This window comes from Choloepus didactylus, chromosome 17, assembly GCF_015220235.1.
Source record: "Choloepus didactylus isolate mChoDid1 chromosome 17, mChoDid1.pri, whole genome shotgun sequence".
Taxonomy (NCBI): Eukaryota; Metazoa; Chordata; class Mammalia; order Pilosa; family Megalonychidae; genus Choloepus; species Choloepus didactylus.
This window is the reverse complement of record NC_051323.1, coordinates 75956095-76097905: the sequence shown is the minus strand read 5'-3', so window position 1 is coordinate 76097905 and position 141811 is coordinate 75956095. Positions and strand designations below refer to the sequence as shown.

At 47.2% G+C, this 141811-nt stretch overlaps 4 protein-coding genes across 19 annotated transcripts; 2 read left to right on the top strand and 2 right to left on the bottom strand.

The window, feature by feature from the left end:
• Positions 1–4222: 4222 nt before the first annotated feature.
• Positions 4223–29698, bottom strand: MRPS5 (mitochondrial ribosomal protein S5). Of its 2 annotated transcripts, none has more exons than XM_037807693.1 (12): positions 29499–29698; positions 26531–26611; positions 21784–21918; positions 18318–18443; positions 16564–16797; positions 14926–14960; positions 13517–13607; positions 10774–10820; positions 10255–10312; positions 9890–9952; positions 6563–6699; positions 4223–4806 (listed from the first exon to the last, which is right to left on the bottom strand). In XM_037807693.1, exons 1-12 carry the CDS (start codon positions 29554–29556, stop codon positions 4582–4584), a joined length of 1290 nt encoding a protein of 429 aa, XP_037663621.1. In that variant the 5' UTR covers positions 29557–29698; the 3' UTR covers positions 4223–4581. The 2 variants fall into 2 exon arrangements, with proteins under 2 accessions (XP_037663621.1, XP_037663623.1); XM_037807695.1 differs by lacking the exon at positions 29499–29698 and adding an exon at positions 28958–29464.
• A 12373-nt stretch (positions 29699–42071) lies between these two features.
• ZNF514 (zinc finger protein 514) lies at positions 42072–57184 on the bottom strand. Its single transcript, XM_037806646.1, has 9 exons — positions 57153–57184; positions 56710–56871; positions 52770–53625; positions 52572–52687; positions 52139–52239; positions 50839–50927; positions 46285–46411; positions 45874–45969; positions 42072–43889 (listed from the first exon to the last, which is right to left on the bottom strand). The coding sequence occupies exons 1-9, from the start codon at positions 57182–57184 to the stop codon at positions 42895–42897; spliced, it is 2574 nt and encodes an 857-aa protein (XP_037662574.1). The 3' UTR covers positions 42072–42894.
• Positions 57185–57291: 107 nt separating this feature from the next.
• Positions 57292–95464, top strand: ZNF2 (zinc finger protein 2). 11 transcript variants are annotated; one of them, XM_037807666.1, is made up of 7 exons: positions 57292–57345; positions 62954–63025; positions 64188–64314; positions 83951–84034; positions 87618–87731; positions 89664–90797; positions 93431–95464. In XM_037807666.1, the coding sequence occupies exons 2-6, from the start codon at positions 62993–62995 to the stop codon at positions 90767–90769; spliced, it is 1464 nt and encodes a 487-aa protein (XP_037663594.1). In that variant the 5' UTR covers positions 57292–57345; positions 62954–62992; the 3' UTR covers positions 90770–90797; positions 93431–95464. The 11 variants fall into 11 exon arrangements, with proteins under 11 accessions (XP_037663594.1, XP_037663592.1, XP_037663591.1 ...); XM_037807664.1 differs by having other exon boundaries at positions 92529–95464; XM_037807669.1 differs by lacking the exons at positions 57292–57345; positions 62954–63025; positions 64188–64314 and adding exons at positions 76778–76787; positions 77152–77898; positions 84800–84926; positions 85966–86001 and having other exon boundaries at positions 89664–95464.
• A 10831-nt stretch (positions 95465–106295) lies between these two features.
• LOC119512882 (zinc finger protein 501-like) lies at positions 106296–117745 on the top strand. 5 transcript variants are annotated; one of them, XM_037807678.1, is made up of 5 exons: positions 106296–106374; positions 107750–108095; positions 109964–110069; positions 110659–110745; positions 112684–117745. In XM_037807678.1, the coding sequence occupies exons 3-5, from the start codon at positions 109973–109975 to the stop codon at positions 113949–113951; spliced, it is 1452 nt and encodes a 483-aa protein (XP_037663606.1). In that variant the 5' UTR covers positions 106296–106374; positions 107750–108095; positions 109964–109972; the 3' UTR covers positions 113952–117745. The 5 variants fall into 5 exon arrangements, with proteins under 5 accessions (XP_037663606.1, XP_037663605.1, XP_037663607.1 ...); XM_037807676.1 differs by lacking the exon at positions 106296–106374 and adding an exon at positions 106388–107034 and having other exon boundaries at positions 107194–108095; XM_037807677.1 differs by lacking the exons at positions 106296–106374; positions 107750–108095 and adding an exon at positions 106387–107710.
• The last annotated feature ends 24066 nt before the right edge of the window (positions 117746–141811 follow it).

Here is a 141811-nt window from a genome sequence, read left to right as displayed (position 1 = left end):
ATTTAATACTTCTAATGAAGACAATCCTTCCCAATGCCCTTGGAATGCAAGAAAAATCGGTCTCACTATGCAATCCGTTCTTCACTCTGGGCATTGTATTGGTAATATTTCTGCCTCCTTAAAAACAGTCTGTGCACAGTCGTCCTTTCCATCACCTGGCAAATTCTATATCCCCCCAACAGGGGCAAAATGGCTGTGCTCTTCTACGGGGCTTACTCCTTGCGTATCAGCAAAAGCCCTAACTGAAACAGGGGAAATGTGCCTCTTAGTGGCTGTGTTACCCCATGTCCTCTTTCATACAGAGGAAGACCTTTATCACCACTTGGTCGCGCAGTCTCCAGCCATGCTAAGAAAGAAAAGAGAACTTGTTACGGTTGTTACTATTGCTTCTCTTTTAGGTATTACTGGCCTAGGCACCGGAATCGCCTCTATCGTTCTCCAAAACCAAGGCTTCTCCCACCTAAGAGCTGCTATAGATGAAGATTTAGCCCGCATTGAAACCTCCATTACCCATCTTGAAAAATCCCTTACGTCCCTATCGGAGGTTGTTCTCCAAAACAGGAGAGGCTTAGATCTGCTTTTCCTTAAGCAAGGAGGGCTTTGTGCTGCACTGGGCGAGGAATGTTGCTTTTACGCTGACCATTCTGGCATAGTTAAGGATTCCATGACCAAACTTAGGGAAGGAATTGAAAACCGCAAACGTGAGCGAGAAACCCAAGGAGGTATCTCCTGGGGACTTAATGGAATCCTCCCTTACCTCCTTCCTATATTAGGCCCCTTAGTAACCATAATCCTTATAATATCTTTTGCTCCTTGGGCCATAAAAAGAATAATACAGCTAGTTAAGAGTCAAATTGACTCTGCCCTAAGCAAGCCTATTCAAGTGCATTATCACCGGCTTCACCTCGCTGACCAGGGTTTGGATCCAGATCATTTGACTGCTACCCACCCTTACGGGTAAGAAACCCCCTCCTATGGGAGCAGCATATAACTCGAAAATATGCTTCTAGCGTATGCTATGATTGGTACCGCTGGGTGCGAGGCAAAGCACTGCAAAGGAGGGCCAAAGCAACTAAAGGCCATTTTCGAGCTCCTTGAGAAATATGCCTCATTTGCATAGGGGTTTTGCTCTGCCAAAAACTCCCCTCCCCAGAAAAACAGAGCCACAAACAACTTGGGGAATGAGGCCTCTATTTCCCCCAGCAGGTTAATGCCAAAAGAGTGCTCGATCAGCATTCTTCCTCCATCCTTTTAAAAAACAAAGGGAGGAGATGTTGGGGACGATTAAGGTAGCATGTATAAAATCCACCCTCAGCGATGCCGGAGATATGCAACATGACAGCTGGGGCTGATGCAATAGCGGCTGAAGTTGCCCTCAGCCTTCTACCGAAGTGATAGCCGTTTGCGCCTAAGATTCACATCTAGGGTGCTAGCTTTACTATCCCAGCAACAGTAGCCACCAATCCTGTGCTAGCCTTACATCTGCCATCCGCCCTAGCAACAGCAGCAGCCAATCCTAGGCCGCCACCCGTTCGTACTAGCCACTCCCTCTACCTTAGGGTATATATACCCTGCCTCTTCAATAAAGTTTTGCAGCTTGATCAGAAACCTGTCTTGCTGTCATTCCTCGTGTCTCTTGTCCCATACCATTCCTCCCTCACAGGACTCGGAGCCTCCGTTGAACGTCCCGCCGGCCAGGACAAAGAAATTCTTGGATTGAATGAGAAAATCATCAACAGATACAAAAACCGGGATGACACAGATCTTGGAATTATCTGACAAGGATTTTAAAGAAGCTATCATAAAAATGCTTTGGCAATCAAATTACAAACATGCTTGGAACAAATAAAAACCAGAAACAGAGCAAAAAAAAAAAAAACAGAAGATATAAAGAACCACCAAGGGGAAAATCTAGAACTGAAATACATAATAACTGAAATTTTAAAACTTTAATGAAAGGGGCCCAAGAGCAGAATGGAGAGAAAAAAGAATCAGTGAACCTGAAGACAGAACAATCTGAACAACAGAGAGAAATGAGCCTGAGAAAAAACTAACAGAGCCTCTAATTAACAGAGTCCCAAATGTCAGAAGCCTGTGGACTGTAACAAAGACCTAACACTGGTGCCACTGGAGTCTCAGGAGGAAAGGAGAAAGGGGGTGGGGCTGAAGAAAGATTTAAAAATAATTAAATAAATAATAATATATTCCACAGAATGGGAAAAAATTTGGGGGGCTTGTATCAAGAATATATCAAAAACTATTACAACGCAATAATAAAAAATTCAAGTAGCCCAATTTAAAAATGGGCAAAAGATCTGAAAAGACATTTCTGCTAAGAACATAAGCAAATGTCCGATAAAACATGAAAAGACATCCGACTTTATTGGCAATTAGGGCAATGCAAATCTACAATCACAAGATATCACTTCACTCCCTATTAATAGCTATTATTTCGTTTCATTATGGCAATTACTACAAAAACAGAAAATAACATATGTTGCCAAGATATGGAGAAACTGGAACCCGCTTATACCGCTGGTGGGAATGTAAAAGGGTGCAGTTGTCTGGAAAACAGGCTGGCAATTCAGCCAAAGGTGAGCCATGCAATTACCTTTTGATGCAGCAATTCCACTGCAAGAGAAATGAAAACATGTTCACAGAAAGAATTGTGCACCAATGTTCACAGCATAATGGGCAAAAAGCGAACAATCCAAATATCCACCAACTGATGAATGGAAAATAAAAAACCCAATGAAGCATTATTGGGTGTGGTGTTTTGAAACTGTATGTACCCCAGAAAATCATGTTCTTAGAGTTAATCCGTTCCTGTGGATCTAAACCTATCATAAATGGGACCTTTTTGATTAGGTTACTTCAGTTAAGGCCTGGCCCAGGGTGGGTTTTAATCCTCTTACTGAAGTCCTTTATAAATGGGATGAACAGGAGAGTGGGAGAGAAAGCCACAGAAGCAGCTGAAAGCATGGAAACCCAGGAGAGAAGGGAGAGACCAGCAGACGCCGCCGTGCGCCTCGTCTCGTGACAGAGGAGTCCGGGATTGCCGGCAGCCAGTCTTCAGGGAGAAAGCATCGCCTGATATAACCTTGATCTGGACATTTTTCTCAGCCTTGAAATTGCAAGCCTGCAAAATAATTCCCACTAAAAAACCAACCCACTTTATGATAACTGCTTTCAGCAGCCTAGCAGACTAAAACATTGGGCAAAAAAATAAAATGAAGTTCTGATACATGCTACAACATGGATGAACCTTCAAACATTATGCTGGGTCAAAGAGTCCAGTCCCAGAAGACTACATAGGATATGACTCCACTTAAGAGGAAATGTCGACAACAGGCTAATCTATAGTGACAGAAAGGTGAGTAGGGGTTCCCAGAGGCTGGGAGAAGAGAGCAATGGGGAGCAACTGATGACGAGCACAGAGCTTCTTTCTGGGGTGATGGCAACGCTCTAAAGTTGACTGCGTTGATGGTTCACAGCTCTGAAGACACCAAAAACCACTGAATTGTTTTTCAAAAACAGAAGACATAAAGGCAAAAGACATAAACCTACAGATTCAAGAAGTTGAGCAAACTCTAAACAGGACAAACCCAAAGAAATCCAGACCAAGACACATCACAAACTTCAGAAAACTGAAGGCAAAGGAAAATCTTGAAAGCAGAGAGTTTTTCCCTATAAGAGAAAACAATTCAAATGACACTGGATTTGTCATCAGAAACCAGAGAGGCCAGAATGAAGAGGCACAACACTTTTCAAGTTCTACAAGAAAAGAACTGTCAGCCCACTTCTCTACCTGCTAAAACCAGCCTAGAATAATGAAAGATAAACAAAGATGAAGGAAAATTAAAAGCATTTGTAGCCAGTAGACATACCCTAAGAAAAAAGCTAAAAGAAGTATCAGCAAAGAGAAAAATATAAATACAATAGACTTTTTATCTCTTTTGAGTTTTCTAAATTGTTTGATGCTAGAAGCAAAAAGTAACTTTAAAGTTTTCTAATGTTATTCTCAATGTATGCAGAGGAAATATTTAAAACACTTATATTATAAATAGGGGAGGGTGAAGGAGTTTCAGGAAGGTAAGGTTTCTGCATTGCACTCGAACTGGTAAAACGTCAACACCAGGAGACTGGTGAAAAGTGACGTACGTATAATGTGGCATCTAGAATAATCACTAAAACGTCTATGCAAAGAGATATACTCAGTAACTTACCACATTAGAGGTTTAATTAAGAGAGAGTTTTAGAGTAAACAGCATGGGGTCTGTTATCCTCTACTTTAACTGCTCTGTACAGTAAAGTCAACACTCATTTTGGAAGAATCAATTAATGAATATTAGCTATAATTATTACAGCAATTATCACCAATTTGCAAATTATTATTGACTGGATCAGAGTATTAACCCTGTCTCCTAATTCATCTCCTTGGCTGGTGCAAACGTGTGTCTGGAGCAGTGGAACTGAGATGTATGTGAAGTGCTCATGGCAGTGACTGGCAGACGGCATGTGCTACGGTGATTTATTAGAGGAGAATCAAGGCGTCACAGTTTGTGGGGCCGCCCAGGGGCCCTAGGTGGCAGCTCTTTTTAAACCTGACCACACAGAGCGCTTCATTCCCTGCGCGGCCTTCACTTCCTCCCAGTCCAGCTTGGTGTCGGGAACCTCGTCTTCCGGCTCCGGATCCTTCCTCAAGGCCCCCTGGGGGGAGGCGACCACGATGGGCAGAGGGCCACATTCCTCCCGGAACTCCACGACGTGGAGGCTCTTCTTATCCGCCAGCTGCTGGTGCGTTTCCTGGCGAGACCAGAGCGAGAACACCAGGTCAGGACCATGATCTGCAGAACACCCAGCAGCAGCAGCAGAGGCCCCCGCCTGGGGGAACCCACACGGCACTTCTGTGGGTTCTGGGAACGTACAATCCATGGTGACCTGCCACATGGGGACCCATCCCGGCCCACCCCACCCCCCACCCACCAGGGACGCAGGAGGGGCTCAGCCTCTCGGCTCCTGCCTCCCAAGCCCTCCTGTGTGCCAGGCTGTGCCAATGACCAAACGTGAGTCTCATCAAGCCCTTGTCCTAAGCCCCAATTGACATCTTTACATGCTGAGGACCCTGCAGGTATGAGTCACCCCAAATGGGAGACACTATAGGACAAACAACCTGGCTTCTTCAACAAATAAACTGCAAGGGAAAAAAGCAAACGGGGAACCTACAGATTAGAGACTTAAAAGACACAGCAAAACATTACAATGGATTGTTCTTTTTTGCAACCTGATTCAAACAAACTGCGTAAAAACAAATCTTTTTTATCTGACAAATGAGGCCATGTGAACAAAGATTTGATATCTGCAGATACTGTTACTGTTAATTTTTTAAGTGTGACGGTACTATGGGAAGTTTTAAAATCTTTTTTGAGATTTTAAAGCCAGATACCAAAATATTTATGGATGAAATAAACTGATATCTGAGATTTGGGGTGCCAAGAAACCAGGTGGGCCTGCTGGCACTGGGCAGGAAACAAAGGCCCAAGAGATGGTTTACCGAGAGTACATCACAACAACGGACATGCTCAATCCCAGGCAACCAGACTTTCTCTATTTCTATATGCATTCGAAAATAGAAAACAGATGAGCCATTTCATAAAAACAAAAACAAGATAATTTAAGCTTGAATAGTGCTTAAAAACCATGAGTTATGAGTCCTTTAAAAGGTGCACGGACACAGGTGCACATTCCTCTATTGCTCTTTCTTAATTATAAGAATGCACATTTTTTCACATTTCAAAATCTCACGATCAGCAGGCCATCGCTTGCACTGGTGGCGTTTCAGAGGAGATGATGCCTAGTGATCACACCAGCGGGTTCAAAGCACCAACACGAAACAAAAACGTCACACAGAGAGAAGTCCACTGGCTCACACATAAAACCCATCTAAAATCACTGCCTCAGCTCCATCGGACACTCACGCCCTGAACAGAAGGTTCCAGGGACAGGGAGTTCCCCTGGGCGGGTAGGAGGGCTGCCAGGAGCAGGGAGGCCACGCCACCAGCGTCCGCCCGGCCGTGGGGGGGTCGGGAGTGGGGCCCAGGCTCCCACCTGGGAGAACTGCCCGGCATGGTCAGGTTCGCAGTTCCTACCACCCCAGGTGTCAGACTGAACGCTCCCACCCAGGTAGCACAGACCACGCTCCTCCTGAAGACGGCTCCCCTGGGTGGAGAGGGGCCCTCGGGGCCTCATCTCACCCAGACAGAAAGGACTGAATTAAGGAAAAGGGACGGTCACTTTTTACTTTGCTTTCCTTGTTGTTGGAGCTTTAGAACAAGCATAGATTCTTTTCATAATAAAATGAAGATTGTAATTACTGGTTTTAAAAATACTTAATTTTGAAACTTAAAAAACAAAAAAGCCACAAAGCACTTTTTGAAAGGTCACTCTTCATTCGCCAGTCCTCAGAGGGGCTGGCCAGCCTAAGGCAGAACACCCAAGCCACAGAGGCCCCCACACACAGGCCGACTCACGCACTGCTCCCGTCACACCTGGGAAGGGTTACCTGGCGCGAGAGCCCTTGGAAGAGGCCCCGGGTGATGTTGAGCATGTTCACAGACCCCGAGACTTTGGCGTACATGTCTCTGATGCCGATCAGCCGGCACATGGTGATGATGGCCCGGTGGCAGTGGAGGCCATAACCTGGAAAAGAGGGGAAACTGAGGCAAGCACCTGCCACAGGCCTGCTGGCTTTCTCGGGCATCAAAGCCCAAGCAGGGCAGGCCACAGGGGAGCACGGCCCTGGGTGAGGGGGGGCCCGGCCCAGTCTGGCTCCACCACTTGGCAGAGGGGTGAGCGCTGACAACTCCGTTACCTTCCCTGACTGCGCTCATTTAAATGGGGTGCTCTAAGGGCCACAGGGGTACTGCGTGCACTTTTCTTGAACACGGTGCAATGCTTTGAGCGCTGTGCTCGGCCCCCCACATCCGGGTTACCTGAAGGGCCGAGGACAGCCGCCTTCCCGCCGGCTCTTGGCCTCGCCTCTCGCCTCTGAGAACCCGCCCCCTCCTGGACTCTCTCCCAGCCAGCGGCGCTGCCTCCTCACATTCGGGCCTCTGCATTCTGAGGGGTCTCCTCTCCTGTCTCCTGCCCTACACCTGTGTACCTACAGGCCTTCACCAGGAAGAGCTTTAAAAACATACACCAAGCACCTGACTCCTCGTTTAAAGCCGCTCACTTCCCACTGTCCTCTGAACCAAATAAAACGGATAAAGAGCTCCACAGCCTGAGCCCTGTCCCCCTCATCTGGAGACACTGCCCTCCTCATGCTGGCTTTCCCAACTCAGGGACTCCATGCTGGGTGCTTTCCTCGGTCTGGAATGTTCTGCCAGCGAGTGCTCCCCTAGTGGCTCCTTCTCACCCTCAAGTCTCCCGACACATCGCCTCCTCAGAAGGACCTCCTTGCCCAGGCTCACGAAGGTGGCACCCTTCCTTCCCCATCCTGGCCCTGGCTGTGTCCTGATTTCGGAATTCAGGCACTTAGCAGAACCTGAACCCAGGCTCCCGCCCACTGGCTGATCCACTGTGTGCCCTGGAGAGTGCAGGGTCCATGAGGGCTGGAGGGTTTTGTTGACAACTGCCCCAGAGCTTCGGCCAGCACCTGGCAAGTGCGCACAGCAATGACAGGAGGAAAGAGCCTCAAGTTTAGATGCCAACACTTTGATGAGCCAGACATGAAACTCCACACATACCTCCCTGCCTTCAGGCAAAGATCTACTCTACCCATTTTTCACTGCTGGCCTTCCATGCTAATTCAGCACCTGCAGGTGAAAACTGTCTCTTGATACAGGTTCATATTCTCACCTTGACCTGTCCCTTCTGCTTGAAAGAGCCAGTGGCCATGCTAGATCATTTTTCATAAGAGTTGGAGACTTTTTAGAGGGTAGCTAAAGACAGGTGATACTGGGTCACTTGTTCTTCTGTGGGTCGAGTTACACACACACAGAACATGTGCCCATGTGTGAGCACAACACATCCACGACTAGATGTGCCTGGGTGAGCAGCTCCTTTCTGCACACGCAGGGGTGTGGGGCAGCCGCTTTGGAAAGACCTGGGAGGCGTCTCTGCTCACTGGGTGACCCAGGCAAGATCTCCACCTCTATCTCCACTTCCCTGCAAGACCTGCTTGGCCGAGCTACTGGTGAGCATCCAGGGAAGGGGAGTGCAGTGCACAGTGCAGCCGGGAATGACGGCCACTGTGTTGCACATACACAAGGTCCTAAGCTCATTATCGGATCATAGTTTGATTGCAAAGATTTCCAGGTAGGGACTGTGTAAAAAAAAACTCTTGTTTAATTTAAGGTAAATTAATGTGTGTGCCTGTGTGTACGGGAAACCCCTTGCAGTGCTGTGTGAGGGATTAACTGACACCCTGAAAGTCTGGGCATGTCGTGTTCTCTATACACCTCTGGGAGATTCGTGGTACACAGGAGCATGTTAAAGACTGTGACACTCAGCAGCCCAAACTGCTCCGTTTCTCCATAACACTGTTTTCCTACTTGGCACCCTTTCTGGAGTAATATCTATTAGTACCTTCTCATACAACTAGTTGTGTACAGGAAAACAGTTTAGGAAACGAAGTTTACAAAATATTCTGTTTTAGCTTCAAAAACAATACACAGATAATGGGCTATTTTAAACTACAGAAACCTGGAAAATATAGCTTTGATTGGAAAACAAAGATAAAAAAGATAACTTCTGAAATTGAATGAAAAATGGAGCAGTCTTTCAAGTCAGAAACAAATGTGTCTAAACCAGCACTGTCCTGAGAAATACAATGCAAGCCCCCCAAAACCCAAAGCATATGTAATTTTAAATTTTCTCAAAAATTCTTGAAAGAGATAAATTTAATAGCATATTTTAACCCCATATATCCAATCTCTAAACATGTCAACATGTAGTTGATGCAATAAAATTATTGGGATAGTTCACTTTCTTTTGTGCATACCAAGTCTTTCAAACCCTGTGTGTATTTGAGCAGATTGCAACAGCTCAAGAGGCCACTGTGTGGGACAATACAGGTCTAGACCTCACACTTTTTCTAATGATAAACGGTTTTTTATGAGGCATCTGAATGCTTAATTATAGCCTGAAAGCAGAAGGTAAGTTCTGGTGTGCTAAAGCACTTGGTGAGGTGTTTGATCTTTTTCTTGATTTATTTCCATGCCATAGCTCTAGCGGAGCTGCATTAGTAGCTTTGATACGAAACCTTTAAATATAGTGTTTTATATTCTTTTGACTCAAACTTTTTGAGATTTATAAGAGCCACAGGAAATCATTTTGACCGTAGAACCACAGGTGAAGTGCCCATCAGGCCTCAGGAATTCCTCACCCAGTCCCCAGGCTGGACCCCGCCATAGCCCACCACCCTGAATTCTGTCTGCACCTCCCCGGGATGGGGCAGATCACCCCTGCACGGCCAGTGCCCAAACACAGCACCCAGGGCAGGGCCTGTCCATCACTGCTCGAACGTGAGCAGCCAGCGGCTGGAATGACCAAGCGGGAGGAACAGGATCCTCTCACAGAACCGAGGACGGCTCCAGGAGGAATTCCCACTCATCCTAACCCATCTGCTCACTTGGCTACCATTTCCAGTTCACTCTGAGCTCTCTCCACCTAGAGTTTCTCCTGGGAGAAGCTGGTGTTCCCAGGAGCCCGTGGAGGCTGTTCTTTATTGCCTGGGTGCTTCATCCTTCTCACATCTAACATAGGCCTTTCCATTTTGGAGTTTTCAAAATGAGTTCAGGTAAAGGTGAGCACAAACACAGGAACAGGATGGAAATGCTACAATTTAGCTGCTTTATCTTTAACAGATTATGGGTTTTTTAGTTACCTCTGGGTTGCTTCTTCATCTTGATATGCGTCCTTTTAAATGTTAAGGAAATATCATGGAAGACTGGAGGGTGAAAGCACAAACATGGGAAGGGTTAAGTGTGCAGCTCTAACATCCTTGCAAACATCACCAAGCAACCAGGATCCTAAACAGCAAACACACGCTGCCAAGGAGAGGGACAGGCTTGTTTCACCCATGTCACTTACCTTCTCATGGGAGGAAGTTTGCATCTACGTCTTTATCTAATGACTTGTAAAAACATAGTAACAAGCTGAGAAACACGAAGATACCCACAGAGAGAGGTTGCCATACATACTGAAACGAGTGTAATCCTGCCAATTTTTAAAGAAAACATTAACACTCACTTGTGTGGTCTTCATAGCGTTCTATGTAATGTAAATAGTGAACTGCTTTGTTCTTTGCCTGAAAGAAAGAAGGAAAATATTTTTCTTAAATCTACCATTGTAATTTACATTTTCTCAAGGATTTAAAAATACCTTTTATAAAATGTTTTATTATGGAAAAACTTACTCAAAAATTGCACTTACTTCTGAAAAATTAAGTACTTAAAAAAAATCACAATATTACTATCACATCTAAAAAAATTAATAATTCCTTGGTAAAACTGAACATTTAGTCAGTTTCAAATCCCCCCAGCTGTCTCATCATTTGGTAAGCCAGCAAGTCTGATGAAACTGATGCAAAAGAATACGTGTACATCTGAAACTGCTTTTCAGGACATAAGCAAACTTTGACTACAAGCCTCAAGGAAACATTCTGGGAAAAATGATTATTACTACAATTATTATTTTGTGGTCCCACGGTATCTAGCAAATAGCTTACTGATCTTTTACTGAATGTCAAAAAAGGTAAAATGCACATACTTTTCTGAAAGCGTCCATTCGTTCAGTGGCTTTCCCAATGGCAAAACCTTTAAAAGACAATGCAAAGTTATGAAAGAGGACATAAACTTGGCACATAATGTATTTTTCACCACATTCCAGTTTTCAGAAGTTCCTGCCATATTTCACAGCACTTTCCCTTTCTATCCCCCACAGAAAACCTGCTATCCAAAACAAAGCACGAGGCTATAGTGATTTGCTTATCTATTTTGGGGCATCCTGAAATATTACAATTGAACGAGTCTACAAAATTTAAGGTGATATACATAACATTATCCTCTATGAGTCTCTAGATTAAATTAAACAGGTTCAACAAAATTTTTTTAAAATTAAACATGCTCTAAATTAATGAGGCAAAAGGATTTGGCCTTCTCTATTTCCAAGAATGCATTAAGATAACCAGACAGAGTAGAAAAAACATACATTGCTATAGAGTAAAACCACTATTTCACTGCCCAGAAATCCCTGAAGACCGAGACAACAATCAGAGAGGGAAGGGGCAGCAACAGACAAGAGAGGATTTAACAAAGGATTACAAGTACTGAATCTTTACACAAATATGTATTTTTTTTCAGTCTCTTGTATATTAGAAGAGCTAGAAAGAAATAACAGAAATTGTGGAACTGTAACTCATATCTTTGATATCTGTTCTACAACTATTTGCTAAATTGTACTTTGAAAGTTATCCCTTTTCTGTAGATCAGTTATATTTCACAATAAAAATTGTTGGGGGAAAAAAAAACCACTATTACACTGGGAATTTCAACTGGAATTCAGATTTCAGTTAACCAGAAAATAAAACCAATGATTCTTCATTTATGAATGTTTAACCTCATGAAATGAGGTTTATCACAAGGTACAGAAATGCATTCATTATAGGTTGCCACCATTTACTTATTTATTCTGAGGAATGCATTTCGGCTTTTTTAAATAATACATGAGAAAGTAACAAAAGACAATACTGCTCCATGAGATATGCAAAACATCTGAGAACCCGGGACAAAAGGAGCTGTAGATTCCAATTCCTAGTTTAAACAAAGCCAAGTAAACCCTGTAAGTCCCAGAGAAAACTATGGGTGAACTCACTTATAATCTTCAATTGAAGCAAGACATAAAACCAGAAGAGATGAATGACTGATAAATTTGACTATAAAAAGGTTTACAACTTACAAGTTTTGTGAATTTAAAACCTGTATATGAAAAAAAAATTTTTAAATAAGTCAAAATATATGAAAAAGGGCTAAAGTCTTTCAGTTATAAAGAGCTTATGCCAATCAATGAGAAAAAGAACAAATCAAGAACAAGAGAAACACGGGCAAAGTAGATGAACTGACAGTCCTCAAAAAGGAAATAATAATGGTCCCCAAACATGTAAAATGGTATGAAAACTCTTAAATTTAGAGAACTGTAAATCAAAACTAAGAGGCAGTTCTCACACGTGATGCCAACAAGCAGTGACGCTGTGAATAAACAAGAGTGACCGACACAGCCCCTGGGGCCTGGGCACCATCAGCCCTTCAAACGCACACAGCTCAGAGGCAACATCTCATTGCAAGAAATCTCCCCTCCTGATGCACAAATTCCACGAATAATTCACACAGACGCGCACTGTTAATTGCCAGTAGTAAAACCTGGGCACAACATAAATGCTCAGTGGCAGGGAAAAGAAGACAGAACGTACGCTGAGCCACACAGTGAACAGTACACAGCCAGCATGAAGGAGGAGGGGGCATGCTGGTGCAAACGTGGGGAGATCTCGGGGAGGAGCATTGGCAAGGGGAGCACAGTGCAAAACTATTGACAGAACAGGATTCTCTTGTGTAAATTAAAATATATATATATATACATGTGCAGTGATATTTAAATAGATAATTTCTAGAAGGACCCAAAAGTTAAGAGTTAAGAGGGGTTTACTTTGACAACAGGGACAGCAGCGGAGAGGGAGCCTTGTAACTGTCCTCTGTAGGCTGTTGTTACTTCTGTTCTCTGAAAGCATCAGCATGGGTTACATGGGCGGTTTTCAGGTTTCTTTCTCTCACACACTCACATGTACATTTAAAAAAGTTTATAGAGCTTGTAAATGATGATGAAACCAGATCAAGTGTGTTTAAAAAATCATTTCTGTAATCTTTGACGATTGCCCCCTAACAGGTTATTTTTAACAAAGGAAGTTCTGGGGGAAAAAAATAGAAAAAGATGCTCTCATGGAAACATTACAGAAAAATATAAAGAACATTTAAGTCATTCACAAGCCGTCTAATCAAAATAAACACTACTAAACTCATCAGTGTATATCCTACTCTTTTCTTTGATCAACATACTTTTTCAAAGAACAAAACTGGATTATATTACAGTCTTCTATCAAGTTTTTTTCCCCACTTAGCCTTATTTTGTAAGCAATTTCCCATTTCTTTAGATATTCTTTAACAGCTACAGCATACTGCGTGGTCAGGCCACACTGTTTCATAATCATGGCCTTACTGGTGAACATTTACTGCTTCCCCCTTATTTTTTACTACTTTACACGCAATACAAGAGTGGCTAAAGCCTTTTAAAATACCCACCGTCCTCGTGGGAAAAGGCAGATGTAGGAAGACCCACGCTTTCTTTTCTCTCTAACGGATTTCATGAGCTCTCAGGGGTCGGGGTCCAGCCACGGGAGAGAAGTCTGGCCGCAGCTGCCCCCGCCCCGGCCGCCAGCACCCCGGTGTCACTGCTCCCTCACCTGCGACTCCTCTTCCGTTCCCCACAGCCACCAGGACACGCACTGATTTCTTTCTTCCCTCTTTTGCTGTCATGTTGAAAACATTTCTCACCTGAAAGACAAAATGTTTTGTAAGGAGCGTACCTTATGGAGGCGGGATTGGAGCAACCTGACTTACAAGCACACACACGCACATGTGAATAGGTGCGTTCCCTTCCAACTCCACAAGCACAAAACAACCGTCTCCAAAGGAAACCTCTCTCTGGCCTGTTTCTTTGGGAGTAAAATGGAAATAAGGTGTTCTCTCCCTATTTCACAAGGCTGTTCAAAGGTTCAACTGAGATAGCCTTTAGAAGGACCTGAAACTATACAACTCAATACACCCAATCTCAGTGAACATACCACATGGAAGTAAAGAGCTGCAATTAAACTTTGATAAAGTTTATCATTGATATAAGATACATTCCAGTATCGGGAATGTTAAAATATGAAAGAAGTAGGCTTCTTAGAAATGATGAAATTCAGTATATAGAAATACATAACACAGGACAAGAATTAGACTTAACCAAGAAGAGAAAATTTGGCTATATCTGCTAATTACAAACAGCAGGAAATCTGCATTTTGGGGAGTGTATTTACAAGGCCAGGAACTATGAAGCTGGCACCTGCGCACATGGCTCCTGGCTCTCTGGTCCGTGGTGTTCCTTTCCCCATAATAGGGGGTTACAGGAAAAGGGAGTGAGAGTCCACGCCTATAAATAATCTTATAGGAAATCACCCACATATAGAAGAATTCATCAAAGGGTTACCTTCCAAAGGCAGTTATAAACTGGGTTATACCAAAAGGTACAAGCTGGATTACCAAAGACATAAAATGGGTGCACATATTTTAAAGTCTGACACTAAAGGAGCAATGTAACATTCAGAGGACAGATCACCAATGCAATAAATGATTATTCTGCCCAGAACCTAACACAAAGCACATTGCCAACTTGAGGAAAACCACCTACTTTCAGAGCAGGCCCGAGAGCAGCCCAGCAGGCCATTTCCTCTCCAGAGCTGGGAGTTCACAGCACCCCACACTTTGTACATCTCCCCCACAGCTCCTCCCGATCTGGGGACGAGGCGCGGCAGCTTGCAATTGAAGAATGGATTGCTAACGATACTTTAGCTTTAGGAAGGAGGGAATTTAAACATGATCTCCTAATTTTGTTCTCAATGATACCACCCCAAGTTGCCTTGTCAAGAAGCCTCAGTTTGGCAGCCCCCCAAAGGAGGCGACAATCAGGAGAGCCAATACCAAGAAACTGAAATGAAAGTTCCACTATTTCCTTTACCCACCGCAGTTCTCAGGTCCCAGCAGGGCCAGGCATCGCTGGCCCACCCCAACCCCTCTGGAGGCTTAACCAGTATTTAGCTCGGCACGCTACCTCAAGTATCCGGGTATCGAAATCCTCGTATGTTTCTGTATGGAGGAAAGAAAGACAAGCACAGGTGAATGTGTGTACAATCGACTTGTGAGCACACTTCCAACACACCCCTACAGACTCGAGGTAAGAGAGAACCTCAGCCCTCTCGGCGCCACCGCCTGGGCCACGCCCTGGCCCCATCCTCACACCTGCTCCCCAACCAAACCCACCCAGCAGTCTCTCAGCCCCCGACTGCACCCCTACTCCACTCCCACTCAACAGCAGTTGCTGGGGTGCCCCAGCACCTCTGACCCCAGACCACCGTCTTCCCCTTCGCTATCTGCCGCTCCCAGTCTTCCTCTCCCCCTCCTCCAAGATGCCACGGCCCACCCCTGCCACCAGATCCCTCACCCTCTCCCCTCCCCAGCACACCGCTGGGGCCTGGAGCAATGCCTTCTGCCCGTGCCCGGCCTGCCGCGTGCTGCTGGAGAGAAGTCAAGTGCAGCACATTTGCAGGACCCCAAAATCTCACAGTCTCCCACTCAACCGAGACCTGCCTGCAGCCCGCTGGTCTTTCACGTCCTTTCAGTTACATCCCTCTCCACTCACTGCAGCAGCCATTTCAAACACTCTCCGTGTTTTGTCTTGTATTTTTTAATTTTTATTATGGAAAACTTCAGTCACATACAAAAAGCAGAAAAATGAAAGCCGATCCACCCAGCACATGACTCCAATGCCTATCAGGTCCCAGCTAGTCTTATTCCCTCTAAACTTGGCCCAGCTCCCACCCACCGGAGAATTAGCCAGTCCCAGACCCCTATCTTTTCATCGAGAAATACTCTGGTGGACATGCTCCCCAATGCCCCACTGCACCTTCAGCAGATGACCCCACTTCCCCTGGGGGGGGGCAATACTGTGCACACATGTGTGCCCACACACTCCCACCTTCCCACTATCAATCTAGGCTTCCCTGGCTCTGTGCCCCGCTCTACTGTTACGAGTTAAGCCTTTAGCGGGACTCTGGATCTGGGCCTCGTCGGGAGTCCTAGCTCACGGATTTGTCCTCTCCCCACAGGCCTCCCTCCTCCTGCGGAGGACTTGCTCAGCTCTGGGCAGGGCTGCCTGAGCCCCCCCCCATCTCACCCTCCACCCCACTTCAAGCCAAACCCAAGAAAACAGGAAATCTCTTGGCTATTTCATCATCTCCCACTCACCGGGGAGAATGAGTTTTTCAGCTGCCTTTTCCTCCTTATTCAGGAAGAGGGGAAAAGCTGTTGGATTTTACACTGGTAAGGATTATGAACGTGTTTCACGTGTGCATTACAAGGCTTAATGACAAATGCAGGGCTGGTTTACTGAGGTTCTAAGCCACGAGCTCCACAGGGAGCTGAGGCCACTGCACCCCACAGGAGGCTCACAGGACCACCACACACCCCACCATGGAAAGGGCTCTGAGAAGCCCCCCAGTCAAGATGCCAGGAACCCAGTGCTTCCCATCTGCTTCCAGTTGGATAATAAGGTGATAAATTATTTCTAAGATGCCCAAATTCTTTTATGGAATAAAGCAATCTTAACAGACAAGCAAATATAGTCATTTCTAGGAGTTCTAGATTGACCTGTATTCTCTCTGTCCTAAAGGCAAAACCAGGGCGTAGCTACCTCCATTGGGACCAGGGTCCGGGGGGCCAAGGCTGACACCCCCCCACGAGTTTCCGCTCCAGCCTCGCTCCCGTTTGACCTTCATCTTCCGCTTCCGGTCCCACTCTTCCCTCTGCTGCGCCATGTCAGCCTCCACCTTCTCCTGCTCCTCCTTGCTCCTCTGGGCAATGGTCTGCACTGCTCCATTTCTCATAAGAGGGACATTCAGACCAGGCCAGAGGAAACCGTAACGCCCTGAAGGATTAAAAACATGAATACTCAAGAGTTTTTAAAAGGCACTTATTTCTCAAGTGTTTAAGTGGCAGGCAGTGTGGGTACAGATAACAGTTCATGCTGGTGGTAGCATAAATTAACATCATCACTTAGCAGGCCATTTGATGCTCTGTAAAATGTTAAATGCACCTGCCTAAGAGCTGGTCACCCCACCTTGGGGCAGTACCTGGAGAAAAGCTCGCACACAGGCACGAGTCACGGGGTGCTGGGACAAGTGTGTCCACTGAAGCGTTACGTGCAGAGGCAAAAAACAGAAACCATCTGGATGTCCAGGAACAGTGGGAGGGTAAAGGCACATCCTGCGCTAACTGAAGAATGAGACGGCGCCGCAGGCGCTGATGTGGGACCCATTCCAAGACCAACTACTGAGTGGGAAAAAGTAAATTGTAGAAAGTTTTGACCATAGGATATAATTTTTTAAAAAAAAGAAGAATATATGCATTTCTTTTAGGATACTTATGTATGTAAAAACATTTTTTTAAATGTCAGGAAGGAAACACACCAAAATGAGATCAGCAATTTGCTCCGGAAGGCAACTGGGATTGGGGGGAGATTGAAAAGGGCATCATGAGGGACTCTAGGTTTCTCTATAATCTTTGAATTTCTTACTGAGAAGGTACACACATGTTAATCTTAGAATTTAACAAAAAAAAGTATTTTAAAAAAAACTAGATATTCTTGGGGTATGGTAAGAACATGTTGGAAGCAAAGTAGTTGTTTTTAGATTGTTTTTCTTAATCCTTTACTTTGTTTTGTTTGAAATGTATTTTTTTGTTGTTTAATTTTTCAATAAATAAAGTTAAAAAACAAACAAAGACAAAAACATTCAAGCAGACATGCTTCTCCTGACAACAGCTAGAGGTGCTGTGCTCAGTGAGAGGTGTTTTCTTGATGTCTGAAAGGCTATTACTAGTGAAGATAATTTGTCAGCAACCACAGTACAAAATGGGCTGATCTGAGTACACTACACTATTTCCATTCTTCAACAAACACAAGGACAAACAATCGTGTGTTCCAGGGGTTGGCAGACTAAGGTGTGTCGGCCAAAACCGACCCACAGCTGGTTTCTGTCAACAGTGTTATCGGAACCCCACGGCTCTGTCCGTCCGACTGATGCTGCCTGTGGTGTCTGCCTTACAGCAGCAGAGCTGAGAAACTGAACCACTGTGTGCCCCATGAAGCCGAAAACACCTGCTACTGTCTTTTTGCAGAAAAGTTTTGTCAACTCCCCACTTATTCCACCTTCTCCTGCTGACCTGTAAGCTCTCCAAGGGCAGGGACCTCCACAGCAGATGACACACAGCGGGCCCCTAACGCTGGGTGAATGAATGAAGTGAATGAGTGACTCCCAGTGGGATTCCCCACCCTCTAGGACCCTTTGGTCAGATGCGAAGATTGCAGTTCGGAGTGTCCTTAGTGAGAAATGTTTAGATGCTTCTAGTTTGTAAAAGGTAACATCTGAGGGGAAGTATAAAATTTACCTTCACCAATGATCTGACCCCTGTTCAAATCCTTTCTTTTCTTCTTCTTTGTCCTTTTGCCTCTTCCTTTTCTTCCTCCAGCACCAGTCTCTGCTAAAACGCCTTTCCACAGCTCATCTGCTGTCACTGCAATGAAATGGGTTTCCTTTTCAGTTTCAAACTTTTCAAACGACAATCTACAGTCTCCTATTGTACAAGAGACGAAAAGAGTCCCCTGTACCCATGTCACGGAGGCAATGAAAGCAAATCAAATCATTCCTTTTATGGGTCAGAGGGGCAGTCGGAAAGCCCAAGACCCAACAGTACTGTGACTTTCACAGCACATGGCCTTCCCCCGAGACGGCCGGCCTGTAAACCTCAGCTACTCACTAGGAGGTCAGTGTCCCTGACATTTTATCATTTATGCTGTAGTCCCTTCCACGTCCTCTTGTCTCTGTTATGACCGTGAGACAGTCAATAACCATCTTCCCTAAAAACAGGCTACTTAGACCAGACAAGAATCAACACTTCAACTGAACCCATAAATCCTTACAATTTGGATTTTTTGTTCTATACTTCCGCAAATGTCCTTCACATCTCTGGGCATTCTTCAAAATGAGAGGCTCAAATTCACCTTCAACTATAGTTAAGTCTAACCAATACTACGAATACTAACCAACACTGGGAATACTAACCAACACAGGGAAGAATGCATATTTAGGGGTTGGTAGTTAATACTTGCATGTGTGTTTCTTAAATCTCGCTTATCTTTTGCTTTATGTGTAGAGCCTGACACTGCTGATTGATTTCAGTTTGATAATTTTTAGGATCCCAAAATCTTTTTCTATCATACATTTCAATCAATATTTTTCCCTTTGAAGCTATGGCCTACTTAGATTCTTTACCCGGCCATTACTGAACTTTATTAAGGTAGCTACATCATTTATGGGTTTAATTTCTGTCTTTCTGAGAACTTGCAACCTTTCACAGTATCACCAATTGATTTTATAACCAGAGATTCTGTTCTATTACCAGTGTATTTAATAAAGTATCATACCCACACAAATGTCACACTAGTCAAAAATCTAAGCTGCCTAACTCTACATGCCTGAAACACTATAAACATTTCACAGAAGACAGTGTGCACCTGCATGCTCCTTCTCTTACGAACCCTGGGGGTTCCACCTGCTGCTTCCTGAAAGGCCTGACCTCGATCCTCTGGGTAGAGAAGATGGAAAGGGAAAAATGTTTTGGATTGACAGTCTTTTTAAATACTTTCTATCTGCATGGTATCTCATTTTTCAAAAACACACACATTATTGTGGCTGACCTCCATAACTGAAGCACAGAAGAGAGAGTGGATCCCCCCAAGCTGCCCGTGCAGCCCTGATCGGAGCCCAGGGTTATGCTCAAACTTCGGGCCAACGCAAATTCACATGAAAGGACCACAGGCTCCAGAATAAAAACACCAACCTCCGGTTAAACTCTCACCGAAGATCTGATTGCCTTTCCTGTCAAAAAATGACGGTACCTGTGCCAGTTTGAAGGTATTATGTCCCCCAAAACGCCATTTTCTTTGATATAATCTTGTGTGGGCAGATGTATCAGTGTTGATTAGATTGTAATTCTTTGAGTGTTTCCATGGAGATGTGCCCCACCCAACTGTGGGTGATAACTCTGATTGGACAGTTTCCGTGGAGGTGTTGGCCCGCCCATTCAGGGTGGGTCTGAGTTAAATTACTGGGGCACTAAATAAGCTCAGACAGAAGGAGCAAGCTAGTACGGCCAAGAGGGACACTTTGAAGACAGCACAGGAGCTGAGAGAGGAGCTGCAGATGAGAGACAGGTTGAGGATGGCTGTTGAAAGCAGACTCTTGCTCCGGAGAAGCTAAGAGAGGACAAATGCCCCAAGAGCAAACTGAGAGTGACATTTTGAAGAGGAGCTGTGGCCAGGAGAGGAACATCCTGGGAGAAAGCCATTTTGAAACCAGAACTTGGAGCAGACGCCAACCACGTGCCTTCCCAGCTAACAGAGGTTTTCCGGATACTATTGGCCATCCTCCAGTGAAGGTGCCCAATTGCTGTGTTACCTTAGACACTTTATGGCCTTAAGCCTGTAACTGTGTAACCGAATAAGCCCCCCTTATAAAAGCCAATCCATCTTTGGTGTTTTGCATTCTGGCAGCATCAGCAAACCAGAACAGCACCTAAAACGCCATCAGTAACCTAAAAGTTGACAATGGAAGAACCTTTAACGGGGGTATCAGAAGGCCAGCCACCGACAGAGTTCCCCTTAGCCCACAACGGGAAGAAATACGTTCCTCACTCATTAAACCTACATTAAAAGGGACTGATATTGAGGCAAAAATGTAAAAGACTAATTTTTTCACACTGTAAGACAAAAAAAATCAAATTTCTAACTACATTTGAAAAAGACAGCAAACCATATGTCAACTTTTGATTGTCACTATGCTGTTAAAAATGTTTTTAATCTTTTTTCAGATTATAAAAGAAATAGCTGTTTTAAAACTTCTGGGAAATACAGACAATATGAAGAATACATGAATTAATCGTAATCCCCTCACCACCTGTGTATCATCCCTCTTTATCGATGCATCCATTAGTGTATGTACATGTTTGTTTTGCTTTAAACAAAACTGCAGTTAACATCAAACTTAAGTTTTGTCACTTAATGTTTACATTGTGAGCCTTTTCCCACATTCTTACATATTCTTCAGGAACATGATTTTGTAATAGTTGCAAGTTTACCTGAGTTGTTTTGACAGAAATTTTACTATTATAACTTACAACACCAGGAAGTAATAGTGTTAGATTCTAATTAACGTGAAATGTTATTTAGAATGCATTTGCTACTCATTTTTTTCTGTCACTTTCTGGAAAGATGGAAGTAGGGTAATATACACACTTGCCAACTCTCATAGTCACATAAAATAAAGTTTGTGTTACACATACACGCAGAATTCACCGCAGCATCCAATTCGACACACAGAGCTGTTCCTCTCAGTCATGCTAAGTAACACTGCTTGCCACTCTGTGTCGACGGGGTTTAAGTGCTGGGTCCTCTACAGCAGAGGGGTGGGTCTACAAGCACAGTGCTAAATGTCCTTGGGAGATCTTAATGAGTTTATCCACATCCACTTCTCCTCTGAAAACAGTATCAGTATATTCCAGGTATGATCTAAATCTACAGGGGATTTGGGCCACGATTTGGGACCGTTTAGGCCTCAGGTGTCCCAAAAGAGGGGATCAAAGTAAACTCCTGCTCCGCAGAGGGCAGTGCAAGCACAGAAGCGCGACATGGGGCAATTCTGGGAGGATGTGATGGAATGTCTTGATTTTAACAGTCCATCACAAACTAGTCACTGAAGTGTTAATTCACTTAGAGATGAAAGAAAAACTAAGATGCAGAAACCCCTTTCATTCCCCTCACTTCTCTGAAACGGGAAGTCCAAGGCCCTCCACGTACGTTTGGTGAAGAAGCTGTAGGGTCTGTGCAGGGAGCCCCCCAGGCTCCCGGGAGAAGTGCAGACCTGTGCCTGCAGCGCAAGGCTCCAGCTGCTGCAAGGACGGCTGTCTCTGGCTCCTGGCGACAACAAGGGGCCTGGAGGTGGACAGAAATAAAACTTGGAGTTAGAGGCTCTACAGCTGTGGAGCAACACTGCCAGCACCAAATAATTAATCTTTATTAACATAACCAAGTCACTAGAATCCTCAACTTTTAAGAATTATATTTTGAGGACAATCTTCCTTTACAAAATAGAACTTCTGACTGAAAACAACCTAAATTCCCACGCTGGTTAGAGAAGTTATAGTTCACCCGTACAGTGGATGCAGGTGGCTTAGAGAAAGAAGTACAACTGCAGACACCAGGGCTTGGCTGCACTGCACTGCCGCCAGCACGGCAGCGTCCACTCCAGGCCAACGGCGTCCTCTGCAGCACACAGCCCTGCGATGCACCGAGGGGAATGGCCTGCCAATGACGTGGTGACAAGGAAAGAGCACGACGCAGAGCAGGGCAGAGCACCTTACACTCTATGTTCACACAAGAAAATGGTAACAACGGCTGCCTCTGGGAAGGAAGTTGATGCATGCGAGATTGGACACGAGACTTACTTTTTTGCATTTTTAGAAAATTTTTAACCGTAGCAGGCATCACATAAAATTTTTTTCTTAAACAGCCATGTCTTGGGGCTGCCTTTTTATCAACCCCACAGAAGATGGGGCCCTGTGAGGAAATGGCAGGATTGATGGGAATCAGCGGACACAAGGACATGGGAATATTGATAGGAAGACCCCACACAGACTCTTGACAAGTGATGACAGGGCTTAAAACAGCCCCTCAGACGGAAAAAGTTACGTAAGGGTATTGAGCTGTTTTCAAGTCAATGAGAAGTTATGATGAAGACAGTAACAGCTGCTTCTTTCTCACCTCAGAGGGCCAAACACCAGAACTGGTTCTGAATGGCAATGAGAGAGAATATGGTTAAGCAGGAGGAAAAAAACTGATATTAAATAACTGCTATAGATTATCAAAGTATCTCCACTATGTACGGACATTAAAAAATGAGGTAAAGAAAAATCTACTTGACTTGGTAACTAAATATCATTTACTCCAACTCCTCCATTTTACAAAATGGGAAATGCAGGCCTGCATAATAGGGACTTGTCAGAAATCTCAAGGCTTGCAGGTGGCACGAAAACACCAATGCCACACCCAGGGGAATCTGACACCCACAGCACGGGGGCGGGAACTGGCTCAAGGACAGGCTGCGGGCCTTCCAGACCTACGGCTCACTTCCAGAACAACTCAACAAAAAGTAAACAGAAAAGACCAGCTTTTCATTTTAAACAAAGTCAAGACTATCTGTTTATGCTGGTTACATTTATCTCTTCTTACAACCTCCCCACATCTTCAACAAAATATCAACTGCACATTAATTTAATCTTACACTGGTTAGTATTACGAACTTTCTACTTCAAGAAGTATAAAAATCACTACAATAAGATTTAGAATTCTCTCAATCTTTCTCTAAAGACCAAAATACTATTCAGAGTTCTTAGCCACGAATTGAACCTAAAAAGGTCTCACTGTGTAACGCAGAAACAAACTGACTTTGGAGTTTATAAAAAAATCTCTTCTCTTAATACACTGCTGCTACTACTGACTCTGGTTCAATTCTGTAGCAGTATGTTTAAAAGGAGGTAGAAGCAGCTCCTGCTAAATCAGCTACAGATTATCACCTATCAATAACCAATCTGCTCTGACCCTTTGGATTCTTACTCATTTTACATCACGAATTTTCTATCTCAGGTAGCAGTCGCCATGGAGTCCCAAGCGGGCCCCACCCAGGGAGTCCCCACGGGGACCCCCACAAGAAGGCGGAGCCCACCCCCAAGGGCTGTACAACCTCCCTCTGAATATCATTTCAGTGTTTAACAGTTTTCACCAGGAAGAATTCTTTCTTCTAATTTAACTGTCTTCTATTCAGATAAATTGGCTGATTAGTGATGTGCTTGATAGATTTTAGAAAACTCATTACTAAGTTTCTGATCAATCTGTTATTGCACTCCAAAAAATATAGCAATAGGTACTAAAAACACTAAGAAACTTTTTAAAAATGAGGCAACTGTTAATTCCAGGAGAAACAAAATGTTGTAGAAGTAAAGAAATGTAAACATGGAATACCACATAGCTCACCTGTGAACTGTATTTAATGATACAGACTCTGTCCATAGATTCGATCAAAATTGTGCTTGTCAGATGTGGTTAGGACTAGGGCAAATCCGGCCAAAGGGTAAAGGACAATACCGATTGTGTTTTAAAACTTCAAATTCCATGTGAGACCAAGGGAAGAGATGTTTATTTGGTGCAAAATCTGTATTTCCTGAACAATTTAACTCGTTCAGTTAGTTCAAATACCATAATTATGTGGAACTTCGACTGGGAAGTGAGACCTGGTAGGTCTGCATAGGGCAATGTGAAAAAGCGACACATTTCAAAGTAATTTGGACAGAGAATAAAAATATATATGCAGAGCCCCCCTGAGGAGCTGGGGAAAATGCAGAGGTGCTGGGCTTCCTCATCTGGATTGCTGCTGATGTTCTCACAAACATTGAGGACTGATGGCTTGATACGCTGAGCCCTCTATCTTGGGGCTTGCCCTTATGAAGCTTGTTACTGCAAAGGAGGGGCTAAACCTGCTCAGAATTGTGCCTAAGAGCCTCCCCCTGAGTACCTCCTTGTTGCTTAGATGTGGCCTCTCTCTCTAGCTAAGCCAACTCGGCAGGTGAACTCACTGCCCTCCCCCCTACGTGGGATCTGACTCCCAATCTCCCTGGCAACGCAGGATATGACTCCCGGGGATGAATCTGGACCTGACATTGTGGGACTGAGAACATCTTCTTGACCAAAAGGGGGATGTGAAATGAAATGAAATCAAGTTTCAGTGGCTGAGAGACTCAAAATGGAGTCGAGAGGTCACTCTGGTGGGCACTCTTACGCACTATATAGATAACCCTTTTTAGGTTTTAATGCATTGCAGTAGCTAAAAGTAAATACCTGAAACTATCAAACTGCAACCCAGTAGCCCTGACTTTTCAAGACAATTGTATAACAATGTAGCTTACAAGGGGTGACTGTGTGATTGTGAAAACCTTGTGGATCACACTCCTTTTATCCAGTGTATGGATGGATGAGTAGAAAAATGGGGACAAAAAATTAAATGAAAAATAGGGTGGGGGGGTGATTTAGGTGTTCCTTTTTACTTTTATTTTTTTATTCTTATTCTTACTTTTTCTGGTACAAAGAAAATGTTCAAAAATAGATTGGAGTGATGAATGCACAACTATGTGATGATACTGCGAACAACTGATTGTACACTTTGGATGACTGTATGATATGTGAACATATCTCAACAAAATTGAATTTAAAAAGGCAACGGGACTAAGGAAAAAAAATGTGCTTATAACTATGTTGGAAGAAAGCAGACACTGTGGTGTGAAAGTTAAGTCTTCAATTAACCTAACAATATTAATAGCAATATATACCATATGTTTAGAAATAAAACCAGAAAAAAGTGAAAGAACTAAAGGTATCACTGGGAGACGGGAAGGAGGAGGAAAGGAATTAGTTTTAAGATACAAACCTTTTAGTAGTCTTTGAAAGCACAATATTTTTAAAACAATATGATCATCTTCAAAGTAGGTACTACTATCCCCATTTTACAGATGAGGAAACCAAGGTTCAGTGGGGGTGCCAGCTGCTCCCGGTTGTAAAGGAAGGAAGTGGTGGGGCAGAGAATTTTTCCATCACCCCAACAGTCAAGGCCCCTCCCACCCAAGGCCTTCTCACGGGATATCCCCTGGCCAAGAGCACGCTTCTCCAGCCTTCCTTGCAGAAGCTTCTCCAAGCCCCAGGTCAGCTCAAGTCTGGGACGCTCACTGGCTCAACGTACAAGGGCAGAATATGTAGTTTATGAAAGAAGCAATCAATCAATCAGTCAATCAGCAAATGAACAAATGAAGGGAGGGGCCCAGAAGTGCGGGCTCCTCTGCCGGCCCTGACCAGGTTTACAGACACCTGGATGTGCAGAATTAACGACCAAAGGGAACAAGGCTCAAGGTGAAGCCCAGCACTTAGAATTCCAGAACTGCAGGCACACCATGAGATTCCAGCTCTGCTCTAACCACAGTCCACTCAGAAAAGGCAGCTTTAACTGACCACAAGCCCAGCATGGGCTCAGCAAGGGCAAGTGTCCCCCAGCCACCCTCCTTCCTGAAGAGTGAATGGAGGGAGGGCCTGCTTGGCGTCAGAAGCGGGAGCAGGCGCCCCGCAAAGACTGCGTTAGGAGGGGACGCCGCAGGACCCAGACACTCGGGCCCCAGCCCCCCGCTTCAGGGCGGTGTTCCCTGAACGCATTACTTCTTCACCTGCTCTGTGGAACGATCACCCCCTCGTAAACACTGGTGTGAGGATTAACCAAGGTAACATGTTACAAGCCAGATACACAGCAATTACTGAATAAATGGTAGCTGTTGTCTTGTAAAGTCTCAAACTATAATGACTGCAATCACAGAAAAATTTTAAAAATACTCTTTAGACCCGATACATTTCCATGATAAAGATGTGCCTCCTTTATTTACATTTTAAAAACTAATTAAATACTGTAACATTAGCTTTTAGGAGAAAAGGCAGCTAGACAAAAGACTCTCACCACTACTGAGGGCTGTCTTCAGAGCCAAAACAGAAACTGCTGGGAAGGTGTTCAGGTAAAGCTGCCTGGACCAAAAGTGACCTGTAAGATAAAAAAAATAAAAATAAAATTTAAAAAGATACATTTCTACATGAACATTTCTACATGAACATTTTAAACAGTAATGCCCAAAGAATATTAACATCTATGGACTAAAAGAACCAAGAAAAGTAAATGAGTAATTTCTGGGCTCCATGACTGCTTGCCCAAGTAGCTGAAACCACGTCAAATCTTCTCCTTTCTGACCAGTTACCAAGCCCTGTTGATTCTTAAACAAAGGGTCCACCTGTCAGCAGCGCCCTCCCTCCGGCCAGACACAGTTGGGTCTAAACACCCTGCCCTTCCACACTTCAGTGCCCGGAGTGGCACCAGCATGGGACCGCACCCTGCCCCTCCCCAGACGGCACTGCTCACCAACACACTCTCACACCCGCACTTACAGTCAGATGACTGCTCAATAAGGGTGCCGAGACAATCTAATGGGAAAAGAACAGTCTTTCCAACAACTGGTACTGAGACAACTGGATAACCCGACGCAAAAGAATGAAACTGAACCCCTACTCCCATCGTATACAAAAATTAACTCAAAATGGATCAAAGACCTAAATATCAAAACTATAAGAATCAAAATTATAAAACTCTTAGAAGAAAACAAAGGAGTAAATCTTCATGATGTTGGATTTCGCAATGATTTCTTAGCTAAGACAAGAAAAGTACAAGCAACAAAAGAAAAAATAGATAAATCAGGCTTCATCAAAATTGAAACGTTTTATGCTTTCAAGGATACTATCAAGAAAGTAAAAAGACAACACACAGAATGGGAGAAAATACTTGCAAATCATGTATCTGATAAGGGACTTGTATCCAGAATATATTAAAAAAAACTCTTAGAACTCAATAATAAAAAGAGAGTAACCCAACTGAGACATGGCAAAGGATCTGAAGACAGTTCTCCAAAGAAGATATGCAAATGGCCAATAAGCACATGAAAAGATGCTCAACATCATTAACCATTAGGGAAATGCAAATCAAAACCATGAGCTACCATTTCACACCCATTAGGATAACTATAGTTAAAAAAAAAACAAAAACAAAAAAACACAAATTTTGGAGAACATGGAAAATCAGACCCTCATCCAGTGCTGGTGGGATTGTAAAATGTTCAGCTACTTTGGAAAACAGCCTGGCTGTTCCTCAAAACGTAAAACAGGAAGTTACTATTTGACACAGCAATTCCATTCCTAGGTATATATCAAAGAAAAATAAAAATGTCTATCCACATAGAAACTTGTACACAAATGTTTGTTCACAGCAGCATTATCCACAGTAGCTAAAAGGTGGAAACAACCCAAATCTTCACCTACTAATGAGCTGATAAGCAAAAGTGTTATACTTATACAATGGAATATTATGCAGCCAAAAAAGGAATGAAGTACCGATACACGCTACAAAATGGGTGAACCTTGAAAACATTATGCTAAGTGGAAGAAACCAGTCACAAAATTCCACATACTGTATGACCTCACTTTTATGAAGTGTTCAGAATAGACAAATCTATAGCAACAAAAAATCAACCAGTAGTTGTCTAGGGCTGGAGGGTGGGGCTGGGAAGATTGGAGTATGGTGGTGAAGAGCTATGTACCCCAGAATAACATGTTTTTAAATTTAACCCATTCCTGCCGGTGTGAACCCACTGTAAGTAGGATTTTTTGATGAGTTACTTCAGTTAAGGTGTGACCCACCTCACTAAGGATGGGTCTTAATCCTATTACTGCAGTCCTTTACAAGCAGAATGAAACTCAGAGAGATGGACAAAAAGCCAGAGGGAGCAGCCAGCAGCCGAAAGAAAACGGAACTCAGAAAAGAGAAGCCAGGAGAGGCCAGGTGCCACATGACAAGAGGAGCCAAGGACTGCGGGCAGTCAGCCCCACAGCCAGACTTGAGGAACAAAGCACCTCCTAGATTTGAATTTCTACTCGCCTCAAAACCACAAGCCAATAAATTCCCATTGTTTAAGCCAACTCATTGCGTGGTAACTGCCTGAGCAGCCAGGAAAACCAAAACAGGGGTACAAGCTTAAGGGTAAGGAGTTTCTTTTCTGGGTGATGAAAACGTTCTAAAATTGATTGTGATTACTGCACAACTCCGAATACACTAAAAACCACCGAACTGTACACTTCAGATGGCTAAACTGTATAGCACAATCACATCTCAATAAAGCTGCTCCGAAAAAAGTTATACACCAGAAAAAGAGAAAGAGAGGCTCGAGAGCAGGCGGTGTGGACGGAAAACCCGGCCGTCCTCAGGGTCTAATCCTGTGCAAGCTTCTCAACCTCCGTGTGCCTTCATCATCTCATCTGCAAAATGGAAATATTAAAGGCATCTCACTCATAAAGGTGCCTTGAAGACGACGCCAGGAAAGGCCCGGGGCTTAAGGCAGCGCCTGGCACCGTGCGCGCTGGTGACGGAGGCTACCGAGGCCGGGCGCCGCCCGAATGGCGCAGCGGCAGAGGGGGACGTGGCGCCGTCACGGGCAAGTGCAGAGTGTTCCGGCCGGATTTCCCGCCAACTAACTTCAGGTCAAGTATGCGGTAAAACGAGTTATAAAAAATGCAGTAACTGTCCGGATGTGAGCGCTCGCCGGCTTCCGGAACTGCGAATGCAGACGGCGAGCTCAGAGCAAGCCCGGGCGCCCGGGAGGGCTCAGGCGGCCGCGCCGCGCTCCCGGGGGTACGGCCAGGCCGGCGCACGGCGGGACCTCGGGCGGGGCCAGCAGCCGCGAGCCCACCGACACCCGAGCGGCCCGGAGCCCGGGCTCCCCGCCGCCGCGGACCGGGCCCCTCGTGGACACCCGCAGGGGGCCCGGGGTCGCGCTCGCCGGCTCCCCGCTCCTCCAGCCCGCGCCCCACAGACCGGGCCCCGCGCTCACCCGCCCGCGCGCCGCACAGCGCCCAGAGACAGCCCGCAGCGCGCGCCGCCGCCGCCATGGGGCCGCCGCCAAGGGCCGCGTCCTCCGCTGGCGCCGGCCTTCCCCAGCGGCCCCCGCGACTGCCGCTCGCGAGACGGCGGGCCTCAGCCGCCGCCGGGCCCCGCAGACCACCGGGCCACACACCGCAGCAGCACTGCAGCAGGCAAGGGCGAGGCCGGCGCCGCCGCGGACACCCCGGGGTCCTCGCGTCAGGGCCGGGGGCGGGGCGTGGGGGGCGAGCTGTCGCCTGTGGGCGGGGCCTGCGGCTGCGTGTGGGCGGGGTCTGCGGCTGCGTGTGGGCGGGGCAGGCGCGGCGGGAGCTGCCTCGCGGCCGGCGGCTAACGGGGCCCGCGCTGCGCTCCTGCCAACCAGCAGCGCGGGGCGGGCGAGGGAGACGGGGGTGCACGCGCCATGAAGGTCCGGGAGAGCAGAGAAGTGCGTACCCGACTCCAGGAAGGCTCTGCGGGTGTTAGAGTTATTACCCGCTTAAATCTCCACACGCATTTCCCGGCGCTCGGCCGTGTTTTCCCCGAGCCCGGGCTTCGCTGCACACCATTTGTGCTTTCCCAGGAGACCCGCGCGTTTTCACTCGCAACATGGAAGGAGGAACCATGGGGGTGCCCTGTAAAGAGTCAGGGAATCCTGCTCAGACCTCCGATTTTTGAGATTATCATGAAATTTTTCAAACATCCAGAAAAATACAATAGTGACAAGCTAGGTTCAAAAATTATCAAGCTGGACACAGCTGCTTCACCCATTTTTCTTTTGGTGAAGGAGACAGCCTGTTTCACCCCTACCCACTTATGACACGTCCCATTTTCACATCGGCTGAATTGAAAGAGCAGGGTTGGCTGCGCCCAGTGCTCCCAAGGGGCGGGTAATGCACTCCCAGGGTGGTTGGTTGGGGAGGGAGAATTGCTGCGTGGTTGAATAATTTAATGGTGGTGGGATGGCTGCAGGGATGGCCCAGCCCCTTCTCTCCCGACACAGGCACATCCCATCAAGAGGTGGCACTTATGTCCCCTCTCCTGAAACTAGGTTGGCCTTGTCACCTGCTTTGACCAAGGAAAAGTGGTGGAAGTCCTCATCACATTTGAGAGGGCCAAAGAGAGAGCCAGTGAACTGGAAGATAGAGCAAGAGAAATTATCCAGTCTGAAGAACAAAGAGAAAAAGACTGAAGAAAATTAACAGTCTCAGCAACCTGTGGGACAATGTCAAGCATTCCAGCGGACATGTAGTGGGAGTCTCAGAAAGTGAAGAGAGAGAGAGAAAGGCACAGAAGAACATTTGGGACTGCATTATAAAGAGATGGATGTTCTGTGACATCCAGCCTGGCCCGCCCATTGCTGCTGGCAGCTTCTGCGTCACCCCCTTGGCAGCCACCCACCGTGTAAGGAAACGTGGTTCAGCCCAGACAAGTTGATGTACTTTAAAGCCATCACAGTCCACCTATGTCAGCTTGGCACCTGTTTTTGTCTCCTTAAACTGTACTTAATCTCCAAATAAAGATGATAGAAAAGTCGTCCTTCTGCCTGACATGACATGACATGACTAGTCTATGGACAACCATAAACACATGAACACTTTTTGTACTTGAATGGTGTTCATATTTTCTCTAACTGATTCACGGTCCCCTTTTATATCCTGTAATTTAAATGCTGAGATATAAAGTTAACTATCATAGTATATCTTACGTAGTTGATAAGGGGATGAGAGAGGGTAAGTAAACAAAATTATTTCATTAATATTTATGTAAACATTTCAAAATAAAGAACACATACTCAGAACTATTACAGTCCTCATTTCTGCAGCTGGTGGCGCTACTCCCTCCACTACCAGGCCGATTTCCCTCGCCTGCAGCCGGCACCTCAGCTGCTCGTGGTTCCTTGCTAGAGGGTGACCCAAAGCTTCATTCCTGAAGGGGTTGGACCATCGAGTCCGGCCTGAGCTGGGAGGTTGTAGATTTCCGTTGACTTTAATTGCAGGACCTGGAGGATTGAGAGGCATCATCTGTTTTCTTCCATATTCCATACATGCTCCTCTTTACCCTCATAGCAACCCAATTTCCTCTTGATAGAACAAGTCACCCCAAGCAGCAACCCCGTTCGCCTGTTGATTCAGTGGCGTGAGGGGCCCAAAGTGGCCGTCTTGGCTTCCCATTCAGTGGATTCACTGTTGTGTTACCTGGTGGGAGCACTCCTCCTTTTGGAACCAAGGCCTCTTGACAAGCAGACCCTAAAGCTTTGGGGATAGGAAGCAAAACTGTTGCTTGTGAATTGCTAGGGATACCAGTGATAGGAGCCATCCCCATGTCCACCCTCGATTCCTGGACCCATGAATCCTGACTGTGGACAAAGAGCACATCGATGCTGGTTTGGGGCATATACCACATCCTGGAGCACACTGGTCCAGCCTGCAAGATGTCACCACCTACCTGGCACCATGACAGATGTATTGTGGGCAGGAAAGGAAAATCCATATCCAGAGTGAGTGTCTATCCCAGAAAGAACAAAGTGCTCGCCTTCTGTAAAAGAACTGGTCCGTAAAAGAGCTGGAACCAGATAGCTGATTGCCAGCCCCCCCTCCCCCCGGAGTGGTGCCCTCTGGGGGCTCACTGTTGGTCTCAGCAATTGAAAGATTGGGCACTTGGCAGTGGCTGTAGCCAGGTTGGCCGTGGTGAGTGGAAATCTGTGTTGTTGAGCCCAGGCATAACCTCCGTCCCTACCACGTTGTTCTTGAGTCTGTTTGGCTGTGGAAAGAGGCTGACTGGCCTCCCAGGTGGGCCATCCTACCCACCTCGTTGAAACCCCCTCTGCTGAGTCACAGCTTGGTAAGTATTCGTATGGGACACAATTGTCTTCACATTCTGTACCCATCTGGGGTGGTCTTTCCGCACACCTCTTCCCTAGACCTCCTTCTCACCAATTTTCATGTCCCTTTCAAGACCCTGGCCATCCAGCCAAGCCATTAGCCACAGCCATGAACAAATATAGATGTGTATTTCTGACCATCACCCCTTCCAGACAAAATGAACAACCGGGTGCACTGCTTGAAGTTCTGCCCAGTAGGAGGATTTCCCCTCACCACTGTCTTTCAGGCCGTCCCAGCGTGGCCACAGCAACGCAGCCAACCGCCTTCAGGTAGGGTCTGTGTACCATGCAGAACAATCCATAACCGAGCCCAAGATTTTTCTTCTTCAGCTCATAGGGAACTCCCCACGAGAGAGAGAAGGCAGTGTCAGAGGAGGGGCCATGGGCCTGAGGGATCCATGTGATTTACTTGTGCCCCCAGCCCACTTTTGAATATACCACTTCCATTTGATGAGGGAGTGCTGCAGCCACACCTGACTGTATGGAGTGGTGGATCGGACAATTCCATGTAACTTGCTGGCTGTGCCAGTTTGGATATATTATGTCCCCCAAGAAAAAGCCATGATCTTTTAATCCAGTCTCATGGGATATTGAGAATAGGTTGTTTCCATGGAGATGTGACCCATCCAACTGTGAGGGACACCTTTGGTTAGGGTGTGACCTCTGATTGAATGTTTCCATGGAGGTGTGGCCCTGCCCATTCAGCGTGGGCCATGATTAGTTCACTGGCGTCTCATAAAGTCTCACAAATAGAAGGACCAAAGAAGCTGCAGCTCAGAGACACATTTTGAAGACAGTCATCAGAAGCTGCCACTGACATTTTGGAGAATGTCACTTTGAAATGCAACCTGGGAGCAAGCAGATGCCAGCTATGTGCCTTCCAGACACCACTGGCCATCCTCCAGTGAAGGTACCCGATTGTCGATGCGTTACTGTCAGATTCCAAAAAAAGAATCTAGTATATAGAAGGAATTTATGAACTAGGGACCCCGCAGCTTATCTCAGAAAAACCAGGTGCCCCATAAACTAAAGAATGAGGCTGTTCAAGGCTGTTCCAGCCACAGTGATGCCTCAAAGGTGAGTAAGACAAGATCAGATATGTTCATAAGATGAACGACCAGAAAGGCCTGCTCTCCCTAGACAGATAACGCAGCTGCTTTTCTAAGGAGAATCCTGTGTCAGAACCCTAGCAACCAATCAGCCCAGAAATTAATAGGCACTCACCCAATCGAGGCACAGAACACACTCACAGGCACCCTTCCCCCCCCCAACACCCTCCCATCCCAACGTGGGTTTTTCCTTTAAAAATGCTGCTCTCAGATAGAGAGCTGGAGCCATTTTTCTTTCTTTCTTTTCTGCTGGCTCCCACCTGCTTTCTTCTGCTTTCTTCCTCTAATAAACCTTAAACTCTCTACTTAAACCGTGACTCGCTGCATTGTGTGGATTCTGGAATGACTTCGACCTAACAGTTCCCTTGGACACTTTATGGCCTTCAGACTGTAACTTTGTAACCAAATAAACCCCTTTTATAAAAGCCAATACATTTCTGGTGTTTTGCAAAATGGCAGCATTAGCAAACCAGAACAGGCTGCAGCTGTTTCTTTAATCATAGATAAGTTATAAGTAATATAGCAAGGCTGAATACAGTTTTAACCAAATGTATGCTTATCAACATGATGTAATGGCTAAACTAATCACAGAATGAAATAATAAAATGATATTAATAAGGTAGAGATAAGTAATAATCTCTTTTCTAATTTCAGATTTTATAGAAGTAAAAAGTATGCTATATTGCTCTTACAGAAATCATAACTTAATTAGTAGAAAACTCAGTAGAGTTTGCAGACATTCAAGGCGAAGTCTCTGAGAAGGCTGTGGATACCCTCCTTTGATCTTGATTCACTCCTGGTCTACAATGCTTCCTTTACCACTTGTGGTTGAAGTATAAAAATAGAATATGATTTGATTGAATGTATTCTAAATCAAGACGCTATAAATTGTCTGTAACTCAGACAAGGAGGAGCTCTGTGATCTCATGTCCAGCTGTGTCTGGAGGAACAGGGGCTCCCAGGCTTGGTAATGTATCAATTAATTTTTACATTGTAAACTTGTTCCTTTTAACTTAAGTGCTCCATTAGTAACAATGTATTGATGTTGAATTCCTGTCTTGAGTGCTCTTTACTGCTAAACTACTGTCTGTCCCTAGACTCTTAATTGAGTGGGAGGTTGCTTGATGAAGCCCAAACCCATTGAATCACAACCTGATGAGGCTCAGGCCTTTTCTAACAGAGATCACAGGTTTGAGGTGTCAAGAGATGAACCCGTGACAATTGGCGCCCAATGTGGGGCTCAAGACAAGAATAATTTTGATTGTGTACCTTGGTTCATTTTCCCTAGGAACTTTAGGCACTGTCTAAAGTAATGGCTCAACCTCCAAATTTAGATGTTGCTGATTACAAGTGTTAATAGGGTTGTCAGGAGCTAGGACTCCAGGGCATCAGGAAATTCTTACTATTAGAGTTGATGCAGGGCCATGGGGAGTGGGCAGCAGGTTTGCTAGGATTCAAACTGATCTTCAGGATGGACACTGACAGCCGCAGAGAGGGACAACTGCCCACCTGCCCGCCAAGGAAGTCCAGCAAACGGCTGCAACAACCAAGAACTTTCCCAGCCAGGAGAGGGGACAAGTGACCCCAGGTCCTGGAGTCAACTTTTACAAACCTTCCCTCTGCCTTAAGCTGCCATGGCGGCAGTAAAGAAGGCGGCGACGGCGAGAGGAAAGAGAGGAGAGACGTGCATCCAGCTTTGCTTGCACCAGTTGCTGCACTTGGGGGTGCGAGCGGCGGCTGCCGAGCGGCCCCTCCACCTTGGAGGAGAGGTGGAAATGATCATCAGGATCAAGACCCTATCACTGGCCACTGCGGGGTCCAAGCTGACCAGCTCCGCCTGGAGAACCACTGTCCCCAAGAAGCAAGTCATCTGCAGGATCCAAGGAAACTTTGCACCAGACGAGCACTCAGTAAGTGACTGCAACTTTTCAAAGCAGTACAGTGCACGAGCAGACAAGTCAGAAAGAGCACAGACATCTTAACCCTGCGTTTCCAGAAGCGAGTTGGTAAAAAGCCAAGGGGAGAACAGCCTGCGGGTGCCCCCTCTTAGAGAGACTTTCCCTGCCAAGGGCCCCACGAGGCGGGTGTTCCCCGCTTGTCCGTGCACTGTTGTGGCCCCAAAACTTCTGCGCACAGCCTTTGTTAGATGATAAGATACAGGTCCTTGCAAAACATGATTTAACTTCACATTCAGCAGTATATTATACTAAAGGGTCAGCTATTACAAATCCTAATCCTCAAAAGACACATTCTGCTTATGGTGCCCACGCTGTGCGGAGAGCCTGGGCTGGTGGCTGCCTCACTCCGGCACCCGGGTTTGGCTATCGGTTTCTATTTGCGTTCATGGTGGAATTGGGCCTTTCCTTTCCATCTCTTTTTTGCTGTTTTGTCCTTCCATTTGGTGTAGTGCTGAATAAAAGCATTTGTCCTACGAAGGAGAATCATGGGTAGAACACAGGTACAGGCCTTACAGACTGTTGCTTTCCTCGGCCTCAGGGGCCAGTGAGTTTGTGGTTCCTACCCGACTGGCAGGCTTTGCTGTGGATCACCAATAAAAGCAAACCAAGTCCTCCTTCCATCTAGATTTTCTGTTCTGGGCACTTTCTCCGGTTTCCTGCCTGCCAGGGGTGTAGACCGGCCAGTCTGCTTTCACAGGCAACTGTCAGGTGGGGGGGGGGGCCAAAACATGGCGTTCACAAGAGTCACTTTTAGCTAAATCCTCTCCTCCCTCAGCAAAAAGAACTGCTTCTTACATGCACTCTCGTTATCATCCTAATTCTTGAATCTGCCCCCTAAATGGCATCACTTCTTGAAGGATGTCATACGACCTTCCTGTGCTAACCTGTGGCATCACCCTTGCAAATTTAATAGGGAGAGACTGTGCTTTGCAAACGAGAATGTAATAGTAAATTCATGCAGAGGGAATACCTCTGAGATTCCAAAGGACTCCTCTATTCATAATCAAGTAGTGTCTGCTCTGAATATGTCTTTACCTTCTCCACTATCTTTGATGCAAATCCCAGATGAAGATCTTGACAGTCTCTATGGACTAAAAATTCCACTGACATGGGAAAAATAATCAGAGCAGAACCCATTAAAGTTCAGATAGATCCTACCAAGCCATTACCCAAACTTCCCCCAATATCACATGAAGTCAGAAGAAAAGGAAGGACCCAAACCAATTGTGGAAGGTCTTATATCCCAATGCCTTCTTGTGTTCTCTTCTAACCCTCGTAACACTGTCATCTGGCAGTGAAGACACCAAATGGACAAGGATATCGATTTCTTCAAGACCCCAGGGGCATCAACAACATTTGTGTCCCTCACCTGCCAGTATTGTCTGACCCAAATACCATCCCAACGTCAATTCTGCCTGAAGCCACCTGCTCGCCGTAGTGGATCTTTCTCGGGCTTTATCGTGTGGCCTCTAGATTGGGACACTCAAGACCTTCTTGCCTTCCCCTGAGGAGGATAGTCATTCCCAGGTGTTCACTAAATGCCCCTTCAGTCTTTCTCTCCCATGTCTGGGGCCCCCCACCTGACAGCTGGCTGTCTCTGAGTACAGACCAGCCAGTCTACACCCCCTGGCAGGCTGGAGACCAGAGGAAGTGCTCAGAACAGAAAATCTAGATGGAACGAGAGACAAACACTCCCCTCATCCTGGACCTTCCACAGGTCAGAAAGTGACAAGGAAGAGGATTTCCAGGTTTAACTGGACATTGCAGGCAATGGGGGCCAGCTTTTCCTGAGATTTCAACACCTCTTTGTGAATTGACGAAGACTCTCCGCTGGGACCCCAAACATGAACTGGCCTCTGTCACCTGAAGAAGGCCTTCAGTGGCCTCCTTCCTTAGGTGTCCCTAACAACATAAGGCCCCTTTGTCTGTGCATGGGAAATCTGCACAAGCCCTTGGGGTTGTAAGTCAACCTCACAGATACCATCAAAATCCCATTACTTACTGTTCTGGTTTGCTAAAGCCAGCAGGGTGTAATATACCAGAAATGGGTTGGCTTTTTCAATGGGGATTTATTAGGTTGAAATTTACAGTTCTAAGACCACAAAAACATTCAAATTAAGGCATCAAGAGGAGGATACCTTCTCCGAGGAAAGGCTGCTGGCATCCAGGGTTCCTCTGTCACGTGGGAAGGCACATGGCGATGTCTGCTGGTCCTTCTCCTGAGTTCTGGTTTCAAAATGGCTTTCTCCAAAATGTCTGTGGGCTTCTGTCTGTCTTAGCTTTTCTGAGCTCTCTCCAAAATATCTCTGCCTTTTATGCTTTCATAGAGGACTCTGCAAGGGGATTAAGACCCACCTAGAATAGGTGAGGTCACATCTCCATGGAAACAACCCAATCAAAAGGTCCCACCCACAACAGATCTGCCCCCACAAGATTGGATTAAAAGAACATGGGCTTTTCTGGGGTACATAATAGATTCAAACCAGCACATTTACTGTAGTCTTTTTTTGACCCATTTGCAAAGCCTTATCATCATTATCTTAGCTCAGTAGCTACCATTGCAAAACTTTCCAGCTTTCTGTACTGGTTCTAGGCTCCTCAAGCAGTACAGACATCCTATTGACTGAGAACACACAAGACTTTTCATACAATTAGCCTCTGAGGAGATTCTATTTCTCCTTCCCTCCCACATCACTCTGTGTTCCTGTGGTGCCCTGAGTCCTGCCACCCTCCTGCCCCTACAGAAGAAGGGGAGTCTTGTGAGTGTCTCACCTCAGTTAGAGAACTGTCTGCACCTTGCTCAGATTTATTAGACTCTCACTGAAAACGGTGATGTAATATTGGAGGTTATCAAGCAGGATGTGCCATCACTAATTTAAGCTCTCCTTTAGAACACAGTCCTCTGCCTGAGCTCAAATCAGCCCCAATGGCAGAACCTAGTGTGCTTTGTCTCTAGAGCTTGTCAGCTAGCCGGAGGCCAGAGAGTAACTGTACATACAGACAGCAGTGTGCTTTGGGAGCAGGACACAACTTTGAGAGGCTTTGAAAATAAAGATTCCCCATCAAAAACGGACAATACGTAAAATAACTTGTAGGCACACTCCTACCGCCTAAAGAGGCTGCTGTTCGGAGGGCTGAGCCTATTGAAAAAGAGCTGGTGTGGAAGCAGAGCCAAGGCTTGGGCAGGTCATCAGGCTGAGCAAGCAGCCCTAACACCGACCCTAGCTAGACCCTCACAGGGTAAATCTCCGGAGGGATTAAAGAGGCCATTAAAAGACATCAGCATTTGGCCCCTGGTTCTGAAAAAGATGAACGGCAAAAATTGTACCCTTCACGTGGATAATCTCTGGTGCTCCCAAAATGGCCACTTGGTGTCACCAGATGATTCCAAATGAGTATTAGCTACATTTCTGCGTGAAGTAGCCATTACGGTACAGATAAATTGGTTACCATCTTAAATCAACATTAGTGGGGAGACTTTAAAAAAAAAGACAACTGAGGTCATTTTCAGGTCATGTGTCAACTGTAAACAACATAATCCTGGAAAAACCGGAAAGGTGGGACATGGCCAGAAGCAAAGCTTCAAGGGCCCTTTGGTGGATTTTATCCAGCTTCCATTCTCCAAGGGATCTGACTAATGCTTTAGTCATTGCATGTCTATTTTCAAGATGGGTTGAAGCATTTCCTTGCTGAAAAGCTACAGTCCTTATTGGTTTTGTCTTTTCAACCTGGGGCATCCTATTTTCATAACAAGCAACCAAGGCACATGCTTTATGGGAGTCGTTATAAAAGAGCTCCCTGAGGCATCATCCCTTACTCAAAAATGACACTGCCCTTGCTATGTCAGTTTCCTAGAGCTGCCAAGGAAGCACCACAAACTGGACAGCTTAACAACAACAGAAATTTATTGTCTGCGTCCTCTGCAGCCAGAATGCCCAGTCTCATTTGCCTCGGACTAAAGCCTCTTTGGGAGTAGAAGTCTGAGCTGTGTCTATATACGGCAACCCTAACTCCAGTCTCCAAAGCTGGAAATTCAACTCAGGCACGAGCTCCAAAGTGAGGCCACCCTTGATAATTCAGGTCACATTGTTTATGTGAACAATCAGAGCAGGATTTCTGAGAATCATACAAATGAAAACACTGCAAGAAACTCATCACTGAGCCTGGCAGAAGCTGTTAAAGGCATCACCTCTGTCCTAGAAGGCACACACATTGGGCTCAGCTCACCGGTGCGAGCAGTGAAGGGACAGTCACGTTGCTCAGGGTTTCCTGCTGGCCGGCCACGGTGGCGTCCGAGCCCACACCGCGACTTCCAGCTGTACTTGGATGGATGAAAACGGCATGGTAGAACGCACTACACACTGCCTTCAGGAAAGCACTTCTTGGCTCCCTATGGTTAAGACTTATGGCCCATGGGATTTGTTTTTTTGTTGTTGTTGTTGTTTGTTTGTTTGTTGGCCTGAGCTGTGTAACTGGAGTTCCTGGTTCTGAGGCCTTTGACAAGGACTATTAGTTGTTCTCATTTTTGTCCTAGTGGGCATGGTGGGCTTTAGGTAGTTGGAGAGGGCATCCCGGGCCAGCGGGGCAGCTCAGGGACAGGTTTGCAGGTTTGGAGGTGCAGAGGCACATCTCGGGCATGGCAAGTGAGCCCGTTTGTCTGAAACAGAGGTTGCTGTGTGTGCTGGTTTGGATCTGTTATGTACCCCATAAAAGACTCTGTTCTTTTCATCCACTCTCGTGGGGGCAGACCTATTGTGGGTGGGACCTTTTGATTAGGTTGTTTCCATGGAGATGTGACCCACCCACTTGTGGGTAGGACCTTTTGATTAGATTTCCATGGAGGTCTGACCCCACCCATTAAAGGTGGTTCTTCATTAGTTTACTGGAGTCCTTGAGAGAGCTCAGGGAGAGAGAGAGCTGAGAGCTGACACAGACCCAGACACTTGGAGATGCTCAGCTAAGAGATGAAGCAAACCGGAACACAGTAAGTCAGCAGGAAGTTGGGGCAGACTGCAGAGGGTGTAAAATGCCAAGCTCAGGAATGGTATGTACCCTGGAGGCAGCAGGAAGGCTTTTGAGAGGGGGCACTAGGTGAACACTGATGAGAAAGGTTAACGAGCAGGGATACACAAGAGGAAGGGACAGGTTTTAGGCAAAGCCCAGTTATAAAACTGTTGTGAGCATCCAGGTATAAAGTAACTTGGGTGGGTGTTAGAGAAGGGTGCTGGGGAAAAGGGAGGACAGGGCACACTAGCTATTAACAATGTAAAGTATTTGCTATTTCTTTCCCCCAAGAACTTTGGCTTGCTGCAAAGAAATTCCTGAATGATTTTTAGGTTCCTAGAATGGGAACCTGCTTTCAGTCACCTAGTTGTCTCCACTGTAAACCCCAATGCCTTCTGCACACCTTCCCTGCCTGCTCTCCTTGGCCTGGTCTGACCTCGTGGACCCCTAGATCCAGTCTGTCTTCATTGACACACTTTGAACTGGTTCCCTGAATCCTAGACACAGCTTCCTCGCCTGAACTTAAACCACTTTCAGGACTGTCCAAGTTAAGAGGGGAATTCTTACTCGTCCAGACACCCCTGTTCTATGGCAGCCCCTGGTCTCAGCTTACCCACACAAGTTGCAGAGCCAACATCATGTGCATTTCAAGGAAGAGCCTGGCAAAGTTCTGAGACTCACCAGGCTTGGGGATAACTACTACAGAAAATAAAAAGTGACACCAAAGACCACAGATTGCCTGAAGTTACAGACAAGATAGGAAAATTAGTTCAGCAATAGTTGGTATATATGTATGTTTGATTTAAAAAATTATTGATGCATAATTAACATACCATAAAATTCATTGTACAATTCAATTTTTAATAAATTTACCAAATTGTTCAACCATCACCAATGAGCCAGTTTCAGAACCTTTCCATTACCCTAATGGACTCCTTGTGCCATTTTCTGTCACCACATCTGCCACCCCCAGCCACAAATCTGAAGATTTGCTTGTCTGGCTGGACATTCCATATCAACAGAATCATACAACATGCAGTCTCTTGTATCTGGTCTCTTTCATTTAAATAATGTTTTGGGGGTTTTGACTTTCTTATATATAATACCCAATTTTTAGTGATTTTAATATTTATTTTATTTCATTTCAAAAATTTCAAATCTAGTAGCATTCATCTAATAAAAACTGCTTTTTGCTCAAACTCATACTACTCCATTGCCTCCAAGAGAATTACAAAGAAACAGGTGCAAAGAGGGTTATATGGGGAAGACCTTCAGGCGCTCAATCCCCAACCACAGCTGTGAACTATTGCTGACAGGGCGACGCAGGAATGAGACACGGACACAAAGCTAAGTATCCAGGGAGCAGGGGGCCCCTTGGGCTAAGTGGATGATAATGCCGAGTTGCTCCAGCTATTTATTAGAGCAGATCACGTGCATATGCTAAAGATCCTCGGGCTCGGGAAAGCCCACCAGATACCTATGTGTACATCAGGTGCATTTACATCAGGTGTTTACAGAAGCATCATCATCATAGTCACAAGACTTGCATCAGGTGTATATCGTCATCATAGTCACAAGACACATACATCTCCACAGGGCGGGCCTGCATGGCATTCTATGCAGGCCTGTGGCTCAGCATTCTAAGCCACCACCCTAGATATGCCTCAGGCAGCATGGAAGGCTCAGTTTCCCACAGTGAGCCAGAAAGAAAGAGGAACAGCCCAGTTGGGTGGGTAGCCTAGAGAACGGCACATTCTGATGACCAGCTTCCATAGCTCAAAAATACGGTTGACCAGATGACTAGCAGCTGTCCACCTCCCTCAGCCTCCATTCTCGTCACCCATACAGTAACCCTCCACCCCCATCAGTAACAGGATGGGGAGGCAGAGCACATGTGTAGTTAGAAAAATGGCCCTCACCATACTAGATCACTTCTCAGGTCTCTTTCTGCTCTGGTGTCATGAATCTCAAGATTTAAGGAACTCTCCTTACATTCAATAAGCTCCCAAGGTTTCTCTCTGAGGTGAAGCCACAGGATGTGCTGAGGCCTAAAACTGGGTTTTCCCAGTTTCACCAAATTCAAAGAGTCACTCTAGTACAAATTCTCTGGTGTTCAAAAAGGGCAGAACAGCCACCAGAGGTTTTCCCACATGCATTACACTCCCAGGGTTTCTAACAAGTAGGGTGAGTTCTCTGAGTTTATAAGTTTATAAAGTTGTGGAGGTTTGACTGAAGGCACTCCCACATTCACTGCACTCCTAGGACTTTTCTCAAGAGTGACTTCTTTGATGCTTCATAAGGGATGAACCCTGGCTGAAGGCCTTCCCACATTTACTGCACTCATAGGACTTCTCTCCATCATGGGTTCTCTGATGTTTGGTGGTGTGTGCTCTCCAGCTGAAAGCCTTCCTACATTCATTGCATTCCCAGGGTGTTTTCTCCAGCGTGACTCTTCTGATGTTTAATCAGGGATGCAGTATGAGCAAAGGCTCTTCCACATCCATTACATTTGTAGGGTTTCTCTCCAGTGTGAAATCTGTAATGTTGAGTGAGAGATGAACTCTGGCTGAAGGCTCTCCCACATTTATTGCACTCGTAGGGTTTCTCTCCAGTGTGAAATCTGTAATGTACGATGAGAGATGAACTCTGGCTGAAGGCTCTCCCACATTCCCTGCATTCATAGGGCTTTTCTCCAGTGTGAGTTCTCTGATGTTTAATGAGAGATGAAGTGTGACCGAAGGCTCTCCCACACTCGTCACATTTGTAGGGTCTCTCTCCAGTGTGAAATCTGTAATGTAGGACGAGAGATGAACTCTGGCTGAAGGCTCTCCCACACTCGCTGCACTCATAGGGCTTTTCTCCGGTGTGAGTTCTCTGATGTTTAATAAGGGATGAGATATGACCAAAGGCTCTTCTGCATTCGCTGCACTCATAGGGCTTTTCTCCAGTGTGACACCTCTGATGGCGCCTAAGTTCTGACTGGAAGTGGAAGGATTTCCCACACTCTTTACATTTACAAGATTTCTTCCCTGAATGAATTCTCTGGGAGTTATTTCTCCCTGAAGTCTGTCTGAATTCTGTATCATATCTACAGACTCCTTCTCCCATGGGAACACCGTGCTGGTTAACAAGGACAGATCTTAAGCCTAAACTTCTCCCAAATTCACTCCATTCATGATCTCTTCTAAGGGTGAGAGTAGATTTCTGAATGACAGACACTTCTTTCAGATGTTCCTCCTGTTTCTTCTGATGCATCTCTAACTGGTCATCATAACCAGAGGGTGATTTCAGTTTGGAGGACCAGAGCTCAACTCTAATGTGTTTTTCCACCGATGCTGCCTGGAATAATTCTTCTTTGGAAATTCCCTGACTTGGCATTGATTCCTTGGCTTTAGGCCTTCTCTCCCAGTCTGAGGAAAAAAAAAAAAAAATTCTAGAATTATCTGTTCTCTGTCCCAGGAGGAAGTAAAGTTCTGTAATGGATGTAAGATAGTTTTACAATAATATCTGAAAGGAGTGTGTAGCTTTTTCAAGAATGGCTTTATGTCTGAAGAAGGTTTTGGACGTGTCAAGAATAAATGATGAAGCGATGAATGGAGATTAGGAAGCCCAAGAAAACTGTTTGCATGCCAGTACACAAGGTAAGTCCAAAGACTGTCAAGATGAGAGGAGGGTAGGAAGGGGTGACATGAAAAACAGATGAAGTATAAGTGACAGGGGCAAAGAGAAACAGATGAAGTGTAGGATTATTAATCACCTGGGAAGAGACTCTAAATCCTCACTAGTCTCCTCAGGCCTAGATGATAGTAACAGATGCCTATCAGTCCTCCTACTTCCAGTATCTCCTGAAAACCCGCATCACTTTCATCTTCTTGAAATCTCCACTTCCTTGTGATTTTCCCCAGCTCTTAATCCTCCAAAGGTTCTCTGGTGCCTACAGGATAGTGCCGGAATCTCCCACTCTGGCCCCACCATACTTACCCAGTGTGCTTTCCTCCTCTTCAGCAAGTGCCTTTCCCACAGTTAAACTGGCTGTGTCCCACATATCCACACTCTCCTTCTCCCCACTCCTTCTTTCCCTAACACTTTGCTCATCGTTCAGGGACAAGCTCATGCCCTTCACAAAGTCCTCCCTCAACACTTCCAACCATGCCATATATAACTGTATTATATTACTGTGTAGACCTGTGGTAGGCAGAATAATGCCAACCCAATTGCAAAAACCTGCAAATATGTCCCCTACGTGGCAAAAGCAACTTTGGAGAGATTATCCTGAATATTCCAGGTGGGCCCAATCTAATCACGTGAGTTCTTAAGGCCAAGAACCCTTGCTGGCCTGGAGAGACGCAGTCAGGAGGACCTGATCCTCTATTGCTAGCTTTGAAGGCAGAGGAAGGGGACCATGAGCCAAGGAATGCGGCAGCCTCTAGAAGCTGGGAACTCCCTCAGCTCACAGCCAGCAAGCAAACAGGGATCTCAGTTTTAAAATCACAAGGAAATGAATTCTGCTAACAACCCAAATGATCAGGAAAAGGGTTCTCCCCAAGAAACCCCAGAAATGAACACAGACCTGTGGACATGTTGATTTTAACTGTGTGATGCCTGTGTTGGGCATCTGACCTACAGAACTGTGAGCCATTAATTTGTTTTAACGGTAATTCATTTTCGCAGCAATGGAAAATTAGCTCAATAATAATAATTGTAATGATAATGAGAAGGGAAATCATTGGCAGTGCCTAACTAACTAGGGGTCCTGGGGGCCAGTCTTCAGAGATGTGAGTCAATAGGTTTGGGCAGCTCCTGGGAATCTGAATGTTTAAGCAGCTCCCCCGGAGGTTCTGGGGCACAGGCATGTTTGCGGCCCACTGTAAACAGAGACACTGACCATGCTACTAGATCCACACACCAGACCCTTGCTCTCCTTTTGGAAGGATAAAAGATCAAGAAAGTTCCAGTACAGAGGAGGTCAGTGTCTTCCCTCTCTGGGACCCTAGGATGAGGCCCAGGCTATGCTCTCAGGATTAGAGTATGGCCATCCTGAACTTACATGCTGGCCTGAGGCTATGATTCTGCCTCAGAGGTGGACATGCCTGGCACAGGCCATTGCCCACCTCCTGGGCTACCCATGTTGGCCAGGAGAGCTTTGAGCCCAGAATTCTGCTCAGTGGGGCAGAGCCTATCAGGTGCTCTCAGGTCACCTAGGAACAAAAGGTCTTGCAAAGATGCCTTCAACAGCTGGCAAGTATAATCCTTGTCCCTGGGACCCCTCCTCGAGGCTCTGCTTAACCAAGTTTGTGGGTCCCTTGATCTTCCCGATAGCTGCTGTCTGTTCTTGCCTGTAGCCCAGCTGGGCCTTATTCCATGCAGTGCTGCAGGGGGCCCTTGCTTGCTCACCTGAGTGGGATCCTGTGGCAGACTCTCTCTTCAACATGCAGGGCTCTTCTCCTTCTTCCAACTGGCAGATCACAGGCGGTTTGGACACTGGAAGCCCTGATAGTAGAGAAAATACAGGACTGTGGCTGTATGAGCTGGAGGCCAAGGCTTTGGCCCTTGGTCCTCAGGGTGAAAACATTATTGGACTATGAAGAGCAGGGTAAGGAGAGCCCACTCCCCCCACAGGCAGGGCGAAATCAGGTTACTTCCCATTCCAACTCCGTAAAGAAAGGACTTCTCCTAGGAAAAGAAGATTCCTGAACTCCAGGCTGACACCCAGCCAACAGACTCAGAAGCACCCAGCTTTCAAAGCACAAGGAAGTGAACATGGTCCGACCAGCAGGCTGGGAGCTGTGGGGGAGCCGGGCTTACCCAGGGAAGTCAGGTTCCGGAAGTTCTCCAGCATCACCTCCCTGTACAGGTTCTTCTGAGCGGGGCCCAGCTGCCCCCACTCTGCCTGCGTGAATTCCACAGCCACATCCTTGAACGTCATTGGGTCCTAAAACAGAAGCCAGGCCTGCACCCTCAGGGAGCGTGCTCACCTGAGCCTGGGGAGCAGAGAATTAGGGGTCCCCTAGAATGGATCCTGGGTCCTCAATGCCCAGACACTGCTGTTTTTTGTCACCTCAGAAACAGTTTAGGTTGCTACAGGGTTTCTATCACCCATAACACTCAGGGTCCCACCCGGTGCTCCCCACCAACAGCGAGCTGCTTGGAAATAGAATCAGGGTCTCAGGAGACTCAGGCCTGCCGAGGTGTCCTGCTTAGGTCAGGGAGACGATAAAATCGGGATCCTATTTCCTCAATTATTAAGAGGATTTACTCCCGACTCAGTTGCACTCGATTAGAACCAATTAGAATTAACACTAATACACTCTGCATTCTCAAAAGCACTTGCATCAGTAGCCTTCTAATTAAATACTTATGATTTTAATGATAATTTTTACTAAGGCTGAATCAAATAATGGACTTAAAATAATTTATCCCCATACCTGCCTGCCAGCACACAGTTCAGTGGAAGTAAATCAAATGGCCTTGCAATATATCAATAAATCTTTTGTGAGTTTGATTAGCATGACTCTTTTCCCCAAAAGCCTAACCATTTTAACAGTTTCTGAGTCTGCCCAGCTGAAAATGAGACCCAGGACCCAGGTCCAACCACTCCGAGTCCCAGCCAGAAAAACCCAGTGCCCTCCAAAGCCGGAACTAGAACACCTCCATGACTTTGCACGGCGATCCATATAGCATGAACTAAAAGGCAGAATAAGGCAAAGTAGTATAAACTCCTATTACTTCCCCCCCAAAGTATTTAAGAATTAAATCCCATTTAGACAATAATGAATTGATAGAATAAGTCAAAGTAACAATTTGACCTTAACGTAAAGTCAGTCCAAAATAATTGAATATGGAAAACTCACTACTACGGCAACCTCTCGTGATAGAACATGTTATTTGTTCCAAGCATTCACTGGCCTTCCCTGCAGAACGAGGCTTTCTGCTCCACTCACCCAGGTGTGGCCACATAATCTCCAATCACAAGTGAAACATGAAGGCAGTGATGAGAGCTACACCCGAGCAAACGCGTTTGGAGCCCGGAGGCTCTACAGCTGCTCCTTCCCCTCTGCCTCGAGCAGGGCAGTGTGAAGACAGAGCCACAGCTGACAAATAATGCGGGCAAGAAGGGAACCTTTAATGCTTTCAGTTTCTGCCAGTTCACTGTTGCTTGTGACCACATCGTAACTACCCTAAATTGACTCATTAAAAACCTAGTATTCAAAGAGGGTTGCGTCACAACAAAAAGCCTAAAATATATGGTTTTGGCTTCAGGGCCAGGCAGCGAAGAAACGTATCGAGGCCTGAAAGACGGCAAGGCGTGTCACCGGGCGGTGACCTGCTGGGTCCAGTGGCTGCTTGCTGTGACTTGAAAGATGAGCTATGTAAACACGAGCTCATGATGTTATCAGAAGAGCTGGAAACACAGGATTAATAGCGTGAATTGGTTGTTACTGGCCACTTTTGACAAAGTATTATAAGAAAAAAAATGAGCTCAAGAAAGGGTTCGCTCGCTGGTTTGCAAACCAAAAATGAAGGGCAACAGTGCCCAGAAATTACAGGACTTAGTGGTTGGGAGATTTCATTCCCAGTTGGTCAAAGATGATATCGAGAAGACAAAGGATGTCTTCTGCAAGAGAAAGAATGGGGAAAACACAACTTAATGGCATGAATCAAATCACAGGATATGGCCATCAATCCTTTTGTTTAAACCTCTGAATATTCTCAGATGGTTCCCAGTAATTGCTCAGACTGACGAAGAGAACTGAAGAGAACGGCTTTCCCAAGGAAACCCTAAAAGCTCTGCAATTAAGTCTTTTCCGGAAGAACTCTGCTATTGATGCGGGGAGCTGACTGGAAGCAAATACATAAAAAGCTAATTATGTTTTTGAGGGTTGCACTGAAACGTGCATGGCCTGAATCAATTCTTGGGCCTCAACCTACTCAGGCAGGAGGAAAAGCTGCTTTTCTCTCCAAAGAGCTTATGTCCAACATCATCTTCATCTGTAGCAAGGAGGATATTACAAAAGGAAGGAGCTTCCCAAGAGCAGAGCCAAGAGCCCAGGAGAACACCGGACAGGGAGCTACCCCAGGGCACAGTCAAGAGACCCTCCCCACTCTCAAGGTCAACTGACCCCCAAGTAGCCACCAGGGGGATTTCATAACTGTTACGGACCACGGCGGCTGTGGGCCCCCCACACCTGCCCCGTCTGAACAGGAGGCTCACTCTGGTTATCCTGCCCCCTTGATCCGTTGTCTGGTGGACATATGGGCTCAGGTAACTTGTATTTTGTGTCCACAGGTCTCCGGATTCAGAGGAGAAAATACCCAGACATGACGCGGGGTCCCCCACTCCATCCAGGACTTTGTCCCAGTGCTCTGATGGGGAGGGGCTTTGGGATGCTCTCTCGGGGAGGGATTTTGTGTGTAGGAAGGAGGGAAGCGAACACATTTGAGTAAGAAAACAGACGGGACAGATTAATTATCTGTTTAAAACAGTCAGGCCCCTCCGGCTGCCCGGCCCTGCAGGAGGCGTGTCCTCCCCCTCCCTGGCACCGGCTGGGTCACATGACTTGTGTTGCCCAATCGGCTGTGAGCAGAAGCCTGGCCACTGCCCCACGTGTTATGGACTGCGCCGTGCCCCAGGCCTAAGCCCAGCCTCATGAGCGCGATCCTACGCGGACACAGGGTCTGAAGGTGTGATGAGTTAACATGAGGCCAAACTGGATCACGGTAGGCCTTAAAGCAATATGACAGGTGTCCTGCCAAGGCGAGGGGATTTGGACACACACAGAGAGAGAGAGACCATGTAATGGGCAGACACTGAGTGAAGCCACAAGCCACAGAACGCCGGGGACTGCAGCAAGCTGTCAGCAGCCTCCACAGACTCCAGGGAGCACGTGGCCCTGCAGACACCTTGATTTCAGACTTCCAGCTTCCAGAACTGGGGGGATGCATTCTTGCTGCTTGAGCCAACTTGCCTGTGGTCCTTTGTTACTGCAGCCTTGCAAACAAAGCACCATGAAACACCACGGTTCTGACACAGCTCTCAACCTCTGCCAGGAAAACAGCACATGCCAAGCAGAGCAGGCTGATCCTTCAGCCCGAATTCCAACGGGAAGGGGGAGTGGAGCAGCATTAGCTGGCCCCCCACCAGCAGGTAACCGGAAGCAGAAACCAACCTTTGTGGTTGTAGCCCACGCTCCCTGGTGTACCTCTGAACGGGGTGCAAGCCCAGGAGATTTAAACTCATTCATTACTCAACTGCTTGGGAGAATTCCTTTTGGCTAGAAAATTAAATGTAAATATCTGCCATCAGGTCAGAATCTTACTAAACCGCTGTCTTGCATGCGAGGAATCTCTGGGCTGGTGGCCTTCAGCACCCTCCAGCTGGCTCTCCATCCACATGAGGCCCACAAGAGCTAGGCCCACACCTGCTCGGGAGCCCATCTCCGTTGTCCCCGTCACCCCATCACATCCAGCACCAACAAGGATTAAGCAAATACCACTCACTGGAGGACTCCGCCGTGTGGATGCAGTTCTGTCCCCGAGTGGTTAGGAGCTCAGGGCCGGGCAGTTGGCTCTGAGCCTGGGCTTCTTACTCATTAGCTAGATAACACGGACAACTCATTTCTCTTTCTGTGCCTCGGGGACCACGGTTTGCTTCTCTGTGCTTCAAAATGGGGATCGTGAAAGTAACTGCTTTATGGGGATGTTTTAAATGAGTGAATATACGTAAATTGTGCAGAATAGTTCCTGGCATATTTGTATGTTCCTGTAAACAACTGCTATTATTATTTTCATCGTCACAATCATCCTCATTTTACAACGAGGCAAAGCCAACGCCCGGACAGATTAGGTGACTCGTCCAAGGTCACGCAGTCAGTGAGCAGTCAAGTCTCTCACTCGTCCAGGAAGGTCACATCTGAACCAGGGCTCCTCTCCTGCCCATTCTCTGAACCCCTGCTCCCCTCATGAGCGTCCCCAGCACAGGCCGGGCCTCCTGGAAAGGCCGGGCTGGACCATGCCTTCTGTGCACCCCCAGTCTAACTGCTGGCTGCCCCCTGGGTGTGAGTCCTCCCCTCGCTGGGCCCGTGACACTCCTGAAGGCCAGTGCTAGGCATGTTCCTTGCACTCATCACAGTGCCCATTCCAGAAATCAACCAAGTCGGCCCAAAGGGGCAGCGAGCACGTGCAGGCTGAGCAAAGAGGGCTGTGGGTAAGGGGCAGGGGGGCCACTGTCACTGTGGTGAGCTCAGCCTCTGGAGAGGAAAGGACTGAGTCTTGTGGGGAACAAGGAGGCTCCAGGGAAAAGGAGGCAACTATATCCATAATTCAGGCATTTGAGGGAAGATCAGGAAAACCCCAACTCACCTGGGGCCTGGCTTTTGGGAATAAACTGGTTGTCCCCTTTCCTCCTGGGTCCGTCTCCAGAGGAGGAGTAGGGTCCTGAGGAGGGAGAGCTGGGAAGGTGACAGGAGCCATCAGGGAGGCAACCTTACAGCGTTTGCAGCTCCCAGTCGCCCCACGCTGGAGACCCCTACGTGCGCTTCCTCCCTGGTTCTGAGGACAAAGCTGGGTGGAAGTGAGCCAAGAGGTGGCCTCCAGCCTGCCCGTGCCTGGCACTCAGCTGTCCAGGACCCCACCTGGCCATAGGCTCGCCACAGGTGGCACTCCACTGGGTCCTCCACGAGGCCTTCTGTCCACACGTACACAGGGAAGACCTTCCAGGAACCTGTCCCCTAGCTGGGGGCTATAGACAGGTGAACAGCTCCAGGGAGAGGGCCCAGGGCAAGGCTGCGGGCCCGTGACTCTGCAGGGAAGAAGGCCTGAGAAGCCCCCCCGCACGGCCCATGCGGAGCTGGGGCTCAGAAGCAGGGGCTGGGAGCCCGCCTCTCTGCTACAGGACTGTGCATCGGGCTGCTTTGAAAGCCTTAAAAACAAACGGACAAAAACCTACCCCAGCCACAACTCAGAAGTAGTAAGGCTGACAGCCAAGCAAGCAAAAAGGCACGGGAGTGGGCCGGCCAAACTCTGACGAACAGGAGCTCCTGAGGATCCTGTTAAAAGGCGGACTCTGGCTGGATGGGAGTGGGGAGGGCCCCAGATGCTGCATTTCTCAAGAACCCCCAGGCCAGGCCCCTGATGCTGGTCTGGGGACCACACTGTCAGCCAGGGCTGAGGGGAACGGGGTGGGAGGCGCAGGCACCAGAAAACGAAAAGTCAAGCCCCAGCGGCGAAGGGCAGGTGGTATCAACCTAGAACGGGAGGGCTCAAAACCTCCGGGGCCATGGGACCGCCCTGCTCCCAAGCAAGGAGCGGGCTTCACAGGCCACCCAGCCCTTGATGCAAGCTGGCCTTGCACTCTGGGTGAGTGGAGCTGGAAGACTTAAGGAAGCCATAACGGACGCGGGCCACAAGGCTCCCAGTGGCCCCAGTGTCCTCTAACCCCGGGCAGGGGCCCACTCCCTCGTGGAGCCCTGCCCGCTCTGCTGGTGCAGCTCTGCTCTCCCCTCTCCTCCGGCGTTTGCGACACGTGGCGTCCCCTCTCCAAGCCACGGTCTCCGGTGCTGGGCCTGGAAGTCAGTAGTTGCCGGCGCTGCCCCTTCCGGGCATTCCCTGGCCTCGTCCAGGGTCCTTCTCCTCTGGCCCCCTGCACCCTCCAGAGCCAAACCTGGTGCTGTGGAGTCCATAGCTGGGCTAAGGGCGACGTCCTTCGGCCGGACCCCGCGGTCCTCCCGAGGGTCCAGGGAGTGGGGAGCCGGCTGGGGCCACCTGCGGGGCGCGGGGCGGGGTGTCAGGCCCGGGGCGGGGCTCTCCTCCCACCGCCCCCGGCCCCGCTCCGCGGCCCCTCTCCTCGGGACCGGGCCCTGGGGCCCCGAGTCCGCGCAGCCCCCACCCGCCGTGCCGAGCAGCCCCGAGGGGACGCGGCCGCGCCCACACCTGCTCCCTGCGCCGCCCAGCGCGCTCCGCCCCCGCGGCGACAGGACTCGGGCCGGAGCCCCACGGGGACAGGACAGGGGCTGGCCCGGCCCCCGCGGCCCCTACCACCCCCGGCTGCCGGCCTCCCCAGCCCCTCGCAGGCGGCCGCGGGCGGACGAGCCCACCGGGAGAAGAGCCAGGACCCCGAGCCCAGGCCAGAGCCTGCGAGGCCGAGGCCCCCACGGCGCCTGCGCCCGGCATTCAAGGCGCTCGGGGGGCGGGGCTCGGGAGGGGCGGGGCTCTAGGGGGCGGAGCCAGGGAGGGGCGGGGCTAGGAGGGCGGAGCTGCTGGGGGGCTCGGGGGGCGGAGCTCGGGGGCGGTGCTGCCGGGGGCTCGGGGGAGGTGCTCTGGGGGCGGAGCTCGAGGGCGGTGCTGCCGGGGGGCTCTGGGACGGGGCTCTGGGGCGGAGCTGCCGGGGGCTCGGGGGCGGTGCTCTGGGGGCGGAGCTCGGGGCGGTGCTGCCGGGGGCTCGGGGGCGGTGCTCTGGGTGCGGAGCTCGGGGCGGTGCTCTGGGGGCGGAGCTCAGGGCGGAGCTCGGGGCGGTGCTCGGGGCGGTGCTCTGGGGCGGAGCTCGGGGCGGTGCTCTGGAGGCGGAGCTCGGGGCGGTGCTCTGGGGGCGGAGCTCGGGGCGGTGCTCTGGGGGCGGAGCTCTGGGGCGGAGCTCTGGGGGCGGTGCTCGGGGAGGTGCTCTGGGGCGGAGCTCGGGGCGGTGCTCTGGGGGCGGTGCTCTGGGGGCGGAGCTCGGGGCGGTGCTCGGGGCGGTGCTCTGGGGCGGAGCTCGGGGCGGTGCTCTGGAGGCGGAGCTCGGGGCGGTGCTGCCGGGGGCTCGGGGGCGGTGCTCTGGGGGCGGAGCTCTGGGGCGGAGCTCTGGGGGCGGTGCTCGGGGAGGTGCTCTGGGGCGGAGCTCGGGGCGGTGCTCTGGGGGCGGTGCTCTGGGGGCGGAGCTCGGGGCGGTGCTCTGGGCGGTGCTCTGGGGCGGAGCTCGGGGCGGTGCTCTGGGGGCGGAGCTCGGGGGCGGTGCTTCTGGCCCGGGGAGCCGCGGGGGGCGGCCGCGAGCGGCTGGACTCGGGGACTTGATCGCGCTGTCCCCACGGGCTGGAAACTGGGAGCAGCTCCCTCCTCGCAGAGCAGCCTGTGGGCGGCTCGAGAGCCCAGCTTGGGGCTGTCCACCAATGACCACTGGAAATCGGTTACACACGCGGAAGCCCGTGCCCTCCCTTGGATCCGCCCAGCAGGAGACTCTCCGGGCGCGTGTATTTCTTCCCTCGTGCCCGGGAGACACTGATGGCTCACTGCCAGGCACCACTTCCCCACTGCCCCAGCTTCGGGTTCAGCCGAGGGTGGTGGAGAACAAGGGAGAAGGAGTTTGGGCTTCTCCTGCCCCCGCAACGATGATCATTTAGGACCCGAAAGAAAAGGAGAAAGGAGAGTACTAAAACGGTGTTTCTCTAGGGGCGGTCCTCAGTCAGAGAGGGGAGACTAGTGAGGGCTCAGAGGACGGTGTATCAACCCTATTTGGGGGTTCAGAAACAAATCACCCTAAATCAGGGCAAAAAGGCCGTTCTCCTTGTTACTTACTTTTCTGCCAGCACTTACAGTCTAACTGCCCAGGAGGGCACAGAGGACCCGGCGCCCAGCAAGCAAGCCCCCACCTTCTGAAGCGGGAGGGCCGCCGGGGACCGCAGCTGGCACGGGGGGTTCTGTTCCCATCTGTGTACCCTGGAGCTAAGAACGTGAGGGAATGGACACACAGGAAAGAGTTCCATCTCGTTGATGGCACAGCATAACTAGGTAGAGGCGGAACTGCTTCAGATGAACTTGAGGACCACTGCCGTCCCTGATACCTTTCCCTTGTTCTGCTACAGGGTCTGAAGTTGCCAACTCTTAAATGCGGTCTTTGGGGACAGACCTTGATCCAGGGCCCTGGTAACAGTGCTCATTGCAGAGTCAGGAGAGGAAATCAATAGCTTCCCCCCTCAGAGTGCTGTACTGTGCCATTTGATCCAAAAGTACTATTAGGGGCATTCAAGTCCCCACCAGCCTGAAACATTCCCCATCACCTCCTAAAATTTCCTTTTACTGCTCCTTTGTAAGTCAAATCAATGGGTTCTCACCCACAGGAATGCAGATTTTTCTTCTGGGGTACATAATCTACCACAACCACTAAGAATCTCTAAGAACCCAAACCCCTTTTCTTGGGGACCAAGCATCCCCTCCCCCAAAGACTGAGTGACAAAACTGAAAACACTTATCACTAAGGGCCCAGGCCATTCTGCTAGGATGCCACCTCTAAGAAGGCCACAGGATATAGGGGCAAGAGGCTTTCTTCTGAGAGAGAGAGATTGTAAATCTGGACATGGAGGTCAGGCAGCAGCCTCAGCAGAGAAAGAAGCTCTGAGAGAGAAGACCGGGGAGGAGCAGAGAGTGGAGACAGAACAGGCAGCCGGGCAGGAGGCGACAAGATACGAAGCAAAACAACAGCACAGCGTAGCTAATGTATTCGCTCCAACAGGGGCACTGCAAAGCCATGGGCAGAGCCTCTGATTACAATTGACCCTTCTCTTTCTACACTCCACCCCCAACATCTCTCCCAGAGAAACACACACATATAACATGAAGGCGGTTTTTAAAAAATGGCCTCAGATCCTTTGACAGACTCCCTTTGAGAGATGGACTCTGTGGCCCCTCCCCTTGAATCTGGGCAAGCCGGTGACCACTTTAACCCATAAGGGATGGCAGAAGTGACACCATGTGATTTTCGAGGCCAGGTCGTAAAAGGCCATGCAGCTTCTGCTTTGTTCACAGAATACTCACTCTTGGAGCCTGGAGTTGTCATGTATGAAGTCTGGTTACCCTGGGGCCAGCATGCTGAAAGGAAGTCCAAGCCACGAGGAGTGGCTATGCGTAGGCACTCCGATCAACAGAACTGGCTGAGCCAGCCCAGCCTTTGAGAGCCACTTCCATCCTCTCAACTGAGGGTCCAATTTCCCGAAGCAGAGACAAGCCATCATCCCCACTATGCCCTAATTCCTAACCCACAGAATCTGTTAGCATAATAGAATGGTTGTTGTTTTAAGCCACCAAGCTTGGTGTGGTTTGCTATGCAGTGGCAGACAGCCATAACTTCCCGCAGTGGGCAGAGTCCGCACACTGGTGGGCCCAGGTAGTAACTGTTTTATTCTAAGCAAGGTGGACGGCTGTTGTTTCCCGGCTGCTTAGCATTCATATGCCCTTCCTAACTCTTTTGGGAAAGTCAGCTAAAATTCTCTTGATCGTTTCAGCAACATAATGGATTAGATGCCCTGAATAATCCTAATGGAAAAACTAAAAATACTGGAAAAATATAAAATGTCTTTATAAACACATTGGTGATCAGGCACAAAAGTGAAGAATCAGCAAAAAAAAAAAAAAAAAAAAAAAAATTTAACCTGAGAGGTAAGTGACTTTTACCCTGCTAAACCCTGGAGAACTTAAGCTTCTACTTTGACAGCTACATAGGGCCCCAAGTACAGAGATAAAGCCTAGGGCCTACCCAAGGGTGGAGAATTCTAGAAAAGAAACCATCTAGGACCCCAAAATTTCCACTCAGTATAAAACTAAATAAAAACTAAAAACCACCACACAGAAGGGAACAGCAAGAAAATAAAATCACATCTTGGATGTCAGGATCTTAATCAGGTCCGAATCTTCCAGGAATATCCAAATCCCTTGGTACAGCACAAAATCTGCCACAATCTGGCCCCAAGGTACATTATCAGCCCCTAAACCCCATCACCAGCCACTTGTCTTGTTACTAACTTGTCACTTTTATCGTCTAGTCTGTACCTTTGCATCTGCTATTCTCTCTGCCTAGATTTCCCTTTTCTTTCTTAAGTAATTACTTCTTCCTCAAGTGTATTAGCTAAAGGAAGCCTTTTCCCTTCTCCCCAGCCATAGTTAAGTTTCCTTCTCTGTAATCCCATAGTGTTTTGGATGTGACGTGATTATAGAACAAACTGCATTTTGTCGTAATACTTTTGACATTCTGATTTTTCCATTGGACTGAGTAAGCTTGAGGCAGCAACTGTCTTTTCATGTTTGTTAACAGTACTTGGCCTATTAGTAGGCAATTTAAGTTTTTTGAATACAAGTGCAGACTTGCTCCTGAAGTAGAATTTTGTCATATTCGTTGTGTACTCCCCAGGCTTTCCTGGAGATCTAGTTCAGTGGTGCTCAGCTTTAGCAGTGCGTTAGAATCACCTGCGGATCTTTGCAAGCGCTCACCCCTCAGCGTGGCCCCAGGCATCAGAATTTCTAAAGCGCTTCAGGTGATCCAGCAACCGAGGCTGAGAAGCCCCGCGACGTCTCCCGCCCGGGCCGTCCAGCGGCACCAAGGCAGGCTGGCTGTGTGCACTCAAACTGCGGGGAGTATCCCGGGATCTTCTTCTGGCGCAAACGTGTGCACAGACCCTGCCTCAGGCCGCAGCTGCTTCGGCCCAAATTTCAGAACCGAATTCCTGCAAGCGGACATACTGAAGCCGAAAGAAGCCCCTTCCGAGCGCGGGGAGTACGGGGCCTCGAGGTTGTTCTCGGTCCTCCCAGGCGGTGACGGCCAAGGCTAGGAGACACATCCCTCACGGACGACTCTCCCTCCCACGGGTCCCTCAAGACCCCAGGGCACCCGAGAGAGTCCGCAGCCCCGCCCAGCACCGCCAGTTCTTTTCTACGGCGTGCGCTTGCGCAGATCCTCAGACGTCATATTAACGCTCCCTGGCAGCTGAGAGTTCTGGGAAATGGAGTCCACGCAAAAGCAAGGCATTTGATTGGGCGCGCGGACACCAGGCGGCTTTGCGCAGGCGCACTGCTTTCCCGACCCGAAGAAGCGCCGTGTTCCTGGGTCCCCAGCACCCTGGGCCGGAGGTGAGGGCTGCGGGCGTGTGTCCTAGAGGACTGGAGTGAGCGCAGCGACCGAGAGAAGGGGGCCCTGAGAACTTGGGAGTGTGCTGGGGGAGAAGAACGGGATGTCGCGGGGCGGATCGGTTTGCAGAGTGTGTGTGTGGAGACGTCCCGGCTCGCAGAGGTGCGAGCAGAAAGTTCTCCCCGCAGTGTGTGCGCGCGTCTCGGGGGCCGTGGACACTGTTGCAGGTGGTTTCACGGAGTGCACTCCGCCACGTGTCAGATCGCGAATCTCAGGTTGGAAGTGTGGACACTTCCTCCGCGCCTCCGGAGTAAGCGTGGGTGGAATTGACACTAAATTTAGGGTGCCGCCCACCCCAGTCCCGCCCTCTTTCCCAGAAAGCCTCGGATTGACTTGTTTCCCTCCCTGGGCCACGCACAAGTGACCGGGGGAGCATCGCGGAAGATGTAGGATTTGATGTGGGAAAAAGGAAAAAATAAAAACCACTAAACCTGCTTTCGGCAGGTTTGGGAAGAATCGTGGGAGACCAGGGTGGAGAAAAGTACACTGAGGTCAGGGCAGAGTATCACAAGACCCAGGAGGCAGTGATTTGCACGAGTCTGATCCCCCGACTGACACTAATAAAACTATTTTAAGACATTTACTCTAGAGGTCATGTAAAGGACTAGAGAGGGGAAGCGGAAGGCAGGGAGCCGGTTAGGAATCTGATAGTTCTGAAGAAAGCTGTCCTGGACCTGAGTAGTGTCAGCGGCAGGGAACAATACAAGTGACATCACTAAAGAAGAGTCAGAAGGACCTGGTGACTAACTAGATGTGGGAAGGAAGAGAACTAGGTAAGCTGTTTGAGTTTTGCGTACCTGGGAGAATAATAGAACACCTGACAGAAATGTAAAGCCAAGGAGAGGAAGTGAGGTGGGGAGTTGGGTAGGGAAAGATGAGTTTGAGGTGATGGTGGAGTGCCCGATTCAAAATTTGCAGTCGTTTGGAAAGGCAAGATGAATTTGGAAGGCGTGTTGCGACCAGCCATGGGAACTGTCTCTCGGAGGTGGAAGACAGAGCCCCAGGTGTGGATGGATTTTCTGAGGGACAGGAGGAAGAACACTCTATAAAGACCGAGCCTTGCACAGTCTCCATGGTTCCAGGACAAGGGTGGGAAAAAGAGTCACAGGGAGACAGAGCAGTTTAGTGGTAGGAAAGTCAGGCTTGTGTGATATCACAGTAGCTACTTAAAGAAGCAGAAACTGGTCAGAGCAATCAAAAGCTGCAGAGAAGTAAAGGTAAGGAGAAAGGACCACTGGAATCAGAGATCAGAAGTGCACTGGTAACTTTCAAGCATGCAGCTCAGGTGTGAGGGGTGTAAGAGCAGGGGCTGACGATGTGGTTCTGGTAGGCGTGTGTTATTCACCCCAAGAGTTTGGTGTTGAAAGGAAAGCCCCCAAATAGAACCGTTTTGCTAGAGGGAGGCCATGGAGTCACTGAAGGTAGTTCCAGATAGCAGAGGCTTGTATGAGTTTGAAGACATGAGAAGGAGCTACTGGAAAGATGGAAGATTCTGGAGAAAGAGAGAGGCTGGGTAATGCTGGGAGCAAATTCTGAGAGGAAACAATAGCAGAAAAGAATGTAGGACACAAAGGTAGAGTCTTAAAGATTTTGTTGACTTCACACTCTAGGCTATCTAGCACCTAACCAGTACTTGGTAAATATTCCTTGAGTGGTGGAATGAATGAGGGAATGAATGCATTAGTGTTGGGCAGTAGAAAGGAAGGGAACTTTCATCTGTTGAACAAACTGTATGATAAATACCTGATGTTAATTGTCTCATTAACTATTCATAACTACTCAGAGTAGTTATTAAACAACTGGGGGTCAACTGCTAGGATAAGTAACCTGCCAGAGCTTCACAGTTAATAATCCCAGACTTCCAGAGGGCTTTCTACCACAGCCTTGCCTCCCTTGGAACTCACTTTTGTGACTTTAGGAATTAGAGGACAAAGATAGACTGGGAATTGAATGATAGGTTTGGGGGTTTGCAAAGAAGAGAGGTTCGGAATAGGTATTATGTAGCTAAGATGGGAACAGTAAATGATTTCAAGGCAATACAATATGAGTTTGAAGATTTCCTCCAAAATACTTTGAAATCCAAGAACAGAGAAAGTAGAAACAGGTGGCAGCGACCCTTTGCTGGCAGCGACTCTGTGAGTTTGCTGGATTTGGGGGGCTTGCTGAAGGGACTGCCAATGAAGTCTGAACCTAGTGGCGAGCAGTGGGAGCCCACGCGCGAGGCACACCTTGGGAACACCGGCTGGTGGTTTCATGGCCGAGGAGCTTTCATACTGACTGCTATTTGTGATTTGCTCAATGCTTAGTTAATTAAAGTCATAATCTAATAAATGAAACTTTGAAAATTGTCTCTAAGCATTTAAACATTGCAAGCAGTTTCAACTACAATTTCAGGTGTAGTTTGATTTGTTTGGAAAACCCAAAAGCTTTAGAGAATGTATGCAAATATGCTGTTTCCAAAGTTATTACTACACTTACACTTACACCTATTCTAAAACAGCAATAACATAGTATAATTAATATTTTCACTGTAACATCCTAGGAGTATAAATAATGTTATCTGATGCTAACATTTGTTTAGCACATTATCGTAAATGCTTTATGTGTCTCATCTTATTTAAGCCTCACGATAACTGTATGAGATTCCAATTTTGCAAACTGAGGCAGGGGTTCAGAAACTTGCCTGAGGCCACACTGTTAGAAAGAGGCAGAGCTGGAATTTGATTCCAGCAGTCTGGCTCCAGAGCCTGTACTCCTGATGGCTTTACTCTCTCTACTGATTTTGGCATCTTCTTGGGCCGGGGGGTAATATTTTTATGCCCTCCCGGGAATGCAGGAATCTTAAAAGACCAAAAGGAAGAGAACACTGTCTTGGAGAAGCACAAACTGCAGGCTCCGGTTATCAGCTGATGGTGTTTATTTGTTTCCATGTATGGAACAACAAAAAAATCGGAATATAAAGAATCATAAGAAATAAAAATCACTTGTAATGCCACCACTCAGATTAGTATATACTCTTTCAGTCTTTGCGGTACATTTGTGCAATTTAAAAAGACTGAAGTTTTCACTTAATATTTGTGAATTTATGTTTTTTTCCCTTCAAAATTTATTTTAAGAAGCAAAACATTACTAAATTGAAGTCGTCTGGATGTCTCTCTCCAGTCCCATTCCCTTTCCTTCCCAGAGATCCTCATACTTTTGTGCTTATTGTCCTATTTAGAGTTTTGCCAGTTCTTTGCAGGTATTATTTACCTGTCTTAGATTTTTAGATCAATATTATACAGTAAGTCCTATAACTTCCTTATTTTTTGCTCAATTGTGTGTTTGCAATTTCTTATTAACACGGGGCTCTAATTCATTCATTTGATCATTTTTGTGTAAATGATTATATGTAAATATGAAATGAAAATAAATCATTGTAGCATTGAGGTTAAAAGCTGCCAGACAGACCTGAGTTCAAATTCTGCCTCATCCTCATACAAGAAAAGTTAGTTAACCTTTCTAAGCCTTAATTTCCTAATCTGTAACATAGTACCTACCTTATTGGGTTGTGAGGATGCATTTAAATTATCTTTATGAAAGCACTTAATAAACACCCAATGCTCAATAAATATCCCACTTGTTATTATTATGTTTAATGGTTGCATAGTATTTCATGTATGGATAGACCGTAAGTTATTTAATCAAATCTCCTATTTTGGTGGTGTAGGATATTTCCAATTTCTCTCCTGTATTATTGTAAGAATTAAATGAGATAATACAAGTAAAGGGCTTAGGAAATTGCCTGGCACATAGGTAACACTCAGGAAAGGTTAGTGTTAATGACAATTAATAAAAAGCTCTGTACCTATTCTTAAATATTTCCTTAGGATAGATTCCTAGGAGAGAATGCCTGGGTGAAAGTGTGTATATTTTGAAGGCCGTTGACACCAGAGCAATGATCTGATGATGATGCTTCTGTGCTGAAGTCCTGCAGCGAGCCCCATGCCTACAGAAGAGGGTCCCGGCACACTCCCCTTGTCCCGGCTGACCCCTGCCTGCTCCTTCACCCTCGGCTCCGCGGCCCTCTCCTCTGACTTTGGCCATTCTCAGCTACTTCGTTGGAAAGTAAACCTTTCCAAGTAAACACCTGCCTCCTTGTCTTTGTACTTAAGGCTTTTCCTTCCTAGGATGGTCCACCTGCTCCCTCAGATCACACCTTATCTTAGATGCCACCACTGCCAAGAAACCTGCATTGTTCCCCCTTCCCTCCCGGCTGGGCTGCAGGCGCCCTGCTGTGCTGTCACAGCTCGCTGTGCTCTCTGGTTCTCACGGATCCATTCTGTCTTGACGTGTCACTTGGGTACTTGCTTGTCCTACGTGCTGGGCTCTAAGCTCCTCGAGGAAAGGAGAGGGCCTTAACGCAGAGCCTGCCATTAGTCGGTGCTGGATAAACGTTGGTTGATCGGATGGATGAACAAATACCCAGGAGCAGGGACCGTATCCCCCTGGCCGCAGTAGGGTAGTCTGTGAGCCACACACACACCTCTTCCTTCTTCCTGGGACCACCCTCTGTGCCCCTCTCCATCATAAATCCCAGAAGTGCTGGGTTTAACCTTGTCGTTTTAATTAGACTCTTGACTGTGAGAAACAGAGGCCTACCCAGCTAATTCAGGGACAGAGTTAGCAGTAGCGCTGCACGTGGAGCCTGAGGAGGTTGGTTCATGTGAGATCCCGGGGTCGGCAGGACCAGGCTGCACTCGGCCCCGAGCCCAAGGGTGATGCCAGGCGGACGCAGGGCCTTTGGGCCGGGACGTCTTGGCTTCTGCCCTCCCGGTAGCGTGGCTGAACTGCTTCTCCTCTGCCTGTGCATATGTATCGTATGTGGGGTCTGTGAGCAGGTGGCCTTCCTTTCCCACATTCTCATGGGCCTGGCTTCCTGGGAGCTGTGGGCCCCTGCTCCCCTGGCAACTCCTGTACCTCTCGGCCCACACCCACTTGTCCTGATGTTGCTCAGGTCGTGTCCTAAGGAAGGATGGCATCATTTCGAGCCAGACTACAGCTCAGCTCTCTGGCCGGCCCGTGGCTTGCCCCCTCATCACTGTGCTCTGGGAGTGAGAAGGGTTCACATGGAACAAAATGTGGCTGCCCCAGGGCCACCCCTCCAGCAGGGGCTGCGAGTGGGATGCTGAGCCTTTGGACATGTCTTGTCCTTAGAGTCATCTACAAAATTGCTTGTGCTTTTTGTCCAGTAACCGTTCAGGGCATACCAAATGTGAATTTATAAAGAGAGCATGAACGTGAACATGCTCTCGACTCCCTCTGGGGTCACAGTCATACAAGCACCAGGTTGAGTTCCAGCTGGTGCTCCCCCAAGCCTCGCCCTCTCCCTCTGGGGTGGGATGGGGCCGTTCCTGGGCTCGTTCTGCTTTGCCTTCCCTTTTTGTGGGGTTTGGGGATGAAGGTGAGTACACAGCTCACCATGTGGCGATTTCTGGCTTCGTGGGTCTGAAAACGACAAGCCAGGACTGATGTGTCTGTCCTTCCTCATGTCTCACCTCCGCCGCACAGGACCCTGCCCTTTTCTCCGAGGACAGCACTCGGGAGGGAATGGCCACCGTGTCTCTGGCTGCTGGATGCCAGGTGAGGGGGACTTGGGTTTTTCTGAGATATTCTGTTAGTCTCTGGAATGTGGGCACTTTTCTTTCCCCCGCCTGCAGCTGCTTCGTTCCACAGGATCAGGTCCAGCCAGGTGAAGGAAGGACCCCCGAGGGAGTACTTTCTTCCCATGTGACATGCCGTGAACCTGTGCCACTAGCCTGTCACCAGGCACACAGCCCCGTGGCCTTCGCTCTAAGTCATTTGGAAAATGGATGGCACGGGTCTTTCCGGAAGGTCTGGGAGCCATGGCTGGCTCTGCCCCTGACTGTCCTGTTAGAGTGTCATGGAAGGACGAGGGTTGGACCCCATGTTCCAGGGCTGGAGGGTGGGACACAGCCTGCAGAGCACTTTCCTGAGGTCGCCAAGGCCCCAAGGGTCTTATGTGGGTGGAGAAGTAGCTTCACCCATTCCTGCCTGAGGGCAGAGAGTCTTGAACTGCCCCCCACACACACACCTTAGAACTTCTGCAAGGCACCTGGGACACATCTGGGGATGTAGGATGCAATCTTGCAGGATTACAGAGCATTGGAGCTGAAAGGTGTCCTGAAGGTAATCTAATCCAGTACCATAAATTGAGATTTGTTAAAAAAACAAAAACAAAAACAAAAAAACAAGGACAATTGGCTAAATTTGAATAAGGTTGTAGATTAGATAATGATGTAATGTTATTTTCTAGATTTTTGTAATTGTACTGTCATTATGTAAGGGAATATCCTTGTTTTTACACAATAGATGCTGAAATATTTAGGTGTAAAGGGCATAATGTTTGCAAATTACTCTCAAGAGGTTCAGGAAAAAAATAGGAGAATGTCTATGTATATGGGGAGAGGCAGAAAGATAAAGCAGAAGTGGAAAATGTTAACGTTTGGGGAAGCTGGAATTCTTTGTTCTGCCCGTGCGAGCTCTCTGTAAGTCTAGAAAAAGGGCCCCGGATATTCGGAGCCTCAGCTGTGAGTGCAGAGCTGTGGGGTTGCGACCGAGAACTCAGGTGACTGCACCACTTCCCCAAATGCTCCAGACCCTCCAGCGCCAGATCCCTTTCCTTCCCCCGCCCACATCCTCCAGGGCTGTCATCTTTGCTCCTTTCTTGGGTCCACATGAAGGGAAGGGTTATGAGAAAGTGAGAATGTGGTTGTGTTTCCAGGAATCGGTGACCTTCGAGGATGTGGCCGTGGACTTCACAGAGGAGGAGTGGAGGCATCTGGCCCCTGTCCAGAGGGCCCTCTACCAGGAGGTGATGCTGGAGAACTACAGGAGCATGGCCTCCCTGGGTAAGGGGCTTCCCGCAAGGAGGGGGCATCTGCGCTGTGCTCGTGTGAGTGAGGGGCCTAGTAGAGTCATGCCTCTTCTCCCCCACCTGAGCAGAAGGGTGTGGCTTGGTCCTGCAGCACCAGTGGCTTCCTGACGCGGAATCACAGCATTGGACAGACTTGCTCACCCAGCCACAAGCGGTGCTGGGCGCCCACAGGTTCCCTCTCTTAGTAGCCTATCCCTGGAAAGTGTAGGGCTGGGAGGAGCAGAGCAGAATGTGTGCTTGATGCAGGGAGCAGAAGAGGCTGTTCTGTGTGCCCAGTTCTTCTCTCAGTTCATCAGTCAGGCACTTACCCAGCTCCACCCAGAGAAGGAAGCGGTGGGAAAAGGGGCCATCTTGTTGGGAGAAAATTTCTCCTCATAGAAACCAGGTGTGGAAGGGGGGAGGAGAAGAAATATCTCTCCATAAAAGAGGGAGGTGTGGGGATGAGTACATGTGCAATGAATTGTGAACCCCAGTTTGGACATGTTCTTGGTCTTGGCCCACATCCCGGTGGGTGCGGACCCACTGCAGATAAGATCTCTTCAAGATGTTAGTTACTCCAGTTAAGCTGTGGCCCAGCTGAATCAGGCTGGGCTTTAATCTGGGTTCCTGGAGTCCTTTATAAGCAGAGTGAAAGTCCCGAGAGAAGCCCCAGGGAGGAGCCAGAAGCTGGAAGTCAGTGGAACCCAGAGGAGAAAGGAGATGATATCACCGTGTGCATCGCCAAGTGACACAAGGCCAGGGATGCCAGAGGCAGTCAGCCAGCAGAAGATGCCCACCCTGGGAAGACGCAAGCCTTCTGTCCTCGGAAACTGGGAGTCAATAAATTCATGTCGCTAAACCAACCCATTGTGTGGCATTTGTTTTCACAGCTGGGAACCTAAAACAGTTTCTGCTACTAGAAAGTGGGGTGCTGCTATGACAAATACCTAAAAATGTGAATCTGGCTTTGGAATTTGGTGAGGTGCTCTGAAGAGGCTGTCATTAGAAATATGAATGTTAAAGGTTCTTCTGATGAGACCTCAGAAGGAAATGATGAATGTGTTATTGGAAACTAGAAGGATGGTGATCCTTGTAATAAAGAGGCAGGGAACTTGACAAAATTGTGTTCTGATATCAGGTTGAAAGTAAAACTCGTAGCAAGGGATTGGGATATTTAGCTGAGGAGATTTTCAAGTGAAGTGTGAAAGGTGCTGCTTGGCTTCTCCTTGCAGTTCATGGTGAAATACCAGAGGAAAGGGCTGAGCAGAGAATGGACCTCTTAAGCACACGCACACATACACACAAACCAAAAACCCAGAAATTGATGGTTTGGGAAATTTTGAGCCTTCCAGGCAGTGTGCTCTGAGGCCAGGGCCAGAACCAGCTCTGTCAGGGGCCTCCCTGAGCTTTCAGGAGCAACGGTTTAACTGAACAACCCTTTGCTAAAGAAGGTGTGGCTGGACATGGATCCACTTGGCATTTCAGTGGAAGCCAGGATTGGAAATGCAGTTATCCAGGAAGGATCTCGGGGAAGTTCTGTTGTCTGAAGATTTGGACCCACTTGAACTGCATGCACAGCCAACAAGTTTTTTGCAAAATTTGTATGATCAGAAGCACTACCAGCCTGGACTGAAAGAAACAGAGAAGAGGTGAATTGAAGGAAGAATGACTTCCAGGGCTGAACCTGGAGGCACAGCTCTGGACCAAAAGCTCTCCTTGGTCTGAGAAAGCGGGCCCACCCACGTGTGTGGAAAGGGTGGGCCTGCCCTGTGCTTGGAGGGGGCAGGCCTTGCATCTCATTGTTCAGGGAGTCTGCTGCCACCTCAGTGTTTGGAGACAATGGAGCAAGTGCCCTGACATGCTGGGAGAGCATGGCCACTGCTCAAGGGCTCCGAAGGACAAACCGTTGACCCACAGTTTATTCTTAGATCTTGAAATCTAATGGAATTTGCCCTGCTGGGTTTTGAACTTGTGTGGAACCTGTGATCCCTATTTTCCTTCTGATTTCTCCCTTCTGGAATGGGAATGTTTAGCCTATGCCTGTCCCACCATTGTTTATTGGGAGCAGGTAACTTGTTCTCTGGATTTCAAAGGTCTATCAGACAGAGGAGTTTTGCCCCAGGATGGATCAGACCCGTACTTACTCTGATGAGACTTTGTACTTACTGTTTCTGAAATGACTTGAGGCTTTGGCGATGTTGTGATGGAAGGAATGCATTTTGCAAATGTGAAGAACATATCTTTGGGGGTTCAGAGGGTGGACCCCGGTGGATTGAAGGTGTACCCCAGTTAGGGCATGTTTTTGGTCTAGGTCCACATTCTGGTAGATAAGATCTCAAGATGTTCCTCCTTTCAAGGTGTGGCCCCACTGAATCAGGTTGGGCTTTGATCTGGATTCCTGGAGTGGAGAAGAGTGGAAGTCAGACAGAAGGAGAAGCCCTGGAGAACAGCCAGAAACTGGAAGTCAGTGGAACTCGAAAGAGAAAGGAGAGGACATCACCATGTGACAAAAAGCCAAGGAAGCCCAAAGACTGCTGGGAGAAGCAAGCCTCCGAGCCTTGGAGAGCGTGAGCCTATAAATTCCTGTCGTTCAGCCAACCCATCGTGTGCTATTTGTTTTAGCATCTAGGAAACTAAAACAGTAGGTCATCGGAGACGTGTGATTTTGAATATTTGTCTTAAGCGCAGCCTTAGAAAGATGCTCAGACAAGGCGCTTTGTAGTTCTAGAGAGTTGGGTAACAAAGGGAAACTTAGGTGCTGCTGCTGAGGCCCGCTGCTGGTGAGAAGTAAAGTTGGGCTCCTGTGGGTAATGAGGACCTCTCAGGATCTTTAAGGACCAGGGGGTAAGAGGTGCACACATTTGGAAGCACACATTGAAGCAGACTTAAAACAAGCAGCAGAGGGCAGTAAAAGGGGTCACAGTACAAACTTCCTACAGGCAAGTCAGAAAAGCAAGTGCTATCACCCCTGGATAAAAGTAATCCAAATATGGAAAACAGAACAAATTATTCAAGTAGTATTAAGGGAGACTGCTGAGCCTTTGTCCCTGGCTTTGAATGATGAAATATTGGGGAAAATAGAATTCCTAATGTTAGGGAAAAGAAAGCCAAAGGGAGATGATGGACTTGGCTGTTTTGTCACAGAGAATCATCATACAACGAGATAGGTGCTCCTTGGGCCCAATGAGAAGGTGCCTTTCTTTCCCAAGTAGGGACCCCAAGGCAAGAAGGTTTAGACCTCAGGCCCATGGTCAGGAGGGGGTCTTTTTTTTATAGACCAAAAATGGATGGGTTCACTTCTAGAACTGGTCCTAAGGAGATAATAGGGTTAGCAGCGAATAGTGGTATAGATTCTCATCATACCATTGTTTGATTAATAGCAAAATGCTAAAAATTAGATGTCTGTCTGCAGGGGGTTGGTTTAAAAAAATGATGTTATTCCATACAGTGTAATATCATGTAACTGTTGAAATGGTAAGGTAGATCTCTGCTAAATGAAATAAAATAATAGTTTTCATTTACTATTATGTGAAAAAAATCAACTTACAAATCATGTATTTCATTTTCTAGTTTTTAAAAATATATCTGTGAGTATCTTTCAGTATCAAAATGAATAGAAAGAAAGAAAAAATGAATACAAAGTTTGAAAGGTGATTTTCCTGTCTTATTAATATTTACCTCTGAATTTTCTACAATGAGCAAGACTTACCTGGGTAAACAAACTAACAAAAATGGGCACCTTCGTTAGATTTTTTTCACTCAAAATGATCTTTTTTCATAGTTCAGACCTCAGTTAGAGGTATGAATGAAGCAGATCTGGTTAGGACTAAGGCAAATCAGGCCAAAGGGTAACGGACAATATTGACTGTGTTTTAAAACTTCAACTTCCATGTGAGACCAAGGGAAGAGATGATTATTCAGTGCAGGACCTGTATTTTCTGTAGTACACTAAATAATTTCACTTGTACCGTCAGTTTATTCAAACACCATAATTAAATGGAACATTGAATAGAAAGTGAGATCTGGTAGGTTTGTACAGGTTAGTGTGAAATTCTAATACATCCCAAAGTAATTGGGGCAGAGAATGAGGATATATTTGCAGGAACCCCTGGGGAACTGGGGAAAAATGCAGAAATGTTGGACTTCCCCACCTGGGTTATTACTGATATTCTCACAAACATTGAAGACTAACAATTTGGTAGGATGAGCCCACAATCTTGGGGTGTGCTCTTGTGAAGCTTGTTGCTGCAAAGGAGAGGCTGAGCCTACTCATAATTGTGCCTGAGTCTCCCCCAGAGAACCTTTTTGTAGTGCAGATGTGGCCTCTCTCTCTCTAAGCCCACGTAGCAGGTGAACTCACTGCCCTCCTTGCTATGCGGGACATGACTCCCGGGGATGAGCCTGGACCTGGCATCATGGGATTGAGAAAATCTTCTTGACCAAAAGGGGGAAGCAAAATGAAACAAAATAAAGTTTCAGTGGCTGAGAGATTTCAAATGGAGTCAAGAGGTCATTCTAGAGGACATTCTTATGCGTGATATAGATATCCCTCTTTAGTTTTTAGTGTATTGGAATAGCTAGAAGGAAATATGTGAAACTGTCAAACTGCAACCCAGTAGCCTTGATTCTTGAAGATGATTGCATAACTATGTAGCTTCCATGTTGTGACTATGTAATTGTGAAAACCTAGTGGCTCACACTCCCTTTGTCAGTTGAGTAGAAAAATGGGTAAAAATTAAATGAAAAATAGGGTGGTGGTGGGGGTGGAATGTTTTGGGTGTTCCTTTTTACTTTTATTTTTATTTATTTGGAGTAAAGAAAATATTCAAAAGTTGATTCTGGTGCTGAATGCACAACTATATGATGGTACTGTGAATAGCTGATTGTACGCTGTGGATGATTTAGGGTATGTGAATATATTTCAATAAAACTGTATTTTTTTAAAATGATCTCTTTTTCACTCACCTTCCCTGAGCTAAAGTCTGTCTCCTCCCAGCCTGCCAGTGCTAAAGGTGGGAGCTTCCCATTCAATTCAGGAAGAATAAACACATTAATTCTTATGGATTCTCTCACCTTTCTGACCAAGTGCTGTTTATTCCTTCTTAGAACCCCAGTCTTGACTTCCATTGAAAGGTCCCTTCCGTTTGTCCTCTGGTTTCCCAGCATGCACTTTCTGGCTTTTGCATTTTCTGTTTGAAAGATTACCAGGCTGGGATTAAGCTGTGGAATGGTTATGTGTTTTCATCACATACAGCCGCCATGGCTTGTTTCTTTCTCCGTGAGCAGGACTTCCAGTTCCTCAACCTGATGTGATTTTTCAGCTGAAGCGAGGCGAAGAGCCGTGGATAGTTGGTCTTCAGGGATCTGAAGAGGGAGAATGTCCAGAGAGTGACTCTCCAGGTAGTTGTGCATGAACAGGGCAGAGCAGAGTTCTGGGTTGTTTTGTGGTGGTTACTTGGGTGGGGAGGGGAATGTTAGGTAGCACCATTTTCTCAAATTTAAATCTTCTGCTTTAGTGTTTATTTCATGTCACCCACCAGCTTTCATTTTTTCTCTAGATCTTAAGGGATTATTCATCTCTATTCACCAAATGTTTATTTTCTCAGTTCCATCATGTTGCCTGTTCACATTTTGATATTCCCATTCATTCCCATCCTTTCCACCTAGCATACTCTCCTAATTATCCATGCCATGCTTCCAGAGGATAGTCTCCTTTTTGGAGATGTCCATCGTCAGTTCTATTCCCTGCCTTCTTCTGCATTCCCAGTCTCTAGAGTGTAAGACTGTTCTTGAGAGCAAGCATTGCAGTGACCATATGTTACTTTCAAATATATCGTAGTGTCTCTTTTTCCACTGTAACATTTCTCTTTTTCTTAGCCCAAGAAAGAAACTGCATCTGTGTTTTCTGTTTGTTCCAGATGGTGAGATTAAGCCTGAGATTCAAGATGCTTCAGAAGAAGAAAAATCAGAAGGAACAGCGAGGGAAAGGCGTGGGAGGACAGGTCCTCTGTGTCCCAAATTTGGAATTCATATACCAGAAGGTAGGGTGGAAACACAGAAGGAGAACTCCGCGGTGGAGACTTGCAAGAAATCCCTTTCTCAGGAGAAAAGCTGGCGGCAAGGGTCAGCCCCTTCCAAGAAAATTCTCACTAAAGAGAAAGACCAAGAATGCAGTGATTGCGGGAAGACCTTTTTTGACCACTCCTCCCTTGTGCGCCATCAGAGGACTCACACTGGAGAGAAGCCCTATGAGTGTCACGAATGCGGGAAAGCCTTCAGTCACAGGAGCAGTCTCAGTAGACATCTGATGGCTCACACCGGGGAGAGCCCCTATGAATGCGATGCGTGTGGGAAAGCCTTCTTTGACCGTTCGTCCCTAACTGTGCATCAGCGAATTCATACAGGAGAGAAGCCCTTTAAATGCAATGAGTGTGGAAAAGCCTTCTTTGACCGCTCATCTCTTACTCGACACCAGAGAATTCATACTGGAGAAAGTCCTTATGAATGTAATCAGTGTGGGAAAGCCTTTAGTCAGAAAAGTATTCTTACTCGACATCAGCTAATCCACACTGGTAGGAAACCGTATGAATGTACTGAGTGTGGGAAAGCATTCTATGGTGTCTCGTCTCTGAATAGACATCAAAAAGCTCATGTGGGTGATCCTCGCTATCAGTGTAGCGAGTGTGGGAAAGCTTTCTTTGACCGCTCATCCCTTACTCAACATCAGAAAATTCATACAGGAGACAAGCCGTATGAATGCAGCGAATGTGGGAAAGCCTTCAGCCAGAGATGTCGACTTACTCGACATCAGAGAGTTCATACAGGAGAGAAACCCTTTGAATGCAGCGTGTGTGGGAAGGTTTTCAGTTCTAAATCATCAGTCATTCAACATCAACGGCGTTATGCCAAACAGGGAATAGACTGAATTGGGTGAAAGCTTTAGTCAGACAAAAGACCTCCATAAAACCTATCTTAAAGAAACCCATCATTTGATCCTTCTATCCGTTCTGGCTACTTTTTTCTGCCTCTGCCACCGCAGTGTTGGAATAAACATTCTATACCTACTGTGTTTCAGAACTGATGTAGGATGCCTGAAATTAGGATGTAACTCTAAAAATCCAGGATTAGGATGTCACTCTAAAATTCAAAATTTGGAGAAGGTTGTCAAGTAATAAGGTAGATGTTAGGAGGAGAGCCTCAGACACACCTCATCTGGAAACAAGCATGTAAGCACAGGTGTCACTGCACTTTAAAAACTGGAAGCTACAACAGGAGGGGAAAGATAAAATTATGCCAGGGCAGCACTCTTGCTTCCAGTACTGACCTTGCTCTTTTGTGTCCCAGCTTTTAGATATTTCAGATCTCTTACTACTACTACTAGCTAGCACTTATTGAGTGCTTATTATGGGGTATAAAACTCAGCCAACAGTTTTATGAAGGACAGGTTATTTGGTTTCTCAAAAACCCTAGGAAGTAGGTACTATTACTGTCATCATTTTACAGATGAGCAAACTAAAAGTTTAGAGAGGTTAAGTAACTTGCCCAGGGTGATGTAGCTAGTAAAAGGTGGAGCCATGTCTGGAAGTCGGGTCTATCTTCAAAGTCTTGTCTCTTTACCATCATGCTAGGTTTGCTTGTTTTAGCATTTGTGGGCATGGTTCATCTCCTCAACTGAATTGTAAGCACTTGGAGACATAAGTTTTTGTATCTCACACAGTGCCTTGCATATAATAGGTGCTCAATAAATATTTATCTGAATTAATAACTTTCCTGTTTACCAAGTGCTCTCTATTCAAACACCTCTGGGATTCCCGTCCTTTCTCCTATTGTTTACAGCCTGACCTATACCTTTCTCATCCCAGGCTCACAGTTGTCCAGCAGTCACTTCTTAACTCTAGTTCTTGCAGAAACCCCCAAATAAGGAAAGATTTATTTCTCACAGAGAGTCTGATGTGGGTCAGTCTGTCTTACTCCATCCTCACCTTTTAGAACACGGAGCCTCTAGGGTCTTGTGGAAGAGGAAGAGAAAGCTGGAGGAGTCTGTGGAATATTTTTAAGGACCAGATTTACATCATTTCTGGCCCCATTTCCAGCCAGAACCCAGTGCCTGGAGGCTTGGAAAGTAAACAAGCCCCTCGGTTCTTGGTAAGCATCACACTTAGAATGTGTATATTATTGTTGGAGTCCTTCCAAATGGTCTCTGCCTGCCCATCATTGCCTTACTCGAGACTTAACAATCGCTCCCTATTAAGCGAAAATGTCTCAGTATTTAAGGTCTGCCGTCACGTGATCCCACATTGCCAAACTTTACCTCCTGTTCCCTGGGCCCAGCCCCATCTTTTAATCTTATTAAAGGTCAGGCACTGGGTGAACTTGGCTCTAGGTGTCTGCAGCCTCTTTCTGTTTGCTTCAGAGGAAGCCCTGCAGAGAGGTTGATTCTGAAAGTCTGAACTTAGGGTGCCCTGCCTGGATCCCAAGGAACCAGGAGTTGAAGTTGGATCAAGATGGCAGATTGCCCAAGAGACACCACCCACCCCCAGCCTGCTAACAGTTACTCTGCCAGTCTTTGTCCGTCTTTCTTGGAGTGGATGATTTGCAAGAAAAAAAGTACTTTTCTTTTGTGGACTTTAGAAGTAAGTTGAAGAAAAACACTTCAGCACAGTGTATAATCTATCAGTGTGTATAATATCAGATATTATCTTAAAATAGCAACTAGAAAAAAAAAGGGACTATTGACAAACTTGGTTGGTGACTGTCTCTCAGAATTCTAACTCTTTTAACTTACTGCCTTGTTAAACAAATTGAGGGTTAAATATTTCCCAGTTGTCAGCAAGATGAGAAGAAAAGTCAGACTGAACGGTCTTTTGAGTGCGGTGATAATTGTGTTGAAAACAGTGGATACATAAGTTTGATAGTTCGTTTGTTCCCTTTTTTAAATTTGGTGACCTGCAAAGCATTTTTTAAAATGTGGAATACTGTTCAATCTCCTGCTAAAATTTTTGAGGAAAGGGCCTTTTTACCTTTTGGCATGCATTAGTGGAGGCTTTACATGTTTAGGTCTTAGATTCACCTAACGGCCATTCCTAGGATCAAATTTTGGAACCAGAAATTGATCATGTTGATACTCTGCTGGCATTCTTAGAAGACATAAGGCAATGAAAAGACTTGAGAGTGATTGTGGGATTCTAGCCTAAGACATTAAAAATGGCTTTGAAGAAATGACTAATAATCTCTAGTGCTAATTAAGCCCTATCTAAATTTTAAGAGAGAATTGAATTCTTCCTGCACAAATTAAAAGAAGTAATCCATGAATCAACTCTTCAAAGAGATAGATCAGCAATATTAGAGAACCCTGAGATGAAGGGAATACGGTAGATAGAGGGAAAGAGCTGGTGAGACTGTCAATCCCAGAACATTTTCTTGGGTTTCAGGATGCCTTCACGGCCTGCTGGAAGACTGGCCAGACCTTGTTTGAGCTCAGCTCCTCCCCTTTACTCTTTCCCAGACAGACCTGGGCTTCAAAGAATAGATTACCCCTCTCTGGAAGGTGAAGGAAGGCCCTTAGGGGCAAGGCTACACAGTGCCAGTCATTAAACAACATAACAAAAAAGTTGGAACCGTGATCCTCAGGAGGGCTAAGGGAATGGTTGCAATGGACGTCAAGTTCCTAAGTGGTCTGTGTTACTGAGTCAGGACCCCTGTGGTAAAAATGTAGAAAGAAGTCAAAGTGGACTGTGTTGAGTTGGAGTCATAAGGACCCTGGTGAGGATGCTTCCCCTGAATGTGTATTTACAAGAGTCTTAAGGTGCTGGGGAAATTTGTATTTTTGGTTCTCTTGAAGGTAGGAGTCTTTGAAATCTGGCATGTTACACTTACAGCACATCTCAGTTTGGGCCAGCACATTTCAAGTGCTCAGTAGCCACATGTGGTTTAGTGGCTTCCGTTTTGGACAGCATGGTTTGGAATAATCATCAGGAGCTTTTAGAGGCAAAATGGATTCTTTTGGCCACTGGTGGTGTTGGAGGATGCTTGGTCCTGGCCACATGGCCAGCGCTCTGCTCCTGCAAGAGGCCATCTTCTGCTTCCTGTAGGACACGTAACTGGGTGGGGGTCAGACCTGGAAGCTTGTCCCTCAGGAGCCAGTGCCTGACCCCTCTGTGTCTCTAGTTGGATCAGAACTCAAGTGGAGACGTTACTTAATGAACCACTAACAACCTATTAGGTTGTGGAGGAGGAAGTGTCTAAGGTTGCTAGTTAGTAAAAGAGCAAAGGTATTTCCTGAGATCATTTTTGCTCCTTATGAGCAATTTACTATAATTCAGAGGGTCAGAGCATGATGAGTACAGGGTGCTGGTGATGGTTGGACCCAAGAGAAACCCTACCACTCCAAAACTGTAAATACAAATAGTGAATTTATAGCTATGATGAAGAAGTTGGGGGAGGTGAGGGGCTCTACCACTTCTCTACCAATTTCTTGGTTTGGCTGGTCAAAAAACCAGATCCTGGAAGTTAACTATTATAGATGTTACAGAAAGTTAATGAAATGGTGTCAACTATAACTAATCCTGTATTTCTCCTTGTTTCTATATTGAAAACTCTTCCTGAAACATCCCTTGACTAATATGCAGCCATTAATACAGCTGACACATTCTTTTCTATGCCCATTAAATTGGTATACTGAAAATACACAATTTGCTTTTACTGTCCTGCCACTGAGATATTTAATTTCTTTAGTAATAATCATATTCTGATAAAGAAATATTTAAATAATTCAAATACCAAAGTTACTCATTACATTGATAACAATAAGTATCTTTCAAAAAGGGAAGGAGGAAAAGCTGATACAAGAGTATGTGATCAGGTTGGTCAGCTGTGGGCAACTGATGCTCCATCCCGCTGACCTTCTAAGGAGTCGTGTTGAATGAGCCTCAGAAGGATCTGCCTTGATGTAGAAGTGGGGAGCATTTACCTACCAGCTCCTATCCCCCATTGGCCAAGTAGTGCTGCATGAACACCAAGGGTTTCTGTAGCTACCCCCTGTGGCAGAGCCGGAGAAACCCAGGGCAGAAAGCAAGACATACGGGGTACAGCCAAGGTGAGGTTTTGTCTGGTTATACCCGTGCAAAGGTGTTTCTGAAGCACGGCTGGGATGAAATTTGGGCTAAGAGGATATGAGGTAGTGCACCCATCCAATATGAGGGTAGAGAGTGAAATCATGGGTATACCGAGCTTGAGATGCTTGTGAAATAGCCAAGCATACGTGGACGTGTTCAGCAGGCAGACCGAGGCTGAAAAAAGTCATCTCAGCTGTGATACCTGAAGCCATAAGGGCAGAGTGAAATTGCTCAGGAAGGTGTATACGAAGAGACCAGGGTGTAGGACAGGTCCGCAGAGGAAGAGCCCGTGAAAGGAGAGTGACAAGAGGATGGAGAGATAAGACAAAGCTCGGGTGAGTGCGGTGTCACCGAAATCAAGAGAAAAGACTTTCAAGGAGAGAATGGTCAACAGCAGTGAACACTGGCCTGAGAAGTGTCCACCGAGATTTGTTGGTGACCCAAGTGGTGGAGCCAAAGCCATATTGGAATGAATTTAGTAAATAAGTTGGAAGTGAAGGTAGAGTCGTTTGGCTCTGATGGGAAGGGGAGGGAGTGGTAGCCGGAGAGGGAAAGTGAGATGGAGGAAGTTTCTTTAAAACTGAGAGGGCTGTGAACATTGTTATCAGGAGCCTTCGGAAGGTGCAGGAGACAGAAAACGCAGCCCCAACCTGCTCAAGCCTAAAGGGACTTCTTGACTCACATAATTGCAAAGTCCAGGTGACAAAAGCCTTTGCTTATTGTTAAAATAGAGAGGGAAGAAAGAACGGGTGTGAAGACAGGCCAATTTGCAGACTGACTACAGGAAATTACGGGAATTCTCTCGGGTGCTTCTCCCCAGCAAGGGCGTGAGGAAAACGGAGAACTGGACAGAAAGCCGCCTAGGAAACGGAGGCGTGCGCGGTAGAGGAGGTCCGCTGGGAGAGGCGAACGCGGCCAGGAGACAGTTTCTGTTCCGTCGGCTTTCCTCCATTTTTACCATAAAAGCAGCAGTAGGACCTTTCGCGTTACTCGCTGGAATACACAGCGGGTCCTTTAGAGGCGGGGCCTCGGGGGGAGGCGGGGCCTCGGGCGGGCGTCGGGGCGGGGCCTCGGGGTAGGCGGGGCCTCGGGCGGGGCGTCGGGGTGAGGCGGGGCCTCGGGCGGGGCGTCGGGGTGAGGCGGGGCGTTGGGCGGGCGTCGGGGCGGGGCGTCGGGGGAGCCTCGGGCGGGCGTCGGGGGGAGGCGGGGCCTCGCGGTGAGGCGGGGCCTCCGGCGGGCGTCGGGCGCCGGGCGGGCGCCGGCGTGCGCGGGGGCCTCTGGGAGTCGTGGTTTGCGGGGGCGCCTTGCGCAGGCGCTCTGCGGACCCTGAGTCTCCGGGGGCCGCGGCGCGCAGGTTAGCGGCCAAGGTGGGGCGCCAGGGCGGGGGGCGGGGCAGCGGCGCGGGAGTGCGCGGAGGGGCAGGGAGGTGGGGGAGGGGTGCGGAGCGTGGACCCGAGGCTGCGGCGGGCGGAGGCGCCGGCGCGACTCGGTGGCCGCGGGGCCGCGAGCGAAGTGACTTCCCGAGAGCCCGGCCTCGGGGGGCCCCCACGCCTTGGGGCGCCGCCTCTGGGTGCCGGGGGGCGGGCCGCGTGTCAGGGCGCGCCTCCCCCCCGGACCCGCACCCCGGGCCGCATGCCGGCCTCGCCCGCGCGAGCTCCGTGACCCAGGGCCGAGTTGACCCCGCCGACGCCGGCGCTGCTGGCCCCGCTTTCCCGAAGGCGCCCCGGAGCTCTCCTCTGTTCCCTGGACCAGGGTGTCATCCCTCCCGCGGGGCCTGTCGCAGCTGCCCCCAGGCGCGCCCTCTTCTAATTCTCGACGATGCTTTCCACCCGCCGCCACACTTTCTTGCAAAACTCGTTGTTGCATTTAGTCTGCAAGTATTTCTTGAGCATCCAATATTTGAAAGTGAGGAATGCAAGCTTTGGCTCTCAGGATTCATCATCTACATGGAGAGATGAAGCAAAGACTCAAATACCTGTAGTACAAGATACCATATACTAAGCGATTGAGACAGAACTCTTGAGTTTACCGGAAAAGATAATGTCTCTCCCTGACTCTTGATTACTTGATGTGGACCCGCTTAGGAGTGGATTGGGTAATAGTTTAGGCTGGATACGTTTTTTGGGAAATTTGCTCATGGAGCTAGGCAGGCAACATCCAGAGCTTGTGTTCATGATCCTCGTGACACCTTAAGGTTAATAAACTCCAAAGGTTCCGTGAGCCACCTTGGATGCTGTGTTCTCTGTGTATCCCCAGGATTGGAAAGAACCAGGAGGTGGTCCTGGGAGCAGAACATGAACAGTGAATCTTCAGAAAGGGGAACTGACAGGCAAAAGCCTGCTTTGTAATCTGTCAGGTCTCTTTGGGTTGCAAATGACAGAAACCCAGCTCAGACTGTCAGAAGGGGAACTCATCATGAGGATACTCCGGTACTTGGTGGCCCCAAGGAGAGGACAGATGTGCCGGTAAACTGGAACCAGGGGTCAGAACATATTCAGGGCTCTCTCCTAACCTCCTGCGTTTACTTCTGCATGTTGTTATGTTTCATTTTTCCCTCTTACTGTTGACTGGCTTTTGTTGCTCCTAAGATGGTATGGTAGAATATGGCCATTGAGGCTCTTAAGTTTACATGCCTTCAAGTGGAACCTCGTGGGAGAAGACTGACCTCTTATTCTTACTTCCACTTCCCAAATTCCAGAGGAAGGACTTGTCTTAGTATCTTAGGGTTGTTGTAACAAAATACCACAAACCGGATGGCTTAAAACAATAAGAATGTATTGCCTCACAATTCTGATGCCAGCAGCCCAAAATCTGTAGGGGAAAGCCCTTCCTTGCCTCTTCGAGCTTCTGGTGGGTTGCTGGCAATCCTTGGGCTTCAGTTGCTGCCTTATTTGGCACACGATCTCCGCCCCCCCCCCCCCCATCATCTGTCTGGGTTCAGTTTGCCCCTTTTAAGGACATCAGTCATATTGCAATAGGGCCCACCTTAATTCTAGTTTGGGCTCATCTTAACTAATCTCATCTTCAAAGACCCTATTTCCAAATTCACAGGACCAAGGGTTAGGACTTGAACATGTCTTTCGGGGGGACACAGTCCAACCCATAACAGGACTCTAAGTAGGTCAGATGCCAATCAGCCTTGGCCAGATTGTGGAGTCAGTTTTTACTGATGTGTGGATGGGGGAAGAGATGTTTCCTTGAAAAGGGCTCAGCATTGGTGGAACTCAAAAGATAGAACAACAGCTGCTGCTTGCTGTGTGTCAGTCACCTTCAAATACTGCCGTGAAGACAATGATTTAGAGCAGTAGGTCTGGCCTGGCCGCAGGGCCCTTCTCAGAGGACTGCTCTTGTCTCTGCTCCTTGGCCACAGCTGATTGAGCAAGAGGTGGAAACGTGACCTAAGGTCATTGGCTTCTCAATGGCCAACAACAAATCTGTGTCTCTTGAGAATTCCAAGTAGGAAACAGAGACTGTGGTCAGCTGATGGTGGGCACCGACCAGATCAGTAAGTCCAGAGGGTTAGAGACTTCACTGAGCCTTGTCTGTGCAGAGGAGAACATGCCATGCCTGAGGGCTGGAGGGATGCCAGGCCCATGCAGCCCTTACAGCTGTAGATAGCATCCCCGGTTTTAGCCTAGTTCCCATGTGTAGTCATCCTCCAAGTACATGCCAGATGCCCTTCAGCCACACGGAAAGCAAAAATGTAACCTTGGCATTGGCCGTTCTGAATGTTCCAGGTGGCATAGCCAGATTGTCTAGAGGTCTCGAGGAACAAGAGATAAACGTGTAGCACCAGCATTATCCCTTATCCTTTCTGTTTCTGGAGGGACACACAAGTCTATTACCAGTAAGTACGTTCTGATAGGTAACAGTCACCACCACAGTTGGAATCCAGAAGATGGTGCCGGGTGTGACATAGCTTTGGATTGCATTGTAGCCCACACAGAGTCAGTCTCAGGTCCCTTTACCCTCGTCTCTTTCCTGCTGGCTTTTTCTACCCTTCTGCTCTCCTTACTGGTTTCTGACTCGTCTTGCAACAGACTCTGGGATAAAAGCCAGGGAGAATATTGTTCTGGCATTCCGTGCCGAAAAGCCTGGGGAGACCGTTATTCCTGGCTTTTCCTGGAAGGGTCATTCTCATGCTCGGAGGGAAACTTTGTCAGACAAATAAGCTTTTCCTTTGAGAATACTGTCACCTCTTATGACTTCCGGGTGCTGTTACGCTGTAAAGTCATCTCTACACCAGGCCCCAAGATGAGGGCTAGAGAGAAGGGGACAGGAATTCTCCATCCTGCCCTGGATGTGTTTACTCTGGAATCCTGATTCTCTGGATAATACTTTAACCCCACAGTCCGCTGTGATGCCAGCCAGTGCTGCAAGGGCAGCCGTCAGTCTGTCCATCCTGATTGGTCCTGCTGTCCTTTTCTCTTGCCAGAGGAGCAGTTGTATTTAATCTTGGCCTGACCTCTGAGTAGCTGGTCATCATTTTGTGTACAGCCTTCTAGTTCTGCAGACACTTACAAAATGATCCTCGTGATCAAGATCAAGAGTGGCACACTTCAAGGCTCCTTCCCCCACAGAAGCTTTGAACAGCCAGAACCGGCCAAAACATCTTTCTCAGGCATCCAGGAAAAGGTTAAAGACTGCAGTAACAAGAAGAAAAAGGTTCCCTGGCTGGCCCTTCGCTCACCCCTCACTGGCTCAGTGCAGAGCTGGCCTCTGCTCCCAGAGTGAATCCCTGGTCCTAATTCCAGAGGGAGCAGAGTAAGCCTCGTGCATATACTGGGAGCGTGGATGTCTGGCTCTGTCTGTTGGTGGCCTGAGGGACTTGCCATCCCACACTTGCCCTGCTTATAGGAGACAACTCATGGATGGGAGAGCAGTCAAGTTGTGTTGCTTGGGGCAAGGGATTGCTGGCAGTGGGACATACAGTGTAGTGCCCAGGACTGTGAGGAAACTGCCCTAGGGAAGAGGAGACATTTGGGACTGTGTAAGCAGAGAATTCCTAAGGGACTGTCTAAATGGAATTCCTAGGCCACATGCCCAAGACAAAATACATCTGCTAAAAGGATCAGGGAGGCCCCTACATTTTGCCTGGAGCTGTTCTGGTACAACCCATCATATGGAGAAGCCCTGAAGGAGAGCGCTCGCTGGCACAAGTCAGTCTACCAAGACTGGGAAAGGTGTTTGCTGTTTTTTCCTTTTTTTTTTTTTTTTTTTTTTTTTGTTAGCTCCTGGCATTCAAGGAAAGCACTAACTGGATAGAAGCCTGAGGATCAGATGCTGCAGAGTCTAAATTTCACTGATAGCACATGTTAAAATACCAAAATATCCAAGTTTGAACCAAAGGTTACAAAACAAAAAGAAACAGCAATGATCTAGGCAAAGGAGAAGTTTAAAACATTAGAAACCACCAACAAGGAGGACTAGTCTTGGGACATACCAGAGAGAGGCTTTTAAAAAGTGGTTCTAAATATGTTCAAAATGCTAAAGGAAAACATTGACAAAAAAATCAGTAAAACCACAGATGAACACAACATGTCAGTTGAGAGATGGAAATTGTAAAAGAGAACCAACCAGAACTGAAGACCAGAGTGACTGAAATTAAAAATTCCTTGGAGGGCTTCAACAGTAGATTGGAACTGGCAGAAGAAAGATTCAGTGAACTTGAAGCTAAGACATTGAAATCATTCACTCTGAGGAGCAGAAAGAAAAAAAGAAAAGTGAACAGAGCCTGAGGAACCTGTGGACACTCAAGCAAACCAATATATGCATTGTGAGAGTCCTAGAAGGAGAAGAAAGAGAGAAAGGGGCAGAGAGTGTATACAAAGAAATAATGGCTGACAGCTTCCCAAATTGAATGAAAGAAATGAATAGGCACATCCAAGATGCTCAGCCAACTCCAAACAGGAGAAATCAAAAGACCCATGTGCCTTAACCTTTTATAATCAGACTGTTGGATGCCAGAGATAAAGAGAGAATTCTGAAACCTGCAAAAAAGAACGAACATGCATGTACAATGGGGCCTCAATAAAATTAAGTGCTGATTTCTCATCGGAAACCGTGGAGGCAAGAAGGCAGTGGGAATACTCTGAAAGTAAAAAAAATTGCCATCCAAAAATTCTGTATTTGGCAAAATTGTCTGTTCAAAAAATGAGGGAGAGATTAAGACTTTCCCAGATAAACAAAAGCTGAGGCAGTTTGTTAACATTAGATTAGCCCTACAAGAGATGCTAAAGAGAGTTCTGCAGGTTGATAGGGAAGGACACTAAATAGATTGAAGCAGCACAAAGAAAGAAGCATCTCTGGTAAGGGCAAATAAATTGTACTATTGTATTTTTGGTTTATAACTTCATCTTTTACTTCCTACAGGATCTAAAAGGCATATGCACAAAATGCAATGACAGATCAGTGGTTTGGGACTCATGATGTATAAACATGCAATTTGTTACCAAGTGGGAGGGATAGAGCTGCATAGTTATGTATGCTATGGAGGTTAAGTTGGCATCAAAGCAAATGAGATTGTTTTAGATTTGCGATGTTAAAATTTAAGCCCCAGAATAACTACAGAGAAAATATTGGAGGATATGTACATTCACAGAGACAGAAATTAGAGTACGGATTGCTGGGGGTAGGGGTCAGAGGGAGTGGGGCGTTAACGTATAACGAGCGTAAGGTTTCTGTTTGTGGAGACTGGAAAGTTTTAGTAATGGATGTTGAGGGCACCACAACATTGTGAGTATGATTAATCCCATTGAATGGTATAAAGAGGTTGAGATGGGAAAGTTTATGTTCCCACAATTTAAAAAAAAAAAAAAAAAAGCAACTTAAGAGACCAAGAAAAATGCTATCCATGATCCTGGAAGGGATCTAGCAAGGGCAAAGAAAAGGCTCAAAGGGATAGTATTGGGACATATGAAAGAATTGGAGCATAGACTCCAAGTTTTATATATCAATGTCAAATTGCTTGAACTTGATAACTGCACTTAAGGTTGTTAAGTAAGTGAATAGGATATCCTTGTTCTTAGGAAATGTACATGGCAATATTAAAGTGTTCAAGGAGCGTGATATGTACAGCCTACACTCAAGTGTTTAGAAAATGGATGGATGGATGGATGAATGAATAGATAGACAGATAGATAGATAGATAGATAGATAGATAGAATAATATGGTAAATGTGGCAAGAAGTTAAAGTTAGTGGATCTGGGTACTGGAGGAGGTGGGCGAGGGTCTGTTGGCATTCCCTGTATGAGGTTTGTATTATTTTTATGACTGTCTTGTAAGTTTGAATATATTTCAAATTAAAAGTTCAAAAAAATAACGCTACCAAAGAACCTGACTAGAATTTCCAGCATCTGTGTCTGATTTCCGTCTCTTGGCCACACGGGACTCAGTCACCTTCTTGAAGCTGTGCTTGGGATCCTTGGCAGTCAGGCAGGAATTAGGGCAAGGTTTTGAAACCCCAGTAGGTGCCTCAGATGTCACGAGGCCTGGGTGCAGTTTCATTCCAGTGTTCTTATAATGCCCACTGTAACCTAAAAAAATAGGCCAACCCACTTACCTGAGCTGGCTTGAATGTATTTCTATTTCTAAACAAAACTTGCCTGGCATACAGTTGTCTATTTACTTTTATTTTTTAACTTATCTGTGCTTGACTTTAGAGGCTTTACATTAGCTCTCTTTAAAAAAATTGTTAATAATAAATATCCCTCTATTCACATTAAAGGTAACAGTCAAATTAATTTATTAAATAGCATTATTTATTTCTAATTACTATAGAGCACAATGCTAGTTTTCAATTTATAAAATTAACTTTAGAGTAAATTATTTGATGTTTAGTGGTTTTCTGACTTGGGAACACAGTTCTGTTCCCCAGAATATACTAACCCAGGAACAAAGTTGTGACAATAGCCACAATATCCCTGGGAGGTATGGGTTTGCTCATGAGCTTGCTTTGCTCTTAGGTGTGGCAGGTTGAAATATGTACTCCAGAAAAAGCATGTTCTTCGTCTTAGTCCATCATGACTGTGGATGGTGACCCCATTGTAATAGGACCTGTTGATGAGGTTATTTTTAGTTAAGGTGTGGCCACGTGAATCAGGATGGGTCTTAACCCTATTACGGGAGGCCTTATGGAGAATGCCACAGAGAGAAAACCATGGAAGAAGCTGGAAGTCCATGGAACCCAGAGGAGAAAGGAGAAAACATCATCATGTGCATTGCTGTGTGACAGAAAAGCCAAAGACCAAGGATCATTGGCAGCCAGCCCCAGAATGCCACCATCTTTGGGAAGAAAGCATGGCCTTGCTTATGCCTTGATTTTGGACTTCTCCTTGCCTCAAAACTATGAGCCAATGAATTCCTGTTGTGTAAGCCAACCCATTGTATGACATTCGTTTTAGCAACTAGGAAACTGAGACACTAGGGCAGAGAGAGTGATTGATAATGTGAAGATTTTCAGCCTGGGTGAGACAGCTACAAAACAAGCTTGGTCTCTTTTGTGTTTCCTTCCCTAGCTCTGCCATTTCAGGGCTGTGCCTCTTCCCAAGAGAACACAGAGGGAGAGAATGGCAGCTGTGCCCCTGACAGCCAGATGGCGGGTGAGTTGGACTTTTCTTCAGTCTGGAGCTTCCTCGTCAGCCAGGGAGCAGATGTCTTGGAGACTGGTCCCGTTCCTGTGGAAAACAGGCTCCTTAGAGGATACTCACCAGGACCCTTTCTGGCTTCAGATTCTCTTTCCTCACCACAGATCACTGCTGCAGGGACTTTCCTCCCTAGCGGACCTTCTTGAGGTCTTGGCGACGGGCTCCCATCCTGAGTTTGTTTGGCATGGTTCAGAGTAGAGTGTTGAGGCAGTTCTGCCTTTAGTCATGAGCCCAGTGGTTCAGGGAGTATTTAGAGAACTTTCATGAGAGTATAACGGTTCCTTTCAAAGGGCTATCATATCTTTGATCCCTCTCCGGTTTGAGTTCCTCTGCCTCAGTGTCCTTTGTCACCCACACATTCATCCTGGGTCTTGCCTTGACTTGAGGACCAGTTGGTCTGGCTAAGATCTCTTGGATCCATTGATATTAGAGCTGGGAGGACCTTAAGATCATCTGATCCCGTCCTTTCATTTTACAGTTAGAAAACAAGGCTAAGTAACAGTGTCCCTGCAATTCAGAGGGGCAGCCAAGGACCTGATGGCACAAGGCCGCAAGTTTCATGAGCCCTCTACCTCTTTCCTAAAGCATTCAGTGCCCTCCATATCATCAGAACCATTTCTTTTCCAGTTTGGGTATCTTCCAGTGCTATGGTCTTTTTTCCTCCTCAGGGAGATGTGAAGAAAGGTAAATAGGTGAGCAAGAATGTGTTTGTCTTTTCAGAAGTCACTCCAGTTTAAGGATGTGGCTGTGAAGTTCTCAAAGGATGAGTGGATGCGACTGGCCCCTGCTCAAAGAGCCCTGTACAGGGAGGTGACGCTGGAGAACTATATGGATTTTGTTTCCTTGGGTAAGCTTGACTTTCCTCAGTGCCTCAGAATTTGCCTCTTTCCCTCTCGCTCTCCCTGCCACCTCTTTTTAAAGAATATGGCCCTTCTTTTATTACCGGGGAAGAATTGTACATCTCTGGATAGAGCCCCAAAAAGGGCAAGAGTGGCCCATCAGTTTATTTGCTTTTTGTTGATTGTGTTTAATTGAATCTCTGTCTTTGTATTGGAATTTAGTGGATGTCTCAAGGAGCTGCTTTGAAAATATATTTGTTTAGCCAAGTAGTAATAAAATCCTTCTGCTTACACAAGAGGTAAAAGATGGTTTCCTACAGATTTTGAAAACCATTCAAAAGACTTCAAAGTACAGTCATAGAGAGTAAGAATGAAAGAGAGGTAAAGTATGGAGAGAATATTCATATTCTTGTAGGCAGAGAAACCACCAGAAAGTTTTTAAAATGAGATAGAAAGCCCGAGATAATGCCAGAACTCTCTAGACCACCTTACATGAACCAAAGGAATAGTTAGCAGAACAGAATATATAAGGCATTAAGAAATTTTGCTGAGTCATATCACAGAAGTTCCTAAGGCCATGGGCAAGAAAGTGAGCCTTGCTGACAAAGGATGTGGCTGCTCATCCTGTACCTGGATGACCCTGGACCAAAGACGACATGGTGTTTCTGATCTGGGTGGAGTCTATAGGATAAGTGAAGGCTACGCTGAGGCCCTATGTTTAGGTAAAAGATAGGATTATGTACAACTGTCAATGGGCAACCTCTCTTCTGAGAATTTCCTACAGAAAAAAATCAAGGTGTTTATTTCAACTTTGTTGAAAACTGTGAAAAAATGGCAATAACATAGATATCTGATAATAGGGATTTTGGTAAATAACTGCATACATCCAAAATGGAATACAGTGTAGTATGGACCTTGGTGATATTTATAGACTTAGAAGGATATTAATGATATATTGCTAAGTGATAAGAGCAGGTCACAAAATTTTTGAAGCTTGAGTCCATTTACAAAACAAAATGAAGTATAATTATTTATATCTCTGCACAGAAAAAGTCTGGAAGGACCTCTACCAAGATAATACCGGTAAATATCTTTGACTAGTTGGTTTACAGGTCACTTTTCCTTTTCTCTGATTTATATTTTTAATTGTGTACAATGAACATGGAATATTTTAAAAATAGTTTAAAAACTGCAAAGAATGGGAAGACACATTTTAAATGCACAGGAGTGATTCACACCAAATTTAGTCTAGTGCTTTCCTAATGGGGGTGTTCTAGTTTGCTAATGCTGCGGGAATGCAAAACACCAGAGATGGGTTGGCTTTTATAAGGGGGGTTTATTTGGTTACACAGTTACAGTCTTAAGGCCATAAAATGTCCAAGGTAACACATCAGCAATTGGGTACCTTCACTGGCGGATGGCCAATGGTGTCTGGAAAACCTCTGTTAGCTGGGAAGGCGTGTGGCTGGCGTCTGCTCCAAAGTTCTGGTTTCAAAATGGCTTTCTCCCAGGACGTTCCTCTCTAGGCTGCAGTTCCTCAAAAATGTCAGTCTTTGTTGCCCTTGGGATATTTGTCCTCTCTCAGCTTCCCTGGAGCAAGAGTCTGCTTTCAATGGCTGTCTTCAAACTCTCTCTCATCTACAGCTCCTGTGCTTTCTTCAAAGTGTCCCTCTTGGCTGTAGCTCCTCTTCAAAATGTCACTATCAGCTGCACTGAGTCCCCACTGCCCATCAGCTCATTTATATGGCTCCACTGACTCAACTTAGACCCACCCTGAATGGGCGGAGCAACACCTCCATGGAAATTATCCAATCAGAGTCATCACCCACAGTTGGGTGGGGCGCATCTCCATGGAAACACTCAAAGAATTACAATCTAATCAACACTGATAGGTCTGCCCACACAAGATTACACCAAAGATAATGGCATTTGGGAGACATAATACATTCAAACTGGCACAGGAAGAGAGATCAGAGAAGGGCTTCAATCTTGTTATTAATGTTGATTTCTGAGATTGGGTGGTGAGTTCATAGGTGTTGGTTTTAGTCTTTATACCTTTTGTATATCTTAAATATTTCCTAATGAATTTAAAAATTAAATATAGAAAATTAAGGCCTTATAAATGCTAATACTTAAAATTTTTAAAGCCTGAAGTCATAATTTATCTTAAGGATTTCTGAAATTACATTTTCAGTTTTATGTGTGTTATATTATCTGTACATAAATTGAATTACATTTCTAAAACTCTTCCAGTTTTAAATTTGTAGTTTTATCAGTCATTACAGTTGCACAAAAGTACGATTGAGGAATAAGAATTTATTATTTAAAAGACCACAAAAGAAAATGGAGTGGCTTCACGGTGCTGGCCCTGAGGTGCAGAACCGTCTCCGTATTATGTTCTTCTAAGCCAAGAACTTTCCCTCAACCTATAAGACCACCTAGATCCATTTTGGGTAGCGTCTCGTGAAGATTTATTGGGGAAAGAATAAGTAGACCACTTTTAATAGAACTAATTCAGATTTTCTAGGAAGTGAGTCTCGACTTCCCTTCATAGGGGATTACATCTTATTCTGGAAATTAGCACATATGTTCTGGATAGTTCTGTTTTCCTCCCTAGAGGGTAAGAGGCTGGTAAACCCTGAGAAGGCTACGAATTTCCATTCCAAGTTGCTATTTTTCATTTTGTTCTTTGTGAGCAGGACTTTTAGTTCCTAAGACTGATGTGATTTCCCAGTTGAAGAGAGGTGAAGAGCCATGGAAGCTAGACTTTCAGGAAGCTGAAGACAGAGACATCCCAGAAAATACTTTTCTAGGTAATTATGCACATGGCAGGTGGGACTAAGTTAGATGGTTCACTTAGAGATGACTCCTAGGGGTCTCCTAGGTATGTGAAGATGGTCATTGTCATGCAGGGCCTTTGTCTAGAAAACCAGTCCCCTGGCTATCCACAGGGATTTCTCATCACTTCTTCAAGTCTTTGTTCAAATGTGTGACCTTCTCAGCCAGGCCTTTCCTGACCACCCTGTGTAAAACTGAACCCTTTCCATCCCTTCCCCGCCTCGCCAGCACCCATACTGCCTGCCTTTCTTCCCAGCTCTGTCTTCCTAAAATATTATATTCTCACTTCTTTATTTTGTTTATTGTCCGTCCACCCACCCCACCACCCACCCCTGATTAAAATGTAAACTCCATTAGAGACTTTTGTTTGTTCTTGTTCACTTCTGTATATACAGTGCTTGTAACAGTAAATGTACATAGCTCACACTCAGATATTTGTCCAATGAATGAATAAATGCAACTGTGCACAGCAGGGCTCTTCCTGTTAATTTGTGGGGGCAGGGGGAGGCCAGGGGAAATGAGAGGGTTGAGACTTTATTTTTTTCATACGGTTTTATTGAGATATATTCACATACCCTAATCATCCACAGTGTACAGTCAGCCACTCCCAGTACCATCATATAGTTGTGTGTTCATCACCAGAATCAACTTTTGAACACTTTTCTTATGCCAAAAAATTAAATAAAAATAAAAGTAAAAGAGAACACCCAAAGCGTTCCATCCCACCCTATTTTTCATTTAGTTTTTGTCCCCATTTTTCTACATCTCCATACACTGGACAAAGGAGTGTGAGCCGTGAGGTTTTCACACTCACAGTCATACCGGGTAAGCCACATAGTTATACAGCTGTCTTCAAGAATCAAAGCTACTAGGTTGCAGTTCAACAGTCTCAGGTATTTTCTTCTAGCTATTCCAATATGGTAAAAACTAAAGAGGGATATCCATATCACGCGTAAGAATGCCCTCCAGAGTGACCATTTGAAATCTCTCAGCCACTGAGACTTTATTTTGTTTCAGTTCACTTCCCCTTTTTGATCAACAAGATTTTCTCAATCCCACGATGCCGAGTCCAGGCTCATCCCCGGGAGTCGTGTCAGGAAGCTAAGTATAGAATTGCCATATGATCCAGCAATTCCATTACTAGGTATATACTCAGAGACTTGATTTTAATTCTGATAACACTGTCTCATCTTTCTTGTTTATCCTCTACCATGTCTCCTTCCTCTTCCTTTTAAATACCCTTCAGTAGTCACTGACAGTTGGCTTTCTCGAGTCCTAGCCCATCTCCCAACTGTAATTCTCTGCTTTTTACACTTATCAACATGTAACAGACTGCCCTGGCCACTCCCATGCTTCTGTGTGTGTCCGTTTTTCTGCATGTACCTCTCCTGAGAGGCTCTTCTTTTGGCCGTTTTCAAGGTTAACTTACCTTTCAGATCTCAGCTAATGTCACTGCTGGGAGGCTATTCCTGAGGGTCCCTCTGAGGAAGCCCTACTCTAACTCCCACCCAGTTTTTCCTTTATAGTGCTGTCGCCAGCTGTTCAGTTTGTTTGTTTATTCCTTGTCTCCACTAGTAGAATAAAAGCATCAAGAGAGCAGGGACCACGCCTGCTTGTCCAGTGCAGCCCCAGGGCCTTTTACTGTGCCTGGCACTCAGTGGGCCCCTGCTAACCAGCTAATGAGGGAACAGTTGAAACATGTTATAGTGGCCAAATGTCTACCTTCCATTTCTAGCCTCTGTTCCCTTCTCCTCTGCTATTTTTCAGCCTCTCCCAGATGTTTTTGTTTTAGGGAGACACCAATGAATGAAGCAGTATTTTGTATTTGTTCTTGTCTTAACATGTATAGTGCTTTCTTTTACACTGGCACTGAAACGAGTTGTATCTGTGTTTTCTATTTGTTTTAGACCAGAAGGCCAGACCAGAGAAACAGGACTCAACTCAAAAGCAGGATGTTTCTGAAGTAAAGTCACAAAAAACATTAATGGAAAAACTAGGAAAAAATGGTTCTCTGGGTCCTGCACTCGGACCAGATAGACCTAAGGGCAGAATGAAAGAAAATTCTTTAGGGGAGACTTTGACAAAATCCTTCCCCAAGGAGAAGGACGTGAGGCAAGGATCCACTCCTCCCAAGAAAACCAACAGTAAGGGGAGAAACTTTGAATGTAGCATATGTGGAAAGATCTTATTTAACCATTTATCCCTCACCCGCCATCAGAGAACTCACACTGGAGAGAAGCCCTATGAATGCAAAGAATGTGGGAAGGCCTTTGGATATAAGAGTAGTCTTAATAAACATCTGATGTCTCATTCGGGGAAGAGCCCCTACGAATGCACTGAATGTGAGAGAACTTTCTATGACCGATTAACCCTTACTGAACATCAGCGGACTCACAGCGGTGAGAAGCCCTTTAAATGTGATAAATGTGGTAAGGCCTTCTTTGTCCGCTCATCTTTTACTCGACATCAGAGAATTCATACTGGAGAAAGTCCTTATGAATGTACAGAATGTGGGAAATCCTTTAGCCAGAAAAGTATTCTTGCTCGCCATAAGCTCACTCACACTGGAGAGAGGCCCTATGAATGTAACGGATGCGGCAAAGCTCTGTTTGACCGCTCGTCCCTTATTCGCCACAGGAGAGCACACACTGGAGAGACTCCTTTTGAATGTAATTTATGTGGGAAAGTTTTCTTTGACCGCTCATCCCTTAATCAACATCAGAAAATTCATAGCGGAGACAAGCCCTGTAAGTGCATGGAATGTGGAAAAGCCTTCCTCCAGAAAAGACAGCTTATCCAACATCAGAGAGTTCACACTGGAGAAAAACCCTATGAATGCAGCGTGTGTGGGAAGGTTTTCAGTTGCAAGTCATCTATCATCCAACATCAGCAGCGTTATGCCAGACAGGTCTTAGAATATCATGGAAGTGCTCCAGCCAAACGAGCAACCCCCAAAGTGACTTCAGATAGATTTGTACAAGATAATGAAGATTTATATTTGAGCACCTTCTAGCTACCACTTATTTCCATGCCTCTGTTAGGTAACTACAGTCTCAATTTTTAGTCTCAACGAACCATGCTATAAACTTCTTCCGGGATGCTTGAAATTTGAGGTCATACCCTGGGGATCCCCAAATTGGTCAGAAGCTATCCAGTCAATGCATTTTTCAAGTGTTTGAAGGAGACCGTAAGACAGGCATCATATTTGTTAATTTATTTATTTACTCATTTATTTATTGCTATACTGAGTGTTCCAGGAGAACTGGGACTGTTTCATATCTGTGTGCTGCCGAGTCCCAGCATGTGGTACCTGGCACGTCACTGGCACTTATTACGTTCTGAATGAACACCCGTCTAGTTATGAAAACTTGCACCCCAATTCAAATGCACTTTCTAGAACTTGAAACTTCAATAATAAAATAACTTCAAGCTGGTATCTTCATAGGCCTACAGATGTATTCACTATAGTTGTGCTTTTAGCTTGTAACCCACTCCTTTTGGAGCTTTCTGGAGCTCTGATTTGGGTTATATACTCTTGCTCTTTATTCAGCTCTCAGGACCCGTAGTTTTCGGCTCTGCTGACCTTCTAACCTAAGCTCTGGGCTCTGATGCACTAACAGTTACTACTCTTGTTTCTTTGGTAGTTGTTAGTGGTTTTTACATTTGTTTTCATCTTGATGACTACGTTCTCTTAGCCTGGCTGTAGGGGTATAGGCTGGGTCTTCCATTCCATCAACGCCTTGGACACAATGCCTTCCCTCTCTTGTAGCTGCTAATGGAAAATGAACCAAAAAGTTCAAGGTCCAGTTGCTCCAGCCAGCTGTAGCCAGAGCAGTGAAGTGCAGTCTCAGGCCATAGAGGTCAGCCACAGTGAGCCAGGAAATGGGGCTAAGCCTGATCTCAAAGAATACCACAAAGCCAGATTTAACTCCATACGTGGCTCATCCATGGATGCTCGTCCTTCAGTACTAAAGCAGTGGTTGTGAGGAGGCACCTGAAAGCCAGACCAGCTGGTCCCATTAGATGTAGTTTCCTTCTTCTTGCCCTCAACATCAGTATCTGTGAAACCACCGTGCAGATATGCCCACCCACATACACACAGTGGAGGTATAGACTAGCTTCCTCACGTCGCTGTCTGAGGACTCCTGCTTATTAAAAAAACCAAGCAGTGATTCCAGAGAGCAGCTGAGAGAGCACAAGCACCACGATGAAGAGGAGGATGGGTTCCTGATGTGTAGGTATTAAAAAAACCTAAACTAGCAGCACAATTACTTTCATTTCTTGGGCCATCCCCTCGATGGAGTGTACAGAATCAGCATGGCTCTCCGTTCCTTCATCCTGTTAAGGAGCAGGAAAGCCCAGTAGCAGAGGCCACAAAACATTCCCCATGAGGCTCAAAGGTCTGGCCTCTGGGAGGCTGCCCAGCCTGATCACCAGGCCATGGGTACCACGTGAGGAGGTGGATTCCTTTCCATCATACACAGGTACAAAACCTGTGCAGTCTGCAGACCAAACAGTGTAGGAGAAACAGTTCAGCTTATTTAGCCGTTTTACAGAACCTCACGCTAAAGCCACTTGAAGCAGCTATAATGTTGGCAGTGAGCGTTGGTGATGCTTGCTGTGGCAGAGGCTGTTGGTTGCCCACCCAATAGCCATTCTTCCCTTCTTCCTTAATCACAGGAACACTGATTCTCTGTTCCTCAGCCTCTCCTCACCTAGGTGTAGCTAATTAGCCTGATGATACATTGATATCAATGGGATTTGTTCCATAGGACTCCTGGGAAGGCACCTTTCTCCTTGAAATGTGGATTTAACAGCTGGAGCTCCAGCAGCATCTTGTGACTGAGGATACAAGCCATGCCTGAAGGATGACAGGAGAAAAATAGAAGCTGCCTGGTTTCCTGGTTTTATGGTGCCTCCGGGATACCCGCCCTGCACTGCCTACTTCTGGACTTGAATGTGAAGGAATAAACCTTTATGTACTTAACCACTTTATTCACAGCCAAATGAAATCCCTGTTAAACCTTCCAAAGCAGTACACAAGTCCGGCAGAAAAGGAGCTAACTACAGCCCACAGGGAGTACCGCCTCCGACCGAGAGCAGGGGACAGTGAGCGGGACCTCATGGTGAGGCTGGCCTCACCTCGGAAGGGAAGTGGACCACATCCGTTGTGATCAGCTGTGGAGTCTTGATGCCTGCAGGGTTTTGGCTAGTTGTGGTGGAGGAGCAAGAGGTGTGGCTCTTCTCTGTCCCTGTAGCCCAGCAGAATTCTTTGTGAATCCTTCCGAAGGGTCTAGTAGGTCAATCTCAAGAGTCCTTCAAATGTCGTTTTGCATGGCTGTTTTTCTTCAGGCCAACTTCTCTGCCATTTGTACTGAAAACGTATTTATCTTCTAAAGTCTGCAGAGAATTATTTACAAATAAATATATATAATCACACTATTCAAAGTTAGCGAACTTGTTGCCAAGAGTCAGTTCAATATGTAGCTGTTGGCTGTGACTCAACCTGGTTTTAGAGATGCCTAATAATTGGGTTGTGGAGGGTGCAAATGGGCGGAACGTGGTGTGTCTCGGTGCAGGAGGATGACATGGTAGTGGCTGAAAGGATTGCTGGTTTTCTTCATAATTCAAATGCCCACTCTCCCACTATTTTTTTCCCATTAACCCCCAACAGATAACCTGCTAGAAAGCTGGAAGATTTCTATAACTCCCTTGAAGCACCAGATCAGTAAGTCAGATTGATAGATTAAATGGTGAGATTAAAGAAGATGAAGAAGGAGAAGATGGCATAAGAGTCCCTTTGATTGAATATGTAGCTGTGTGAGTTTAAAAAGTGTTACTGATTTTAGCTATCATGGGTGAGTAAACCAAGCATATATCAGCAATCCAAGGACAGGCTGAAACCAACCCTGGATGTCCTGTGTCTGGGCAAAGCCGATGCAGACCACTGTGTCACTTGGATTTACAGAAACTGCCTCGACAGAACTCCGTATGTCTCAGATACTTCCAGATTCTTCAGTCAGCAGGATTGTTCCTTTCAAATGCCAGATAAAATATTAGAGCAGAGAAAGGGTAGCATTTATCAGGTCCTAGGAGTCTGTCCTGGTTGTTGCCTGTGACATCCCCAGCCACCTTGCTTTATTCTCTGGCTCCTTTCTGGACTTAGCAACAGCTCCTCTGCTGTCAGTGTGGCTCTTCCATTCTGATGAAGGGTCAGAAATGTTACAGTAAACCCTGCTCCTCTATAGCAGAGACTTGACATCCAGGGTTCCGCACATATCTGGGCGCTGACCCTAAGGCATTTGCTTCCCTGAAACTCCTGGCGCTAGGACCAGAGCCCTAACATTGCCCTCCCAGTGGCTCGTCTCCAGGCCCCTTACTCATCCAGGCTTCAGCCTGTGCTTCTGCCCTTGCGGCCTCCCCAACCTCTGCTCCTGACCGACAGTTCTCCTTTGAAACTGCTGCCGTGACGGGCCAGGGGGCCATCGAAAGCCACTTGCCCAGTCTTTGCCCGGATTGCCTAGGAAGCAGAACCTGAAGCAAGGGTTAAGAGCTGGTGCTTTACGAGGTACAGTGCTAGGAAAGTGAGACTGAGGAGAAAGGGAAGTGAGGCAGGGAGGGAAGGGAAGAAAAACGAGGATATGTTACCCACTGGCCATGCCTCACAATGAGCTGAGAAGAGAGAGAGTTATTCAGCAAGTGCATCCACATGGCTCTGCGGGAGGTCTCCTCTATGTGGAGGAGCTGTGACTTGAAGCAGTTGATGGGAGAAGCGAAGAGGAATTGATAGGATCACAGGTTGCATCATCCAGCCACCCGAGGGAAGCCGGATCCCACAGCCCATCGTGTGGCACTTCAGCCTGGACGTGGTGGAAACAGCCAGAAACCTGAGGCGTGCAGCTGTATGGCCTGTGGCCGGCAGTGGCGAGAGCCCGGTGGTCCCGGGCAGGGTAACTGTGCGGCCCCAGGTGCTGATTGGGTCCATAGGCTCTGGCACCAGGTGGAGCAAGAGGCTGAGGGTCTGTGCAGAGGCCTCATGGTAAAGTGACGTGTGCAGGATGCACGCCTGAGTTCACTTCCCTTGCTGCTTCACTCCAGGCCTGATTTCCTGTCTCAGGTCTGCCTTTCTCACTACCTGAGCCCTTTAGCACCTCTCCTTTCTGTTGACTCACGGCCCCCAGCCCTTCACCTGTTGGCCACCCAAATCCTTCCTTTACGTTTTTACTCTTGCCCTCTTCTGGGCTGATTAACATATTCCTTGTTCACTTCTCTTAACATCTACTTTCACTCAAAATAAATGGCCCTTCGTAGATCTAGAGCCTTCTGAAGGAAGGCAGGGATGCTTTCCTGACAGGATGTTGTGGCAAACACAAAAACAAGGAGGAAACAGAGGCCTCGCTGAGTTTAGAAAAACTTGAGGGCAGCCCACTCTCAGGAGATAATGGGGATTCCCTGGAGGTGTTTATTCTGAGGTGTCCCACTCCACTCTCCTGGACTGTGACATCAGTCTGTGTGCTTGGTGCTAGTGTTTGGGGCCGATACCCTAAAATAGTGCCTACATAAGTAAAAGCAGGTTATGAAGGAAGTCCATTGCGGGACACTGTTATCGAGTTCTGACTTGGCGGGCCTGGGCCAGGGGAACTGATCAGCCCCTAGGAAAGGTAGTGGGGCACGGGTGGTAGCGCCCTCCACGGCCCCCCGGGCCTGAGAAAGTGGAGCCGAATGCAGGCCCCATTTCCTCACCCCAAAGTACAACCGTTGGGGAGGACTTGCCGGAGAAAACCCCCCCCCATGCCTTACCCGCACCCTCCACCCTCTTCGTTACCGGAGCAACTCCCGCCCCTTTTCAATCAACCTCCGCGCCCTCTCAGAACCAATCCAAGCCTTTAACCCTTACAGCTACCCCGCCCTCTAAACCGCCCGATATAAGCTTGTACTCTCCCCTAATAAACTCTCTTGGCTTCTTCACCCTCAAAGAACCGTGTCCCGCCTGTTCCTTCTCGCCGCCCTCCACACCTTGCACGCCTCCGCCGGGGACCGGGCCCAGTCCCCCACCTCGCACTCGCCTCCGGGAAAGAGCCCCCGCCGCCGGTACCCTCCGAGCAATCCCGAGAGCCTAGGATTTAGCAACCGGCCGCCACCCCCCCCAGACGAGTCAACTGCGACCGCAAGTGGCGCCCAACGTGGGGCTCGAACCCACGACCCTGAGATTAAGAGTCTCATGCTCTACCGACCCTGGGATTAAAAGTCCTCTCCACGCAGCGGTCCAGTAAAACCACCCGCTCGCCCGGACGCCTCTCCAACTCCTCTTCTCCTCGCCTGCCAGGTAAGGGCCGCCTCTCCCTCGCCGCCCCGCGGAGCCGCCTCTCCCTCGCCGCTCCACGTCCGGAGCCACCTCTCCCACGCCGCTCCGCGCCCGGGCCGCTCTTCCTTTCCCGCATTAACCTGGCTCTTGCCCCCGACTACCTTTCGTCTTCTCTTCCTATGTCCCCCCCATTCCTCCTAACACTCTTCCTCCAGTAGCTTTCCCTCTTCCCCTCCATTACTTTGCTGTGGTCCTCTGTGTCTTTGTTTCTTTGTTTGGCACGGTGTGCCTCTTTGCGACCGCCCCCCCAAACTGCTCTCGCTACTAGAGGGTCCTGCTTTCTATTCTCGCCGTCTCCTTCGGCCTCGCGGCCACGGTTTACCTCATTTTCTTTACTCAATAATCAACCCCCCTTTTTCTTTTCTCCCTCCGCTATGGGTAATCGTCTGTCTGCACGCCAAGCACCTCAAGTTCGCGCTCTAGCGGGTCTCCTAGACACACATCGCTGTAAGGTGTCTGTCCGGCAGCTGCAAGTATACTGGGACCTCCTGCTGCCCTTTAACCCATGGCTCACCACTTGCCATCTTTGGGACCCTGTTACTTATAATCGCCTTATTGATCGGGTCACCAACGCCATGGAACATGAGAGCAAGCGCTTCCCTCCCGGCTTGCTCCCCACCTTAATAACCGTCCGCTCCTGCCTTCAAGGCTCCCTCCCCCCTGATCGAGGCCCCATTAAATCCAAAGAGGCCCTATCAACCCAGTCAACAGATTCAGACAGCGATACTAATGTAGACCACGATTCGGACACAGAATCCTTAGTCGAGCAAATTAACAACGCGCTCGAAGTGACTCCCAAAAAACAAAATAACACTGAGCCTCGCCAAGATGGCGAACTTCCTCCTCCTCCTTCTTCTTCCATCGAGGGGAGGAAGTGCTCCGGCGATGACGTCAGCCCTAAGCTGGGCCGGAAACCGCATGCGCTTTACCCCGCCCTTTCACAGGGCGGAGCTAGTCCGCCATCTTATGCCTTAGGCCCCGCCCTTTCACAGGGCGGAGCTAGTCCGCCATCTTATGCCTTAGGCCCCGCCCTTTCACAGGGCGGAGCTAGTCCGCCATCTTACGCCTTAGGCCCCGCCCCTTCACAGGGCGGAGTTAGTCCGCCATCTTATGCCTTAGACCCCGCCCTTTCACAGGGCGGAGCTAGTCCACCATCTTGTGTCTTAACCACGCCTACCGCGCCGCCATCTTGCGACGCTTGGGGCCTCCCACTCCCGCCTCCCCCTCCGGCGAGCTCCCCCTCGGAGCTGCTACCGGCAGTTGCCGCCGCTCCTCCCACCCTGCCGACTAACAACCCCTGGCTGCCTTCTACACCTCAAGGCAACCCTTGGGGCAACGCTCCCCCTACCCCCACTCCCGTGCCAGGCCCTCTGCAAGCGCGTCCTCCTTTCTCTCGTGCTTTTCGCTGCTTTCCTCTTAACCTTGCCCCCACCCCACAGAAACCGTACGACTGGTATCCCATTGACTCAGATACTATCAAGCAGCTTCGCAGGGCCGTCAAGGAAGACGGGTTAGGTAGCCCATACGCTTCCCAATTACTGCAGGATCTCGCCATGGACTTTTGCCTCCCCCAAGACTGGGCCTCGCTTGCCCGTACCATCCTTAGCCCCGGCCAGTTCGTTGATTGGCGTGCTCACTTCCAGGCGGAAGCAGCTAAGCAAAGCGAGCAAGACGCAGCCACTGGAGTCTATCATCACCCCGAAGCCTACTTGGGCACGGGAGCGTTTATAAATGCATCCGCCTATATTAATGCGCCTGCCACCTTTTGGCCTATCCTTCGGGGAATCGCCTTGCGAGCTTTTGCCAACTGTTCCGCCTGTCGGCCTACTAAATTCACCAAGCTCCTCCAGGAGCCAAATGAGCCTTTTGCCACCTTTGTCTCTAGGGTTGAAGAAACCTGCGCTCGAAAGGTTAGTGATCCCCAGGCCCAACTGGCTCTTGCTCGAGAACTCGTTCTCGAGGGAGCCAATCCCCCTTGCAAGCAGGCTATTCTTCCCTTGCGGGAGAAAAGCCTATACGATTGGGTACTCGCCTGCAGCGCCTTTGACCCAGCTGCCGCGTCCCTAGCCCAGGCTGTCTCTGGCGCTGTCACTGCCGCCTTAGCCGCCACCACCGGTTGCTTTAAGTGCGGGCAGAGCGGTCATTTTGCCCGGGAGTGCCCCAATGCGGAGGTCAACCGCCCGCCTTTCATGCAGCGCAATGGGCGCCCCCCTCCCACTCCTTGCCCACGCTGCCAGCGTGGCTATCACTGGGCGCGCGATTGCAAAAATAACCCCAAAACCCTCTGCCGCTGCCCTGGTGTCAATCAGCGCCAAAACGCTGAGCAAGCTTTAAACTCCAAGCGGGGCAAGCCTCAGCCCCGCCCCTAAGAGGCAGCGTGCCGGCCGGTTCTAATAAAACTAATCACTTCACCGGCAGTAAAACGCTTCTCTGGACAGTCCCTATCACTCCAGAAAAGCCTACTCGTAAGTTAAGTATAGGGGGGCAATGGTACACGGGCACGCTCGATTCAGGGGCAGAGGTCTCTTGCATGCCCGCTCAGTATGCCACCATGTGCATGGTTCTCGATGGTCCCTCAGTAGTGGGAGCCACTGGTACCTCCACCTCTCTCCAGGCCATAAGGCCCATTAAGTGGGAGGATGAAGAGGGCCACTCAGGCACCTTCCGCCCGTTATTTCTACACACCATAGACCAAATTTTATGGGGCCGTGACATCCTCGCCGCCTCCGGGGCAGTGCTTACCACACAGCCCCCCCAATAATGTGCGCCACTGCTCGTTTAACACCTCCAGCGCCCGTTCCTCTGCAGTGGGATACTGAGGAACCTATATGGGTGGAGCAGTGGCCCCTTCCCACGCATAAATTAGTGGCACTTCAAGCCCTTGTCCAAGAACAATTGGACGCTAACCACATAGAACCTTCTACTAGTCCCTATAATTCACCAGTGTTTGTTATTCATAAAAAAGCCACAGGGAAATTTAGGCTCCTCAATGATCTGCGGGAAATCAATAAGCATATTCTTCCCATGGGTTCCCCGCAGCCTGGCCTTCCCCATCCGGTAGCCATCCCGGCTCACTATCATGTAGCCACCATTGACATCAAAGACTGTTTCTTTTCCATCCCGCTACATGAGCGAGACCGCCCGCGCTTTGCCTTTACAGTTCCCGTCCCCAATCACGCGGGTGCGGCTAGCAGGTACCAATGCAAAGTCCTCCCTCAAGGGATGCGTAACAGTCCGGCCATCTGCCAGATGTATGTTAATCACGCAGTGGCCCCCCTGCGAAAGCGGGCCATGCTCATCCATTACATGGATGACATCTTGGTGGCCTCTGAGGACGCCGAAGCGCTTCCTCTAATCCTCAAAGACCTCACCACTAATTTAGCTGACCTCGGCCTTACGGTTCAGCCCGATAAAGTTCAGATTGTGCCACCATTAGCCTTCTTAGGGTTTAGTATTGATAAAACCATTGCCCCGTCCGCTCCCCAGCTGGACATACCGGATCGGGTCACTATCACTGAGCTTCAACAGCTCTGCGGTCAGATCAATTGGCTCCGCTCTGCGTTGCCGATCACCACCGCGCAGCTCCAACCACTCTTTATGCTGCTGAGTGTCCCTGAAGCCCCGCCGCTAGCAATCTCCCGGCGCATTAAGCTCACCCAGGAGGCAAAGGAAGCCATTGCCGCCATTAACAAGGCACTCGCCGCCTGCTGTCTCAACAGGTTCAGCACTAAAGAGGGCAATCTTATAGCACTCATCCTTCCTACGCCCGGCACACCCATGGGCTGCCTGTGGCAGGAAGGCCCTCTACTTTGGGTGCACCCTGCTAAAAGCCGGCTTAGGAAAATTTGCCCCGCAGTGCGGCTCTGGATCAGCCTAGCTTCAGATCTAGTCACCCTGGCTGTTCATGTATTCGGAGAGCCGCCAGAAAAAATTGTTTGGCCCCTAGACGCAGGCCAAACCCGCCTGCTTATACGTGATAACCCGGACATGCAAATCCTCTTAGAAGGATTTCAGGGAGAATTCAGCTGCCACTATCCTAGCCATCGACTGTTACAGGGGCTCGCCAAGCTTCCCTTCCGCAGCCCCTTCCATCCTTTCCCCTCCTCTGCACCCATCCCGGGTGCCACCACCGTCTTTACTGACGCCTCCAAAACCCGTTTCGCCTTCCTCTCTTATTCACAAGACCACCTGGAACCCCGCCTATTCAGTTATGTCAACCTTCATTCAGTCCAAGTGGGGGAAATTCTGGCGGTGTCATACGCGCTAAACGCCCACTGTAACCACCCAGTAAACATTTTCACTGACAGCCTCTACACGTATCAGGTCTGCCGAGTCCTCGCGTTTTCCACCTTTTTCCCCGGAAACTCGGCCATTGATAAAGCACTTTCTACCCTCAGGAGCATCCTGGAGCATCGACAGGATCCTTGGTTCATTAGCCATATTCGTAGTCACTCAGGCCTTCCGGGGCCCTTGGCTAATGGCAATAGTATAGTAGACCAAGCGGTCTCAGCTCAGACTACCCAAGCTATGCTAACCCACACGGCAGCCCCTCCGGGGGACGCTGTTAACCAGGCTAAGTTATTGCATTCCAGGTTTCACTTTTCGGCTACGTCGTTGCATCATTTATGTGGCCTCCCCCTAGATACCTGTAAACATCTTGTCCGCAATTGTGCAACTTGTGCGCCCTTTGCGCCGCTTGGCCCCTTGCAACCTCAGGGAGTCAACCCACGAGGCCTAAAACCCAATTCTAGATGGCAAATGGATGTAACTCACGTTCCGTCCTTTGGACGCCTCAAGTATGTGCATGTAATGATTGACACCTTCTCGGCCATGTGTTATGCAGTCCCCCTTGCCGGGGAAACGGCCAAACACTGTATCAAGGCCCTAAGACAGGGAATTCTCTTCATGGGAGTCCCCTGGGACATAAAAACGGACAATGGGCCTGCCTATCGCAGTGCCTCCTTTGCGGCCTTTCTTCAGTTATATAACATCACCCATCATTTCGGCATCCCCTATAATCCACAGGGGCAAGCCATTGTGGAAGCAGTCCATCGCCGCTTGAAAACACAAATTGAAAAAGAAAAGGCAATGCTCCCCCAGGCAACTCCAGGGGACCTTATCATAGCAGCCCTTATTCACCTTAATCTACTCACATTCAATAAAGAAGGGCTTTCGCCCCTACATAAACATTGGGGTCCCTCGTATAGGCCCACCCAGGCCCCGATGGTTTACTGGAAGGACCCGGAGAATAATACCTGGAAAGGTCCCTCCCCACTTCTCGCCCAGGGGCGCAGGTTTGCTTGTGTTTTCCCAGATGATGCATCACAACCAATCTGGATCCCGGGAAAAGCAATCCGACCCGCCACCAGCAGCCAAACGGCCGACAAGACGAGAATGCCGCCGTCTCCGCAGCCTAACATACCAGATGACAACCTTGCAACTGGACCAGGAAGGCCGTCCGAGAGCACACCCGGAGAGGCCTGAAAACTCGCAAGAAGAAAGACAAGAAATCGTCCAAATCATGCGCCTATACAGATAGGCAAAAGCCAGCCCCCTACACCTTCACAACCTCACCCAAGCATAGCTTCTCTTCTAATAGCCATGTTAACCCTCGCCTCTTCTACTCAGGCCAACCCCCACCAGCCTTGGAAATGGACCTTGGCACGATGGGAAGATTCCAAGATTGTGCAAACCCACGTTACCGCAGGACGCCCTTCCTTCGTCATTTACCCCTGCGACCTAATCCTGTTCCCGGAGGGCACACCTTGCCTTAACCAAGCCCAGTATTACATGTGCCCATCCTCAAACCCCGGGAAACAGTACTGCAATGCTCCCAACCAATACTACTGTGCATACTGGGGGTGTGAAACATTAGCCACTACTTGGAAGCCTTACGCCCCTGATCTTTACCTAACTTTAAATTGGGCCCCTTTTGGTTGCAAGCCCCGTGACCATTCCATCAATCCTTATTACGATAAATATAATTGTCAGAAACTAAATCTCACAGTACAGCTCCCTACTGATCCTTCTTGGCTACTCGGTCGAACCTGGGGCTTCAGAATCTATTGGGAAGGAGTCGACCCAGGTTCCCTTATTTTAATAAAGAAGGAGGCTGTACTAAAAAACCCCTCTGCCATTGGTCCCAATAAAGTCATTAACCCCCTTTTTCCACAGCCCTCCAGCCACACCTTAGCTTCAACCAGCCGCACCTCAGCTGCAAACAACGCATCGCCAACCCCACCACCCCAACCTTTTCTACCCCCCTCTCATTACTCCTCTCCCCTCTTCAGCCTTATCCAAGCAACCTTCACCTCACTAAATGTCTCCTACCCCAATCTTACCTCCTCTTGTTGGCTTTGCCTCTCCACCTCTTCCTCACTGTATGAGCCCGTCGCCTCCAACCTCTCCTTTTCAGAAAATGCAGAAGACAACCCCTCGGAATGCAATTGGAATACCTCAGCCGTCCCCCTAACCTTTCATTCAGTCTCCTTTACAGGAAAGTGCATCTGCCCTCGCTCAAGTAACTCTCCCAACCTCACAGCCTGTGCCAACTACTCATCTCCCAGCAGCTCTGCCAAGTTTCTTATTCCCCACAACTCCTCCCAATGGCTCTGCTCCTCTACAGGACTTACCCCCTGCCTTAACGTGCAGACCCTCAATACAACTCATGAAACTTGCCTCCTAATTGTCCTTATCCCTAGGGTCCTATACCACAGCGAGGAAGACTTCTTCCTCCGCCTGGAAAGAACTGCAGCTTTTGCCCCCCTGCAAAAGTGAGAACCCATCACCGCCCTCACGATTGCCTCCCTCCTAGGTCTTGCAGGCGCTGGCACCGGAATCGCTGCATTAGCCAGTCAAGGCTCCGCCCTAACTCACCTCCGGGCGGCTGTTGACGAGGACATTCGTCACCTACAAGACGCTATTTCCCATCTTAAAAATTCTGTCAATTCCCTCTCTGAGGTCGTGCTCCAAAACCGCCGAGGTCTCGACCTTCTCCTCCTCAAAGAAGGAGGCCTTTGCGCCGCCCTAGGAGAAGAGTGCTGTGTATATGCCAATTCCACAGGTCTCGCCGAAGACAGCCTAAAAAAGGTCCGAGAGGGACTAGAACAACGCAAAAGAAACCGTGAAGCCACCAGCTATTGGTCCCACATCTTTACCCCCCTCCTCCCATACCTCCTCCCTCTCCTCGGCCCCCTACTAATGATTATTCTAGCTCTCACCCTAGGGCCCTGCATTATCCGCAGAATTGTCCAGCTTGCTAAGAACCAAGCCAATGCGGTCTTTTCATCATTTGTGCAAGTCCAGTATCAACGACTTGCCTCCACTGAAGAAGCTGACCCTCCGCAGCGTCGCCACCCTCGTCCATCCCGCAAGCAGCGAGGCCCCTCTCGAACGCCCGGGCGCCACACCAACGTCGAGCTCCAGCCTCTCTGACTACCATCTACCCCTATCCCTTCCCCCACCTCCCCTTTCCCTCATCCCCTGGCGGATCTCTCCGGTAAGCTTCTTCCTCTAATTAGAAAAGAAGGGGGAAATGCGGGACACTGTTATCGAGTTCCGACTTGGCGGGCCTGGGCCAGGGGAACTGATCAGCCCCTAGGAAAGGTAGTGGGGCACGGGTGGTAGCGCCCTCCACGGCCCCCCGGGCCTGAGAAAGTGGAGCCGAATGCAGGCCCCATTTCCTCACCCCAAAGTACAACCGTTGGGGAGGGCTTGCCGGAGAAACCCCCCCCCCCCCCCCGTGCCTTACCCGCACCCTCCACCCTCTTCGTTACCGGAGCAACTCCCGCCCCTTTTCAATCAACCTCCGCGCCCTCTCAGAACCAATCCAAGCCTTTAACCCCTACAGCTACCCCGCCCTCTAGACCGCCCGATATAAGCTTGTACTCTCCCCTAATAAACTCTCTTGGCTTCTTCACACAAAAAGAACCGTGTCCCGCCTGTTCCTTCTCGCCGCCCTCCACACCTTGCACGCCTCCGCCGGGGACCGGGCCCAGTCCCCCGCCTCGCCCTCGCCTCCGGGAAAGAGCCCCCGCCGCCGGTACCCTCGGAGCAATCCTGGGAGCCTAGGATTTAGCAACCGGCCGCCACCCCCCCCAGACGAGTCAACTGCGACTGCAGTCCATGTTTTCCAAAAGCTCACAAAAACAAACAAACAAAAAAATGAGAGTGATGAGGACCATATTCATTTCAGGCACTTGTACCTTCTAAAAAAACCACAGGGAACAGTATACTCTCGTTCATTTACTGATCATCTATGTACCAGTAAATATTCTGGGGATACTCGTTCCCTCATGGAGCTTAAACTGTGGTGTATGTGTGATAGGGGACACCCAAAAAGTAAATAATTGTGTAATGAGATAAATGCTATGGAAAAAAAAGTGGTTAGAGAAGGGTTCACAGAGAAGATGAACAAAGGTGTGAAGGAGGTGAGGGGGAAAGCCATGTGGATACCTAGGGGAAGGATATTGAGGCAGAAGGAACAAGTACAAAAGGGCCACAGTGGAAATAATGCTCTGCTTGACTGAAAAATGGCCAAAAGGCCACGGTGGCTGCAGCAGAGCAAGTAAGGGGAGAGCAGTAGAGATGAGCTCAGAGAGTTCATGGCAGTGGGAGGGCACAGGTGATGCAGGGCCCTGTGGGCTGCTGTAAGGACCCAGGTTTTTATTCTGTGTGACGTGGGGGAGCATCGTGTTGAGAAGGGAATGTACAGAGCAAGAGTAGGACTGGGACCTGTTAGTAGGTGCAGACATCCAGACAAAAGGTGATGGAGGCTTGGACCAGAGGGGTGGCGGAGGAGGCTGTGAGAAGTGGATTGGGTTATCCATATATTTTGAGGGTGTGGCCAACTGGATGGGAAGTGAGAGGAAGAGAAGAATGATGACTCAGTTTGTGAATTGAGCAAGTTGAAAGGTGGAGTTGCCATTACCGAGGTGGGGAAAATGGTTGGGGAAAGAATAGCAGTGGGGAGGAAGGACATTGGAAGCTCAGTTTTGAACACACCAAAGTAGAGGTATTTATTAGACGTCCAAGCAGAGAGGTAAGGAGACGGGTGTATATGTGAGTCTAGAGGTACGACCCAGGCTGGAGATATAAATTGGGAGGTGACAACATTTGCATGGTATTTAGAGACTCTAGACTGAATGAGGTCACCTAGAGAGTGAGTAGTGCTAGAGAAAAAGAGAGACCCTAGGACTGAGGCCCGGAGGATTCTGACATTTGGCTGGTCCCTGGTTGAGTAGCTCCAGCATTGCCTGGCACTTGTTAGAAATGCAAATTCTCAGGCCTCACCCCAGACTTACTGAATGTGGAGGGCACCTAGCAGTATAGCTTTAACAAGCCTCAGGTGATTGTGATCACGCTAACTTTGGAGTACCACAGGTTTAGGGGTTGAGGAGACGAAGAATATTGAGATAGGAGTGGCCAAACAGGAGGAAAACCAGAGAATGTTTCCAGGAGGAGGGAGTAATCAGCTTTATCAACTACCACTGATAAGTAAGATGAAGACAGAGAACTGACCATAGATAGGGTAACAAAAAAGAAGGGATTTCTACGGGGATGGGGTGTAACAGCAACAGGAAGAAAGCTATTTCTTGGTGTTGGTGGTGCCTTCCATGCACGACTTCTGAAGGAGACTCCCTGTTCCACAAGGCCTGCTGACGGGGAGTGGGGGTGGGAGGTTGGGGTGGGGATCCTCCAGCTGTGCCTTGAGCTGGCAGGGCCGTGTCCTCTACCACATGCCCCTACTCCCCCAGCCCATCCATAGTGGCTGATGAGTATCACAGACCCAATGTAACAGTGGCTTAAGCAAAAGGGAAGTTTACATGTCTCCTAAGCTCAAGTCCCAGCTCTGTTCCACCAAACTGTCAGGGACTCAGTTCCTTCTGCCTCGTCGGTTTGCCGTTCTAGAGTGTTACCCAGTCCTGGTCCGGGATGACATCATGGAGAAGTGGAGAAGCGGGTGAGGAAAGCCTTCCTCTTCTAAGAATCACTTTTGCTTTCATCCCCGCCGGCAAAAGGCAGGGAAGATGACAAGTGTAATCCTTACTCTGGGAAGCCTTATGCCGAGCTAAAAATTGGAGATTCTATTTGAAAAAGGCAGACGGACCGCGGTTTGTACCCGAACAGGGGCGCAGATAGGCTGATTTGATTTTCCCGCCCAGGACTGTGAACCGGACCTGACGGTGGGATTGTCGGAGAACGTGCACCCCTCCCGGCTCGTCCCGGGCGGCCCTGGGAGCTTCTGGGTTGAGGTAAGGCGGGAGCGAGGTTCCAGCCTCCCTCCCTGCCCGGTGCAGCCCGGGCCACCCGCGGAACCCCGAGGTCCGCTGCGCCCCGCCGGGTGGGCCTCCCGCGCCTGGGGCGCGTCCTCCCGAGGGCCCCGGGGTGGCCGAGCGCGCCGCCGGGCGCGGTCACAGCTGCGGGGAGCGCGCGTCCACGCGAGGCGCGGTCATAGCTGCGGGAGCCGGGCGCGGCCCGGAGCGCGGGCCCGAGGCGGCCCCAGGGAGGGAGGCGCGACACCGCGGGCACGCGGCTCTGGGGGCGCGCAGCAGGAGTCGCCCGGTTGTCGGCCTTGGGGGCGCGCCGCGGGGTCGTCTGGGAGGCGGTGTCGGGCGCGAGCCGCGCCCCGCGGAGGCTGCCGGGAGTTGTAGTTCGCGCGGGCGGGCGCGCTCGGCCCTGTTGGCTGCGGATGCCTTTGTCGCCTGCCCGGCGCCCGCGTGAGGGCCGCTCGGGCCGGGAGTCCGCGGGGCTGCGCGCGCGTCCTGAGTCCGAGCGGCCGGGCGGGCAGCGGGGCGGCCTGGGTGGGGGGCCCCGGGCACCCGCGAGGGTCGCGCGGCGGGTCCTGGGGGCCCGCGCTGGGCCCTTCCCCCCGCGCGCCGCTGGAGGAGTCGCCATGGAGCCCGGGGGCGGCGGTGAGGACCCCGCGGGCCGGCGGTCTCGGGGAGGGGGCTCCCCGCGCCCCTGGGGCAGAGCCCGGCCCTGCGCGGCTGCGGGCCCGCGGGGCCACGTGCGCCCGCCCGCCCGACGAGCCCGCCCCTGGCGTCCGCGGTGACGCCCGTTTGGCCTCGCAGCACCGGGCAGATGGGAAGTGAGGGCGCGGAACGTCCCGGCCTGGTCAGACTCCCGGCTGGACCGCAGGACCTCCCACTTTTCCCGGAAGCCAGATCGAGGCTGAAAAGCCAGCTTGCTCAGGGAACGTGACTGCCTTGGTCCTGGATGCGCCGGGAGCGGGGTGGAGCAGGGCGCAGCGCCGGGCGAGGCGCGGGCCCCGGAGCCTGCTGGCGGCGTCTGGACCGTCGCTCAGCACATGGGCGGTGGACATGGGTGTCTTATTTATTCTACGTGTGCAGGTTCACGTGGGGTTTAAAAGCGGAGGAGGATGGAGGGATCCCGAGGCGGCCGCGGGCACGGCTGTCCCGATTCTGGAATGTTGTGGGGTTGTCTCTTGGTTCTCTGTGGGGACTTGTGTGACCGTCTCGGCTCCTCTCTCCACTTCCAGGGCCGCCCGCTGAGGACGCAGACCTGCCCCAGGCTGGGACTCCCGGCGAGGACGGCGTGGCCGCCGGGCCTCTGGGCCCCGGGCCCCGGGTGGGTTTGCTCTTCCGCTTTTTTTTTTTTCTGTTTCAGTGCATGGGTGTATTTTCTTCCCGTGTTTTGGAACTGCTCAGCTCTGATCCCTGGAAGACAGGGTTCACCCCGATAAACTGGTGAATGATGAACCTCGGGGTGTGCTCCCCACCTGGCGGAGCTCTCCCTCGGGGCGCTGCTGCCTCTCCCCCCTCCAGCGCTCGATGGATGTGCACCGCCTGTTCCGTACTGGGACTGCCCTTGTGTGAGAAGCCGAGGAATAAAGCCCGGGGCCCCTGCCTCGTGGAGTTTACTGAGGAAATAAGCTATGGATGGGTAAAATAAACCACGGGAAGAAATGCATTTTTGAACTGCAGAAATGACTGGTACAGACAAGTCTTAAAAGGTAATGGAAGAGGTTTTCAATGCTCTGGAATAACTGGGAAAGTTTTGGGACAAAAGCTGCACGTTGAGAAACCAGAGAGAGTAGGCACTTGGAGAGTAGAATAGGGGAGTATTCCAAGAGAGAGAGCAGTTTGGCAAAAAAGGCTCTGAGTGACAAGAGAGTTGGAGTCGTCGAGGGTGTGTGCCCCACTGTGGGGTGGGCTGGAGTGGGGCAGGGGAGGGACAGGTGGGGAGGTCAAGGCCAGACCATGGGGAAGCTATACTGGGTCTTTTTCTGAAGCTAAGTAAGGCCCCGTGAGGGTTTTTAGAGGCCCAGCAAGATGAACCGTGCTGTCGCCGATGGGAGAAAAAGGTTGGTGAAGATGCTTCTGAGGAACTGGCCTCAGACACTGGAGGAATGAGGGGCCCTGTGGGGGAGGCACCGGGACTGCGTGGGGACTTCAGACCTGGGCTCTGGCGTCAGGTGCTGATGAGCTGCCTAAAGTGGAGGGCGGAAAAGCCATTATATCCGTCTATGTTCAGGGGGCCGTGGCCAAAGTGGTGGTTCAAAGAGTGAGAAGACAGGTTCATTTTAATGCGTCCTGATTAGATTGTAGTTGTATAGAAATTTTTCATAGAGTTACAAAATTTAGTAGGCATTTGTCTTATCAGTACACAGAGTTAACTGTAGATTCAAAGGGGCATTCCCTTGGGGCCCACGTTTGAGAGGATAAACCGCACTTTGTGCCTGTCATCTAGATCAGAGTTAGCCGAGAGTGGATACTGCATTGGTGTTTTCAGTGGTCGGTAAACACTTCTGTTCTCCTCCTCACCTGTTCCCGGGTACACGTTTCTAGAACATCCCATTTAAACTTGTTTCTCCTGATTCCTATTCAGTCAAACATTCAGCAAATACTTTAGACTGTCTCTGCTCTTGCCAGGTGCTAGGGCTGCTTGGGTGAGCAAACCGACCTTTTGTCTACTCTGCGGGAGCTGGCCGTCCGGGGGCCTGACGGACGTTACTCAGAGCCCCCTGTGTGTACGACCCAGGGGAAGTCGGGGACCGTGGCACACAGTCCAGAGAGTCAGGGAAGGCTCCCCAGAGGAGGACACCCCTGAGCTGAGTGTGAATAGTATTAAAACGGCTGAAAGGATGGACAGAGGGCAGGGCACGCAGGAACAGGAAACAGCCTGTGGAAAGGGGCAGAAGGGAGCGAGGCCCACGTTTGTGCAACCGAGACGGGGCCCCGGGCTGGAGCACAGGACCGCGGGAAGAGGAGTGTGTGACCGGCCGGAGAGTCCGGGGGCCGGGCTGCCCAGCGCTGCTACGGGAACTGGCAAGAACACTTTGGGAAATTCCATCACCATTTGGGCTTGAAATCACGTTTCACCAATTGGTCTATGTTTTATGATTTGGGAAGAAAACTCAATTTTTAATATCTATTGGACTGGTTTTATTCTCAAAGAGAAACTAGAGAGCAAAGATTATTTCTTGAATCTCTTGCATTTTTAAACCACACCACAAAGAAAATGTTTAATTCATAATTATATTTTCCTCACTTTTCCATGTCTGGATAGTGAGCATTTCTGCAGTTCTAGAATTGAATTCATCACTGCATCAACTAACAACTGTGTATCTTCAGGTTTTACATTGAAGGTATTTCCCTGCCTACTTGCAGCTGATATATGCAATTTTGATGCAGGGAGGCAAAGAGAGAGTTTGTGGCCCACAAAATCACCAGAATCTTGGTGTTAGAAGGACATTGGAGGCCATTGAGCCCAACCTTCTTGTCCCTCCTGTTGTCCTTCTCCTGTGCGTTCAGTTTAGTCGTTCGCAAAGGCCTCTGGAAGGATGGACCCCGGTGAGCATCCTGTGTTTGGTCTTTTTAGGAATCGTTGATGATCAGGGACATGGCCGAGACCCTCGCCCCGTGGGAGCAGCTGAGCCCTCCCCAGGGGGATCTGCCCAGGAAGCTTCGGAGTCTGGTCCTGCTGGGTAAGGACGGCTCCTGCTACTCCGGTGAATTCACCCAGTGTGGCACCTGTGCGTCTTCACCTCCCAGGAGCTCTCAGGCAACCGAGAAAAGGCCACCAACTCGTTCTTAGATTCAGAGATTCTTCATCTCTGTAAGGCCTGAGACAGGCAGTTTCTGCTTTTTGTTTTTGGCTATATTTTTAATACTCTTGGAGTTGTAAATGGACACTTTTTTCATATTGGCCTAGGCTGTAGCATCCTTCTCTACTCCCTGACCAAAGATGTTGAGACAAAGTTCTATCAGAAACACCTTTATGAAAATGGGTGCTTATTCTTTTAATGGGGAGAGGTGAAAAACAGCCACTTAATTGTTTTCAAGCCCCGTATCAAGTTTCCTACCTTCTTCCAGGAGAAGAAGCAGTACTAAGCACTGCTGAGGAAGAAATCCAGGACCGCCCTCTGTGTGTGTGTGTGTCTGTCTGTCTGTCTCTCTCTCTCTCTTTCTCTCTCTCTCCCTCCCACCCCCTGCCCCCCCTTCTGTCTGTCTTCCCTAAACATCAAGAAGCTAACACTGAGCTCTTTACTGGATTCCTTCTTTCTTCATGAACAGGGCTTCCAATTGCCAAGCCTGATGTAATATCTCAGTTGGAGCGAGGGGAGGAGCTGGAGAGAGATGTCCCCAGAGCAAGCAGTCCAGGTGGGTGATTGCTGCAAACAGCATGTAGTCAGCACTGAAGGTAAAACCCAGCTGGTCAGGGGAAAAGCATCTTTGAAATGCTCATGGAGAAGTCTTTCCAGAGTTCCCTAGACCCGTGGGAAAGTTGAAAGCAAAGTCCCTATCTCCCTGCTATGCTCCAGCTCTGTGGATGATCATCCGTTATCATTTGGTTTTTTATTTTTTATAAAGTAAATACTTCCCACCCATTCAAACTGTTTCTTTTCCCTGAAGCAGGTGAAATGAAACCAACGTTTTAATGTTTGTTAAATAACTTGCTTGGGTGCAAGGATGCTAGTTTTTGAATCACAGACCAGAGACTGAGTTGTCTCTGAGTTTCTCCTTGCTGTCCTTCTGTCGAACCAGCCCTCCTTGGCTTAAAGCTGAACTAACTCCTCACGCCCTCTGTTACCTTTCACAAATGACTCAGACTCTCTGCACTCAGATTCCCCAACTGGAAAATAGGGATAACGATAGCACTTAACTCACAGGGTTGTTGTGAGGATCAAATGAAAGACTCCCAGAGAAATGCCGAGATCAGTACTGGCTCTGTGCACGGCAAATGGTAGCTATCGATTAAATCCTAATAACTTTGTCTTTGAAAGATGTCATGGATTTGACCCTGTCACTTAACAGACTGATTACTGCAGTGACTACCAGCTAATTTTACTTTCTTTAGTCTTATCCTGGGCTAACTGAGATAGAATAATGGTGCTAGGCTCCCCCATGGTAAGTTTTTGGTGTTCACCGTGCCAGTTCTATATTCCTCTACTGGCTTTCAAGGCCCCTGTTAGTCCACCCGCCTCACCTGCTTGCTGTCTCTGTTCTCTAACTTGAACTCCTAACGCTAGACAGGCAGGTTCCCTGCTCTCCTCCACTCTGTGTTCTCCAGGAACGTTTGGGACTTGAATTCTTCTACCCCCCTTAGCTGGAAGTCCCTTTTCCTTCACACCTGTTTCTACCTATTGGTCCTTTAACATCCCAGGCACTTCTCTGAATATGTCGTGGAGCATATTAAGTTGGATTGATTTGTTTCACATAGGGTCATGAATGTTAAAGATCATCTAGGCCTGGAAGTATTTAAATGTTTTTATCAGTGAAGGCCCCCCCCCCCAAGAATCTTACTAGGAAGCCAAGATTTGGGGGCAGTTACCCTGACAGTTTGTGGGCCCATCTGAGCACATGGTGCTCTGACCTTCCCTCCACACACACTACTACTTCTTTTAAAAACTCAGTTCTAATTTACTCTTTCCAGTGTGCCATGGGTGGGGTGATGGCAAGCAGTCAGATGTCAGCTGCTTCCGAAATACTAAGTTCTGTGATAATAAGAATTTGTGGAGCTGGATCACTGAATGCCATCTTCTGGAATTTGTATCTTACCTTGAGGACAGCAAAGCCAACAGAGATTTTTGTGTAGCATGAGAGGAATGATTCTGAAACATTAGTCTGTTAGCAGTTATTGGGACATACTGGAATGGGGAAAGATTGGCGGCAAGGAGATCAGCTGAAGATGGTAATTCTCAAGTGACGAGGCCCTTATGAGGCGGTGACTGGTAGTCTTTGGGAGACCCTCTTTCTCTGACCACAGCCCTGCTGCCCAGACCCTGCTTTTGATCCGTCATTTGCCCACATCGCTTCTGCTCGGCCTTGGTTCTGTTCTTTCTCATTTCCCGCCCTCCTGGAGAGGGGACTGTTGAATGCCTGCTCCCCCGTTGTTCTCCCTGCACCTGGGCTTCTTTGCCCGTTCACCTCTCTTCTTCTGTGTTCTTGCTTGATTGCAAGGCTGTATTTGAGTGCTCTCAAGTTTGTATGTTACCTGCCAGCAGTTTTCTTTTTTTATCATTTCAGTATTTTCCTACCACAGCAGTTCGCTGTTTCTCAGCGTAGGAAGTGGTACACATGTATTTTTGTTTCTTTCAGACTGGGAGACAAGGCAAGAAAGCAAAGAGCTAACTCCAGAGCAGGACATTTCTGAAGAGGAATCAGCCCCTGGGGTGTTTATAGAAAGATTTCCAAAGGAAGGTTCCAGTGAATGTGAGGATTCTTTAGAGAGTCAGTGGGAAAATCATGAGAAAAATTTAAGACAAGTGGCTGTCACTCAGAAGAAATCTTCTGGGGAGAGAAGCTACCAGTGTGATGAATTTGGAAGAAATTTTAGTCGAAGGTCATTATTTGTTCAACAACGGGAGAGACTATATGATTGTGATTCACTTGAAAAGAACTTAAAACAAAATTCGGATCTAATTAGGCATGAGAGAATTTATGCAGGAAAGAAACCTTGGAAGTGTGATGAGTGTGGGAAAGCTTTCAGTTACTACTCAGCTTTTGTCCTGCACCAGAGAATTCACACAGGAGAAAAACCTTACGAATGTAATGAATGTGGGAAAGCTTTTAGCCAGAGCATACACCTGACTCTGCACCAGAGGATTCATACTGGAGAGAAACCCTATGGATGCCATGAATGTGGGAAAGCTTTCAGTCACCGTTCCGCCCTTATTCGGCATCATATAATTCACACTGGAGAGAAACCCTATGAATGCAATGAATGTGGGAAGGCCTTTAATCAGAGCTCATACCTGACGCAACATCAGCGAATTCATACTGGAGAGAAACCTTACGAATGTAACGAATGTGGGAAGGCCTTCAGCCAAAGCACATTTCTTACCCAGCATCAGGTCATTCATACTGGAGAGAAACCTTATAGGTGTAACGAATGTGGGAAAGCCTTTAGTGATCGTTCAGGCCTCATTCAGCACCAGAGAACTCACACTGGGGAGAGGCCATATGAATGTAATGAGTGTGGGAAAGCCTTTGGTTACTGTTCGGCTCTGACTCAGCACCAGAGAACTCATACTGGTGAGAAACCCTATAAATGCAGTGATTGTGCCAAAGCCTTCAGTGACCGCTCAGCCCTTATTCGTCATCAGAGAACACACACTGGAGAGAAACCTTACAAGTGTAAGGATTGTGGAAAAGCTTTCAGCCAGAGCTCATCTCTCACAAAACATCAGAAAACTCACACTGGAGAAAAACCCTATAAGTGCAAGGAATGTGGGAAAGCCTTCAGCCAGAGTTCATCCCTTTCCCAACATCAGAAAACTCATGCTGGAGGGAAAACCAAGGAATATGGAAAAGCCTTTAGTGAGCATTCAGCCGTGGGCCAACAAAAGAGAATTCATACTGGATAAATACCATGTAAATGTAGTACAATCGGAACATATTTATTGAGCATTTACTGTAAATGCTCTGAGGGCTACAAAGAAACGTAGAACTGTGTTCCAAAAAAATGTATTTCTTGAGACATCCTTATTGATTTGGGACATAGCTTGCTTAGAATGTGTAAAAGAAGTTTTACAAATTTTACACATGTCCTAATGGAGGACATTTTGAATTTCCCTGGGAAAAAAAGGAAAATTATTTCTGACGATCTAATCTGTATTTAAGCTACCAAATCCTCGAGAGAGAAATAGAGTGTGTTGGAAAGAGGACATCTTAAGTGGGCCAGATATTCTCATAATACTACAGAGATAAAGTTTTAAAGAGATAAGTAGTTCTTTTAGAGATATCGCAGGGATAGAAATAAGAGATTGAGAGTTCACAATGAGTTTGTCCAGTGTCGGGAGTGGTGGTGGAAAGGAAGTTACCCTTTAGTCTTAAGTTTTAAGGACACGAGGTAGTAGATGGAAAGGATAGTGAAAGAGAATGGGGGGAGCGAGCCCTCCAAAAATGTTGATTGTCATAACTATTCAACTGAGTACTCACAACCAAGGAAAATATTAGTTGAACTTGTTACTGGGCAGAGCTGGTCCCTCGCAAAGTTTCCGTTTAGAGAGCTTTACCCTGAAGCCAAGGTGGTCCACGTCTCCACTTTTTGTGTTTTAGACCTTGCTTATTGAGGCATGTAGCCACCTCAGAATCTCTTACAGCTCCAGGGGTCAAGACCTAAAGCCTAGAAAGAGAAAATACAGAAGGGACCTTTGCTGTTTTAAATCTGTTTTAAGCTATCCAATTCACTTGTGAAGGTGCTTATTTGTAACTATTTACCTCAGTGGTATGTAGTGTGTATCACAGAAGTTTTCATACCATGGTGGAATCTAGTTGTAGACTTGAACTGACACCGCATATTAGAATGTGAAAAACTTGAAAAGATGTTGAAATTCTTGCCTTTCATTATTTTACTCTTGGGTAGAAGCACATCATATCTTTGCATATATATAAGTGTGTATATGTATATATTTATTGAAACTTTGAAGATTAATATTGGAAACTTTTTGAGTGCAGTGTTTTTTAGTTTTCAGAAGTTTGACTTCAATGTGCCTTGGCATGGATTTCTTTTAGTTTACTCTGGAGTTTGCTCAGCTTCTTGAACCTGTAGGTTTATATCTCTTGCCATATTTGGGAAATTTGTAGCCATCATTTCTTTGACTACGTTCTCAGTGCCCTCCCCACACCCTTCTCCCCTCTGCCTCTTTCCTTCTGGGACTCTGATGATGCAAATGTTAGATCTTTGGTTACAGTCCCACAGGTTCCAAAGGCTTTGTTCATTTTTTTCCAGTCTGCTTTTTTTCTGTTGTCAGGAATGGGCAGTTTCTGTTTTTGCTGTCTTCAAGTTCATGGATTCTTTCCTCTGTGCCCTCGTGCTGCTGTTGAACCCAGCATTGAGTTTTGATTTACTGAGTAAATGCCCAAGAAATATTTTATTTTTGTTATTGTATTTTTCGGTCCTGATGATTCTTTATATTATTTCTTTGCTGAGGCTTTATTTTTTTTCATTTGTGAGAAATGTGCTTATAATTGCTCATTGAGGCATTTTTGTGGTGGTGCTTTAGTGTCCTGGCTGCCAAAGCAAATACCGTGCATTGGATTGGCTTAAACAGTGGGAATTTATGGGCTCACAGTTTTGAGGCTGGAGAAGTTCAAAGTCAAGGCGTCATCCAAACAGTGTTTTCCCCCAGAAGACGGGTGTTCTGGGGCTGGCTGCTGGCGAGCCTTTGTCCGTGGCTTTTCTGTCACACGGCTGTGCACATGGCGGCCGCTCCCGGCTCGTCCTTCCTCTTCCAGGTTCCATTGATTTTCAGCTTCTGGCTGCTCTCTCTGGCTACCTCTCTCTCTCTCTCTCTCTCACTCTCTGTCTCTCACCCCCCCCAAGGCCTTCAATAATAGGACCAAGACCTGATTCAGGTGAGCCACACCTTAACTGAAGTAACCTCAAAAATCCTATTTCTAAGAGTTCACACCCACAGCAATGGATTAAGTTTAAGAACATGCTTTTCTTGGGTACATAGCTCGAAACCACCGGAGATGACTATTTTGAAATCCTTGTCAGGTAATTCTAACACCTGTCATCTTAGTGTTGGCATCTGTGGATTGCCTTCTCATTCAAGTAGAGATTTTCCTGATTCTTGACATTATGAATAATTTTCAGTTGGAACCTGATAAAACACTGGATCCTATTTGAATCTTCTGTTTTAGTAGGCTTCCCCTGACACTGCTGTAGCAGGGTGGGGTGATGGTACCACCTCATTACTTTCAGGTGGCCTTGGAACTCCAGCTTTGCCATGGGGCCTCTATCAACATCTGGGCTGTAGTGGGGTTCCCTGATACTAAGCAGGGGTGTTTTGTTGTTGCTCCTTCAGTGGCCTCATTACTGCCAGGCAGTGGTGAAGTCTCCTCTTCTCTAGGCCTCCACTGGCCTCACACCAGGGGAGGGGGGTGCATTTTGTCATCTCTGGTGGGGTTGGAAGTCCAGTCTCCCCATGTGCTCTAACTCAAACTGAGGGTTGGGAGAAGGCTCGGTTTTCTAACTGCCTGGCAGAGACGAAAATCTTCTCCCCATTTAACCTTCTCTGACACCACCCCCAGTGGGGAGATGGCCAGGGCCTTGTTCCGGCCTGGTGAGGATGGAAATCCAGGCTTCCCGCTCAGTTTTTGTTGGTGGGGGTAGAGCTGCAGTTTTTTTCTAATGTCTTTGGCTGGAGTAGGGCAATGGTTGTCTGAAAGTTTTCTGTCTTGCTAGGCTGCCCCTCTCCTGGCCTTCTCTAGAGACAGCAAGCTTGCCTTGGGCCTTTTTTTGGTCCATGCCTGTGCATGTTTCTGTGTTGCTGGCTTCTTCAGCTCTTCTTCAGTCTGGGATATCTGAGGCAAAAAGAAAACCCAAGGAACTCACATTCCAAGTCTCTAGCTGGCCTGCCCTCTCTCCACCTTTCAGAGTCTTGTGCTTGTTTTCTATATAATGTCCAGGGTTTTTAGCTGTACTTAGCAGGAGAACGGAGAAGAGTATTTCATCTTTTTGGCAATATCCTTGCATTTGAAACCAAAAGGACACATCAAGGTGTGTCAGTTCCAGCCCAGGAGTTTGCGTCATCCATAGTTCCTTTGTAGCCAGTTAGAACTAAGCATCGAGAGGTGTGTCCGCTGGCCCCAGAGGTGAGCTGCTGGGTGGGCAGGTGGAAACCACCAGGCCGCGGGCTTCGCGTGACTGTGAAGGAACCAACGTTTTAAGTTGGGGAAACACCAGTATTTAGTTGTAGATTACAGATTTGAAAATGGAAGATAGATTTGACTGAGAATATTAACTATAAGGATAAAATTATTTCTTTGTATCTTTGTTTCAAGAGTGTGTGAGAACCACTGGAGAAGCGGATTCAGAATTTTGCTTTATTCATTAAGTACTATCTATATGGATAGGTGTTCATTTTAATTTGATCTATAACACACAATACCATAGAGAACCAACAAAAGAGAATGAAAATAATTGGGATTAGGACAAATCACTTCATCCTTTTAGTCTATTTCCTCATTTGTATTTTTTAAAAATTTAATAAGTACCTGAGAGTGATTCGAATTAGGTAGATAACGGGTGCAGCAGTGATTTGTAAGCTATTGAGTGCTATATAACTATTAGGTATTGTTAATATGATCGTTTATATGAATTGTCCATCGTGTATGTCCTATGGTGTAGCCTAATAAAATGACTTTGAATATAATTGAATGTCTGTTTTCATTTTTGAAGGTTTTCTTGAGCAGTAGTGAAATCTGCATCTTTTGAAATGATCAAATAATTTATTTTTAATCTGTTAATACTGAGGTATATTGCTAGATTTTCCTATGTTAAAGAATCCTTACATTCCTGGGATTTACCAAATTTAGTGATTTTTCCTGCCTCTGGAAGAGTTTGTGTTCCTTGAAAGTTTAGTTGTATTCACCTGTTAAGCTGTTTGGGCTGGTTGTGTGTGTAGTATGTTTTTGATTGGTTTTAGGGACTGTTCAGATTTTCAAGTTCCTGAAATTTTTAAAGTTAGGTTTTCTAAAAATTTAGCTGTCTTTTGCCATTAATGTATTTAAAATATTTGTATTTTGTTTTAAGTCCCTGTTCCATCTGTAGTTATGTCCCCCTTTGCATTCCTGATATTGCTTATTTGTATTCTCTTGTTTTCTCTTGATTGTGTTCTCAGAGATGTCAATTTTGCTAATCTTTTTGAAATAACTGACTTACAGGGTTTTTTTTTAAATACAAATATTCACATCTTTATTTATAATAGCCAAAACCTGGAAATAGCTCATAAGTGATTCCCACTGTGCTATATTCATAGAACAGAAAATGACTAAGCAATAAAAAGGAACAAACTATTGATAAATACAACAATACAGATAAATCTCAAAACAAACTATGGTTCATCCATACAATAAAATACTTCTCGCAACGTTGAAAAAGAATGAAGTATTGACACATGGTACAATATGGATGAATATCAAAATAATTACACTAAATGAGAGAAGACACCACAAAGTACATACTGTCTGATTCCGTTTACATGACACTGAAACAAACAGCAATCTGATTTCGAGTGGAAGAAACACATCAGCGGTTGCCTTGGGCTGGAGGTCAGGACTGACTGGGAAAGGGCATAAGCAGGCTCGTTAGGTGATGAAAATGTTCTATGTCTTTATTGTGGAAGGTTACATTCAACAACATTCATTCGTACCATACAATTAAAAGCGCATTTTATTGTAGGTAAACTATATCTCAATAAAGTTGATTTTAAACATTGTTAACTTGAAGGTTAAAGGAGAAGTAAGCCTTTGATTAAATAATAAACATCGTTTAGCACTCATAATTGGTCTTTCTTTTTCTTTCTGGTAAATGTCTTTTATACTATAATTGTTTGTAGCATTTTAGTACAGTGGGTAGAATATAAGACTTAGAGAGTATGAAAATATGAAAATTTGTGGATTCAAAGAAATGGAGTGAAAGGGAACTAAAGTGCTGAATAAATCATCTGCTCCAGCTGCTTTTCCCCTCTCCCAGAGCAGGATCCAGAGCAGGATCCAGAGCAGCTTGGCTTCCTCGTTAGTGTCCGGAGTCGCATGCCGCCCAGCGCCCGGCCCGAATCTCGGCAACGCTTACTGAAGCCGCATCAGTCTCGGTGGCGTGTTTTGTGTGAAAATACACAAGGCCCTTCAGGCCTCTGGCATCCTGGTGCTCGCACGGTGTTCAGGTCCAGTCCTGACGAGAGAGTATTTTTTGCCCCACAGACAGAGGCCTTCCCCCATCCAGTTTTCTAATTCCAATCACCTTTTCCCAAAGTTGTAGCATCATACCGCCTCCAAAGATATTTGTTTTTTGGATTGTTTTGAGTAAGAATGCCAGTGTCCTTGGCTTTCAAGGCCACTGATCCACCAGGAAACTGCTGGAGTTTCTTTTTTCCTACTTCTTCCTCTTAAAACCGTGAGAAGTATTATATAAAGTGACAATCTCATTTGACATATCAATTTTGGTCTTACAGACAGAGGTGATGACTTCAGAAGACTTGATCCACTTGCAGTTAGCCAGGGCCTTGAAAGTATTCAGAAGTTATTCAGTGCGTTGAAATCAGACCTCCCTATCCATCTGAAAATGTTCTTGTCAGCGACTTGTCCACATTCTCAAGCAAGTTTTACTCATGTCTTCCCACCGCCCTGTTGGAGCATGATCGTGGGTTCTCACTGCAATTGCGCACAGCCTCCTTCACCGCACAGCTGGGGTCTGTGGCGCGTGGAAGCACGGACATCCCTTCCTTCACGACGTCCTCGAGTTCTGTCCCGTCCCTGGTGACACGGAGAAGGCAGCCCCAGCCACGCTGCCCACGAGGACACCACGGCGACTTCTTACAGCTTTTTAAAAAAATCAACTTTATCAAAGTGTATGTAAGTACAATAAAACTCACCCGTGTCAAGTGTGGATGAGCTTTCACAAATGCAATCCCCGTGTAGCCAGCACCGTAATCGTGTGTGTTTGTGTATGTGTGGTTACAGCATGGTTCTCTCGCTATTTCTCTCTCTCTCTCTCCTTCATAAAGGTTTACCCTTATGTTTTTTGCTAAGTATTTTTATCTCTTACATTTAGGCCTTTGATCCAGTTTGAGTTGATTTTTGACACAGTGTGAGGTGAGGATCTAACTTTATTCTTCGCATACAGCTTTTCAGTTGTCGAAAACATCATTTCTGGCGTCCTTGTTGAATTAACCTGGTTTACTTCCGAACTCTGTTCTATTCCACTGGTCTCTCTGTCCATCCTTATGGCAGTTCTACAAAGTCTTGATTACTATAATTTTGAAACTGGGAGTGTGAGACTTTCAATTTTGTTCTTTTTCAAGATTGCTTTGGCTATTCTAGGTCCCTTGAGCTTCCATGTGAATTTTAGGATCAGCGTGTAAATTTCCACAAAGAAGCCAGCTGGAATTCTAGCAGGGATTACACTGAATCTAGATTTTTCAATTTCATTTTTGGATTGTTCGTTGCAAGTGTGTAGAATTACAATTGATTTTTAGAGAGTGATCTTGTATCCTACAGCCTTGCTGAACTCATTTGTTGGTTCTAATAGTTTTTTTCATGGCTTCCTTTGGATTGTCTCTGTATAAGGTCATGACATCTACGAAGAGAGATAGTTTTACTTCTTTCAGTCTGGATGCTTTTAATTTCTTTTTCTTGTTTAATTGTCCTGGCTAGAACTTTGAGTACGATGTTAAGTAGAAATGGTGAGAGCAGACATCCTTGTCTTGTTCCTGATTTTAGGGGAAAGTATCCAGTCTTTCACCATTACGTAGATGCCCTTTATCAGGTTGAAGTTTTCTTCTATTCCCAGTTTGTTACGTGTTTTTACCAAGAAAGGCTGTTGGATTTTGTCAAATGCTTTTTCTGCATTTATTGATATGATCATTTGTTCTTGTTTTTTATTCTATCCTTAACATCTGATTTTCAAATGTTAAACCAATCTTGCATTCTTGGGATACATTCCCTTGGTCATGGTATATTATCCTTTTTACGTGGTGCCATATTTGGTTTTCTAGTATTATGTTGAGGATTTTTGCATCCATAGTCATAAGAGATATTGATCTACAGTGTTCTCCTCTTGTGATGTCCTTGACTGCTTTTGGTATCAGAGTAAACTGTTTTGCCTGCTATTAGTATAGCCACTCGAACTTTCTTATGGTTGTTATTTGCATAATATATCTTTTTCTATCCCTTTGCTTTCAACCTATTTGTAACCTTGAATCTAAAGTGTGTCTCCTATAGACAGCACATAGTTGGGTTTTGTTTTTTATTATCCAGTCTGACAATCTATGCCTTTTAATTATATTGTTTAATTCATAAACATTTAACGTTATTACTGATATAGTTGGATTTGCACCTGCCATTTTATTTTTTGTTTATGTCTCATTCCTTTTTTTCTTCCTCAAATCATCCTTTACTACTTTCTTTTGCATTAAGCAAATGTTTTCTAATGTAACATTTTACTTGCTTTAATGGTATTTTCCTTTTTTGTTATTTCCTTAGTGATTGTTCTAGGGCTTACCATATATATCTTATCAGAATCTACTTCAGATTTCTGCTAACTTAATTTAGTGAGATATAGAAACATTACTTCCATAGAACGCTATTCCCTCCCCCCTCTTCTGTGCTAATATTGTTATATATATTACATCTATGTATGTCACAACCACAACAATACATTGTTACAATTATTACTTTACATAACTTTATTTCCCTTAAAGAAGCTAAAAGAAGAAGAGCAAGTATATATCTGTAGGCACTTGTTATATTAACCTTCTTATTTATTATTTCTGGTTCTCTTCCTTTGTTCCTTGACTTTGAATTACCATCTGGTTTCATTTCCTTAGTCCAATATAGTAGTTTTGCTACCACCCCCTCCTTTGTGCTATTATTGGCAAATATTACATTTCTGTATGTTATGCCCAACAATACATTTATATACATATTATTTTATACAATTGCTTTTTAAATCAGTTAAGAGAAAAAAGGAGAAGAAATTTCCATTTATTCTGTATTTTACAATTACATGCTTATCATTACCCACACACTTTGGTTTTTCCTATGGATATGCGTTGCTGGCTGGGGTAGCTGCTGTCAGCTGGAAGAACTCCCTTGAGTACTTCTTCTAAGGTGGTTCTGCTAGCTGCATGTTTTCTTAGTTTTTGTTTATCTGGGAATGTCTTTATTTCATCTTCATTTTTCAGAATTCATTTTCCTGGATATAGGATTCTTGGTAAACAGTTTTTCTTTGAACATTTTAAATATGTCATCACACTGCCTTTTCATTTCCATTGTTTCTGATAAGAAGTCAGCTGTTAATCTTATTGGCATTCTCTTGTCAGTGATAAGCGGTTTTTTGGTTTGTTTTGTTTTGTTCATTTTTTGCTGCTTTCAAGATTTTCTTCTTGTCTTTGGCTTTCAGCATTTTTACTTTGATGTGTTTGAGTGTGGATCTCTGTATTTAATTTACTTGGAGTTCATTGAACTTCTTGGATGTGTAGATTAATGCTTTTTTTCCTTTGTATCAAATTTGGAAAGTTTTCAGCCATTAAATTTTTTTTTCCTGCTCATCTCTTTCTCTCTCATTTTGGTACTCCCATTATTTATATGTCGGTGCACGTAATGGTGTTCCGTATTTCTCTGAGGTTCTGTTCATTTTCCTTCTCTCTTTTTTCCTCTGTTCTTCAGTTTGTACTACATCTTTCAATCTATCAAGTTTGCTTATCCTCCTGCCAGTTCACCTCTACTGTTGAGCCCTTCTAGTGAACTTTCCATTTTAGTTATTATATATTTCAACTCCAAAATTCATACTTTGTTCATTTTTATAATTAATATTATGTGTCTGTTTCTTATAAGAATATGTATCAACACATATCTTTTAAGAACAAGTACATTCTCCAAAATGACCATATATTCTTTCAGCCCAGGAAATTTAACAATTACAAAATAAATTATCCAACATACAGTCAATTTTAAATTATCCACATTTATCCCCAAAATGTCCTCTACAGTTTCCCATCCCCTTCTGTCCAGTTTCTAATCCATGATGACATATTACATTTATTTGTCCTCTCTAAGTCTTTTTCAGTCTAGAACAGACTTTTTACCTCTTTTTGTCTTTCATGGCATTAACACTCTGAGGAGTCCAGACCAGTTGTTGTGTGGAATGTCTCACAATCTATATTTTCTGATTATCAGATCCAGATTAAACAGTTTTGGTGAAGAATCTACATGGATGTTGTGTTTGTCTCTTTAAATTACTTCAAGAGATACAAGATGCCACTTTGTCCTGTCATTACAGTTAGCTAAAGCTGTTCAATTACTTTGTTAACATGTCCAAATTCTCTCATTATAATTAATAACCTCTCCTTTTGTAATTAGTAAGTAATCTATGAATGTCTTCTCCCCCAACAACCTTTCACCTTGTGCTTTTGATCTCCATCTATCATCCTTGCCTGAATCAGTTATTAGTGGTTACCAAATGGTGTTTTCCTAATTCTGTTATTTAGTAGCTGGCATTCTTATGAAAAGAAGAGTTTTCCACTTCTACCTCCATTGCCCGCTATGTCTTTTGTTGGTTGGTTTGTTATCACTATGGGTTCGTAGATTCCATTTTTATTTTTAAGTTTTGATTGAAGTTTAACATACCTAACATGTACAAATCTTCAGCATATGGCTTGATGACTTATATATATGTATAACCCCTGTATCCATCAACCAGATCCCAGTCAAGACACAGAAAGTGCCACTATCCCCAAAGGCTCCTTCATGTCCCTTCCACTCGGTCCACCCCACCCCACTCATCCCGCCACCCGGCGCTCCTTTGCCCCCAGGTGACCACTGTTTTGATTTATATCATTCCCAACTAATAATACCTGTTCTTTTTTTCTTTTTAACATGTCCAGCACATTTATTTCTTTCCTATTTTCATTTGATACATATTAGTAGAATATGAATTTATCATTGCATGTGGTGAAATGAACCTCTACCATAGAAATATATAAAAATATAGAGGTCTCATATTTTAAAAAGAGAAAGCCAAAGAAATGTTTGACTTTTGTCAAGAAGCCCAGTAAATACAGGTTCTTTTCAAAACATCTTTCACCATCTAGAGATTTCCAGGTCCTCAGGAAAACCAAATTGTTTTGTTTTATTTTACTTTTCCCCTAAATAGGTACAGTTAGAAGCAGGCCTCCAAATAAAGCCAGCTAGAGTGAGTTAAGGCTCATCATTTCTCTCTGGCATCAGCCATGCCTGGGTATCATCTTGCCGAGGGCTGGCCTAACCCTCAGCAACGGGCAGGGTCCTGATAGGGGGCTGGAGTCGGCGAAAAAACGAGACAGACACCTTGTTGTGTCCGGGTACGAAGATGGAATCTCCGACCAAGCAGAGCATCAGAGCTTTATTTTTATAATTTTCTATAACATACGCACTAGCATTCAGGCAAGCAATACTAGAATATTTTGGCTGAATCTCAGACATTATTTATTCTTACACAGTGATCAATGGGCCAGCAGGGACAGACTCCCTGGAGCGCAGCAAGACACAGTGTCTGGGAACAGGCAGAGCAGTTCCTGTTATTTAGTACCCAGCAACCTATAACTATTTTTTGTGTTCATGTTTTTGAATCTGTTAATCATTACCTTTTTGTTTCTTCTAGCTAACTCCTTCAAAGCTTGGGAAGGGGGATTTTGAGCAGGAAGGGTGGTAGACCTATTGTCTTCTAAGAAAGGAGCAGGCGTTGTCACTTACGCTGAAGCTAATGCAGGGTAAGCCGCTGGCTCATTAATGCAGCTCGGTGTGGGAGCATTCCACCACCACAGGGCCCAAAAGACGCTAAATGAGAAAAAGAGGCAGCATGAATATAAGAAACAGCAGCAAGAAACAAATTCCTTTTAGGCAGGAGTCATAGGTGCCACTCGACGCTCCGCCTTGCGGAACGGTCACCACGACATGTACTGAAGGCCCAGGGACCGTGCCACGAGGCCGACTGCCGGGTGCTGAATTGGCTGCCCACATCATCTGCCAGTAAATAATGACTTAGTACAGCAAGGAAGAAGCCTGTTTGTTTTGGAAAAAAAAAATAGTTTGAAATCTTGTTGGGGTTTAATTCCCTAAGAAATAGGATAGGAATGATCTGTAATCTTTTTTTTTTTTTGTTACTGAGATATATTCACATCCATACAGTCTTTCAAAGTGTAGTCATTCACAGTACCATGATATGGTTGTGCTTTCATCACCACAATCAATTTTTGAACATTTTCATTACTCCAAAAAAAAAAAAAAGAATAAAAATGAAAGTAACAAAGAATACCCAAAACATCCCATCTCCCCCATCCCCCCATTACCCTATTATTCATTTAATTTTTGTCCCCATTCTTCTACTCATCTGTGCATACACTGGATAAAGGGAGTGTGAGCCACAAGGTTTTCACAATCACATGGTCCCACAGTGTAAGCCACATAGTTATACAGTTGTCTTCAGAAATCAAGGCTACTGGGTTGCTGTTTGACAGTTTCAGGTATTTCCTTCTACCTATTCCAATACACTAAAATCTAAAAAGGGATATCTATATAGTGCATAAGAATAACTTCCAGATTGACTTCTCAACCCCACTTGAAATCTCTCAGCCACTGAAATTTTATTTTGTTTCTTTCCTCTTCCCCTGTTTGGTCAAGAAGATGTTCTCAATCCCACAATGCCAGGACCAGGCTCATCCCCAGGCTCATGTTGCCAGGGAGATTTACACCCCTGGGAGTCGTGTCCCACGTAGGGGTGAGGGCAGCGAGTTCACCTGCCGAGTCGGCTTAGAGAAAGAGGCCACATCTGGACAAAAGAGGTTCTCTGGGGGTGACTCTTAGGCACAATTCTAAGTGGGCTCAGCCTCTCCTTTGCAGTAACAAACTTCATAAGGGCAAGCCTCAAGATCAAGGGCTCGGCCTTCTAAATTGGTAGTCCCCAGTTCTTGTGAGAATATCAGTAATTCCCCAGGTAGGGAAGTTTAATATTTCCACGTATTCCCCCAGTCCCTCAAGGGGCTTTGCAAATATATTTTTATTCTCTGCCCAGATTACTCTGGGATGTATTGAGTTTTCACACTAACCTGTACAAGCCAACCAGATCTCACACCCTATTCAAAGTTCCAAGCAATTAGTGTGTTTGAATAAACTGACCTACAAGTTAAATTATAGTGTGCTACAGAAAAGATAGATTTTACACTGAATAAACATCTCTTCCTTTGAATATATATACATGTATTTAGACACAGGTGTTGGAATAGCTGGAAGGAGGTAGATGACATGGGACTGTAGCCTGTAACATCCTTTGAAATTTGCTCTATAGCTACTTGTTGAATTGTCCTTGAAGTTTTAAAACACCATCATTGTTGTCCTTTACTCTTTAGCCTGGTTTACCTTAGTCCTAACCAGGTCTATTTCGTTCATGTCTCTAACGGAAGTCTGATGCTTTTTCAGCCTCTTTAACATCTGCTGTGTGGGGTAACGCTGACACTCACAGCTGCTGAACTCTGGCTCTGCGTCCCAGGTGTCACACAGACACCCGAAGTTCCAGGGACTGACCATACGCCTGTTCTGGGACATCATTTAAATAAAAATCATATAGTATGTACCCTTTTTCCATCTGGCTTCCTCACTCCAAATTTTGTATGACTCAACCATTTTGTGTGCATCAGACATTGTTCTTTTTCGCTGATGGCACAGTCATCCACTGTACGGATATAGTTGTTTATCCTTCTGTTGATGGCTATTTGAGTTGTTTCCAGTTTTAGGCTATTATGAATATAGATGCTTTGAACATTCCTGGTGGATATATGCATTTCTCTCAGTTATATATACCTAGGAATGGAATTCCTGAGCCAGAGAGCAAACATATGTTTAGTTTTAGAAGATAATGTCAAACAGTTTTCCAAAATGGTTTTACCAATTTACAATACCTCTTTCAGCAAAGTATGAGAGTTCCTGTTTGTCAACACTTGATCATTTTAGTTCTTTAAATTTTAACATCTGGTTCATTAGTGGTCTCTAATGATGGTTTTAATTTTCATTTTCCTCATAACTGGTGATATTGAGCACTTTTTCAAATGTTTATTGGACTTTTGGATAGCTTCTTTTTATAAGTATCTATTTGAGTCTTTTGCCCATTTAAAAAAGTTCTGTCTTTTTATTCATTTGTAGATGTTCTTTATATATTCTTGATACAAGTCCTTTGCTAGATATATGTGTTGGAAACATCTCTCATCAATTTTTTCCACAACTTCAGCTATTTCTGCTACTGTAAAATATATCATACATAGAGAAAGGTGTTAACTTTTGATGTACAGCTCAACAAGCAGTTATATAGGTAATTTCAAAAATTTTAATGGGTTACAGTTCCCCAGTTTCAGTTCTTTCCTTATTATACTATATGGAGTATACACAGAAAAGTGAGGACTTTCAAAGCACAATTCAACGATTAGCTATAGAGCAAATTTCAAAGGTTGTTATAGGGTACAGGTCCACCATGTCATTTCCCCTCTCCAGCTACTCCGGCATCTAAATACCCATAGATACGTATTTACATGTCTATTTACATATATATTTATATTTATATAAAGTTTCAGTTTTCATAGACCTTTGTTAAATCTTACCTTGTTTGTGCTGCTCCTTCCTCTCACTTAGTCTCTTTCTCCCTCTTCAGGGGTGTCTAGGCAGTGAGCCCCCTAACTTGTTCATATTGAAAGGGGGTGTCGACAGTATGGGGAAGGGGGCTGCATCTGATAGTTGTTCTGACAGAGGCTGTTGCCTCTGGGTTTTAGGACTTGTCTGGTATAGGAACACTCTGGTGGATCTAAGTTTCTGAGAGATAAAACTTAGTGAGTGAATCTTTTATAGAATCTCAGGTAGGGACCTAGGTATTTGGGGATTACTGTTGGTAAGGGCATGGCGTACTGTGGTCATTTGGGATGTCTAGCTGGCGTGTGCATAAGCGAAACCTCCAGGATGGCCTCTTGACTCTATTTGGGATCTCTCAGCCACCGTGACCTCAGCTGGTTGCCTTTCATTTTCCCTTTTGGTCAAGCAGGCATTTTCAGTCCCTCACTTCCAGGGCCAGGCTCATTCCTGGGCGTCATGTCCCACGTCACCAGGGAGATTCATTCCCCTGGGAGTCATGTCCCTGGTCGGGGGGAGGTTTATTAATTTATTTGCCCTCATATTCCATCATTTTTTTTTTTTTTGAGGGGAAAAAAATGTATTCCTGCCTTTATTGGGGACAAAAATTTCATAGAAGACAAAAATGCAACAGGCCTATATACATATTGGCAGAGTTACAAATAGTGCATTCTTTTAATGCTCAATTTAAAATGAGACAAAAGCAAGAATCCAGTACGTATAATGCATCTAAGAGAATTCATTGTCAGATCTATACTGAAATTATAGCAAGGTATGTTTCCATTGAACTATTTAACAACATTTTCCTACGGTACAGCCAAGAGATGTACACATACAGTGGTCACATCAAAATGGCAATATGAACACATCTGCATACACCCTCCCCCTGCACTTTCTTTCGCCCCTCTGTAGCCAACCTAATAAACCAGTCCTAATGTATACTGCTCAGAGGTGGTTTAACAATTCGATGTCAAAGGTGCTTCTTTTCAGTTAGCAAAATGATATTTATAAATTTGTTAACTCACTAGCTCTACTTTTTATCATACATTGTTACCTGAAGATATCTAAAAAGCTTAGATGTGAAATAGTGAGTCTTATTCATAATAAACACAGGGATTTTACAAAAAAAAGCACATAGAACTATAGTTACAATCTAAAACTGTCTTCTAGATATAGAGATACAAGGATAGGCCCTTCCCTTTGCCCTTCCACAATTTCAGTGACTAAGTACAGAAATATGTCTAGCTCCAAGACGTGGATTAGCAAAAGTCACTCCCAGAAGACAGTCCTTCCTATGAAGTAACACAAGGACATTTCTACAGGGATTGTCTTTCTACCTCTATTTTTAATATACTTTTGACATTAGTACTTGTCCTTTAATATACAGCAATAACTAAGGCCTTTATAGAACAATGGTCAGACAGTCGGAACTTGTCTAACAACTCACGGTCAAAGAGTACTTGCCTCTGTACTTCCTTCCCTGCCCCCCCCCCCCCCTCAGCATACTGCTCCAAGACATCTAGTCTGACAGTGCCACTCCCCCAAAACAGTCATTCCTCTGTATCAACTGAAAAAATATTTAAAGTGTTATTTTCACTCCCTACTTTTAACAATCTAGAAAAACTAGATGTTTCACGTAAAGATTTAAATTTGTCCACAATACAGACAATAGCATTTTATAAACCACACACATATAACAAAGGATATAATTCGTAAGTGTCTGCTAAATAGGAACTTTCCAGTAAAGAACCCTTCCCCTTCTCACCTACATCAACCCAGTGAACGCATCTACAATGCTTAGAGGGTATCTTAACAATTTTGCTTCCACAAGTAAAATTCTGTTTTCAGAGCAAAGTCTTCCCTATAAATATTAACATGAAATGAACAAAATGTATTAGCTTACTAACTCTACTTCTGTCATACACTGGCAACTTCTTTAACATCTAGAAAGTTAGATGATAAAAAAAAAATAGGACTTGTTTATCCACTGTATATATATATACAGTAAAGTGAAACAAAATGCACAGAACATACAGGATGATGGTTTATCTTGCACATTTATCGACTTACTGGCATAGAGCCCCTGGTACTTCTTTCTCCCTCCTCCCTGAAACAGCACAAACAGAATGTGTACTGCTCTGAAGGTGGTTTGACCATTCCATTTCCAAAAGATATTTCATATGGATTTAAAAAAAAGATGTCTACAAAATTTGTTATTTACTACCTCTACTTTTAACATACGTTGTGCACTTCTCAACATCTAGAAAGACTAGATGTTTCAAATAAGGACTTAACTTTGTCTACTATATACACAGTAGTGTTGAATAAACTATACATATGTAACAATGGTTGTATCTGAAAGTGTCTTCTAAATAGAAGCATTCTGGTCTAGTCCTTCATTTCTTCCAATTCCTTCTCTCTATCACAAACCCACTGGATGGTTTATAGACATACTGTCACTTAGATGTGGTTTTACAATTTCATTTCCAAAAGTCATTTTCAGAAGACAGTCTTTCTATGAATTTTAACACAAAGTGTACAAAATGTGTTTGCTTACTAACTCTACTTTTGCCATACATTGACAAGCTTTTTAATATCTAGAGACTAGTTATAATAAAATTAGGACCCATTTGTCCAGTATATACACAATAATATACAGTACAGCAAAGTTAAATGAATGCATAAACATACTGGGCAATGGATGATCATAAATTTTCTAGTACACACTAGCAAAACACCTTTTGCAATTTCTTCCCTCCCACCTCCCTCAAACCAGTGAACAAGTACAATGTTAGGTGATTTAACAATTCCATTCCCAAAGACAATATTTCCCATCAACTTTTAAAAGCTATTTAAAGTATAGTGTTATCCTACTACTCTTTTTAAACACATCAAGCTTCTAAATATTTAGAAAGAGGAGATATTTCAAATAAGAACTTACTCATCCACTGCAGACATAGTATCGTTAAATAAAACTGCACACACATAACAATGGTTATAACCCGAGGTATCTCCTAAACATGACCATCTTTGCCCGGAACCATTCTCTCCTTACTTCCTTTTCTCCACCGCCAGTTCAGGGGACAAATACAGGCAAGTGTAATGCTTAGAGGTGGCTGAACAAATTCATACCCAAAAGGCATTTACAGAAGACAGGATTTCCAATGAATTTCAACACAAAAGTATACAAAACATGATGATTTTACCAATTCTGCTTTGTCATACACTGGTAACCTCTTCAACAGCTAAAGACTAGATGTTGCAAAATTAGGACTCATTTGTCCATTGTATACACTATATATACAGCCAACAAAATGCACAGACCATACAGAAAAAGTTTTGTCTGAACACACTAACATATTACTTTTTTGTTGTTTTCCTCTGTTTTTTTTTTCTTAATTCAGTTTTATTGAGATATATTCACATACCATACAATCTTCCATGGTGTACAATCAACTGTTCACAGTACCATCATATAATTATGCATTTATCACTCCAATCTTTTTGAACATTTTCCTTACACCATAAAGAATCAGAATAAGAAATAAAGTAAAAAAGAACACCCAAATCATTCCTTCCATCCCACCCTAATTTTCAATTCAGTTTTTGTCCCCATTTTTCTACTCATCCATCCATACACTGGATAGAGTGCGATCCACAAGGTTTTCACAATCACACTATCATCCCTTGTAAGCTACATTAACATACTACTTTTTGCAACTGCTTCCCTCCCACCTCCTCCAAACCACTGAACAAGTATGCTGGTCAGAGAGATGGTTTAACAAACCCATTAACAAAAGATACTATTTCCTATGAATTTGAGCAAAATGATATATGCAAAGTAATATTTTACTACTGCTACTTTTAACATACATTAGGCACTTCTAAACATCTAGACAGACTAGATGTTTCAAATAAGGACTTAGTTTGTCCATTATATACAGAGCAGTCTTGAACAAACTGCACACATGTAATAGTTAATCTGAAAGTGTCTTCTAAATATGAACATTCTGGTCTAGAACGCTTCCCTTTTATCCTTCCACCACCAACCCTGGGGGCTATAAATGTTCAAAATTTCAGAAGACAGTCTTTCCTAGGAATTTAAACACAATATGTACAAGATGTATTAGTTTACTATTTTTGTCATACACCGGCAATCTGTTTAAACATCTAGAAGACTAGATGTAAATTTGGATGTATTTGTCCATTATATACACTATATACACAGCAAAGTAAAACCAAACACGCAAACATAGGGAGACTGGTTAACCTTGTCTCATAAACACAGTGGCCTAGAACCCTTTGCACTTCTTTCTCCCTCCTCCTGCCAAACCAGTGCACAAATGTGTACTACTCAGAGAGGTGGTTTGGCCATTCCAAAAAACCCCACAAAATATTTCATATTAATTTTAACAAAAAGATAATTACAAAATATGTTCTTTTACTACCTCTACTTTTAACATATGTCAGGCACTTCAGACCATCTAGGAAGAGGAGATATTTCAAAAAGTACTTAGCATTGTCAACTATATATAGAGGAGTGAGAAATAAAATGCACACACGGATTAATAGTTATAATATTAAAATATCTTCTAAATATGACCAGTCTGGCATAGAACTTTTTCTTCCTGTGCATAGCCTTCTGCTCCATGTCCTCTACCAAAGAACAAGCAAGGATGTGTGTGGCTTGCTCCTAGTGTGTTGCTTCCAGAGGCAGTCTAAGTTCCATTTCCGTCATTTCAAGAAGACATTTCTATAATTTTTTTTTTCCCTAAGAAATGGACGTTACAAGATGTGATTTTCTAGTTATACTTTATCATATGTCAGCATCCTCTTTACATCTAGAAAGCCCAGATGTGGCAAAAGTTTTCTTTTAGAAGGTTGGGGGGAAAGATGAGAGCAGCGTTTTCATGTTATATACACAGGCCTTCTGTAAACGGCCTGCAAATCTTCCCAAAAGGTGGTGGGCGTTTATTGTACAAACATGGCAGGTTACTCTGTTTCTCTCTTCCTATACTAAAAAAGGTCTGGCAGATTGAAGACTAACCGTTCCACCCGTGGTCATCCCGGGCTCCGCTCACCTCCCAGGCCCGTGGAGGCCTTTGTCCGTCGTTGTTGGGATGAGGTGGCATCCCGTCCTATCGGGACCGGCAGGTTTGGGCAGGGAAGCGGTGCGGCCGCCACCGCCATCAGGACATCCTGCGGGGAGGGGGCCGGCAGGCTTCCGCCGCTGCCTCAGGGCCTGGAGCCGGCCAGTGCCCGGTCGCGGCGAGGACGCCGGGTCTCCGCAGGGCAGGGACCGAGGCCGTCCCCGGGCCGCCAGCTCACCAGCTAGCCCGGGACCCATCATTTTTTATAAAAGGTGGAAAGTGGGAGCCCCTCATGCTGACAGCTCTGTGCCTTTCCTCGATCGCCCCCTCGCTTTCTGACACAACGAGCATCCCAGGCTCACTTGGTTCTTTCCTGCCACCAATTCTGGAACCAGCTGTTCTCCAAGTCTTTGGTTCCTTTTAGTGAGGACTGATCCCTTTTTTGTTTTGGTTTTGACTTCTAGGGGTGACCCTTATGTTTTCATGAGCTGATTTATTATAGTTTAATCCATTTTAAAGTGTGGAGAATTTTACAGAATATCTGTTTCACCTAAAGATGATAGAATAGTTATATGAATACTTATTCTCCATATTTTGCTGCTCACACAGAATTGGACTCCGTCCAACTTCTGCACATGAAGGGACCTCTTATACACTGGTGGTCGGAGGGTAAAGTGCTACAGCCACTTTGGAAAATGGTTTGACAGTTTCTTATAAGGTAAACATACACCTACCCATTGACCCAGTGACCCGACTCCTGGATATTTACCAAGAGAAACGAAAACATATGTTCACAACAAGACTTGTGCAAGAATGTCTAAGGTTCCTCCCCGTGCTGTTCATCAGAGCCCCCAGCTGGAAACACCCGAATGTCCACCAGCAGTATTATAGAAAAACAAACTGTGGTCCATTCACACGGTGGACTTTACTCAGCAAGAAAAAGAATAAACTGCTCACACGTGAATGAATTTCAGAAACATTATGTCGGGTGAAAAAAGCGAGAACACTATAGTATATACTATGACTCCATTTACATGAAACTCTAGAAAAGACAAAACTGATCTAGAGAGACAGAAAGTAGAGGAGTTGCTTCTTCTTATAGGAGGATTGACTGGGAAGGGGCACAAGTTCTAGAGAACTTTCTAGAGTGATGGAAATGTTCCTTATCTTTATTGGGGTGTGAGTTACACAGTTGTATATCTGTTTGTCAAAATTAATGCCATGGAATTATATATTTGAAGGTCGTTAAAAGGGAAAATTTTAGGTGGTATGTATGTTCCTAGAGTAAACATTTTTTAAAAACACCACAGGACTGTACAACACAAAGTGTGGACTATAGTTAATAGTATATTTATAATATTGTTTCATCAATTGTAAGAAAGGCACCACATTAATGCAAACTGTTAATAATAGGGAAAACTGGGGGGTAATATGTGGGAACTCTATTTTCCGTAAGATTCTTCTGATAAAATTAAATTTTAAAAATTGTACAGTCAAGATTTATGCATGCAATGTAGATACAATTTTCCTTTAAAATTGTATAAATATATGTAGGTGTGTGTATGTGATTTCTGTCTCAGAGTTTAAAAAAAGAAGGAACTATTAACTGCCTAGAAAAAGTTCACAATTGGCCAGGAGGCTCTCTTTAACTTCTGGGGAGCGCTTTGGCGAAAGGGAGACCCAGGCGCTGTCTGCGGGGTGGAGGGCCCCTGCACACGGCTGTCTAGGGGCTCACCTGTCGTTTTGTGTTTTTAGGGGTTTTAGTTGCCTTTTAAGAACTGCCCCTGTAATTCCCATCTCTGTCACCAGGTGGCAGTGTTGTAGCAGTCTGTCAACAGGCCCTCTGCTCTCTGGAGCCGCTAAAGGGAACTGATTTCGTTATGTCATAATCATAATTCATGTTTGAGCAGACAGTATTACTTATCTCAATTACCTATTTAATTTGACAGGCTTGGCTGGAAGTGACCTTTTCATTCGTTTCCAAAAATTATATCTAGGCGTACCAATGTGCCTCCACAGCAGGTATTTAAGAGAAGGTACTTAAGGCTCTGTTGAAAGCTGGGGTGATCAAGTTCCCCAATACCAACATGTAGTCTTCTCCCAGAAAGGTAGACTGGTGGCGTGGAGGGTTTGTAACAGGCTAAACGATTTGCCTTCACAGGTCCATAACCCCCAGGACTGCCCCCTTCAATTTCGCTCGAGGGCCCTGGGCTTCACGGACGATTGCCAGCAGTCCCTGAGCGTTGCCGTGTTGAGTGGACGTTCCATCGTTGCTGCTTTAGGACGTAGGGACAGTTATCATCCCAATTGTACAGGTGAAGAGTCAGGTAAAGACGGGTTCCGTGCCGGCCCAGCGCCGGTGAGCAGGGAGCTGGGCGTGAGCCTGGTGGTCCGCTCCAGGGCTCGTGGGGTCCTCCCAGCTGAGGGGCTGAGCAGATCAGACGACCCATCTTTTGCTCTTCGTCCCTTCAGAACTCTCAGATGGATTCACCAGCTCGGTGTTTGTCATCCCTAGTACATCCCGTGCACCCGCTGGCCTCGGACCCCAGCCTGTCGGCTTCAATGGAGAACAAGGCGCCTGGCCTTTCCAGAAGGCTCATCTGTGGAAAAATAACAAGAGAACAATTCTCTTTTTTTGTCTTTACTTAGCACATCTCCTGTTCCCTGGTCCTTTTGATGGCTCCCACTAATTTAGGCTGCTCCTTTTTCTATACTGAAGGGAGCAGAGTTGCAGAAACATTCCTCTACTCGTCTGTGCCCCTAGCGCAGTGGTGGGTACGCAGTGGTGCTAAATGAAGGCTCATGGCCTGAATCACCTTTTGTATTCCTGGCAAAATGCACCTGAACGTATTTTGGCCCTCTGATTCTGGTTGGCCTCGTTACCCGAGCTGTCCTGTCCTTGACAATCGTCGTGTTTGTTGTTCTGCATGTCAAGGAAGGCTGGGAGGCGACACTCCCCGACCAAACTTAGTGAGGTTATTTACTCCACAGACCCTAAAAACATGTTTGAACATAATGTGCAATAATTTTTCTGGTGATTTCTATATGTCATCTTTAAATCATGAATAATGGTTTTAGAGATGCTCCTGAGAAATTTTACCCGAGGTTCCCTTGGTGACCATTACATAAAGTAAAGTGGAGCAGCTGTCGTGACAAACACAGACAATCAGCTTTAAACACGGACAGAAGGAGCCTCTTAATTCACACATGCACAGGATCACCAGGAAATTCAGATCCACAAATGCAACCAGAAAAATATATTTACTCTCATTATTCAAAGGTTTTTGTACAAATACAAATTTGTTAACTTCACTCCCGGCCTTCTTCCTTTCTGGTGAGGAATTTTCTCTATGTCTAAAATACTGCCTTTCTCCCCTCAGCCTTTAAGCCTGCCACGGCCCCCACTCCTCGGTTCAACCAAGGCCGCGCAGCAAGTAAAATGTCTGTGCAAGGCACTGGGTGTGGATATCCACTTCTTGGGTTTACTCTCAGGACCTCCAACCGCCGGGTCTCAGTCCAGGAGGCGCAAGTGGCAGCTCCCCAAGAGCGGGTGGTGGGGCCGCCCGGGGACCCCAGCACGTTTTGTAGGTGCAGCTCCCGGGGTCTCCACTTCCTCTTTCCGTTCCGAGCGTCAGAGTTGACAGCGCCTCCAAAAACCACGGTGTGGCCGCCAGGCACCGGGCGTACGTGGTTTATAAGGGCGTTCGGAGGCTGTCGCCCGCGGTGAGGGAGTGTGGAGGCTCCCGAGCAAGTCGGAGAAGGCGCCCGGCTCGATCCGGACCCGGAACGGCGCTCCTCCAGCGGAGGCACCCCCGTTTCCTTACCGGCTCCTGCACGGATTTATTCAAAATCTCACCTTCTCAGCAACTTCCACGCCCAGCTCAGGGGCCTGGCACACGGCAGGAACTCTCCACAGCTAAACGCAAGATTGAAACCAGGCCTCTCGCGTCACAACACGGCGGTGTACTCGCCTTCGGCCTCACAACCGAGCCCGGACCCACATCCTGCCCACCTCGCCCTCGGGGAGAAAAGAGTGGGGAGGCCCCGGGGTGCAGCATCCGCGCGCCGGAGAGGAGAGGCCCCGGGGTCACCCCGCCCGGAGAGAGGCGCAGAGTCAGTCCTTGTCTACACTCGCAGGGAGAAAAGAGCCCGGGCACAACCACCAGGTTTATTTTGCTTCTGCCCTCTAAAAAAACGTAGAGGATACTGGAGTTCGGGCCAAACTGTTCATAAACGGCTCTGTTTGAATTCTCCTGGTAATTCATCAGCTCACCGAGGCTTTTTCTGTGGAAAATATTCTTGAATTGAGAAAAGGTGCTGCTTTTTATAAAGTTTTTTCGTTTTACACTAAAACGTGCTCTACCCCGCGCCTCCTCGGTTGCATCTGCTCTGGGCCCAGCGGGAACCCTACCTCGGGGCAGTTAAAAGGGGCGCGGGGCAGCGAGGGGGGAGTGGGCACCTCTGCTTCTCAGTAGGCTAAGCCGGCAGCGAGAGAATTCGATTCCGGATCCGCTTTGTCCGTGCACGAGGGAGCTGGGAGAGGCGCACCCCCGGCCTCTGCGCCCCACAGACACCCCAGCGCCGCGCGCCCCGGAGCCCGCCCTCCCCGGGAAGGAACGGGGGAGCCGAGGACACCCGCAGGGGACCCGAGACTGCCGAGCCACAGGCGCGCGCCCCAGCGCCCCCGCACCCCCGGGTGCGCCCTGGGATCCCCTGGTGGACCCCGCACCCCTCCGCGCGCACCGGGCCCTGCGCTGATGTGCATGGGCCCCTCTGTGCGCTCCAAGCCCCCGACCCCCGTTTTCTGAACCCCCTCCCAAGCGCGCCGATCCCCCCGGTGGGCACCGAACCCCCGCCCCCGGGCTAACCCAGCCCCTCCCGCCGCGCGCTCCGCGCCCCCCTCGCCGCAGGGCCGCCCGGCCGGGGGTCGAACCCCGCAAGCGGCCCGGGAATGCGCGCGCCCGAGGGTCTGCGAAATAATCCGCTTCCGCACCCGCACCCCGCTGGGGATGGGGATTCCAAGCCTTTCTGCGGAGCTGGGGAGCCTCTGACGACAGGGGAGCATCACGCTCCGCTCCCTCCGCCTTCCGGACCGCGTCCCCCGAGTGTAGCCCGCGGCTCCCGCGGCTCGGCTGCGGCCCTGGGCGGGGAAAAGCATCGAGGGGTCCCCCGCCACGACGCCGGGCCCGAGGGGGTGCGGCTCCCTCCAGCTGACGACTTAAAGTCACACTCAGGGCCTCTGGTTTTATTTTTGGAGCATGCCTCTGTCCAGGGTTTCTTATAAGGGGTCCAAATTGGAGTTCGCTGTAGCACACGCACGCGCGCTCACGCACACACCCCGTACACACACTGGTTTTAAATATTTCCTGTCCTTTCTGCTAGACACATTTGCTCAGAGCAGGACAGGTTTTCCCAGCCAACGCTTTGCTCTCCTGCAGCCCCCTGGACAGGACAAGGAGGTCCACTGGTGTCCCCCCACCCTTTGTCTTGGTTATTTGAACTTGTTGTCATGGAAACAAGCAGAGGCGGGGGTGGGGGGAGCAAGGCCTGCAGTGAGGGGTTGGCCCGGCCCCTCCTTGGAGAGGGGGAGACTCCTAAGGAAAGTCGGGGCTGAGGGAGTCCCTCAGGAACCAAAACGGGGGTGCTTTGAGTGGCAGGTCCTGCTGGCTGTGCGTGGGGGTGAGCCCCGAGACCCCAGGCCGTGAAGCGTGTTCCCAGGAGAGTCCGGTCCTGAGCGAGCCCCAGCCGCAGCCTTGGAGCCTCCCCGAGGCCTTCCAGCAGTCGGGCCTGTGACAGGGCCGTGGGGCGAGACGGACACGCAGGGCGGCTCTGTCAGAGGCGATGGGGGGGCCCTGGACCCCAAGCTGCAGGCTGAGCCCGCGGGGATCTCGGACGGATGTGGGGGAGGACAGAAGTCCAGTGTGGCTGTCCCGGGGGCCGACAGGGGCGGCAGATCCACCGCAGGTGACAGCGGATGCCGCTGGGGAGTGGCTTGGCCTGCTTGCAGCACCCGGCCAGTCCGCTTAGGCCGCAGGGACCGAGGGACACCGGGGCTCCGAGCCTGCTTGCCACAGGCTTTGCTTTGCCACTCTGGCTGGGCCTGGGGCTGGCGGGGGACCTGGCCACATTGTCTTCTCGACACACAGCTTGCAAGGTCCCTCACGGGCCTGACAGCCGCTTTGCCCTGCTTGGGCCAGACCCCGGCTCACCTGGCTTTTCTCGCAGCCCCTGAGCCAACCCAGAGGTAGGCTGGGAGGTGCCCTCTCTGGGCTCCTGGGCCCTGCCCCTGCCCCACGGGCCACCCACGTGTGACGCATAGCTTTAGGTGGGGGGGGGTGTTGTGGTCAGTTGAGCACACTTGGGGGCCTTTCTCCATGGGGGTAGGGGTCCGCAGCCCCCAACCTTCCACTGATTCCAAGGAACGGAGGCCCAGGGCTGCTCTTTAGTGGGGCAGGGGCTGCTGGACCGTGGGGATTTCCTGCCAGAGGGGGTGGGAAGAGGGGAGTGCAGCTCACCAGCCCCCGCCAGGCCAGGCTATCTCTCTCCGCCCAGCCCCAGGGGGCTCCTGGGCACAGGCCATTGGCCTGGGAGGGGCAGCTTGTGGGCTTCAGGCTGGGGTCCCAAGTCCTTGAGCTGACCTTGGGGGCTCCTGCCTGCAGAGTCTGCGCCCCAGTGCTGCTGCTCTGGGCCCCCCTCTCCTGGCTGCCCTCACCTGGTTCCCTTCTGCTCACCTGCTCCCTGCCGTGCTTGGACCCACCTCCTCACGGGCCCACCTGTTTGCCCTGGCTGGGAAGGAAGGTGCGTCTCCAGCCTCCCTGATTTGGCCCAGAGCCTCGGCCTCAGCGAGTTCCCTCAGCTGTTCCCCTCCTGGCTCCGTTCCCCCTTCCCCTGCGGCTCCCGTGTCACACCCCCGACCCAGGGCCCACGTCCGCCCACACCTGGCCGTCCCAGAGCAGCCTGCTTCACCAGGTGGTGGCCATCTCCACCATGGGCCACCCCACTGGCACGGGGCCCTCCTTCGGGGCCTGGCACCCCGTCTCCGGTTGCCCACCCTGGCCAGCCCGGCAGAGCAGCCTTGGCCTCCACCGACCCATGACGGAGGCCGCGGGGGCCGAGCCGCCCCCTGCCCACTGGAGAACCAGAGCAGCCTTCCCAGGCCCTCAGGGTCAGCCATGCTGTGGGGCCATGGGCCCAGCCCCAGAGGCCAGCAGGGCCAAGGCCCCCTTTGCCTTGGAGGAGTGTGGGGGCCTTTGAGGTGAGTGACCCTGAGGTCCCCCTGCAGTGAGAGGGGGCTCGGCCTGGAGCCTGGGGTGGTTCTCTTTGGGGTGACACCTTCGACCCCCTGCAGGGAGGCTGGGCTCACAGGGGCGCACAGGGTCTGTCCCAAATGCAGCCCAGGTTTGAGACGACATAATCTTGAGGATTTGATTTATTAACATGTATTATCAAAATGCTGCTCTTTGTTTATGGGAACTACTATGAAAATTTCATAGTACATATTACAATTAAAAGCGTTTTTAAGTGAGTAAATTTAGAGAAATCAAGAAGTTCAATCCCAAACTGGTTAACTATAGAGGAGGACAGAGTGATGGATTAGAGCAGTAATCTAACCGAAATTACCCCAAACCAGGTTGGAGGGAGGGCGGGGAGGGGTGGGGGCACCCGGGTGGGTGTGGAGAGGGCAGAGAGAACAGGTTTCTCATTCAGAGGCTTGGAGGCAGACCCCAAAATAAGCCAAAAAAAGTGATCACGTCTTCCCTGGGAAGCGAGAGATGGATGGGAGTTGGGGAGCTGATTTTTTTTTTTTTTTTTTTTTAATTTTAAACAAACCGTGTAGAACTAATTGACTCTAAACTCTGTGTATGTGTATCTCTGACCCGGTAAAAACTAACACCTCACGTATCCAGCAATGCATTGTCCGAAGTGTGGAATGTACTTGTGGGTAGGTGACGGGTAGAGAATTTTAGAAGTGGTTCTGCTTTAACACATCGTGGTTTCCGGGGTCACAGATGAGCGCATTGTCAGTTTTACTTGTTATTGCCAAATTTCCCTTCCAGGAGAGGGATACACTACTTTTTGCTGTGTTTCTCACACACTGGCTTTAGTGTGCTTACAAAACACTGCTTTTACAGGTGGTGTGAAGACGGCTTTTTATTTTAAAAACTATGCAGAAGTGGTTCCTTACATACATGTATGTGTGTGTATGTGTGCCTTAGTTCCTGTGGCTGCACAACTTACCACACACTTAGTGGCTTGAAAAAACCCACACATCTATCCTCTCGTGGTTCTGGAGGTCAGAACCCTGGAATCCGATTCCCTGGGCTGAAGTCAGGGTTTTGGCAAGGCAGAACCTTCCGGAAGCTCTAAGGGAGACCCCGTCTCTCACCTTTTCCAGCTTCTGGAGCTGCTTTCCTGCACCCCTTGCTCTTGGCCTCTTCCTGTCTCCGGAGCCGGCAGTGGGGGTCCGCCACTCCCGCTTCCTCATGTCGCTGCCGCTCTGGCCGGGCCACCGTCCCCTCTCCTGAGGACTCTGGAAGGACACTGGGCCGGTGGCCAGGGGAGCCCCCACCTCGGGGTCCCTCCTCAGTCCCACCTGCAGGTCCCTCCCGCCCCGGAGGAAACCCACAGGGATCTGCGGGGGGCCTTACCCAGCTTGCCACGGTACACGTTTCTACAGCTGGCTGTTCTCACTCGCACGTCGATGTCCGCGCTCCCTAACTGGTGGCTGGGTCTCCCCATGAGGGTGTGCCACTGTTTTGTCTGTTTGTGTCCGTTCCCTCCCAGTTTTTCATTCCTGTCACAATCGTTCAAGGAGCGTTCTCGTGCCTGCTTAGCCGTCCACAGGGTACATCCCCGTAGAGTTTTCAAGGTCACAGATGGGCACGTTTTCAGTTTCACTTGTTATTTCCAAGTCACCTTCAAAGAGAGTGGGACAGCCCACCTCCCAGAGGACCCCTCACTCGATTCACGCTCGGGGA

What these genes read in the sequence shown, in the direction of transcription:
- MRPS5 (XM_037807693.1), bottom strand. Translation starts at nt 29,556, where the DNA reads ATGGCGGCGGCGGCGCGCGCTGCGGGCTGTCTCTGGGCGCTGTGCGGC. An exon ending in GCTGTGCGGCGCGCGGGCGG is followed by an intron (nt 26,612 to 29,498) that starts GTGAGCGCGGGG and finishes TTTATCTTACAG; the next exon opens with GTCACTTTTGGTCCAGGCAG. An exon ending in GAACGGAAGAGGAGTCGCAG is followed by an intron (nt 10,821 to 13,516) that starts GTGAGGGAGCAG and finishes TGTCTTTTAAAG; the next exon opens with GTTTTGCCATTGGGAAAGCC.
- ZNF514 (XM_037806646.1), bottom strand. Translation starts at nt 57,184, where the DNA reads ATGACGTCTGAGGATCTGCGCAAGCGCACGCC. An exon ending in GATCTGCGCAAGCGCACGCC is followed by an intron (nt 56,872 to 57,152) that starts GTAGAAAAGAAC and finishes CGTTTGCGCCAG; the next exon opens with AAGAAGATCCCGGGATACTC. An exon ending in CCGGAACCTGACTTCCCTGG is followed by an intron (nt 45,970 to 46,284) that starts GTAAGCCCGGCT and finishes CTCTACTATCAG; the next exon opens with GGCTTCCAGTGTCCAAACCG.
- ZNF2 (XM_037807666.1), top strand. Translation starts at nt 62,993, where the DNA reads ATGGCCACCGTGTCTCTGGCTGCTGGATGCCAG. An exon ending in CAGGAGCATGGCCTCCCTGG is followed by an intron (nt 64,315 to 83,950) that starts GTAAGGGGCTTC and finishes TTCCTTCCCTAG; the next exon opens with CTCTGCCATTTCAGGGCTGT. An exon ending in CCCTGACAGCCAGATGGCGG is followed by an intron (nt 84,035 to 87,617) that starts GTGAGTTGGACT and finishes CTTTGTGAGCAG; the next exon opens with GACTTTTAGTTCCTAAGACT.
- LOC119512882 (XM_037807678.1), top strand. Translation starts at nt 109,973, where the DNA reads ATGATCAGGGACATGGCCGAGACCCTCGCCCCGTGGGAGCAGCTGAGC. An exon ending in TCGGAGTCTGGTCCTGCTGG is followed by an intron (nt 110,070 to 110,658) that starts GTAAGGACGGCT and finishes CTTCATGAACAG; the next exon opens with GGCTTCCAATTGCCAAGCCT. An exon ending in CCCCAGAGCAAGCAGTCCAG is followed by an intron (nt 110,746 to 112,683) that starts GTGGGTGATTGC and finishes TGTTTCTTTCAG; the next exon opens with ACTGGGAGACAAGGCAAGAA.